This window comes from Heterodontus francisci, chromosome 30, assembly GCF_036365525.1.
Source record: "Heterodontus francisci isolate sHetFra1 chromosome 30, sHetFra1.hap1, whole genome shotgun sequence".
NCBI lineage: Eukaryota > Metazoa > Chordata > Chondrichthyes > Heterodontiformes > Heterodontidae > Heterodontus > Heterodontus francisci.
Genome location: NC_090400.1, coordinates 38,321,417 through 38,465,595, shown reverse-complemented (window position 1 = coordinate 38,465,595; position 144,179 = coordinate 38,321,417). Strand labels below are relative to the sequence as shown.

At 42.8% G+C, this 144,179-nt stretch overlaps 1 long non-coding RNA gene across 1 annotated transcript; it reads left to right on the top strand.

Annotated features, from left to right (window-relative positions):
* The first annotated feature begins 36,607 nt into the window (after positions 1-36,607).
* Positions 36,608-76,408, top strand: LOC137346508 (uncharacterized). Its single transcript, XR_010968722.1, has 3 exons — positions 36,608-36,663; positions 75,680-75,856; positions 76,178-76,408. It is a non-coding gene; the product is annotated as an uncharacterized lncRNA (long non-coding RNA).
* The last annotated feature ends 67,771 nt before the right edge of the window (positions 76,409-144,179 follow it).

Genomic DNA, 144,179 nt, shown 5'->3' with positions numbered 1-144,179 from the left:
TTTCTGTTCTCTTCCAGAATAACCCCAAAGTCTACAACAGGTTGCTCACCTTAGTTAGTGTTTAAACATGTTCCTCGGACAAGGTTTAGTTTGCTTAAGCCTGACGTCAATAGCAAAGTAAGAGAAAAGCAAGCCAGAGTGAAGATGAGTCATGATGCACAAGGCATGAAACTTAAAGAGTTCATTGTTGGTCAGAAGGTCATGGTGAAAAACCACCGAGGTGATCAGAAGTATGTGTTTGGGGTTGGTGTAAAAAGACTAAGTGCATTCACATAGCTAGTGAAGATTGTAGAGAGACTCTGTCAATATCATGTAGATCATTTGCTTGAAAGAGGAAATCTGACAAAGTGAGAGCATGAGAAACCTACTATAGTCCAAATTCCTACACTCCCAAGTGAAATTCAAAAAGAAAGTGCAAGACTCAAGGAAACTGAAAGTTTACCAGTATCACAAAATCCACCGATAGAGCAAAGTGAGTCAGGATCTTTGATTAAGGTTAATCAATCAATTTCACAGTTCCAACCATTAAGTGGAGTTGGTAGTCAAAGTTCAGGGTTGACACAGTCTGAGATGTTCACAGAGCAGAATCAGGCTAATGGAAATGGAAGAAGATAGCTAGACAGAAAGAGAAAGAAGCCAGATAGGTTAATTGAAAGGATATCAGAAGGAAGAAGAAATAAGCCAATCTTTTCATTACATCTTGTCAAATGATAATAGTTTTGTGAAAGATATACTGGTGTGAAGGAAAAATATCTTTTTTAACTTGTAAATTACTCTGGAAATATTGGTCATATATGTTTTAGTTGTGATTACAGTAATAACAAGCATGCAACCAACCTGTTAAATTTCAGATATTGTTATTGCATTCTGGAAAACTATGTACATGTACCATTTTACATTTTAATGTATAAGTTGATTTTTTAAGTGGGGAGGGAGTGTATATATTGTAATAGCTGAGCATTTTGTTTTACTGCCCTCTCTGCTGCCCTCTCTGTTTGGGCAGGTGTTCATAAAGTTTTGTTCAATAATGGCTGCTTGCTGTGAGTCCACATGTTAAGTTTACTCAGTGCAATACACAACATTGGCACCAATGACATAGACAGAAAGAGAGATGAGGTCCTGCAGACAGATTTTAGGGAGCTAGGAGAGAAATTGAAAAAGCAGGGCTTCAAAGTTAGTATTGTCTGGATTACTCATGGTACTATGTGCTAGTGAGTACAGAAATAGGAAGATAGAGATGATGAATATATGGCTGGATAGATCATGTAGGAGGGAGGGCTTTAGATACCTGAGGCATTGGGACTGCTTCTGGGGGAGGTGGGACCTGTACATGCTGAACAGCTGGCACCTCAACAGGACCGGGACAATGTTCTCACAGGGAGTTTTACTAGTGCTGTTGCAGATGGTTTAAATTAGCTTGGCAGGGGGATGGGAACCTGAGAGTAGATTCAGAAGGGAGAGAAGAAAAGTTGGAAATGGAAGGCAGAAAATTAGTAAGCGTGTTTGGAAGGCAGCGGAAACAAAGGCTGGAAAATAGACAATAAGGGAGTTTGACAGTACTAAATGGTATATACTTCAATGCAAGAAGTCTGGGAAAAAGGCAGATGAGCTGAGAGCATAGATTGACACATGGGTTTATGATATTATAGCTATTACTGTGACATGGCTGAAAGAAGGGCAGGAATGGCAGCTCAACATTCCTGGTTACAGGGTTTTCAGATGAGGTAGAGCGGGGGATAAAAAAAGAGGGGGGCCGCAATATTACTGAAAGAATCAATTATTGATCTGAGGAGGTTTATATGATAGAAGGATTATCAAAAGATGCCACATGGGTTGAACTGAAGAACAAAAAGGGGCAATCTTACGACTGGAAGTGTACTATAGCCCCCAAAGAATCAGAGGGAGACAGAAGAGCAAATATGTAGGCAGATCTCTGAGAAGTGCATAAGCAATAGGGCAGTAATAGTGGGGGATTTCAACTACCCAAATATTAACTGGAATAAATTTAGTGTGAAAGACACAGAGGGAGCAGAATTCTTAAAATGAAATTTTAAAAATGAAATGAAAGAAATATTTTAGCCAACACGTAGTAAGCCCAACAAGAGAGGGGGAAGTTCTGAACTTAACTTTAGGGAAAGAAACTGGGCAGGTGGAAGGGGTAACAATTGGGGAGCACTTTGGTGGAAGTGATCATAATTCAGTTGCTTACGAACATATGAATTAGAAGCAGGAGTAGGCCACTCGGCCTCTCGAGCCTGCTCCGCCATTCAATAAGTTCATGGCGGAACTGATTACTCCACATTTCCACCTATCCCCGATAACCTTCCACCCCCTAGCTTGTCAAGAATCTATCTACCTCTGCTGTAAAAATATTCAAAGACTCTGCTTCCTTTTCAGGAAGAGAATTCCAAAGACTCACAACCCCCGAGAGAAAAAATTTCTCCTCATCTCTGTCTTAAATGGGCGACCCCTTATTTTTAAACAGTGACCCCTGGTTCTAGATTCTCCCACAAGGGAAAACATCCTTTCCACAGCCACCCTGTCAAGACCCCTCAGGATATTACATGTTTCAATCAAGTTGCCTTTGACTCTTCTAAATTCCAGTGGATACAAGCTGTCCAATCTTTCCTCGTAAGACAGCCCGCCCATTCCAGGTATTAGACTAGTTAAATTTAAGGTAGTTATGAATAAGGACAAAGATAGACCAGGAATAAAAGTTCTCAATTACTGAATACTTGTACTCCAGAACTTGCCGCTCCCCTAGCCAAGCTGTTCCAGTACAGCTACAACACTGGCATCTACCCGGCGATGTGGAAAATTGCCCAGGTATGTCCTGGACAAATCCAAACTGGTCAATTACTGCCCTATCAGTCTACTCTTGTTCATCAGCAAAGTGATGGAAAGTGTCATTGACAGTGCCATCAAGCAGCACTTGCTTAGTAATAACCTGCTCAGTGGCACTCAATTTGGGTTCCACCAGGGCCACTCAGCTCCTGACCTCATTACAACCTTGGTTCAAACATGGACAAAAGAGCTGAACTCAAGAGGTGAGGTGCGAGTGACTGCCCTTGACATCAAGGCAGCATTTGACCGAGTATGGCATCAAGGAACTCTAGCAAAGCTGGAGTCAATGGGAATCGAGGGGAAACTCTCCGCTGGTTGCGCAAAGTAGGTGGCTGTGGTTGTTGGAGGTCAAACATCTCAGCTCCAGGACATCACTGCAGGAGTTCCTCAGGGTAGTGTCTTGGGCCCAACCATCTTCAGCTGCTTCATCAATGACCTTCCTTCAATCATAAGGTCAGCAGTGGGGATGTTCGCTGATGATTGCACAATGTTCAGCACCATTCATGACTCCTCAGATACTGAAGCAGTCTGTGTCGAAATGCAGCAAGACCTGGACAATATCCAGGCTTGGGCAGATAAGTGGCAAGTAACATTTGCGCCACACAAGTGCCAGACTATCTCCAAAAAGAGAGAATCTAGCCAGCTCTGCTTGGCATTCAATGGCATTATGATCGCTGAATCCCCCACTATCAACATCCTGGGGGTTACCATTGACCAGAAACTGAACTAGAGTAGCCATATAAATACCATCGCTACAAGAACAGGTCAGAGGCTAGGAATCATATGGTGAGTAACTCATCTCCTGACTCCCAAAAGCGTGTCCACCATCCACAAGGCACAAGTCAGGAGTGTAATGGAATACTCTCCCCTTGCCTGGATGGGTGCAGCTCCAACAACACTCAAGATGCTTGACACCATCCAGGACAAAGCAATCCGCTGATTGGCACCCCTTCCAGCACCTTCAACATTTACTCCCTCCACCACCGACGCACAGTGGCAGCAGTATGTACCATCTACAAGATGCACTGCAGCAATGCACCAAGGCTCCTTAGACAGCACTTTCCAAACCCGTGACCTCTACCACCTAGAAGGACAAGAGCAGCAGATGCATGGGAAAACCACCACCTGCAGGATCCCCTCCAAGCCACACACCATCCTGACTTGGAACTATATCGCCGTTCCTTCACTACCGCTGGGTCAAAATCTTGGAACTCCCTTTCTCACAGCACGGTGGGTGTACCTACCCCACATGGACTGCAGCAGTTCAAGAAGGCGGCTCACCACCACCTTCTCAAGAGCAATAATGGATGGGCAATAAATGCTGTCCGAGTCAGTGATGCCCACATCCCATGAATGAATTGTTTTTAAATGGCTGCGTTTGCTGACAACTCAGCCACTCGGTGGCACTGCACTGGCACATGCGCAAATGCAGCCTGTTCAACTAAAACGTCACAATCAGCGACATTCAGGCAGCTGCCAGGACTAAAGATGGCGCTGTTCAAATAATCACACAAAGGCAACGTAAACACATGGCAGCACACAATGACCGGAGAGATCGGCTGGCTGGGGAATGGCCGGAGAGAACGAGCGAGTGGGTGGGCGGGCGGAATGACTGGAGAGAGCAGGCGGGTGGGGAATGGCCGGAGAGAGCGGGAGATCGGGGGGGGGGGGGGGGGGGAATTCTCCACCACACCCCGTTCTCTCCCCGCTTCTCCGTTTGCTCTCTTTCCCGCGTTTTGCAATGACGTCATCTGGGCATACGTGTACGAGTCCTGGCAATTTTGGTTCTGGCAATGCAGAACGCAGCGCACGTGTAGAGAGCAGGAGCCCATTTGCGCCTATGTGCAGGGTGGTGCAGTCGGATGACCTCCCTGCCGGCTGCGTTGTCAAGAATCACTTTGAAAAAAAATTGGGGAAAAGCTCCTTTTATTAAACTGAGATGTGATTTAGCTAAAGAGGACTGGAAACAGCTATTTGTGGGTAAATCAGTCCCAGATCAGTGGGAGGCATTCAAGGAAGAGATAATGAGGGTTCAGAGCAAGTATGTTTCCTTCAAGAAAAAGGGTGAGACTAACAAATCCAGAGCCCTCTGGATGTCAAGGGGCTTAAAGGAAAGGATAAAGAAAAAAAAGGGCATCTTATGACAGATACCTAGGGCACAATACTGCAGAAAACATAGAGGTGTATATAAACTGTAGGGCCGAAATTAAAAAGGAAATTAGGAAAGCAAAGAAAGGGCATGAAAAATTGGCAAGTAAAATCAACGAAAACCCAAAGATTTTTTTATAATGCATAAAGAGCAAGAGGACAACTAAAGAAACACTGGGACTTATTAGGGACCATAAGGGTAACCTGTGGATGGAGGCGGAGGACATGGGCATGATTCTTAATGAATACTTTGCATCTGTTTTCACCGATGCAGACATTACAATCAGGGAGGAGGAGTATGAAATATTAGATGAAATTAACATAGTGAGAGAGGAAGTATTAAAGGGTTTAACTTCTTTGAAAATGGATAAATCCCTAGGCCCAGATGGAATGTATCCTAGGCTGTTTAGGGAAGCAAAAGAAGTAGCTGAGGCTCTGACAGTCATTTTCCAATCATCTCTGGCTACAGGTGTGATGCTGGAGGATTGGAGGACAGTTAACTTTGTACCATTGTTCATGGTGAATTACTGGTCAATGTGGATCACATCCCAATCCTTGGGAGCCTCCTCTCAGCAAGGGCAGACATCGACGGTGAAACTCAACATCGCCTCCACTGTGCAAGCGCAGCCTTTGGTCGGCTGAGGAAAAGAGTGTTTGACAACAAAGATCTCAAATCTGGCTACCTGCCCTCCTGTATGCATCGGAAACATGGACACTGTACAGCAGACATCTCAAAGCCCTGGAGAGATATCGCCAGTGGTGCCTCCACAAGATCCTGTAAATTCAGTGGCAGGACAGGCGTTCCAATATCAGTGTCCTCTCTCAGGCCAACATCCCCAGTAGTGAGACACTGGTCATGGCTAGTCAGTTATGTTAGGCAGGCCACATCGTCCGCATGCCTGATACAAGACTCCTAAAACAAGCTTTCTACTCTGAGCTCCGTCACGGCAAGAGGCTACCAGGAGGGCAGAGGAAATGCTATAAGGATGTTCTTAGAGTCTCCCTGAAAAAATGTGACATCTCCTCTGATTCGTGGGAATCTCTTGCCCGAGACCGCCCAAAATGGAGAAGAAACATCCGTGAAGGTGCCAGTCAGTTCAAACAATGTTGACATGCCCTGGCAGTGTCCAAGCACAAACAGCGGAAGGAGTATTCGGAAATTCGAGCATCCTATTCACTCGTCTCAAATATCACCTGCCCCACCTGTGGAAGAGTGTGCGGATCCAGAATTGAACTATTCAGTCATCTAAGGACCCACAACACTGGAGTGGAAAAAAGTTATCCTAGTTCCCAAGGAACTGTCTAAGACCATTGTTTAAAAAAGGAAAAAGGGATAGACTGAGTAATTACAGGCCAATCAGCCTAACCTCGGTGGTGGGAAACTTGCTGGAAAAAATTCTGAGGTACAGGATTAATCTTCATTTGGAAAGGCATGGATTAATCAAAGACAGTCTGCAGGGATTTGTTAAGGGAAGGTCGTGACTGATTAACGATTGAATTTTTTGAGGAGATAACAAGGAGGGCCGATGAAGGTAGTCTGTATGGATTTTATCAAGGTCCCACATGGCAGACAGGTCACAAGGCAAAGTGGATTCAAAATTGGCTCAGAGGCAAGAAGCAAAGGGTAATGGTCGATGGGTGTTCCTGTGACTGGAAGACTGTTACCAGTGGGGCTCCTCAGGGCTCAGTATTAGATCCCTGGCTTTTTATATATGCATGATTTCGACTTGAATGTAAGGGGTTATGATTAAGAAGTTTGTAAACGATAAAAAAAATTGGCCATGTAGTTGATAATGAAAAAGAAAGCTGCAGATGCAGGAAGATATCAATGGACTAGTTAGGTGGGTGGGATAGTGGCAAATGGAGTTCAGTCCTGAGAAGTGTGAGGTAATGCATTTGGAGAAGGCTAACTAGGAAAGGAAATACACAATAAAATGGTAGGACACTGAGAAGTATAGAGGAACAGAGGGTGCTTGAAGTGCATGTCCACAAATCCCTGAAGGTGGCTGGACAAGTAGATAAGGTGGTCAAGTCGGCATTTGGGATACTTTCCTTTATTAGTTGAGGCATAAATTTTAAGATCATGCAGGTTATGCTGGAACTGTATAAAACACTGGAGTACCACGTGCAGTTCTGGTCACCACACTGTAGGAAAGATGTGATTGCACTAGAAAAGGTAAGAGGAGATTTACCAGGATGTTGCCTGGATTGGAGAATTTCAGTTATGAGGAAAGATTGGCTAGGCTAGAGTTGTTTTCTTTGGAACAGAGGAGGCTGTGGGGAGACCTAATTGAAGTGTATAAAATTACGAGGGGTCTAGATAGAGTGGAAAGGAAGGCCCTATTTCCCTTGGTTGAGTGTTCAACAACCAGGGGGCATAGATTTAGGGTAAGAGGTAGGAGGTTTAGAGGGGATTCGAGGGGAAATTTCTTTATGCAGAGGGTTGGGGGATCTGGAACTCACTGGCTGAAAGGGTGGTAAAGACAGAAACCCTCACAACATCTAAAAAGTTCTTAGATATGCACTTGAAGTGCCATAACCTACAAGACTATGGATCAAGAGCCAGAAAGTGAGATTATGCTGGATGGCTACTTGTTGGCTGGAGGTGACATGATCGGCTGAATGGCCTCCTTCTGTGCTGTAAATTTCTATAATTCTCAGATTCTAATAATTCTGCTGTTCCTTCCAATACAGCTCAGTGCCCCATGTCAAAATGGTTTGATAACTCGGCCCTGCAACCATGCAGAGAGAGAGAGAGAGAGAAAGGGAGAGGAGGGCAGACCATTCACCTGAAGATGCTTTGTCACTATCACATACCATCTCAATCACCACCGCAGAGATCGGCATCCTCTGTGCTGTGGTGGTGAGTTAGAAGGGTCTAGACAGGATGGTTTACTCAGGACAAGTGAGCAGGAACAGGCGCACATGGCAAGGGAAGTAAGGTAATGGCTCACTAGATGGCAAGCTCAGGTTCTAGTTCTGCTGAAGAGAACAGAGGTGCAGCTTTTAAGGGTCCAGGCTTTGAAAAAGAAAACATTGTCCACCAGCATTGGACTGCCTGCCAGAAAGTTATGGCCACATGGTGGAGATAGCGGAGGAATCTCCTCTCAACTTGTGTTGAGTTTTGGTACATGCCATCAGCACTCTGAAATCAAGCATGGATCATGTGGGCACCTCAACAGATACTGAAGCTGCCTTGCAGGAGAATGAAGCACCAGCAACAGCATCTCTGAGGGATGGTTATAATGAGGCATGTGCATTGGGGCTTCAGTTGCATCACAGATCTCCTACAGTTCGTTCTCCTGTAGATTAGTGGGAGTTTTTTTTCCAAAAATATACTTTATTCATAAAATTTATAAAAGTACATTACATAATTCAAATTTAACATTACATAAAGTGCTATACAGATCAATCTTTCAATACAGTAGATGAGGTGCCTCACTACACTTGCCATTACAGGCTATATTTACAATGTACATTTACATTCCATGTCAAACTTTCTCTGGTGCATATAGCCTGAGGGGTTTTACCTGGGTTCCAGCCCCTCGGTATATTATGCTGGGAGGGCCTTATACAGTGGCCTTTCCCCATTGAGCGGCTGTCCCAAGCTTTAGTGCGTCCTTCAGCACGTAATCCTGGTAACATCATATAAACCTTTCCCAGCACCAGCCAAATCCTGGGAGGAATGGTGCTGGCACTGAAAAAGGACTTCCTTCCTGGCCCTAACTTCCTCAATACACAGCTGACCATTATTGGTCACATCCCGTGAATGAATAAAAAAATGATAATTTTTTTCACTGCGCTACAAGCACCCTTTCTTCATCTCGATACCTCCCCTTTAACCAACGGCTGACCTGCCGCATTTCTGTCCTCCCAAATGATGAGTTGCCTACCAGCAGTGTGATTAGCACTGGCACCTCACCACTCTTATATCAGTGAGGGTTGATCATGAATATTGATCATGGTTCCTGCTGATGTTCAGCCAATACCCACTCGATCTGGGCCAGAAACAAAAATCAAATCCATAATGTTTCACAAACAAAAGCAAAATTACATCTGATATATTTCCAGAAAGACATTATTGGCTTATTTTCAAAATCATCGTCCCCAACCACCCCACCGGCCCCACACCAGAGTGAAACTCAATATCCCACCTGAAGTTATACAAAAAAAGTCAGAAAGAGCTTACAACTTATATTGCATAAAAATCTTATCTTCTTTTCCACTTTTCACATTTCTGTTTTTCAGCCTAAGTCCAGTATACTCTTGATACCTGAGGCTGCGATGCATGACTTTCTATAACTGAAAGGTTAGCAGTAAAAATTGGATACATTGTGCTGATCTCCAAAATCCTTTGGAAGCTTTTCAAGCTAAATTAAACGATTGCATTCCTTTGTTTCATAAGCCAACTTTTTATCGATTCCAGTTTCTGCTTATCCTCAGTATCCTCAGGGCACAATAGTCTGCTTCAGAAATCTCTGCACCCCACTACAGTTGCCAGCCTTTCTCACAAAAGGTAGCTATCAGTTCTTCATCCTTATTGTTGATCACCATGTTGGCAACCTTGCTTTTCTCTCTCTCATTGTCCATGATGAGCTACCTCATTGCCTTCCCTGACACTATGCACAGTTTTTTTAGAATTAGAATTAGAACATTACAGCGCAGTACAGGCCCTTCGGCCCTCGATGTTGCGCCGACCTGTGAAACCATCTGACCTACACTATTCCATTTTCATCCATATGTCTATCCAATGACCACTTAAATGCCCTTAAAGTTGGCGAGTCTACTACTATTGCAGGCAGGGCGTTCCACGCCCCTACTACTCTCTGAGTAAAGAAACTACCTCTGACATCTGTCCTATATCTATCACCCCTCAACTTAAAGCTATGTCCCCTCGTGTTTGCCATCACCATCCGAGGAAAAAGACTCTCACTATCCACCCTATCTAACCCTCTGATTATCTTATATGTCTCTATTAAGTCACCTCTCCTCCTCCTTCTCTCCAATGAAAACAACCTCAAGTCCCTCAGCCTTTCCTCGTAAGACCTTCCCTCCATACCAGGCAACATCCTAGTAAATCTCCTCTTATAGTATATGATGTTGTGTTGGAAGGGAAAACAAATTTTCTAGTTGAAATTTAGGGCCCTAAATTTCCTCAATGTTTGTTGCACCAGCATCAGCAGAGTGAGTTACCTGGATAACTTAATTTGCATACACACTGGTATATGTTCTAGTGTAATGGCATTCTAAAAGAGGCATGAGCACTTAGACCCCCATCAAGAAATGAATGAAAGCAGAAACTGAATTTCAACATAGATAAGGGTGAGGTATTACATTTTGGTAAGAAAAATAAAAAGGTCACATATTGCTTGGAAAATAACGTAACCAGGGTAAAGGAGGAAAGGGATCTGCGAGTACAAATACACAAATCACTAAAAGTAGCGACACAGATGAACTAGGCCAAAATAAAAACAAACCAAGCACAAAGGTTTAGCATCACAGAATCACAGGAGGAGGCCCATTGTGTCCACACTGGCTCTCCGAAAGAGCAATTCCGTCAGTTCCATTCCCCTGCCTTCTCCCCATAACCCTACACGTTCTTCCTTTTCATATAACTGTGTAATTCCCTTTTGAATGCTTCAATTGAACCTGCCTCCATGACATTCTCAGGCAGCTCATTTCAGACCCTAACCACTCGCTGTGTGAAAAAGTTTTTCCTCATGTCACTTTTGCTTCTCTTATCAAATACTTTAAATATGTGCCCTCTCGTTCTCGATCCTTTCACGAATGGGAACAGTTTCTCTCTATCTACTCTGTCCAGACTTATGCACGTATACACCTAGGTCCCTCTGTTCCTCCACCTCCTTTAGAATTGTACCCTTTATTCTATATTGTCTCTCCATGTTCTTCCGACCAAAATGAATCACCTCACATTTCTCTGCATTGAACTTCATCTGCCACCTGTCTGCCCATTCCACCAACTTGTCTATGTCCTTTTGAAGTTCTACACTATCCTCCTCACAGTTCACAATGCTTCCAAGTTTCGTATCATCTGCAAACTTTGAAATTGTGTCCTGTACACCAAGGTCTAGGTCATTAATATATATCAGGAAAAACAAGGGTCCCAACACTGATCCCTGGGGAACTCCACAACAAACCTTCCTCCAGCCTGAAAAACATCCATTAACCACTACTCTTTGTTTCCTGTCACTCAGCCAATTTCGTATCCATGTTGCTACTGTCCCTTTTATTCCATGAGCTACTTGTTTTCTCACAAGTCTGTTGTGTGGTACTGTATCAAACGCCTTTTGAAAGTCCATGTATACCACACCAACAGCATTGCCCTCATCAACCCTCTCTGTTACCTCCTCAAAAAAACTCCAGCAATTTAGTTAAACATGATCTTCCCTTTAGAAATTCATTCTGGCTTTCCTTAATTAACTCACATTTGTCCATGTGACTATTAATTTTGGCCCTAATTTTTTTTTAGAAATTTTCCCATCACTGAAGTTAAACTGACTGGCCTTTAGTTGCTGGGCTTATCTTTACACCCATTTTTGAACAAGGGTGTAACGTTTGTAATTCTCCAGTCCTCCGGCATCACCCTCGAGTCTAAAGAAGACTGAAAAATTATGGCCAGTGCCTCTGTGATTTCCACCTTCACTTCCCTCAGTATCCTTGCATCTCATCTGGCATCAGTGCTTTATCCACTTTTAAGTACAGACAGCCTATTGAATACATCTTTATCAATTTTAAACCCCTCTAGTGTCTGACTCACCTCCTCTTTCAGCACTGCCTGGGTTGCATCTTGTTCCTTGGTAAAGACAGATGCAAAGTAGTCATTTAACACCTCAGCTTTGCCCTCTGCCTACATGTGTAAATTCCCTTTCTGGTCTCTAATGGGCCCCACTCCTCCTTTTACCACCCTTTTGCTATTTATATGCCAATAGAAAACTTCGGGATTTCCTTTAATGCTAGCTGCCAATCTCTTTTCATGCTCTCTCTTTGCTTCTCTTATTTGCTTTTTCACTTCCCCTCTGGACCTTCTATATCCACCCTAGTTCTCAATAGTATTTTCTACCTGGCATCTGTCACAAGCACATTTTTTCTTCTTTATCTTAATTTCTGCCTCTTTTGTCATCCAGTGAGCTCTGGATTTGTTTGCCTTACTTTTCCCTTTTGAGGGACCATACCTTGACTGTGCCTGAACTATCTTTTCTTTGGAGGTAGCCCATTGTTCATCTACCTGTTTTCCTGCCAGCTTTTGACTCCAAATTATTTGCCCCAGCTCTATTCTTACCCCATTGAAGTTAGCTCTCTCCCAATTAATTATTCTTACCCTGGATTGCTCTGTCCTTTTCCATAGTCAGCCTAAACGTTATGATACAATGATCACTATCCCCTAAATGCTATCCTACTGATACTTGATCCACGGCCCACCTCATTCCCAAAAACCAGGTCGAGCAGTGCCTCCTTTCTCATTGAACAAGCAACATACTGTTGTAGAAAATTTTCCTGAAAACATTCCAGGAACTCTTGCCCCTTCATTGCCCTTTACACTACTATTATCCCAGTCTATGTTTGGTTAATTAAAGTCCCCCATTATAACTGTCCTATAATTACCTTTCTGTAATTTCCTTGCAAATTTGTTCCTCCATGTCCTTCCCACTAGCTGGTGGCCTATAGACAACACTGAGCAATGTAACCGCGCCTTTTTTGTTCCTTAGCTCTAGCCAAATTGATTCTGTCCTCCACCCGTCAGGGACATCCTTTTTCTCCAGGACTGTAATGCTCTCCTTAATCAATACCACCACTCCTTCCCTTTTTTTCCATTTTCTATCTTTCTTGAACACCTTGTATCCAGGAATATTTAACACCCAGTCCTGCCCTTCTCTGTTATAGCCACAACATCATGTTTCCACATAACAATCTGCACCTGTACCTCACCAGTCTTATTAACCACATTCCGTGTATTCACATACATGCACATTAACACTGATTTAGACTTTGTTACTTTCTCCCTTACTCTGACCCCACCTAATAACGTACTATTCTCTACTCTTGTGCTCTCTATCTCCCCCAGTATTCTATGCATCTTGGTATTCCTCTCTAATACTTGCTCCTGGTTCCCACACCCCAGACAAGTTACCAGTTTTGCTTCCCTCCAATCTGAGCTCCCTCTCAGGTTCCCATCCCCCTGACAATTTAGTTTAAACCCTCCCCAACAGCACTAGCAAATCTCCCTGCAAGGATATTCGTCCCAGTCCTGCTAAGATGCAACCCATCCATTTTGTACAGGTCCCACCAGCCCCAGAACTGGTCCCAATGGCTCAGAAATCTGATGCCCTCCCTCCTACACCAGTTCTCCAGCCACGTGTTAAATTGCTCAATTCTCCTATTCCTATGCTAATTTGCACATGGGACTGAGAGTAATCCTAACATTACTGCTTTTGAGGTCCTGCTTTTTAATCTCCTTCCTAGCTCCCTGAAACCTGCTTTCAGGACCTCATCCCCCTTCTTACCTATGTCATTGGTACCGATGTGGACCATGCCCTCTGGCTGTTCACCCAGAAGAATGTCTGCAGCTGCTCCGTGACATCCTTGACCCTGGCACCAGGGAGCCAACACACCATCCTGGAGTCACATTTACTGCTGCAGAAATGCCTGTCTGTTCCCCTAACTAATAGATCCCCTATCACTACTGCTCTTTCACTCCTCTTCCTACCCTCCTGTGCAGCTGAGCCCCCTGTGGTACCACAAACTTGGCTGTGACTGCACTCCTCTGAGGAACCATCACCCTCACCAGTATCCAAAATTAAAAACCGATTAGCGAGTGAGATCATCTCAGGGGACTCCGGCACTACCTGCCTAGTTCTCTTAGACTGCCTGGCAGTCACGCATTCCCTCATTGCCTAACCTGTGGTGTGACCACCTTCCTAAACATGCTATCCACGTAGTCCTCTGCCTCGCAGATGTACAACAGTGGCTCCAGCCGCCGAAACCTGGAGCTCAAGCTTCTGCAGCCAGTGACACTTCCTGCAGATGTGTTCGCCTAGGACACGTGGTGCGTCCATGACTTCCCACATACAGCAGGATATATATTCCACTTGGCAGAGCTGCCCTGCCATACCTTAACTTTACAGACTTTATTATATGTAGAATAGCTTACCTGGTACTCACCAAACAGCTCCTTCCACTTCACCAAAGCAGGAACCAAATCCTGGAGGGTTACAAAAGTATGAAAAAACCTTCTCCCCACTTCACCAAACTCACTCTTATTAGAAGCCTTTTGCTAGAAGCATGAGCAGTTACAGGCCAGCAGTGCCATTTGGCACCACGGGAGGGCAATATCTCGACAAAGGACTGTAAATTATTTAACCAAAAGACCTGCAACCCTCCTGGAAAACATAGAAGACAGGAAGGTCTGCCATGTACCTAATGTTCTGTTGCACATATCCTCTGTGGCATCTTGAAAGGATACGGTGGCAAAAAAGCATTCAGGGCAGTGATTTCTCTCCGAGCAGCAGACAAAGTTATTTTGAAAATCTTTATGAAGAAGGTTGCACAAATGTGTAATGGCATCCTTGAACAACCACAGCCTTTTAACACTGAGCTCTCTTGCAAGGTCTTTGAACAAACTCTGTTGCCGATAGACATGCTGTGGAGACTAGTGCCTAGAGTCATTGGCCGGAATTTTACACCACCCCAACGAGCCGAATGGTAGCGGGAGGCCTTCCCAACCCACTCCCGCCTCCGCCCCACTTTACATAGGGTGGGTTGGGGGAGGGCGAAGAATGGGCTGCCTCCCCAGACCAATCAAGGACCTTACTTATCAATTAAAGGCCACTTAAGGGCCTTCATCCGCCTCCATGTGGATTTTACGTGTGGCAAGCAGGCATCCTGGAGCTGGAAAAGGCCGCCCGATTGAGGGCTGCCCCTGCTTCCCCAACCACCCCCAGGAATCAAGACACGCCACTTTCACCCAAATGATCACCCTTGCTTCGCTGGGGCCCGACCAATTACCCCGGGCCAGGCAACCAAAACTCATCTTGGATCTCGGCTCCCAGGCATCCCCTTTGGCCGGCTGGGCTGCAGTCCCAGCAGTGGCCACCGCTCCCGGTGGTGCTGCTGGGACTAAGAGCTGCCGGTCCACTGATTGGCCAGCAGCTCAATGAAGTGGGACTTCTTCCCTCAAGTGGGTAGAAGTCCCACCTTCGAACAATCAAAGCCTGGAGACCTGTAAAATACGGGATGGATCCCCAGGCTAGGCGGAAGCGGGTTCACCACTGACTTTTATGTTGGTGGCAAGCTCCCGTCCGCCCAATGTAAGATCCAACCCATTGTCTCTTCTGCCATGCTGCTGTCTTCTCTTTGCTTCTACATGCTGCAGTTCCTCCTCCTCCTCCATCTCCACAAGCATGGCGTAGAGATATATGCTCATGAGGATTGCCATACCTTTCCGAAGTCATTCCAAGTATGTGAGGGACTGAGATTTTGGGGAGGTTGGAATGGTAGGGGTGAAGTGCGATTATAGCATTGTCAGGGGTGAGAGGGCTGAAGTTCAACACTTAATAAAATTGTGGAGGGAAAAATGGGTTCATAAAGCATTTGTGGAGTCAGAAATCCATGGGCAAGCCTTGAGAATTCTTCAAAGTTCTCAAATTCCTCCTCATGTTCATCTTGATTCAGCTGACTCGGGATGCAGTGATGTTGGTCTAACATTTTTGGACTGCAGTCATGGTGTATAATCACTGAAGGTTCCTAAGCACAGCACCAGAAGTGGAGTGGTGCTTCAATGCAAATGATTCTGGCAGATTATCAAAATTGACATAAGGATTGGCGGAAATGCTAAATGTGAGTTTCCTCAATAATTTTTAGCGCAGTAATGCTGCAAGTGCTAAAGATAGCGAAGAAATTCAGGGCCTTGAGCTTCCAACCTGGTGGACCATTCATACTAGCTCAGACAGGGCTGGAAACCTATATCACCAGATTGGCTATTCAGATTATGAGTGATTTGCACACTCATCTTGCCCATGTAATATAAGTGATGAAGGCTGTACACGTTCTGGAAACTTTGGGGAAATTAGCTGTTAAAACTGGAACTTCAGGATTTTTAACACGTGTTTTTTAATCTAACTAATTTTCTTTGTTTTTTGTTTAGCGAATTTTAGTTTGCTGCATTTTTTGTCACATTTACTATTAACATTTGGGATATGGGAATTCCTTTGGATGTTTCTTCCTATTTGAGCTTTTTGAAGGTGGCTGAAAGAAAACAGGAAATGTGGGTTTACTTGCTCCAGATGTGGACCAAGCACATCCATCTTTACTAATACAACAATGTGTACAGGCATAGAGGCCTGGAAATGTCTGAAAGTAATTGTCTTCATAACTCTGCTTCACCAGGGAGGCACTGACAGAGTTTTGCCACCTGCTGAAATCTGACATTTAGACAATGTCAACCACAGAGATGGTACTGTGGTTTGTCTTAAAATTAAAGAATCATGACTTGTGCCCCAGGCTCAGTGCTTCCACAGGGAACATCACCAACATTAGTGCACAGATATAACAAGCAAGCAGCTGGAAATGTAGCAGCAAAATGAGAGGCCCTAGCAATTTTCTGCACCACAAGATTCCTTTTTATCAATGTACAGCTGATCAGCGACCAGGAAATCATGATCATGCATTTCAATCCCTGTTTTCCAGGGAAAATTTATGATTCTTTCATTTTAAGAAATGGGCAATTTGAAGGAGAAAGAAGCCTTCTCAGCCTTAGCTCTTGACACTTTTGTGACAGCCATGTAGATGTGCTGAACAAAGCTACAAGAAGATTTATGCAGCTGTCATGATAATTATTAAGCTTATTATAGGCATCTGAAGCAGCATTCAGATGTTTGGACTGATCAGCCAATGTATTGAAGTACAGCCTTGCTGGTATATAGTGTTATACCTGTGTGCTGCCTGCTGTACCCACCATTCTATTCAGAAATGCTATGAAGCAGGTGGAGAAGTAGATGAATGCAGAGCTAAATGCAAAGAACGAGATTGGCAATAACCTGGAAGATATTACCATCGTGGATAACGTGGTTTAGGCCGCATTTGGAGTACTGTGTGCCGTTCTGGTCGCCGCACTGCAGGAAAGATGTGATTAAGCTAGAGAGGGTGCAGAAAAGATTCACAAGGATGTTGCCTGTTTTGGAGGGCTTGAGTTAGAAAGAGAAATTGGATAGGCTGGGTCTGTTTTCCCTGGAGCGAAGGAGGCTGATAGGGGACATGATAGAGGTATATAAAATTATGAGAGGTATAGATAGGGTAGATAGCCAGTGTATGTTTCCCATGGTTGGGGTGACTAAAACTAGAGGGCATAGATTTAAAGTGAGAGGGAGGAGGTTTAAAGGGGATCAAAGGGGTAAATTTTTCACACAAAGTATAATGGGTATCTGGACTGAGCTGCCTGAGGAGGTGGTGGAGGCAGAAACAGTAGCAACATTTAAGAGGCATCTGGACAGGTACTTGAATGAGAAAGGCATAGAGGGATATGGAATTAATGCAGGCAGGTGGGATTAGTATTGATAGGGATTATGGTCAGCATGGACATGGTGGACCGAAGGGCCTGTTTCTATGCTGTACGACTCTATGACTCTATATCCCTGACTAGCTCAGTGATGAAACCAGCTAATAACTTGCATTAATATAATGCCTTTAACATAATGTCCAAAAATACTTTGTAGATACTTTTCAAGTCAATTAATTATCTCATTTGTGCTTTGTTGACAGAAAAGTTAAATACCATAATTGCTTGTACCAGTGATAAGGAGAGAGAAAGAAATAACAGTATCTTTCCTCCTTCTAATTTGATTTTTGACAAAAAACAAGTTAGTTGAATTTTGTAAGAAAACAAAGTCACTTTGAAGGAATTGCTTCAGAAGACGAGATAAGAGAAGGAGAGGAGAGGAGAGGGCCTCTCATTACCACCCCAACCCGAACTAAACCTGGAACCCAAGACCATACAAGCCACTTTAATCCCAGCCTACAATGCTTCAAGTGTAAATGGCCTAATGGAATCATACAATCCTCCTGTAGGCACCGCCCAGTCAGGACCTGCAGCCTTCATAAGTTATTTATGGGAATCAATAATTATAAAATGTGCAATTGTAAACCCAGTTAGCCAGTGGCCTCAGACAATATCTTTATGAACATAACCTTAACAGTATGATGGCTTCAGAAAATTCATGTGTGAGCACATACCAATATAAAAACATCAACATTTTATATATAACCACTTTATATATTCTTGAGAAGACAACAAAAATTTATTTTTATAAAAGTGTAAACAAAAGCTTTATTACTTTCTCTGACATTAACCCTTGAAATTCTGTACAGCATAAGTTTAATTTGCACCCACTTCAACATATCTTTACCTAATTCAGATTTTGTTTGGCCTTTTTCCTCTTGTTTTTAATTTATTCTTCCCATTTTAACTTTCAGGGCTTTAACATACAGCTCTTGTAAAATCATGGCTTCACCTCATGATCATTTAATCTTGCACATGCCACAATATTAAAACTAATGACATTGTAATCACTGGTGCTCGAGTGTTCCCTTACCTCTAAATTGTCCACCTTTACTGGCTCATTGCTAAATACTGGATCGTTTATTGCCATTTCTGCTGTCCTAAAGCCAAGAATGTGGTATTTCAGAAATTCCAAGCTCCACTGCTAACTCTTTTATTATATTTACCTTGTAATCCTTAGCTTTTCAAATAATAATGTACATCAGAAATTCCATCCACAAGTATTGCCAGCCTTAAATTGATAAGTACCAAAAATGTAAATGTTGGAAAAAAATTACAAAAATGCAAAGTGATCATAAAGATTCATGGTCACTGCAGGAAACTGTAGGGTATCAATATGTTCAACCATATGTTCCAGTACTTCTGCAGTCAGCCCATCTGTCTTCAGGGAACTTTAAAGATTTTGATGATCTTTTCGAGGGTTATTAAACCAACAGCTGTTGTCATTAATGGAGGATATGCTTTACTGCAGTTAACAAACTCCTATGATAAATCCAACCTTGCCTCATAATATTTCTCCTTAATTACCATTTATTAAAAAAAAAACCTGGAGTGAGCCTTGTGTAGATTAATTACCAGTGTCCTTGTGGAAGAAGGCACTGGAGTTAACCCAGGTGCAAGTGGTATATGACAACAATGTGTCAGGCTGTGTTGATTGTTCATAAATTGTTTTGGGGCAAGACTAATGATTTAAATATATTTGAACACTGGATTTTCATCCAGTTTCTGTGCCTACATATACAAAATAAACTTTCTAGTATGGAAACTTATAAAATCTGGAATTAAATGGTACCTTTGCTAAGGATGGAGACTTTAGTCACTACATTTAAGATGTCATCCTCGGCTAAGTGGTAGCACTATCGCCTCTGAGTCAGCAGAACATGGATTCAATCCCTACTCCCAAGATTGTGCACATAATCTGACACCTGGAGGACCACCAACTCAATGAAAGATGCACTTTGGTCTGCTTGAAACTTGCTGGTCTTCTAGTGCAAAGAGTTGTCGATGACCGAGTGTTGCAGACTGGCACATTCCAAGGTCCAGGACTACGTGCTGAGGGACGCACTAAAGCTTGGGGCAGCCACCCCAAAGGCTCAATGGGGAAAGACCACAGTGTAAGGTCCTCCCGCCATAGTGAACTGAGGGGCTGGAACCCATGTAAAACGCCTTGGGCTGTATACACCAACAGTGTTTTTTGCTGTGTAATACAAATGTACATTGCATATAAAATGGAGTTGTGAGGTACTTCATGTTCCATATCAAAGGAATCTGATCTCTGTTGCACCTTCTGAAATGTCAAATTTGAACTGTTTAGTTATGTATTTTTTGCAAATTTTTATGTACAAAGTATATTTTTGGGGAAAAAAACATAATCTGACAATTCATACCGAGGGAGTGTTGCACTGCCAGAGGTCCTCTCTTTCAGATGAGACATTGACCAAGAGAAATTTGACTGTGTCTGTGCTAAATGCAGCTGTGGATCTCATTTCTATGTGGGTGCAAAGTGGGTTGCCCACTGCAGCTTGCTAGTTGGGATGAGTTGGAAATCAGCAAGCTGCAGCTTAGGCCTGGGGTAGAGTGGTTAAGGGGCTGACATATGCCATCAGCAGGCCTAAGTTTTTTTTGTGGGCACAGTAGCAGCACTCCATGAAAACTAAAACTGAACATTTCTTGGGCTGTTTTCAAGCGGCCTCAGCATTCTATTTAAGGATTGCTGGTTAGGTCACTCACCACCTGGTAAAACAAGGCTCAGCATGCATAGTGCAAGCTCTGCCCATGTGCACTTGAAGTTTGCATTATGGGTCCTGCATATTTATGGAGTAAAAATTGTCCAAGTCAATTTCATTGTAGTTCAGGCGTGTAGATCATGTTATGAAATTACGAGGTCTAAGGCTGATCTTACACTGGAAAAATGGTCGGCTGTGAGTTGAATTTCTCCTGCATTAAACCAAACTTCTCAGGTGGCCAATAAAGATCCCATGGCACTTTTTAAATAAGAGGTGGGGAGTTTTCCCAGAATCCCAATATCCCAGTATCCCAATATTTGTCTCTCAACTAACATCATTTCAAAATAGATTATTGGATCATTTATCTCACTGCTGTTTGTATTGCGACATTGAGCAAACATCAGAACTGATTAATATAAACATACGAATTAGGAGCAGGCCTAATTGGGATGGCCTGAAGTCATGAAAGGTGCTATATTAATGCAAGTTTTTTCTTACCCTGCACTTCTTGCTACCTGCACTGGTCCAATGACAATGGTCAAAGAACATACTTTGTTACCAATGGCTTTTTGTTACAGAACATACAAAATGAATTCCACCAATTTCAATCTATTTTCTAATGAATGTGAGTGCACAGGATAAAATGCCTACATTGCACATAGTTCAACAGTCTTTGCTCTTAAAGGACCCAAGAAACTACTTCTCAATATCTTGATGGAGAGAATCTTTTGTGATTTGAATTGAGATGGCTGAGGAATATAATGACCTGGATTTTGTGACTGTAATGAAAGTAAAACTGTCAGTGTTCGCTGTCATTACAACTGTGAAACTGACAGCAACTTCTGACGTCCACACATGTGCAGTTAAACGTGGAAATTCATAAGTTGCTGTCACTGATTCCCTGTTCCTCCACAGAGTGCACTGTTGAGGTCCCTGCAGATAGAAATTTTTGCAAATCATTTGAATTGGTGTAAACTATCACTTTTTATGCTCTAATCCCATTCTAAACCTCTTCCCCCTCACTCCGAAAAAGTTATGTCTTGTCGAATGAGGTGTAACTAAGTTTTCAAAGGTCTACTAAGTCATAATTACTGCCAAACAACCTCTCAGGCCCTGAGAAAAACTAATGTTATATTCATGGAATGTCAAAACTCTCCATTATGGTAAAAATTCCATAATGTTTTAGAAAATTTTGTTTATGATATTTCAGCTTCTGTCGCAATCTCATGTGTATGTCCCAATCTTTATTTTGCTGTCTGTAAAATGATTAAAAAGTGAATAATAAACATTGTATTTTACTTCCTGGTTTGCTGTCTGTGAGAATACTTTAATATGGTTGGCTGTTTGGCCTGCTTGATGACATCACTGTTATTGGATGCTGGAGATCCCTGTAGTTGGTGCCAGAATCAAATTAACGTCTGAGAAGGTGAAATCCACGCCGCAGAGATCGTTAGATCTTTGCAAGCAGCTTTCTTCGAGGTTAGCGGTGAACACCATCTCTACGTCCCTGACTGCAAATTTTGGGCCAATAGTGAATCATAGAAATGTAATTGCACTTTGTGTGCAACAGAGTGTTAAGAAACCAATTTGGATTTCCATTTCTCAGTAAAGACTTTATTTTGTTTAGGATATATTTGGTGGAACAGAGAGACTCCTTAATGTCACTAAAACCTGTCAAAATAATAACTGAATATGAATTTAAAGAATGTATGAAATTGTAATAAGTTCTTGAGCAATATATGTGACCCACTCTTGTTCACTTCTAGTTTCTGGATAAATTCATACCTGATCTAAACACAAAAATCTACAATACTATTCCAAATGTAGATAAGTCTCTTTTTTCTGTCCATGCATAACATTGCATGATGAATTAAGTCTCTGCAGATTCAACTGCGCCTCTGCAATATTGTGACAATACTTTTCACTGTCAATTGCTCCAGTATACTTATTACTTTGAAAAATTACAAACCAAGTATCAATTACACATCAACCCCAAAGTCAAAATGATATTACAAGATGATTACATGTCGGCTTAGTTATTTTTACGACAATTTTTCTTTATTCAATTCTGGAACATCCTTTAATAATAGACTACTCGGTTATGGATAATTATTCTTTGGGGTTAAGAAAGTAAAAGGGGATGGGGAGGTTGTTTTCATCATTAGGAAAAGAGAAGTAGGAGAATTGTCATTTTAATTGTGGTGCTTGTCACAGTTCAGTCATTCTTCAACATGTGCCCCCTTGTGCAAGCAGTGTGAGAATGTTTTCCTTAAGCAGACTGAAGGCTGGAAACACCATAATCAATTTGGGGCAGATGGGTTTCAGTTCTGGCATAGAGGGCTGGAATGTGTGTATGCACTATATACCAATTTGCAATGGAATTTATTATGTATTTTAGAAGGGGTGCAACCCTTCTAAAGTACCTACTAAATTCCAATACAAATTCCGGCAGAAAATGTGTCCACTCCCAAATTGCTGGGTGCAAAAATGACAGGATAATAAGGGTAACAGTCACTTTCCCAGCTATTCAGTCATTTATACTAGAATTGCACCAGACTTAATTTGACCCCATAGAAGAGAGGTGAAAGTTAACTACATGACTAGGTAGTGGTGGTATTCACAGGCTTTAAATGTCCTCAGGCTTTGTTCATGATATTAGTTTTGAAACAGGTGAAACAGGATGAGATAAGGGATCAGAGGTTCAGAGGACAGTCCTAGAGCACCATGAAGGTAATGAATGAAGGAGTGCCACATATCATAAAGGGACTACAAGGAAGTATCAGGGGAACAGGTAGCTTACCTTGACTGATCTGGTGGGGCTGTTGAAGTTCTTTCTGCACTACATAGCCACCTTCCTTCACAAAATGAATCAATGATATGGAAAATCAGGCAGGGTGTATAGCGGACAGCCAATCTGCCACTCTGAGTTTACCATCAGGCGGTGAAAGTTAAAATACACCCCAATGTTATTTTTTTGAATTTTCAGCAATTTCTTTGAAGATGGAATCCACAGTGAAAACAGCAAGCATGAGAACACAGGGTAATATGCTTCCAGAGGTTAATATTTGGATGTTGAAATTATTCAGGAACCAGCTGCAAACAGCTTTCCTAACTGCTGACCATGGAATTAGCAAAGATAATCCTTAATTCGAGTAATTCTTAATCAAAGCACTGAGCCCCGACAATACAGACACACTGCAGTGCTTGTAAACTAGATTACCACCATAGTTGAACAGTATTCAATAAACACACAACAGGCAAAACATTCTATTTTAAGCACAGTAATGTGCTATGCAAGTAATGCAACAATATTTTTCCCTAATGTGATTGATATTATTCTGTCACACTTATCGTACTTTTTCTTGTTTGCATGCAAGACACATTTGCACCAAAGCAAACATATGGGTTGTCTGATTTCAAAAGTATGACTACCAATCACAATACTCTCTTTAGATAAATTTGCTCCGTTGGTAGACTCCATGCTCACAAGGAGATTTATTTTGTAGTTTCTAACCTGATTGCCTAGCTTGCCACATTCAGCACAGATGCCTACTGCCACCCAATTTTCAGAGATTTGCATCATGATTATTTATTTGTGCAGTTACTTATTTGTAGGAGATCAGTTATTAAGCAAATTTATCATTCCCTTGTACTTTAATGTAAAGAAGACAATGGTACATTCCTTCGGATGCCAAAGAATATTCTTTAAAAACGCCCATAAATAAATGTTAAAGATTTCCTCTGAAAATGAAGAAGAAACTCAATTCCTGTTGAATAAACAGCAATTTTAATCTGTTTGCTCTTTATTTGTCTGATACCTTGGAGATGAAGCTGCACTACTAGATATTAGTACTGAACATGTTAATAAATTTGTTCAAACTTATTTTGTCTACTATTTTCATAGACACATAAATATTTAGACACTAGCTTGATATTGTAGGTTACCAATCGTGACCTTTTATCAATCCGCAACTGACTTTTCTCTTATTCAGAATTTGGACCACTATATGCAAGTTCTACTTCAAAAGTATTAGCTAGTAAAGATTTAGTAAATGGATTTCAAATTTTAACATTGCTGCTAAAGGCACATAAACAGTTTTCTTTGTTCTCAGTCAGGTTGGGTCATCCCAAAGCAATAAATCTTGACATTTGATTACATCTTGTCCCACAAAAAGCATGACTTAATATGTACTGTAGGAGCATTTGCATTAAAAGTCATCAGAGCCCACAAACAAAGCTCCCTCTAAGGTTTCATGATACTGAGTCGAGACGACAGGTGTCAGAATTAGCAACCTGCTTTAGAAGAAAATCTTAAGTTCAAGTCAGAATATAGTCACAGGCAACCCACAGGGGGATATATGTATACTAGAGACTGGGAAACACAGAAGAGGAACAATATTTGATGTATTGGCAGGGAGCTTTGCTAAGAGGCATTTTCAGCAAATCAAAACGATAAATCAAATACATACTAAAACAAGACTATTACACTTAGAGTTAATTGCAAGAAAGGCAGAACAAAACGCATCAGTAAGGTGAAGGACCTTGAAGTGGAGAATATACAAGCAATCTTAGTCTCAATTGAAACAGGAGTTATTTGCAGATGAAGAAATACCGAAGGTCATTGAATGCATTAGAAACTAATCAGACTAATAATTAGAAATCTAATTATAATAGAATCTACTTCCAAATGCAGGAGGAAATGGGGATAAAAACAAACCACTGATAGCCAAAAAGTGGAAGAAATTGAATATTTTTTACAAAGTAAAATTTGGACACCTTTACTTAAATAAACATTTTAAGATTATGATGTCACTAAGCTAACAGGATTTATCTAATGTGATGATTTTTAAATATTTGTATTATAGCTTTGAAACTTTAATGTGTGTATCAGCATGCCGTGTCAGCACATTGTAACAAATTTCAATTTATTACAAAATGGAATATTTTTAACCGAAATAACTTCCTTCAGCCTTGCATGTAACAACGGAAAGGGCAATGGAGGCATTACAAGTGCTTTCTGGCAATATAGGGAAATGAAGCAGGAGTCAGCTGCTGAAGCAATTGGAGGTTTAACAGTTCCTCTGGCCAATAAAATATATATCATCAAGTCGCAAGACGTCATAAGTACGTGAGCTATAATCCCAGCAGATACATTGAGATTTGCCCACGATGCCCTTCAATTCTGAGCCTGTTGGAGTTTGCAGGGTCAGGGGGCACTCATGCTATTATGGCTCTATCTCAAGTCCCCACCCGTTCAAAGCTGCCAAAAACTCTGACACCTGGTAGCTCTCTGTAGATCACATACACCCAACTTACCCATCTTTAGGCATCTAGGCTGCATTTCCTAGTCTGGACTCCCAGCCGCCCAGGACCCATTCCGGCCCTCCCGAAGGTCAGTACATCTCAACTGATTTGATATACTATCCTCCAGTTAGTGCCAAAGAAGCAAAACTGAACATCTTTGAGATTCCCGGACTCCGCTTCAGCTTGCCCTCTCTGGCATGCCTGGTCTTGTAAAGAATGGATAGAGGTTCCACCCCTTACAATGCCGACTGGGATTTCTCAACAAAGGTTGAAAACTGGCATGTCGTGTCCTTCTTGCAAGTAGCTCCACTGGGCTTCCACTGGAATTATGGTAGGAATCCAAGGGAACTGCCAAGGAAATTCGGCTCTATTATATGCCCTTTGTTATTCCAAAATACAAGTATGTACAAAGAGATCTTTTATGAGGAGGGACTTCCCACATTCACAGTAGAGTACTATTTTGAATTTATTTCTATTTATGCTGGGCATGTCTGAATTGTAAAATAGCAGAAATGATCTTTTATATGATTGCTGGAGGGTGCATAATCATCAGTTTACAATTACTTAACCCAATTCAGACTCTTTCACAAGTCTGAGTTGACTCTGTGCTAATCTTGAGAACAATTTTTGCAAGTTATTCTCATTTATAATTTGGGATGCAATGCAATTAAGCCTGGGAAGCCTATGGTATAAAAGAAAGGTAATGGTAGTGTAATAAAATCTGTTAATCAGTTTAAAATATGGTTGATATTTTACATTTGTTTTTGTTTTTAGTTTTGTGTTTTATTTCAATTAGCAGATATTTTAATCTACAGTATATCCTTTTGCTCTTAATTGTAAAGATTATGTGTCTTCTAGGGTATTGTGGGAATGACAGTCCACACTCCCTGGGTACCTCAGTGTCCTGTGCTGCCAGTGGGACCAGCGCACATTGGGTTAAGCTCTGAAGATGAGTTAAAACAGCTTTCTGTTGAATGTGGGACTGTAAGTTACACAATGTGCAAGGGGGGTGCGAGATAGGAGCATCTCTGCAGATAATGAGGATAATGGAATGTCTGAAAGCAAGCGGTCAGCGAAGACTGTGATAATCTTGAATATAACTGCTTGATTATTTGTGCTCATGGGGAATGAGACTGGGCTAACAAAGGTAATAAAACTGTTATAATTGGATAATTGGAAGGGATTAACAAGGGCAGCAACAATCCAGGTGCCCATGAAACTACCTGAGTATTAAAATGAAAATGAAACATGAACTCTCACAAATATGTGATGTTCAATTGAATCAAGTATTCCACAGAGATTGGTGCTGAGGCCATTCTGTTCACCATTTATGGAAATGATTTGAACTTAGGAATTGGAAGTACAGATTCAAAATTTGAGGATGGCACCAAATTCGGAGTATAAACAGACTGTGACAAAATACACAAAGACATAAATAAACTTGCAGAATGGGTGAATAAATGGTGAATTAATTTCAATATAGATAAGTGTGAGATAGTACATTTTGGTAGGAGTAATAGCAAGGCCAAATACTCCTTGGAAAATCTAAATGGGGTACAGATTCAGAAATCATTAAAAGTAGCAAGACAGGTTAACAAAGCCATAAAAAATGGAAAGCACTGGGATTCTTTTCTCGAGGAATAGAATTGAAAAGTAGAGAAGTTACACTAAAATTATGTGGAACTTTGGTAAGACCACACTCTTGTGCAAGAGGCGGGGCTCCCAGCACTGGGCCGAAAAGGCGGGGGGAACCCCGCCTCTGAATTTTTTCAACCACCCTGAGCGATCTTTTGGGGTGAAAGTTTAAGGAGGTGGGAAGTTTAAAGACTTAATAGGGAGGGGGAATCCCATCCCCAAGAACTGCTGGCCAATCAGAGGGCCAGCAGCCCAGCAGTATTGGCAGTGCCACCGGGAGTGGTGGCCACTACCAGTACTGCAGTGGCCTCAGACCCAGGCCCAGCGCTGGAACCCTGGACAAGAGGTAGGTGAGGTGGGGTTGCTGGGATCAGTCTGGATGGCCCTGGTGAGGGGGTGGTTGGAAAGTGGTGGGCATTTGGTCCAAGGGGAGGGGTGACCTGGGGGGTTGAATTGATTCACGGGGTCCTTTGTGGACCCCAAATTGCCCACAGAGGTGGGACCCTCCCCCCACCCAAGCTCACAGGGAGGGTGCCTCATTTTCCAAGGTACCTTCCCACGTGGTGGTGCCCCTCCCCCTCCCCCTCCCCCCCGTCACTGTTAAGATCCCAGAGACGGCAGGAAGAGGCCCTTAAGTGGCCATTAATAGGCCACTTAAGGGCTTCAATAGGCCTCTGGGTGGGAAGGTCATCGTTGTCCTATCCCACCCCCGGGAAGATTGGGCCTGACAATCCAGCCTTGGATTCTGTGGCAGCAGCTATCACTCCAAGTCTCTGCCTCCCCCCCACCATGGAACCCCCATGTCGGGAGGACAAGATCCAGCCCTTAGAGTAGTGTGCTCAGTTCTGTTCCCCATATTACAGAGAGGATATAGAGGTATTAGGAAAGGTGCAAAAAATATTTGCAAGGATAATACCAGAACTGAAAAGTTGTAACTGTGAGGAAAGACCAAACAGGCTGGGTTTCTTTTCTCTAGAAGGAAGAAGGCTGAGGGGTGACCTGATAGAAATCTTTAAAATTATGAAGGTGTTTGATAGGATAGACACAGAGAAAATGTTCCCACTTATTACAAGATAAGGGCTCATGGGATTGGGAATAATGTATTAGCCTGGATAGAGGATTAGTTAATGGAGAAAAAGCAATGAGTAAGGATAAATGGGGCATTTTCAAGTTGACAGGCTGTTACAAGTGGAGTGCTGCAAGGATCCGTGCTGGGACCTCAGCTACTTACAATCTATATTAATGACTTAAATGAAGGTACTGAGTGTACTGTATCCCAGTTTGCTGCTGATAAAATGTTAGGTGGGACAGTAAGCTGTGAGAAGGACACAAAGAGGATGCAAAAGGATATAGACAGGTTAAGTGAATAGGTAATAAGGTGGCAGATGGAGCATAATGTGGGGAAATGTGTGGTTATTCACATTGTTAGGAAGAAGAGAAAATGAGAATATTTTTTTAAATGGTGAGAAACATTTAAATGTTGATGTTCAGAGAGACGTGGGTGTCCTTGTACAAATTAGAATTAGAATTAGAACATTACAGCCCAGTACAGGTCCTTCGGCCCTCGATGTTGCGCCGACCTGTGAAACCATCTGACCTACACTATTCCATTTTCATCCATATGTCTATCCAATGACCACTTAAATGCCCTTAAAGTTGGCGAGTCTACTACTGTTGCAGGCAGGGCGTTCCACGCCCCTACTACTCTCTGAGTAAAGAAACTACCTCTGACATCTGTCCTATATCTATCACCCCTCAACTTAAAGCTATGTCCCCTCATGTTTGCCATCACCATCCGAGGAAAAAGACTCTCACTATCCACCCTATCTAACCCTCTGATTATCTTATATGTCTCTATTAAGTCACCTCTCCTCCTCCTTCTCTCCAACAAAAACAACCTCAAGTCCCTCAGCCTTTCCTCGTAAGACCTTCCCTCCATACCAGGCAACATCCTAGTAAATCTCCTCTGCACCCTTTCCATAGCTTCCACATCCTTCCTATAATGCGGTGACCAGAACTGCACGCAATACTCCAGGTGCGGTCTCACCAGAGTTTTGTACAGCTGCAGCATGACCTCGTGGCTCCGAAACTCGATCCCCCTACTGATAAAAGCTAACACACCATATGCCTTCTTAACAGCCCTATTAACCTGGGTAGCAACCTTCAGGGATTTATGCACCTGGACACCAAGATCTCTCTGTTCATCTACACTACCAAGAATCTTCCCATTAGCCCAGTACTCTGCATTCCTGTTACTCCTTCCAAAGTGAATCACCTCACACTTTTCCGCATTAAACTCCATTTGCCATCTCTCAGCCCAGCTCTGCAGCCTATCTATGTCCCTCTGTACCCTATAACATCCTTTGGCACTATCCACAACTCCACCGACCTTAGTGTCATCCGCAAATTTACTAACCCACCCTTCTACACCCTCTTCCAGGTCATTTATAAAAATGACAAACAGCAGTGGCCCCAAAACAGATCCTTGCGGTACACCACTAGTAACTAAACTCCAGGATGAACATTTGCCATCAACCACCACCCTCTGTCTTCTTTCAGCTAGCCAATTTCTGATCCAAAGCTCTAAATCACCTTCAACCCCATACTTCCGTATTTTCTGCAATAGCCTACCGTGGGGAACCTTATCAAACGCCTTACTGAAATCCATATACACCACATCCACTGCTTTACCCTCATCCACCTGTTTGGTCACCTTCTCGAAAAACTCAATAAGGTTTGTGAGGCACGACCTACCCATTACAAAACCGTGCTGACTATCGCTAATGAACTTATTCTTTTCAAGATGATTATAAATCCTGTCTCTCATAACCTTTTCCAACATTTTACCCACAACCAAAGTAAGGCTCACAGGCCTATAATTACCAGGGCTGTCTCTACTCCCCTTCTTGAACAAAGGGACAACATTTGCTATCCTCCAGTCTTCCGGCACTATTCCTGTCGACAATGATGACATAAAGATCAAGGACAAAGGTTCTGCAATCTCCTCCCTAGCTTCCCAGAGAATCCTAGGATAAATCCCATCTGGCCCAGGGGACTTATCTATTTTCACACTTTCCAAAATGAACAAGTACCATGGGAAGTTAACATGCAGGAACAGCAAGCAATTAGGAAGGCAAATGGCATGTTGGCTTTTATTGAAAGGAGATTGGAGCATAAGAGTAAGGAAGTCTTGCTACAATTATACAGGACTTTGGTGAGACCACACCTGGAATCTTGTGCACAGTTTTGGTCTCCCTTTCTAAGGAAGAGATAGGTGAGGCGGGATCACTGTGATATACTTGTCTTGGAGGCAGTACAGCGAAGTCTCACTAGATTGATTCCTAGGATGAGAGGTTTATCCTATGAAGAGCGTTTGAGTAGATTGGGCCTATACTGTCTGGAATTTAGATGAAAGAAAGGTGATCTCATTGAAAGTTATAAGATTCTGAAGAGGCTTGACAGTGTAGTTGCTGAGAGGTTGTTTCCCTTGGCTGGAGAGTCTAGAACTAGGGGGAATAGTCTCAGCATAAGGGGTCGACCATTTAAAGCTGATATGAAGAGGAATTTTTTCACTTGGAGAGTTATGAATCATGGAATTCCCTACCCCAGAAGTTTATGGATCTCAGTCATTGAGTATATTTAAGGCTGAGATAGATACATTTTTGGACTCTAGGGGAATCTAAGGATATGGGGATCAGGTAGGAAAGTGGAATTTAAAAAAATTCTTTCATGGGATCTGACCATTGCTGGCAAGACCAGCATTTATACCCATCCCTAGTTACCCTTGAGAAGGTGGTGGTGAGCTGCCTTCTGGAACTGCTGAGCTCCATGTGGTGTAGTTGCATCCACAGTGCTGTTAGGAAGGCAGTTCCAGGTTTTTGACCCACCAACAGTGATAGTTCCAAGCCAGGATGTTGTGTGACTTGGAGGGAAGCTTGCAGGTGGTGGTGTTCCCATGTCCTTCTATGTGGTAGAGATCATGGGTTTGGAATGTGCTGCTGAAGGAGGCTTGGCAAATTGAGGTCAAAGATCAGCCATGCTCTTAATGAATGGCGGAGCAGACTTGAGGGACTGTATGGCCTATGCCTGCTTCTATTTCTTATGTTCTTATGGGGGAACCCAAAACTAGTGGGTCATCAATTTAAGATAGCCACAAATAAATTCAATAAGGAATTCAGAAGAAACTTCTTTACCCAGAGAATGATGAGAATGTGGAACCATGGAGTGGTTGAGTCAAGTAGTATAGATGAATTTAAGGGAAAGCTAGATAAGTGCATGAGGGGGAAAGAAATAAAAAGTTATGTTGATAGGGTTAGATGAGGGAGGGTGCGAGGAAGGTTGTTTGCAGCTTAAACAACAGTACAGACCAGTTGGGCCGAATAATCTATTTCCATGCTGTAAATTCCATTTAATTCTATGGAATTCAATGCGTTCTATTCTTTTCCAGTTTAGTTTGGATTTGGTTGGATAGCTTAGTTTGAGTTTGATCAAATTGTAGGAGTCCAAGTTGAACCTAAGCTGATTGAAACATGCATAAATGATCCTATTACTCTGAATGAGATTTTAAACGAGGTCTCAAAGGTGAATAGATAACATTTTAACCCAGTGGGCTCATGCTAACTATTCAATTGATCTAACTTTGAGGTTCATTAGGTGGAGACATTGCAATGAGAGGCCTGCATCATTTTGATGGTTGGACCTCATTAGCATGGAAATAGCAAGCTGCCAGCGCTCACTAAATACTGATAGGCAGTTTGCTGTTCTGGTGGGAGTAGGAAATTGTTGGTCTTTCCATGGGGTTGTGCAGGCAAAACTGAATGAAAGGGTAGGGCTGGGTCAGTATTGGGGTTGGGGGTAGCAGTGGGTGACAGTGGGTGACACTGGGACCCGCAGCTCCAGGGACCCGGGTTCGATTCTGGGTACTGCCTGTGCGGAGTTTGCAAGTTCTCCCTGTGACCGCGTGGGTTTTCGCCGGGTGCTCCGGTTTCCTCCCACAGCCAAAGACTTGCAGGTGATAGGTAAATTGGCTGTTGTAAATTGTCCCTAGTGTTGGTAGGGAATATGGGATTACTGTAGGGTTAGTATAAATGGGTGGTGTTGGTTGGCACAGACTCGGTGGGTTGAAGGGTCTGTTTCAGTGCTGTATCTCTAAATAAATAAATATTGCCAACAGTAATTATAGGCCTTCATTTCATACATTGTGCTAATGCCTTTTGAGGTTTCTGCCTGAATTCGTTTCCTGTCCATGTTTAACATTGTACTGCTTTACTTTTGACCAGTTTTGAAGCTTAATTCATCTGCCAATTGTCAAAAACATCTGAAGAATTATTTGATTAGGCTCCATTTCTGGCAGGAAGCCTTACAATTTATCCCTTAGATATTTCTGATAACTAGATAACATAGGCCACAGGATCAGCCCTAAAGTGCTACATGTCATACTTGACTAAAAGGAATGCTGTTGTCAAGCAAATGGATATTTTTAAAGTAGCACCTTCAATAAAAACGTTGCCACTCAAAGGGGGCTACAATATGTTTGTTTCCAGTTTTGAAATGGAAGTCTTTCAATTATAAAGAGAAAGCTTTGCTTTCTGCTTAAAATCTTGTTTTTAGCCTAATACGCAAAGGACAATTAAGTGCATTAGCACTGATCACCAAGAAACAACTGAAACACACTTTTAATGCCAGATACATTCCTCAGCAGCAATCCAGTCTTCCATTCACTGGTATCAATGTAAGAGAAAGTTCTATGAATTCAAGCATGTGGTGCTAATCTTCACTCACAAGGAGCACATGTTAGGAATTCTGACAGATAGATCAAGGAACCTGCAGGATTTCCCAACCATTAAAATGAATGGATAGAAAGTCCTGATGCTTGCTGACCTCCATGTTTAAATTCTCAATCTGGTGAGTGAAGCTTCACACCGGCTGCACACAATTGGGCTGAATTTTATGAGCCCTCTAGGGATGGGATCAGAGGCGGCGGGTGGAGTGCCTTTGAATTTGAGGACGGTCTTCCTTCCCAGAGGCCAATTGAGGACATTAAGTGCCCAATTAATAGCCATTTAAGGGCCTCTTCCCACCGCTATTGGTATTTTACCAGCACTGGGATGTGCCTCCGTCATGTGAGGAGGTTTCACAGTAACTCAAGGCGGCCTCCATGTCGGCTTGTGGGGAGGGACCCCAATCTATGGCCACGGAGGTCCCCTAGCAGCCAGGGCTGCCCCTGTGGCATCACCCACCCCCCTGCCCTCAGTAACCCACCCAACCCCTTTGCCGGGACTTGCCACACCTGCCATCCAGGCTCCATGATTGTCCATCTTCAATTGACTGATGCAGTTCTAGTTATGGCCACTGTTCCCAGTGGTGCTACTGAAACTGCTGAGCTGCCGGCCCTCTGATTGACTGGCGGATCTTGGAAGTGGGATCCCCATCCTTAAAGGGACAGGGACCCCAATGCTGAACAAAATTACGGTTTATGCCCTCTGAGTCAGAAGGCTGTGGGCTCAAATCCCATTCTTGGACTCGAGCACATAATCTAGGCTGACAGTTTGATGAAGTACTGCACTTTAGGAGGTACTGGGCTGAATTTAGCAGCCCCTCGATGTCAGAGGTCATGGCGGGGGGGCCCGTAAAATACTTGCGGGAGCTGCTTGCCGTGACTCCGGATGCCGAGAAGGCCCCACCGCATATTATTGGCAGGGACGAGGCCTCGGTGCGGCCCTCCCACCATTGCCAAGCAGCAAGCCCTTCATTTCAATATTAAAATGCATTCAAATAAATGTTAATGAACTTACCCGGACCGGGCGTCTGTCTCACGGCGATATTATGGGTGCCGGCCGCAACTCGTGCGCCTTCGGAACTCTGAACAGAGTTCTGAGGCGAGACACTGTTGGGGAGGGGGGACGGGTGGGGGAGCGGGGAAAACACTTTCTATTGGCTGTGGGTATAGTGGGAAGAGGTTGAAGGGCAAATGCTACGAGGTTAGGGTGGGGGAAATGTTGCGATGGCAATAGAGTTTATTCAGGGTTGGTGGCCGTAAAATTGACATGGAGTGTGGTGGGGTTGAAAGGGCCTGCGTGTCAGAAGCCCGCCGAATTCAAAGTGCACGACCACAAAGTGTGGCCTGCTAATAGAATTCAGCCCACTGTCTTTCAATTGGACCTTAAACCAAGGCTGGACCTGATTTACATTTGTCCCTCGATAATACCAAAAGAGGTTAACTAGCCATTTATCACATTGCTGTTTGTGTGACCTTGTGTGCAATTTGGCTTACCAACAAAATAATGCTGTTTCTAATGGTTGCAGAGCACTTTAGGATGTCATAACAGCATGAAAGGGACTATTTAAGTGCAAGTTCCCACTTATCTGTTTAATATTATGTGTTTGCAGCAGTGATTAATGACAGTTATAATACATGGATGAAATTCAAGAAGTATAGTTCACATTTCAGTGAATTGTGCTTTCAGAAACTGTCAACCTGTATATTTTTATTACAATATAATCAGTGTTACAGATGGAGTTATTGTGATGCCAGTGAAATATGCATTGGAATCAGAACTCTATTAAAACAATTATTCATCTTATATAAACTTACAAATAAGGTCACCGTGTCTTTAAGAGAGCTCTGTCTCTGGGTGTTCCAATCCTTTACTGTTTTGGTTCAATAAGTTGAATGATCAGTCACCAGTCTCTGCTATTTTCTGATTATGGAATTGATGACTGTTATCATTACCAAGAGATGCTTGACTATTCAGATAAATGTAGTCCCTGCAGATAACATTGATCCTTATTTATAACAAAACTAACTAGATTATTCAGCACAGTGCCTTTGCCATTTTACTGCACGATCTAGTCAAGCACCATTTAATCCTGTTGTCCTGACTACTGTTGCTTTCTTGCCACTTATTTGACAGATAATGCAGTAACCAGTTGAATACCATTACACACCTACCCATGACCCTTCCGTCATGAGGTTGTATGTAACGCCAATTAATGCACAATAAGCCATCAGTTTCTGTCAGCATCCACACTAATCTGGGTTCTCTACAGCTGTTTTACTGCCCTCCTAACAGATGTGCTTCATTAGGAGTGACAATGATAGATATGCATAATTTGGGCAAAGCTGCTGTGTGGTAATGTTAGGTTTATCAGTGTCTGGATCAGTGCTTTCCAGCATAACAAAATTACACGTAGGTTTGGTTACCTAAATGTAATGGTTACATTACCAAAAAATCTTTGGGCTTAGCCCTGCATAGGAATGGGCCACAACACAGTAAATTCAACCCATTTGTGGTTCCTGGTCTTGTATACTTGGTGAATGGGTGTAATTAGAGTTTGGATCAATAGTAATTCCATGTGGTTTGGAATCTAACAAATACCTCTATTGGCTTCTCTGTGGATCAATTACAAATCCATGTAGATGGGAGATAACATTTTAAAATTCAGTGTAATATACCAGCACTAGTCATTTCAGGAATTGGTTTTACTTTCATTAGTTGAATTAAATTGATGAAGAACGAGGCTTTTAACACCTTTCCATTCATGAAAAGCATGGACTGAATTCTCTTTAGAAGATTACTATAACAATTCAATCTCTCTCCGAAGGAGAAACTTCCACACACAGACATTTGGGTTAAAGTTATGCCATCTGATCCAATTCTGTCAAAGTGGCATTTGCTTGCTACTCAATTTGTCCAGCGGTGTTATGAATTAAACAATCTTAATAAGACAGCACAGGAAGCATGATTTCAATTCAAATAAACAGATAATTCAAATGAAGCAGCTTCAAATTAAGAGTTGACAGTATGTAGCAGGTATTTCTAAATAAAGGGTCCTGCCCCCACAATGGTATCGAAAATTCCAAGAATTGGAGAGCAAAAATGTTAATTGCAAAGAGATGGAAAAGCACATGGCACATATCTTTGTGAAAGCCCTTCAGTAAATTTGATCACTGCAAGAGAATAATGAGCATAGATATGTTTGTTCTTAGAATTACAGTGATAAATAAATGCACAAGTTCCCTTGACCCAGGTGAGAGAAATATCACAATCCTGCAACATATTAAAAATTTTGCAGCAAAGGCTATTTACAGTAATAGTCCAGATTTCTAGCCAAACCTTTACGTTTCCTCAAAATTGGTGTTTTGGTATTATATTGAAAAATCCAAAATCCAATTCAAGACAACTTTGGCAAAGATTTTTGAATTGGGTGAGAATAATTCAATCATTAAACATTCACACAATTGGAAATTTGTAGACCGAATCTTAAACCTAAAGAATCTGCTTTGCCAAAATTGAGCAATTTAGGTGAACGATCAAGGTCCATAGAGTGAGCAACATCAAAGGTTAATTTGTTAATGATGTGGCAGCTAGGAAGTTTTCAGCGGAAGAAGCTTGACGTCGTCTGTTCCTGCTGGTTGGAATGGATATTGTTATGGTATGTGAGTAGAGCGTGACTTGTTTGCTGTTTCATAATATCAGTCTGTTATCATGGGGCAGAGATAATGGAACGTTACCAAAAGGCTTGTTTTTGTCAGCAAGAATGTTATAACAGCAGCCATTCTGAGTGTGACTTGCTGTGAGTCTATGTATATTGGCTCCCTCTCGTGGCTATGGCCACACCCACACAGAGCATAAAAATAGAAGCTTACATAAAGAAGCACATGCTAGAATGGTGAATCCCTTGCTGTCTTTTTGATGACAATTTTACGCCACCCGAGCGAGCCAGATGGTGGCGGGGGTGGGTGGCGTAAAATTGAGAGGGAGGCTCCGGGAGGCATTCCCGACCCGCTCCTGCCTCTGCCCCACTTTACGTGGGCTGCGGGGGGCCAGAAATGGGCTGCCCGCCCCAGGCCAATCAAGGCCCTTAAGTGGCCAATTAACGGCCACTTAAGAGCCTTCACCCACCTCCATGGGTATTTTACTCATAGCAAGCAGATGTTCAGTAGACGTGAAAGGCCGCCCAGTGATACTGGGCGGCCTTTCAGCGCACCTGGGGGGAGGCCCCTGACAATCGGGCACAGGGTGCCCAATTGAGGGCTAATCCCGCTTCCCCAACCACCTTCAGGACCCGAGACGCCCCCTTCCCCCCCCCCAAACGACCACCCTTGCCTCACGGGGCCACGACCGATCTGCTTGGCGAGGCAAACCGAACTTACCTCAGTCCTGGATCCATGTCCTCGGCTGGGCTGCAGTTCCAGCAGTGGCCAACGCTCCCGGTGGTGCTGCTGGAACTAAGAGCTGCCAGCCTGATGATTGGCTAACCGGGTGGAAGTCCTGCCTCGGAACAATTAAAGCCTGGGGACCTGTAAAATGTGGGATCCCCGGGCTGGGAGGATGCAGGTTCGTCAGTGACTTTTATGTTGGTGGCCAGCACCCGTCCGCCCGTCGTAAAATCCAGCCCGATGTTAGAAGTGGCAGATTTCATTGAAAATATGAAAGTTTAGGACATTGCTGAGGTGTGGGGGCAGAGGTCTAGTAGCCTGATAGAAATTCATTGGAGAAGTGAATACAAAATTGTATTTTGCCAGATTCCGGCACCACAGCTGATGTGCTGCAACGGTAATTTAGAGACGAACTGGAAAGTTTTTATAGGATCCTGGCAAGATTTTCTGGTGGCTACAGAACTGGAAAAGAAGCCAAAGACAGTCCAGATAGCTACCCTGAGAGCTGTAATGGGTCAGGAACAGAAAAAGAGGTTGAACATGCTTGGAATGAATGAGGATGATGCAAAAGAAATAAGCAAAATAATTGACAAATTATCTGTACATTTCGCACGTGCAAAGAATGTTTTGTGTGACAGATATATTTTAGTGCTAGCCAGCTGCAAAATGAAAGTGTTGACCAGTTTGTAGTCCAGTTAGCTGAGCCCTGCAAGCTTGGAATGCTACTTGATGAGATGTTGAGAGATCGAGTGGGGCTAGGCTGTCGCGATAAACAGGCTCAAGCCAGATTATTTAGACAGCAGGTTACAGTATGTGATCTCAAGATGGCTATTGCAGTCCTTGAAGTTAGTGAGGCTGCTCATCAGCAACTCAAAGTTGTTGCAGGGCAAGAAGAGCTGCATTATAGCCATGTCAAGTTACCTTCCAAGCCTAAGATGAGGTCAGCAGGCTCCTCAAAGCAGAATTACGGCATGAAGAAACGTCAGCAAAAGACATCACACAGCCAAAGGCCCACACAAAAGAAGCCACAAGGTTTCCATCACGTGTCCCTACTGTGAAGGAAGTCATGGAAAAGGATGAGAAAAATGTCCGGCATATGGAGAGGTCTGCTGGGCATGTGACAAGGTGAACCATTTCCAGGCTGTCTGCAAAAGGAAAGCTCTATCATCATGTACAGGATGATAATGAAATGTCAGACTCAGAGGATGAGACATATACTATGGAGGAAGTCGGAGCTCTCCACATTCATGATGAAGGAAAGAAATCGACCATACCATTATTTTGTGGCAATCAAGTGATAGAGTGCCAAGTTGATACAGGAGCAACGTGCAATGTCATCTCATTCAGGCAGTTGTGTGAGGTTGACAAGATAAGACATCCAATGCTTAGCAAGACAAAGATTAGACTTTGTGATGAAACTACTATTCGTGTAAGAGGAGAGCATGATCTTTCCTGCCAACATGGGGATTATGTGCACAACATCACTTTCAAGGTAGCGGATGTGCAACAGATGCCTCTTCTGTAAGGCTAAACATCACTCCAGACGGGATTGATTACGATAATCACCCCACAGACCTGGAACAAAGTTAACCAGATGGGAGTAGAGAAGACTGCACATGATGTAATCTATGAGTATGCTGATGTTTTCGAAGGCTTAGGCTGCCTTCCAGGAGAGTATCACCTCGCCGTAGATGTCACTGTATTTCCAGTGAAGGGTGCAGCTCATAAAGTAGCTATTCCCTTGAAGGAGGAACTGAAGCAGAATATCCATGAACTTGAAGAATGGGGAATCCTTGTCAAAGTTATGCAACCAACAAAATGGATTAGCAGTGCAGTCATTGTGAAGAAGCCTAACAAACTTTGAATCTGTATTGACCCTAGGGACTTGACTAAGGTTGTAAAGCGCACGCACTACCCTATTCCCACTGTGGATGATGTCTTACCAAGGCTGTTTAAAGCTTATGTCTTCTCAGTTCTTGACGCTAAAGATGGGTTTTGGTAAGTGAAACTAGATGAAGAGAGCAGTCTTCCCACAATGTTTGCTACACCCTACAGCTGCTGCAAATGGTCACTTATGCTGTTTGGGATATCAACAACCCTGGAAGAGTTTCAGCGACACCAGCACGAAATTATTGAAGGCTTAGATGGTGTTGATGTCATTGCTGATGACTTTCTGGTATTTGGCACTGGTGACACCGACCAGGAAGTGGTAGCAGAACATGACAAGAACTTAGTTCCTGCAGAGAGCAAGAGAAGTAAACTTGAACTTGAACAGGAAGAAGCTTCAACTTTGTCACTCATCAGTGTCTTATATAGGGTACATACTGACAGAGAATGGCCTATGCCCAGATCCAGACAAAATAAAGGGCATCATTGAGATGCCAGCACCTAAAGTCAAGAAGGCAGTGCAACATCCTCTTGGGTGTGTTACATACCGGGCAAAATTCCTACTCAGATTGTCTCATGTTGCAGAGCCACTAAGAAGATTGACGGACAAAGACATTCAATTTGAGTGGCTAGAACGCCCCACTCAAACAACATGAGCTCAAACAACTTCTCACGCAAGCTCCAGCGTTGAAGTACTACATCTTGCATGAAGAGGTCACAATCCAATGTGATGCATCAAAGAAAGATCTAGGAGCCACCCTTCTTCAGAATGGCCAGCCAGTTACCCTTTGCCTCATGAGCCTTGAGCAAAGCCGAATGCAACTATGCTCAAATAGAGAAGGAATGCTTGGCCATAGTCTTCAGCTGTGAGAGGTTTGACCAGTACATACAAGGGAGGAAGATCAAGGTGCACACTGATCACAAGCCACTTGTTCCAATCTTCAGCAAAGCCATTCACAGTGCACCAAAGAGGCTTCAAAGAATGATGCTGAGATTACAGAATTACCAGCTAGATATCCTGAGAAGGAGATGTGCATAGCTGACTGGTTGAGTAGAGACTATATACATGAACCGTGTGGAAGAAAGGCTGATCCAACCTACAATAAAATTGAACAGATTAATCAAGCAGACTACCTGAGAGTGAGCGATGTAACATCCATACAGCTCCAGAAAGAGACTTTGAGGAATCAGACACTACAACCACTGACATTCATGGCAATAAATCGATGACAGAGCAGAAGTACCAGTCTCAGTTGAGAGTACTTCAATTTCAGAGAGGAGATAACAATGCAGAATAGAATTCTCTACAAGGGCATGAAAGTCACTGTGCCTAAAGCAATGCAGGCACTGATGTTGGACAGAATCCACAACAGTCACCTTGGAGTAGACGCTTGCATCAAATGAGCCAGAGATGTACTTTTCTGGCTGGGAATGGACACACCATTGAAAAGAACACTATGAATACTTAAGAACTCAGTTGAAAGAAAATGTATATCATACACCTTTATACATTTGTTCTTTGTTATTGTTCTGTGATTGGGATCACTACTATTTTACTTTTATTCTTTTTGGATGAATAATTTGGAAAAAAAAGGGAGGTGTTATGGTATGTGAGTAGAGCGTGACTTGTTTGAAATACTGTACCTTTAGGACCCAGAGTGTGACTTCACAGAGAATCACAGAATTATTACAGCACAGCAGGAGGCCATTCAGCCCATTGTGTCTACACCAGCTCTCGAAATAAGCAATTTATCTAGTACCATTCCCCCACAGCCCTGCACATTCTTCCTTTTCAACTGCTCTCAGGCATTGCTGAGCTTCAAGCTCAGGATCTCCTGTTTACTAGGCAGGTACTTTAACCAACTGAGCACATCACCAGACTTGATGGGAATTTCTGTATATTGGCTCTCTCTACTGGCTAGGACCACACCCACACAGACAGAATAAAGATGGAAGCTTACGTAAAGAAGCACATAAAATAAAAGCAAAATACAGCAGATGCTGGAAATCTGAAACAAAAACAGAAAGTGCTGGAAATACTCAGCAGGTCTGGCAGCATCTGTGGAGAGAGAAACAGAGTTTCAGGTCTGTGACCTTAGACCTAAAGATGTGCTTTAGCCATTGTCCCAAAGGACCATCGACATCTCTCCCCATTAGAGAGAGACAATTGGTGATGTATAGCTTGAGGGTCACCACTCCTCAAGCGTGGGGTAAAGTGAGGAGGCAGGCCTCCATGAACTACCATAGCCGGTATGGGGATTGAACCCACATGTTAGAATGCTGGTGACAACCAAATCAAACAGATAAGACAAGAGACTGGACAACCCAAATTCCAAGCTGAAAGCTATAGGGCTGAATTTTCACCTTCTCCAACTTCTCCAAATGTAATGTAGTTATGATTTTTCGGCTTTAAAATGATAAGGAACACCACATCATTAACAAATATTATAACATAGCTACATCCTTAAATATGTGTTTTATTCCTCAACTCACTAGGTTTGTGAAAGCAAGAAGTAACATGCTGACTCCAAGTGCTGTTTCGAGCGGTGCCTTAATCGCCTACAGATTCCCAGTTGCAACGTTTAAATGAGGCCCAGATGTCATTAAACATCCATGCAATTTCTGGGTATTTGTGCCAGACTAGTGCTGAGCCATAACCTTGCTCATATAAATCAGGCATCCAAGGGTGCTTTGTGTGCAAGTGCATGTAAAGAAGCCTATAAGAAAAGTTATTGCTGTCTTTTCAGGCCTCCTTCTCCCATCAGCACCTCATGCGGCAGCACTTCATCAGCCATCCAACGGGGGCTTAAATGTTCAGCTACTGGTCAAAAGTTAATGTTCCTGGCTCCAAAGAACCTATGGAAAAATATTGGAAAGTTTTGTAAAGTCTTTTGTCCCCATTTGCAGACACATGCACGTTGTAGCCTCAATGTTTTGATTTTACCCATCGCCCATTGATGCAGCTTTTGAAGGCTTCATTACATGCGATTTCCCTTCCTCTCCAACAAGCTTCAGTGTCAGAGTGGGAAGCTTATCCATATTATTCCCCCAAATCAGGCAAAGACACCACACTAACAGGAAGGCAGACACCAATAATACACCTCCTTTCTTTAATAATACACTGTGAAACTAATTTATTAATATCTAAAATTTTGAATTTTTGTTAATGCAGTAATATTACTCCACTTGATAATATATCATAAGCAGTACTTTATACTATGAAGAGTTTCCTGAATTAGCTCCATCAACTCGTCACATAATTGTTACAAATGAATGTTAAGAAGCACAGAATTGCATTTCCATGAATAGCATTATTTGTAACATTGAAACTAAATGATTGCTTCACGCGTTATCTATAAGAAAAATGCGCACCTAATTAACTTTTCTTTAACAAGAAGAATATGTATCCAAGTATTAGTGTGCATAGCCTTCTCTTAACAAATAGCACAATATTTCTTATTGAAGCTATTAATTATTACATACAAATTAGGTGTCACGTATAGATGTGAAAACTGCAATTTAATGTGTGGTTTTTGGAATGTTATGAAGTGTGCAATTTTAATTTTATCACCATCTGAAAAATGAAGCGGATAGTTAACTACTTCAGGTGTTATAGCTTTGCTCACAAGACCAGTGGAGCTATTTTTAACTCTACCCACCCAACGGAAACCAGCAGGTGGACTGTTAATATTGTCTGTTATTTCCCTGCCCTGGATGCTGGGAACTGACCGTTCTCAATTTTAACCTGTTCGACAGAGCATATGGTAAGGGCACCTATTCAAGGCTTTGTAGAAAATACATTATCATGATGCAAATTCTCTGTCCATAATTCTTTACACAGTTTAACATTCATTTTTTTTTTAATCAGCATGAATGAAGTGGGAAATGGAGTTGCTGCATTTTAAATGCACCTTCATTCTGTTTCAGCCAATCAGATAGAGTTAAAATCCCGCTCCCCCAAATCATCTATCACACCACAAATTCTGTGGCCAATATAGCATTATTTTTGTCAATTTTCGGAGCATGCTATTCACAACTACTCTGCTACCACAAGCAGTCCAAAAACTCTTGCCCATTTCAGTGTTTGCATTGCAAAAAACATTCATTGTTAGGATGAAGAACAAGAGTGTCTTTGATTACTATTTTCATTAATATCTTTCTGATCCTCAGACAAATGCTTTTGGCACTATTGTTTTCTAATGAGTTCTTGAATAATCATAATGCCATACATTCATATTGAAATAGGAATATTATGATACCAATTGTCTATGTCAGATCTAGAGTCATAGAGAGATACAGCACCAAAACAGGCCCTGCGGCCCACCGAGTCCGCACCGACCATCAACCACCCATTTATACTAATCCTAGATTAATTCAATTTTTCCCTCTCACATCCCCACCTTCCCTCAATTCTTCTACCACCTACCTACACTAGGGGCAAATTTTACAATGGCCAATTTTACCTATGAACCCGCATGTCTTTGGCATGTGGGAGGAAACCGGAGCACTTGGAGGAAACCCACGCGGTCACAGGGAGAACTTGCAAACTCCACACAGACAGTACCCAGAACCAAACCCGGGTCACTGGAGCTCTGAGGCTGCAGTGCTAGCCACTGCTCTGCCTTTTTCATTGGGCTCCTTTCTTGACACCTTCCCTGAAATATTGCCAGCCCTCCCACCTCTCAGCCTGTCTCCAATTAGGCTGGGAAAATTCAGTCCCTTATTATAGCTTCCATTTCCTTTCCTAGTATTGGTGTAAGACTACTCACGTTTACCTTACTCCGATTTGCCAACTCATTTAAAAACAAAATGACACTTTTTTTTGGCCGAATTGGTAGCGTTCACCATAAAATAGTGAGAGAATAATTTTTATTGTTGAAAAGGTGTTTAGAATTCAGCAATTCTAGTGCCAAGCATGATCACTGAGACCATCAAGTTGATAGTGAATCCTTCAAGCTTAGATGTTTAGTGACTTTCTTGATTATCTATTTGAAGGGTATCACCACTGTGCAGTGAGCCACTTTTGACGCCTGTCATAAGATCACAGGATAGATGACGAAGGCTATATAGCCAATCTCCGTTCATCTACCCAGTCTTAAATTGGTATTTTAAATTTGTGCCTTCTTGTCCTACAGTCATAGTTCATTTGAAGTCAGTGTTACAATTGTTAGTTCTTACTTAAGTTCAACCCAAGAAATTAGCTTCCATGTGAGCCTGGCTATGAACCATAACTTGACCTCAAGTGCAAAGTAACTGGGATAGCTGTTCACTGGAAAAACTCTTTTACTGTTGAGATATGCACTGAAGTGGTACGAATTGTGCACTGTTTATTTCTAATCTCTGTGAATTTGCAGAAAACACTAAGCTGACAGAACAGGCTAAAAACTATGAATTTGTATTTCTTATGAAGTAAAGTTACAGAGGGAAGAATGAATCAGCAGATAAACATGGGGGAGAGTTTCCTCTTTGGTTGTAATCAGTAATTTCGGCACAGATTGTACTCAAAGTTTGAAAACTTCCTTTTTCCCCCCGAGTTTCCACTCAAGCATATTTGCCTATCGCTGAACACAAAATCTGCCAAGATCCAACACCATCAGGCAGCATTTTAAAAACATAATCCTTGATATATTTAAGAGAGATAACTGAGTAAAGCTTTGATTAAAACAGCTGAAAATTGGTTTATCACAAAAAAAGCATTTTAAATCAGTGTCAATCCACCAATCGAGTGGACCAATTTAAAATGGCTGAAACTTTTACAAAATATACAAAACTATTTGTTAGTTAGATTGGGATACAGTAGAGAGTTCTTTCCTTTTGAAAATTTAAAAATCATTCAAAACCTTTCAAAACTAATACCCTTGCACCCAAAAGATCCAGCTTAATTTCTGAAGCTTCCTTGAAGGCCTCAAACGAGTGCAATTAGTGGAAACTCCTACTGGTGATTAATTCACCTTGAGGGTGCAGCCAGTTTTGTGGGTGGAGTCTGCTTGTGTAATGTTTTTAAATTGAGCACAAAAGATCACAGAAAGTTGAGTTGCGTTGAATGCAATTTGCGCTTAAAATTCTGTGATCTTTTGCACTGGTTAGGCTGATATCGGAGGAATTATGGCTTAAAATAAAACAGCGCAATCAAGCGGAAACTCCAGGCCAACAAACACTGTACTTAACTGTCTCCTATCTGTTCCAAAATTAAAACAGTTCTAACATTCTACCGTTCTTTAGGGCCGATTATCCAGCACCAGCACAGAAGTAGTATAACAGCTGTGCAGTACTTTGTTGTTACAGTTTTCAAAGGCTGTACTTGCATGATTTTGCAAGGTCAGCTCATTTGCTTAAGACTGATGAACTCTACCCAGACTGGACCTGGACCAGGAGTTGGCTGATCGTCTGGGGCAGGATGACCTGTGCTGCAGCGGCTTTTGAAGGTTTGCTTCAGTTATTTGAAGGGGAGGAGCCACTGATATTGCAAGTCTTTAAATGTAGTCTTTATTATGCAGATAAAGGCAGCAGCCAGTATGTACAAAGCAAGATCCCACAAACAGCAAATTACATGAATAAGCAGATAAGGGACACATGCTGGCCAGGGTACTGAAATAACTCCCTACTCTGCTTTAAATAGTACCATGGAATCTTTTATGTTCACTTAGAATCAGACAGCATAGAAGGAGGCCATTCGGCCCATCCTATCTGTGTTGGCTCTTTGACAGAGCTATCTAATTAATCCCGCTCACCTGATCTTTCCCCATAGCCCTGCAAATTTCTCCTTTTCAAGTATATATTCAATTTTCTTTCGAAAGTCACTGTTGAATCTGCTTTACCACACTTCCAGATCACAACAACTCACCAATGTATATTTAAAAAAATGCCTCATTTTCCTCCAGAATTTTTTGGCCAATATCGAGGTCCTTTGGTTACTGACTCTCCAGTTAGTGGAAACAGTTTCTCTCTATCTGATGGATAAAAACCCTTCAAAATCTATCTCTGCTGAAAGACCAACATTCTCTTTCTGTGGTATTTGAGCAGGTACCATCGAGATTTACAATACAGAAGGAGACCATTTGGTTCATCATGACTGAGCTGGTTCTTTGCCAGATGGGACTTCAGTTTACCATTACATCTGATGATAGCATTCACTCAGCACTGCCTGGAAGCAGAAGGCTGCTATACAGGAATCAGGGTTTTTTGCTAAATTTTGAAAATATGGAAAGCAGTCTGCAAAGTCAAGAGCTGACTGGAGGAGTCCACTATCTCCATCTCTCCTATAAATATGGTCTGTTTTTAAAAATGACCGAGGCGTTGATGTAATTAGGATTTTATTTAGGGTATGTAACACAGATGTTTATGATTTGAAATGGAATGGATCATCACAGTCATCATACCATGTTCTGGAGTTACCTTGTCTACTGCCTCCTATATTGTGTATCTCATTCAGGTTATTTTATGTACTTCTCTAAACACTACTCCATTCAAAGTTGAAGACCACATTTCCCTTGTGTTTTTTTACAACTGAGTCTTCCGATGCTAGGAATCCAACTCCTGGCTGTTCTCTGCACTGCACGAGGATTGGCACGTCTCCCTTACAGCTTAATGACCAAAAGCATGCAGAATACTCAAAGGTGTGATCCGCATGGTTCAATTATGACTTGCTCTGAGCTTCACTCGACCTTTTGGCTGTATAGTTCAGCATTTGAAATGGGATAGTCCTAGATGAATGCAGGTGAACATAAAGAGTTTAGGTATCTAGGTACATAATCATTAAAAGCCAACTTGCAGATTCAAAATGTCATTGAGGGTATTTAGAAACATGGAGAAAGAGCTGGAAATTGTGATTTCAAATGTTAAGTGCTGGCATAGCCAACGAAATGCCTAAGCTGATTGAGGTCTGTCCCTACTGTATTTTTTTTTGTTGAATTGCTACTTTGCTTTCATTGGGCATATTAAACATCAAGTTTATATGCATTTCTAGATTACTTACACCTGCAAAGCTGTTTTCCAAAAATAAGGGCTTTTAAAGTGATAGTTAAAGCTTAATCAGGGTGATCAATAGCTACTGCAAAGGTGGATTATGATGTGGCATGTTTTGAAGCCAAGGACGGAATTAGACAGAAAAGATCAGTAGGGTGTGCTCATTTGCAAGGATGTGCAATTACACTAAAATGACCCTGAATCTTTTTTCAGTTGGCTGAAGTCTGGTGTGAATTGTGATCAAAAGGGGGTCTCTCAGCTGGTGTCAATGACTGACAAGTTCATTGCTCTTTAACATACCCATGAAGGCTTCCATGGGGTCTAAAAAACTCCTATACCGAGTCGGTATTGAGATCATTGCCTCAAGTTCAGTAAAATTGAGAGGGGGGTGTTGTGCTCCACATATAGAGTCGTACAGCATGGAAACAGGCCCTTTGGCCCACCGCGTCCATGCCGAGCATAATGCCTATCAATACTAATCACACCTGCCTGCATCAATTCCATATCCCTCTATGCCTTGCTCATTCAAGTACCTGTCCAGATGCCTCTTAAATGTTGCTACTGTTCCTGCCTCCACCACCTCCTGTGGCAGCTCATTCCAGATATCCACTATTCTTTGTGTGAAAAATTTACCCCTTTCATCCCCTTTAAACCTCCTCCCTCTCACCTTAAATCTATGCCCTCTAGTTTTAATCACCCCTACCATGGGAAACAGACTCTGGCTATCTACCCTATCGATGCCTCTCATAATTTTATATACCTCTATTGTGTCCCCTCTCAGCCTCCTTTGCTCCAGGGAAAACAGACCCAGCCGATCCAATCACTCTTAATAACTCATGCCCTCCAAACCAGGCAACATCCTTGTGAATCTTTTCTGCACCCATTCTAGCTTAATCTCATCTTTCCTGTAGTGCAGCGACCAGAACTGCACACAGTACTCCAAATGCGGCCTAACCAACGTTATGTACAACTGTAACATGATGTCCCAACTCTTGTACTCAATGCCTCAGCCGATGAAGGCAAGCATGCCATACACCTTCTTCACCACCCTGTCTACCTGTGTTATCACTTTCAGGGAACTATGTACTTGCACCCCAAGGTCTCTCTGCTCAACAACACTCCCCAGGGCCCTGCCATTCACTGTATATGCCCTGCCCTGGTTTAACTTCCCAAAATGCATCACTTCGCACTTGTCTGCATTAAATTCCATTTGTCAATCCCTTGCCCACTTTCCCAGTTTATCTACATCCTGTTGTAACCTTAGACAACCATCTTCACTGTCCACTGTACCACCAATTTTGGTGTCATCTGCAAACTTACTGATCATGCCCCCTACATTCACATCCAAGTCATTAATATATATAATAAACAACAGAGGGCCCAGCACTGATCCCTGCGGCACACCACTGGTCACCGGCCTCCAATCTGAAAAACAACCCTCCATTACCACCCTCTGCCTCCTATCACCAAGCCAATTTTGTATCCAATTTGCTAACTCACCCTGGATCCCATGTTTGAACCTTCTGGACCAGCCTACCATGCGGGACCTTGTCAAAGGCCTTGCTAAAGTCCATGTAGACAACGTCCATCGCCCTGCCCTCGTCAATCTTCTTGGTCACCTCCTTGAAAAACTCAATCAAATTTGTGAGACATGATTTCCCACTCACAAAGCCATGCTGACTATCCCTAATCAGACCATGCCTTTCCAAATGCATATAAATCCTGTCTCTCAGAATCCCTTCCAATAACTTTCCCACCACTGATGTAAGGCTCACCATCATGTAGTTCCCTGGCTTATCCCTGCTGCCCTTCTTAAATAAAGGCACAACATTAGCTATCCTCCAGTCTTCCAGTACCTCACCATGGCTAACGATGATACAAAAATCTCTGCCAGGGCCCAGCAATCTCCTCCCTTGCTTCCCATAGCATTCTAGGATACACCTGGTCAGGCCCTGGGGATTAATGTACTTCAAAACCTCCAACACCTCCTCCTTTGTAAAGTTGAAATGCTCCAGGATATCGCTCCCTTGAACTCATTAGCTTCCATGACCTTCTCCACAGTAAATACAGACGAGAAGTATTCATTTAAGACCTCGCCCATTTCCCGTGGCTCCACACATAGATTGCCACACTGATCCTTAAGGGGACCTACTCTCTCCCTAGCTACCCTTTTACTCTTAATATACTTATAGAATCTTTTAAGATTCTCCTTTATCTTATCTGCCAGGGAAATCTCATGGCCCCTTTTCGCCCTCCTAATTTTATTTCTTAAGTATAGTCCGACATCCCCTATACTCCTCAAGGGACTCGCTTGATCCCAGCTGCCTATACCTGACGTATGCCTCCTTCTTTGTCCTGACTAGACCCTCAATATCCCTCGTCAACCAAGCTTCCCTAAACTTGCCAGCCTTGCCCTTCAATCTAACAGGAACATGCCGGCCCTGAACTCTTCCTATCTCACTTTTAAAAGCCTCCCACTTGCTAGACGTCCCTTTACCTGTAAACAGCCTCTCCCATTCAACTTTTGAGAGTTCCTGTTTGATGCCATCGAAATTAGCCTTCCCCCAATTTAGGACTTCAACCTGAGGACCAGTCCTATCCTTTTCCTAACTATCTTGAAGCTAATAGAGTTATGGTCACTGGTCCCAAAGTGCTCCCCCACTGACACATCAACCACCTTTCCAGCCTCATTTCATAAGAGGAGGTCGAGTGTAGCCCCTTCTCTAGTAGGGCCATCCACATACTGCTTCAGAAAACTATCCTGGACACACAACAAATTCTTCCCCATCTGATCCGTCAGCACTAAGGCAGTCCCAGTCAATATTAGGGAAGTCAAAATCACCTACTATTACAACCCTATAATTCCTACACCTATCTGTGATTTCCCTACATATATGCTCCTCCACTTCCCTCTGACTACTGGGGGGCCTGTAGTATAATCCCATCAAAGTGATCCCCCCTTTCTTATTTCGAAGTTCTACCCATATGGCCTCGCTGGACATTCCCCCCAGGATATCCTCTCTAAGCACTCCCGTGATGTCCTCCCTAATCAATAGTGCTACTCCTCCTCCTCTCTTACCTCCACCTCTGTCACGCCGGAAGCATCGGTACCCTGGAACATTGAGCTGCCAGCCCTGCCCATCCCTCAACCACGTTTCCATAATAGCTATAATATCACAATCCCATGTATCGATCCATGCTTTGAGTTCATCTGCCTTACCTGTAAGGCTTCTTGCATTAGAGTAAATGCAGTTTAGCCTACCAGACCTTCCACGCTCCCTGTCCTGCCCCTGCCCGGCCTGCCTACTGGACTTGCTCGCTTTAACCTCTACATTTGCCTCAACTATCTCATCGGAGAGACTGCTACTTTGGATCCCACTCCCCCCTGCAAGACTAGTTTAAACCCTCCCGAGTAGTACTAGCAAGCCTACCCGCAAGGATATTGGTCCCCTTCCAGTTTAGATGCAACCCGATCTTCTTGTACAGGTCACCTCTGTACCAGAAGAGATCCCAATGATCCAAGTAGCTGAAGCCCTCCCTCCTACACCAGCTCTTCAGCCATGCATTCATTTGCCTTATCCTCCTATTCCTACCCTCACTAGCTCGTGGCACAGGGAGTAATCCTGAGATTACAACCCTAGAGGTCCTGCTTTTTAACCTTCTGCCTAACTCCCTATATTCAGTTTGCAGGACCTCATCTCTCTTCTTGCCTATGTCGTTAGTACCAATATGGACCACGACCTCTGGCTGCTCACTCTCTCCTTTCAGAATGTCCTGCAGCCGCTCCGAGACATCCTTGACCCTAGCACAAGGGAGGCAACATACCATCCTGGAGTCTCTTTTGTGGCCACAGAAATGCCTATCTGCACTCCTTATGATCGAATCCCCTATCACTATAGCTCTTCCACCCCTTTTCCTCCTCTGCTGTGCAGCAGAGCCCTCTGTGGTGCCATGAACATGGCTGTTGCTGCTTTCCCTGGGAGGTCATCCCCCCCCCACCCCCAACAGTATCCAAAGCAGTATATCTGTTTGAGAGGAGGATGCCACAGGGGACTGCTGCACTACCTGCCTGCGCCTACTACTCTGTCTGCTTGGTCACCCATCTTTTTTCTGCCTGTGCAGCCATTACCTGCGGGTGACCACCTCACTAAACGTGCTATTCACGACGTCCTCAGCATCGCGGATGCTCCACAGTGAATCCAACTGCAGTTCCGTAATGCGGGTAGCCAGTAGCTGCAGTTGGATACACTTCCTGCACACATGGTCGTCAGGGAAGGTCTTACTGAACCAGTTTGATGGGAGGGACTGGACTCTGCACAGCATTGTCTAACTAATTGCACAGCAGCTGTTCTGGATGGGATTCTTGCTGAACTCGGAAAAGCTGCTTCAGATCAGACGGACAGAATTGCAATTGATTCATCTTGGCGCTGCCCTTCTGAGGTAGTGAACATGCCTTTTTGAGGCATGCATAACCTTTGTATTCCAGAGTACATTTGTGATTTTTACAAGCAAGAAGGAGGACCTTACTCAGCTTGCAAGTTACCAAGGAATTTAGTTCATGTCATTGGCTTTTTAGGTGGTTCTTCAGGTACAAAAAACAATGTGTTTGGAGGCTATGGTGTATTCAGAAAGGAAAAGGCTGGTTTCTGCTTTCTTGAGGAATGTGTAAAAGAAAGGCTTGCATTTATAGAGAAACTTTAATGACTTCTGGACACCCCAAAAGTGCATCACAGCTAAAATGTGCTTTTTGGAGTGTAGTCACTGCATTAATTTTTTTCCTTTATTTGGGTAAGGGTTGTGAGCATTTATTGACTGTCCCAAACTGCCCTTGAAAAGGTGGTGGTGAGCTGCCTTACTGCAGTCCATTTAGTGCAGGTTTTTGACCCTACGCCAGTGAAAGAACAGTGATATAGTTCCAACTCAGGATGGTGGGTGGCTTGTAATTTGCAGGTGGTCATGTTCCCATGCGGCTGCTGCCCTTGTCCTAGGTGATAGAAGTCGAGGGTTTGGAAGGTGCTGTCGAAGGGGGCTTGGTGAGTTGCTGCAGTGCATCTTGTAGATGGTACACACTGCTGCCACTTTGAGCTGGTGGTGGAGGGAGTGAATGTTTAAGGTATTGGATGGGGTACCCATCAATAGGGCTGCTTTGTCCTGGATGGTGTTGAGCTTCTTGAGTTTTGTCAGAGCTGCACTCATCCAGGCAAGTGGAGAGTATTCCAACACACTCCCGACTTGTGCCTTCTCGATGGTAGATAGGCTTTGGGGAGTCAGTAGGTGAGTTACTCGCTGCAGAATTCTCAGCCTCTGATCTGCTCTTGTAGCCACAGTATTTATAAGACTGGTCCAGTTGAGTTTCTGGGCATTGATAACCCCAGGATGTTGATGGTAAGGAATTCAGTGATGGTAATGTTGTTGGATGTCAAGGGGAGATGTTTAGATTCTCTCTTGTTGGAGATGGTCATTGCCTGGCACTTGTGTCGCGAATGCTGCTTGCTACTTATCGGCCCAAGCCTGAATGCTGCACGCTGGCACGGACTGAAGGGTTGTGAATGGAACTGAATACTTTGCAATCATCGAGCATCTCCACTTCTGACCTAATGTAGGAAATGTGATAATAATGTGCACACAGCAAGGTCCCACTAACATCAATAGGTGTAAAATAGGTTGTGGTGTTATTCGAAATTATACAACATGGTAAAGCTCAAGGATAGGCTCGTGTAACTCACTCGGGAATATTGGGAGTTATGGGAGCGCATGTCCAAATTTTGGATTTTATCTAGGATGCATACTCCCGTTCCAAAGTCCATGTAATGGTGGATGCGAGGCTCACGGAACCACTTTCTCATTGTCATTTAATGTCTTAATCAATGATGATATTGCAGGGACAGTATCTGTGGTAAGAGCTTCTGAAGGTATTCTGGCACTCCTTTTTCTGCTGATATTGTGTTGTTGGTGGGCTCATCTGGATATCCGATATGCTCACCATATTGAACAATGGGCTAACAATTGAGCTTTGGTGGTTGAAACCAGGAGGGGATCTCTGAAGTGTTGCTGGAGATTAGAGGGGGCATCAGTTGCTATTGTTGATTTGTATCATCATCTGGTGACCTTGATGAATGTCAACCTTAAGTCTGGACACAGTTCTTCAAGATCACTTTAGAAGGAGAAAAGGGCATTTTGATCATTAATGTTAAGTTTGTGGCATATAAGGTATAGCTCCAAACTATTCTCCTCATGCTTCATAACCCTTAGGCGTGCAACATGAGGATTTCATACAACTTATGTGCAATAGATTTGTACCAAGAAAGGCAGCTGGCTGCGACGATTAAAGGCTCCAGTCTACACCAATCTGTCACTCAGTACTCTGGAAGGGAAGTCGGCCCCGCTCTTGGTATGCTTCATAGCCCAAAGCTCCATAGATGAATATTTGGACTAAGTTTAATCGGTCTGGTACAAGACACTGGATCTGGGCATCTAGAAAAGTGCAAGGTGTCCTGTGTTAATCCTTGCATCAAGCTGAAGGCAGATTCCATTGTGTAGTTGGTGATGAAACTCTGAGACATGGGGCTACAGCTGTTGAAAGTCATTACTTGGAGCCTGGGCTTATTTCTTAAGGTTTTTATAGTCCACTTGGATGCCACTTCTTTTTAAAAGATGAAGGAAGTTAGCCAAGTAGGATCTTCCCCTTTTGAATTCTTGATGACTGATATTTATTAGATTATTGTATAATCATAGAGAGATACAGCACTGAAACAGGCCCTTTGGCCCACTGAATCTGCGCTGACCATCAACCACCCATTTATACTAATCCTACATTAATCCCATTTCCCTCTCACATCCCCACCTTCCCTCAATTTTCCTACCACCTACCTACACTAGCAGCAATTCACAACAGCCAATTTACCTAACGACCCAGAAGTCTTTGGCATGTGGGAGGAAACCCACATAGTCACAGAGAGAGCTTGCAAACTCTGCACAGGCAGTACCCGGAACCGAATCTGGGTTGCTGGAGCTATGAGGCTGTGGTGCTAACCACTGTGCCACCCAAGGTAATCCCAAAGGTAACCCCCAAGTTTGCTTCTGAAGAACCAATTCAGTAACTTTACCCACTATCAGCATCAAGTACTGTCAGATCAGGTATAGAACAAACCTAATGTACAAATAACGTTCCCTCTATTCTGCCTCCATAATCTACCTAAATCCAAAACTCAGTAGGACCTCCCTTCATGCTGAACTCTCCATCAATTTTAAATTTACTTGGCACAGAAGGTACCTTAAGGCATGTCTGAGTGAGAGTGCCAAATCACATTTCATTCTGTACTTTTCTTTTTAATGCCTTGGATCTGAGCCCACTAGTATTTAAGTGCAAATTGCCAAACTCATTTCATGTAGAATCCTTTCTGCTGGCAGAGAAGAGGGTTATTCTAATAGACTGGGCTAGATCCCAGGTCTCAGAGGTGAAAGGAGAGTGCAACAACCCAGTATTTCTAACTAGTACTATTGAAAATATTGGCTCTGTTCTTAGTGGTGTTATAGAGAGACAACAAATACACACAGCTGATGGGTGAGAAGTAATACCACTGTAGTATTCATCTGTGTTCAGGTTCCAATTCTGTATAATCTGCGATAACTTCTCTGCAATTTTTAGAGGAAGGATATTATATAATTTATCTAACAAAAGCATTCTAATCCAATATAGGGTTTAAAAAAATGTATATATATCATTTATATAGTGCCTTCTCATGTAGGCCAAACAACAGCTAGCATTTGTATAGCACCTTTAACATATAAAGTCTTAGGGCAGAAATGTTCTCACTGTAGTCTCATGTCTTTTTAACCTTCTCAGTTTCAACTGTCGCTCAGTTGGTAGCACTTTGATCTCTGAGTCCAGAAGGTTGTGTCTTCAAGTCCCATTTCAGGACTTAAGTAGAAAAATCTCGGCTGATACTCCAGTGCTGTACTGTTGGAGGTGATGTCTTTGGGATGAGATATTAAACCAAGGCCCTATATGCCCCCTCAGTTAAACCATTATGAAGAAGAGCAGGGGAATTATCCCTGGTGTCCTGGCAATATTTATCCCTCAAACAAAGTCATAAAAAGAGATTATCTGGTCATTATCATGTTGCTGTTTCTGGGAGCTTGCTGTGTGCAAATTGGCTGCTGCATTTCCTACTATACAAAGTATCTGTACTTAAAAAAAAAACCTACCTCATTGGCTGTAAAGTGCTTTGGGAGGTCCCATGGCTGTGAAAGATGCTATATAAATGCAAGTCTTTCTTTCTTGCAGAGCTCTGCTGCTTGACTACCTGTGTATTTGTTTCCAAATAAACTGACTGATTGGCGTTAACTCCAACTTTTCCTATTAGGTGGGAAATGAATTAGTCACCCATTTTACACAATGCTCGATTTTTTTTTTTCCTTTTCATAGAACTATTAAAATTGACGCCACTCTTCATGTATACGAGATTCTGCTTTTATTCCTGAAAGCTAAACAGTCAGGAAAAAAAAGCAAAATGCTTCCAGCACAGTGGGTAAAACCAAAACTCCGTGCTTGATTCTGGGATGGTAGCCAGTGACGTTTACAAAGTTGAGGTCACAGACATGTGCTGGATGCAGCCAAAAAGGATGGCTTTAATTTTGTTGACATTTGATGATCTTTTGGTTCATCCAGGTCTTGATTTTGGAAAGGTAGTTGGAGAATGGAGTAACAGCAAACCATTGGAGAATGCAGGGGTGGGGATGGGGGTGGTGGGAGTTATGACCACATATATGGACATTAACCCCATGCTTCTTAATGAGAGAAAGAAAACCATAGTTTTGGTCACAGAATAGCTGTTGTGACTTTAACCACTGCAGCCTCAGCACTGTGAACAGGGTCAAAGACAGACTGGAGCATTTTGAATAAGCAGTGTTGAGAGAGATGGGTATAGTTGTTTGACGCTGATGTGCTGCAGGATTATGAAGAGAAAGGCAAGATATGGAAATAGGGCTGTGGTTGGAGAGAGTGGAGATTAATGTAAAGGTTTCTTGATAACAGAGCAGTCTTGAAGGAGTACCAGAAGATAGAGACAAAACATTAGCACTGTTTTGTGCTGAGGAAGTAAAGTTGGGCTATCAGGAACTGGGATGGAAGGAATCAAGAAAATTCAGACGTGCTAAATACTTTTACGAACAGGATGCTATTGGGGATCATATCTTGTAAGTATAAAAATAAAATGTTGTACACTACACAAAACCATCCCCATTAGACATTGGAAAAATAAAGTATAAGTTAAGCATCGCTTGAAATGGAAGATGTAAACAGTGGAATGTGAATGAGAGAATTTAGTAGAAAAGCTAGAAACAACTGAAGTAACGAAGTTGCTGAAGTCAATGTTCAGACAAGAAAACTGAAAGTATTCAGGAGGAAGATATAATACTTTTGCTAACTTCCTTATTGGGCATTCTGGCTAGAAGCACTGGGATTATTGGTCATGAAATGATGAATCTGCAATGTCTTAGTTTATTCCAATTTAAGTGAATGGATGAAAAATTGGGCCTGCGATTTCCTGAGTCATGCTCACTGTGAAAGCCACTCCTTGCTGAGAGTGACTGGCTAGGGAAATTGGCCCTCCTGTTCCTGGCTTTGGTTGGAATTGACCATGGAAAGCACAGAGTAAGAATGAGAATGAGGAGAGTTGAAGTGAAATCAGAATTACACCTATATACAGAACATGGATGTTCAGCAAAGTGTCACTTAATCTGTTTCTTCTTCAAAAGAACAGAGATCCCACTGTAAACAGCTAATATAGTAAAATAGAGGAGGTACACTGAAATTGCTGATTAACATAGAAGTAATGTTTGGGGTCCAGGACAACGGTCTGTAAAGAAATGAATGGACAGGTATTGGATAAACTGGCAATAGCTGAAATCTAGATGATCAAATGCACTATGTAAATATTATGTATAAAATCAATACTTATGCAAATGAGGGTATGGATAATTCTTTTGGGCCTCCTTATCTCGAGAGACAATGGATACGCGCCTGGAGGTGGTCAGTGGTTTGTGAAGCAGCGCCTGGAGTGGCTATAAAGGCCAATTCTGGAGTGACAGGCTCTTCCACAGGTGCTGCAGAGAAATTTGTTTGTTGGGGCTGTTGCACAGTTGGCTCTCCCCTTGCGCCTCTGTCTTTTTTCCTGCCAACTACTAAGTCTCTTCGACTCGCCACAATTTAGCCCTGTCTTTATGGCTGCCCGCCAGCTCTGGCGAATGCTGGCAACTGACTCCCACGACTTGTGATCAATGTCACACGATTTCATGTCACGTTTGCAGACGTCTTTATAACGGAGACATGGACGGCCGGTGGGTCTGATACCAGTGGCGAGCTCGCTGTACAATGTGTCTTTGGGGATCCTGCCATCTTCCATGCGGCTCACATGGCCAAGCCATCTCAAGCGCCGCTGACTCAGTAGTGTGTATAAGCTGGGGGTGTTGGCCGCTTCAAGGACTTCTGTGTTGGAGATATAGTCCTGCCACCTGATGCCAAGTATTCTCCGAAGGCAGCGAAGATGGAATGAATTGAGACGTCGCTCTTGGCTGGCATACGTTGTCCAGGCCTCGCTGCCGTAGAGCAAGGTACTGAGGACACAGGCCTGATACACTCGGACTTTTGTGTTCCGTGTCAGTGCGCCATTTTCCCACACTCTCTTGGCCAGTCTGGACATAGCAGTGGAAGCCTTACCCATGCGCTTGTTGATTTCTGCATCTAGAGACAGGTTACTGGTGATAGTTGAGCCTAGGTAGGTGAACTCTTGAACCACTTCCAGAGCGTGGTCGCCAATATTGATGGATGGAGCATTTCTGACATCCTGCCCCATGATGTTCGTTTTCTTGAGGCTGATGGTTAGGCCAAATTCATTGCAGGCAGACGCAAACCTGTCGATGAGACTCTGCAGGCATTCTTCAGTGTGAGATGTTAAAGCAGCATCGTCAGCAAAGAGGAGTTCTCTGATGAGGACTTTCCGTACTTTGGACTTCGCTCTTAGATGGGCAAGGTTGAACAACCTGCCCCCTGATCTTGTGTGGAGGAAAATTCCTTCTTCAGAGGATTTGAACGCATGTGAAAGCAGCAGGGAGAAGAAAATCCCAAAAAGTGTGGGTGCGAGAACACAGCCCTGTTTCACACCACTCAGGATAGGAAAGGGCTCTGATGAGGAGCCACCATGTTGAATTGTGCCTTTCATATTGTCATGGAATGAGGTGATGATACTTAGTAGCTTTGGTGGACATCCGATCTTTTCTAGTAGTCTGAAGAGACCACGTCTGCTGACGAGGTCAAAGGCTTTGGTGAGATCAATGAAAGCAATGTAGAGGGGCATCTGTTGTTCACGGCATTTCTCCTGTATCTGACGAAGGGAGAACAGCATGTCAATAGTCGATCTCTCTGCACGAAAGCCACACTGTGCCTCAGGGTAGACGCGCTCGGCCAGCTTCTGGAGCCTGTTCAGAGCGACTCGAGCAAAGACTTTCCCCACTATGCTGAGCAGGGAGATTCCACGGTAGTTGTTGCAGTCACCGCGGTCACCTTTGTTTTTATAGAGGGTGATGATGTTGGCATCGCGCATGTCCTGGCCTCAATGCAGCCCAGCCTCTACCAGTCATGGATGAGCTGGACATACAGCCAACCAAATCGGAACTCAGTGATGCCATTGATTCCCTAGCCAGCGGAAAAGCCCCTGGGAAGGACAGCATTACCCCTGAAATAATCAAGAGTGCCAAGCCTGCTATACTCTCAGCACTACATGAACTGCTATGCCTGTGCTGGGACGAGGGAGCAGTACCCCAGGACATGCGCGATGCCAACATCATCACCCTCTATGGATAATTACTAAGCCAGATTTGAAGTCATCTTGTTTGAGCTGATTTTGATTTGAAAGATATGAATCATTTCTTCAGTTTGTCTGATGCATTTGATGACCTGTCTCATTAGGAAGGTAATGCTGGTCATGTGTAGGGGTCATTTTGCCATTTGACCTACTCTGTGCTGTAGATGGTATATCGGTAGTAATGTGGTAATTTCTTGGTCCAAAGCCTCTTAAGCATTTGCTCAACAATAGTTTTTTTTCATAAAATTTGAAAAATACAAAAGAGTTCAAATTTGACATTACATAAAGTGCAATACAGATCAGTTTCTTTCAATCCAGTACGAGGTGCCTCATTACACTTATCATTACAGGTTATATTTGCAATGTACATTTACATTCCATGCCAAACATTCTCTGGTGTGTACAGCCTGAGGGATTTTACTCAGTTTCCAGCCCCGCAGTATACTATGGCAGGAAGGCCTTACTCAAGGATGGGTTGCATCATGCTCTAAATGGACCCTTGATACCACAATGTTAAGTGCTAGCTTAAGGGAATTCCTTTGGCTTTTCTCACAGCACCCGGTTCACTAGATGCAGAAATGGAGAGGCCTGTAATGGGATTATTGATTAGGAAGTGCCTCTCCAGAACACAAACAATATGAGAATCTTGCTGGTGTACTTGTATTTACCTAGTATACCAAGTTTATTGAAATAAAATGTTAAGATGGAATAATATTCATCATTTAAATTCACTAAATTAGGCATAGGACCTGTCTCCTTATCAGTCTTCACCATTATCACTGAAATCATTTGGCAAACATTTGTTGTAATGAATTACCTTAGTGATTTTAATGAGCTTAGACATGCTGATATTTTAGTTGTTCATGGCATTTTCTTTGTCTTGAATGATGAGTTGAACTGGATAATAAATAGAGATGCTTTTTTGTGTGAGTTGTGAACAAAGGTGAACTTGTTTGTTTCTTATATATACATTATCTGACATCGATACATTTGTGGGGGGGGAAAAATGTTGCCTAGTTTAGGGAAATGCATCCCGCAGTGGCCAATTATGAGCTTATGCGAGAAAGTGGTTGGTAATTTATCCCCTAGAGGCTAATGATCAAAAATATCTTTGGCTTAGCTTTTAAATCCAACACTAATGTGTGTGGAGGTGTTGCTTCTGCATATAGATGGGATTCAAAGTGAAGCTGTTTCAGTAACTTGTGCGGAAGTTGAAACCTTTCACCAACTATCTTTTGTGTAGCTAATCAGAAGTGGCGTGGTGATGGCACATTGCAATCTATCAGCAGAATAAAAGAAAATGTTGAAATCTCTAGTGTGAATTAAAATGTATAAATACATGCACTATTTTTAGCAGCGACATGATTTTAATGAACCTGAATCATCCAATTCCTTCATTAACATGAATTTCTGGGTGCCTCTGGCATGATGTGCAAATGTCAGTAATGCACAGGAAATCGTATGCTGAGTGCTTCTTGGTGTTCTTAAAAACCTTTTGGAATGCACACAATAGTTGAAAGCTTTGAGAGCTTAATTTGGAAGTGCTGAAGTCTTCGAAAACTCTCCGGTTGTTGCACATAGCCTTGCTTAAATGATTATATCTGGGGTAACTGCATTAAATCTCCATTAATTGTCTATAGTTCTGAAAACAGTGATCAGTTTAGACAGTGACGCTGAAAGACATTGGTGTCTGATCCATTCAGGTTCTGTAAATGGGCAATCTTTCCAATGGTGTCCTCGATACCTGATGTCAGCCACAGTTAAAATCAAGACATTTACTCAGCTGTATATTTTCACACTGAGCTTGGGCTGCATGAAAGACTTGCGACAAAAACTGGACTGTTTTGGAAACCCAAAATTCAGAGAAGATCAGACAAGGAAATACTGAGTTAAATAGTTATTTCCTCAAAATTTTAGACAACTGGTGATGTATTTCTAAAATAACAATTTAGGAAGCGTTGAAGTTTTAGTTTTATTCGGGTACAAGCTTTCTAAACAAAGATCTTGAAATGAATTGATTAAAATGAATAGGTTTCACCTATAGTGTGGCTGTGTTTTCTGACAGTGTGATACACCTTATTGGTTACATTACTCTGCAGACTCCTTGCAATTTGCGGGGAAAAATGTGAGCACATTTGAAAAGCATGGAAAAGAACAGAAATGGGCCATTCAGCCCATTCAGCCCATTCAGCCTGCTAGTCATTTGTAAGCCATGGCAGCTCTTAATATTTTTAATCCCAATTTACATAATGGTACATAGTATCTGGCACAGAAATAGTCCATTCAGCCCAATAAGTCTATGCTGGTATTTATGCTTTATACAAAACTCCTCCCACCATAGAGGCCTGCTTTAGGTCGGGAAAAAGAACCCGAACCGAACCACAGCGGACCCGAGCCAGACCCGTCCCGGCCTGACCCGAACCCGCCACTACTCGACCCGACCATCCGTTTACTTACCTTCCTGACACCGAACCTGCAGCACATGTGCGATGACGTCATAGTGACGTCACTCGCTCACTGCGCAGACTCAGTTTCGTCCCAGCCTCCCAGCTCAGGTAAGATTTTTAATACTTACCAGCAGAGCAATTACCCTGTGTGTCCGATCCAACCCGAACCCGATACATGTCATCTCACTCTATAAAATCATCCTTCCATTCCTTTCACCCTTATATACCTATCTAGCTGCTTCTTAAATGCAACTGTGCTATTCATCTCAAATACTCCAAGTATTTCCAAGTAACAAGTTCCACATTATAACTGCTCTCTGAATAAAGAAGCTTCTCCTGAATTTCTAATTGGATTTGTTAGTGACTATCTTCTATTTGTGGCCCCAGTTTTGGGCTCCCCACAAGTGATTACATCTTCTCTACATCAACCCTACCAAACTCCTTCACAATTTAAAGTCCTTTTTGATTGTTTCATACTTTCAATTCCCAAATAAGTCTCTCTAAGTTGCTTTGAAACATCTTATCTTGCTTTGCACCTGTGGCCTTCAGAGAACTCAGGATTTCACATTCTCACAATGCTTTGATGAATTCTTTTCTGTAAACTGCCTCCGTTTTAATTTTGAGATTATGGAGGCAGTTTTCTTCTGCATGGTATATTAGGCATGATATGGGCTGTGTGTCCCCTCTGACCCCTCGATGGGCCTCCTGTTGTTGCCAACCAATTTTGGTGAATGAGTCTCATTTAAAGCTGTCAGTGCGAATTGTACTACTTATAGGCAGCTTGCTGTTTGGGAAGAGAGGAAATCTGATGGGTCTACTGCTTCTTTAAGCCAGCTTGTACCTCTGAAGAGGGAGGTGTAGTGATCATTGGTGAGTGTGGAAACTGCTTTGTGGAGTGCAATGTCAATGGCTGGCAGCATCATTCCAAGGATCTAGTTGCAGTGCCAATGTAAGAGTACTCTTCATACATCTCTTGCTCTGAATCTGGTCTTGCAACACCACATCTCTCCCATATTGACTAGTCCTTCCTTGCTGAACAACCCTCTCTTCCAAACACACTAGGAAAGTTTGCTATATAACTCCTTCTGCTTACACTCTCACACTCAACACCTGCTACTGCTTCAAAACTGGCACAGGGAACAGTCTGCTTTTATTTTGTTTGGACTTGGAATAATTCACACATTTTTGTTAAGTTCTTTGATACTTCACACTGTATAAATTTCTTTCAGCCAAAGACTTTCCATTCTTGCTGTTGCTTCCTCGCAGCATGCACATTATGTTAAGCTCCCTCACATATCCTTGCAACCATTTCACGTACCACGCACTAACCCACTCCATTTTTCTTGCAAGACAACCTTGCACGTAATATGGGCTGATTCAGAACTGGGGGAGGTGCAGCCACATTGCAAACTCTCACTCTGAGTGAGCACGCTGTAATCAATATCATTGGCAGAGGGAGGACACACATCGGCGGGACGTCAGACACAGCAAGGTGTTTGGCCACTTTCCCTTCACACAAACTTACTACACATAGTGTAGTATCTTGGGACTGCAGTGTGCTGCCACTCATCTGCTCCTGCTTACCCTTGCCATTATGCTATAAAATGTTTTCTAGATCCTTCCAGCAACTCATGCCCTTAAGATGCACTGTCACTTGCTCATCCCTTCCTAAGCACCAGCACAGAATTTCAAAAAAAAATTATTCATGGGATGTGGGCATCACTGACAAGGCCAGCATTTATTGTCTATTCCTAATTGCCTTTGAGGAGGTGGTGGGGAGCTGCTGTCTTGCTCAGCCATTTCAGAGGGCAGTTAAGAGTCAACTACATTGCTGTGGGTCTGGAGTCACATGCAGGTTAGACCAGTAAGGACTGCAGATTTCCTTCTTGACAGGATATTAGTGAATGAGATGGGTTTTTATGACAATCTGCTAGTTTCATGGTCACTGTAACTGATGCTAGTTTTTTATTCCAGATTTATTTAATTAACTGAATTTAAATTCCCCAGCTGCAGTGGTGGGATTTGAACTCATATCTCCGGATCAATAGTCCAGGCCTCTGGATTGCTATTCCAGTAATGTAGCCATAAATAATTGGCTCCCTGCATTGTGAGTTGGAGGGATCTTCACAGGAGTTCGTGGCACCAGTAATAGCATCTCTCAGGGATGCTCATAATGCTGCCATGTAGTTTCTTGGCTCCATTATCTCCTCTGCATTGGACAGGCCAAATGGATAGGGACTTCAGTCTCCTACAGTCGAACTTCCTACTGATTGAAAGGAGAGTGGATCCACAACCCTATATCAGAGGCAGTTATGTCATGTGAGTGGAACATGTTAGTCTCTCATGAGGGCAGCATGTCCATATACTCAATAGATCTTCAATCAGTGATATAGTGCCAACAGGGGCAGAGTGTTCCAGAAGCTATTGAAGTGCTGCAGCTCGCTTCTCTGAGCCACAAGCATCCCAGGAGTACTCATTTGAGTCAAAGCAGTCATCCATCTCCTAGGCTGAAACTATAGAGGGAGCATCTCATAGGAGTAATAGAATAGGCAAGAGGCCACTTAAGTAATCACAATGGGTGATAATTAGTTTCTAGTTATTTGTGTAAGCCAGTAAAATTTGATTCTTTTTGAAATTTTTGTGAGGGAAGAAGTTTCTGTTGTAGCTGGTGATTTGCATTGCCAGTTGACAATTATATTAAAGTTGGACTTTGGACAGAAATGCTTTACTTTAGGATAGAAGGACTGAGACATGCTGAATATTACTGCTGATGTGAAGTGGGAACCAGGATTATTCCAATGAAATGCTGATAGGAACATAGGAGCAGGAGTGGGCCATTCAGCCAGTCGAGCCTGCTCCGCCATTCATGGCTGATCATCTACCTCAATGCCACTTTCCCACGCTATCCCCATATCCCTTGATATCATTAGTATCCAGATATCTATCAATTTCTGTCTTGAACATGCTCAATGATTGAGCTTTCACAGCCCCCTGGGGTAGAGAATTCCAAAGATTCACCACCCTCTGAGTGAAGATGTTCCTCCTCATTTCCATTTTAAATGGCCTACCCCTTATTCTGAGAGTATGTCCCCTGGGCCTAGATTCACCAGCCAGGGGAAACATCCTATCTACATCCACCCTCTCATGATCTGTAAGAATTTTGTAAGTTTCAATGAGATCGCCTCTCATTCTTTGGCATCCTTCCATCTATGAAAGATGATGGTCATGCAGCAAACAATCCATTTAAGTGAGGTGTCTTCTCTTGGTGCACCTTTGCTGATGGCTGTTAAGGTTAATCCCAGGGAGGCAGGCTCTGCCACAAGTGCTGCACGTGAAGCTGACAAGTGATGCTGTGCGTTGTTGTTTTTGACATTGGCACCTGTTGCCAAGCTGCTGTAGCCACTGGCCATCGTGGTAGTGCATGCTGGTCCACAGGATGTGTTGCCATTTCCCTCTTTCGCCAGCTATTGCCTCCCAAGTGCAATAGTCAACATTTGGGCCTTCATGTCACGCTTGCAAGCATCCTTGAAGTGGAGCTTTGGGCGCTCCACTGGTCATCTGGCCCCGGCTACCTCACCATATAGAAGCTCCGTGCGTATGCAACTGTCTTCCATCCTGCGGACGTGTCCGATCCATCGAAGCTGCCTCTGTTATTAGTGCCAACACACTTGGGAGCTCTGTCTTTGAGAGGACTGCTGCATTTGTGATTTTGTTCTGCCAGGATATACCCATAAGGCCCTGCAGACAGCAAAGATAGAAATAATTGAGCTTCCTTTCCTGGTAGTTGTAGGTCATCCATGTTTCACAGCCATGCAGCACGGTGCTGAGAACACAGGCCTTATAAACCATCGGCCTGGTCTTAAGGGTCAGCTTGCTGTTATCCCATGCGTGTTTTGCAAGTCAGCCAAAGGTGCTGGCTGCTTTCCCTATGCGTGTATTGATGCAGACATCAACGGACAGAATGCCTGTCACAGTGGACTCAAGGTAGCAGAATATGCTAACCACCTCCAGTGGAGTGTTCTTTAGTGTGATCAAGGGTGAAGATGCAACACCTTGTCCCATGACCATGGTTTTCTTGACACTTATAGTCAAGGAGAACAAGTTACAGTCACGGGAGAGACAGCCCATGAATCTTTGTAGCTGAGTTTCCGTGTGAGCGACTAGCGCAGCATCAGTGTAGAGGAGACCTCTGATCAATATGTCATGTGTTTTTTGTCTTCGTTTTCAGCCTTGCTAGATTGTAGAGCCTGCTGTCTGACTTAGTGTGCAAATAGACTACTTCCATATCTGCAGGGAAGACAAAGATCAGGAGAATGGAGAAGAAGATGCCAAACCGAGTGTGGGCTGGGACACAACCCTGTTTCACTTCATTCTTTACTGTCAGTGGAGCCATCAAACTGTACAGTGCAGTGCATGTTGTCATGGAAGGAGTGGATGAGATTGAGGAGGTTTGGTGGACAGCCAAATTTTCCCAAAATCTTGTGCAGCCCTATTCTGCTGATGGTTCGAATGCCTTAGTGAGATCACAAAAGGATGGTAAGGGGGTATGCTCTGCTCACTACACTTCTCTTGTAGCTGGCATATGGAGAAGATCATATCCATGGTAGATCTGCCAACACGGAGACCACACTGCACTTCTGGGTACACTCAGTCTGCAAGTAAATGGAGTCATGATGCTAAGGAGTGAGATGCCCCTGTAGTTGTTACAGTCTCCTCTGTCACCTTATTTTTGTATAGTGATTTTGACATCACGCATCTCCTGTGGAATAGAGCCAACTTTCCAGCAGAGAAGGAGAAGGTCATAAAGGTGTGGCAATAGATGTTAGGATCAGGTGAAGAGGGGCTGAAGGGCTCCCCTTTTGTCCATCTCCTTGTTGGACCGTAACGGTCTTTTTAAAAGTGGATGTACTTGCCAATTCAGTGGGCATTCAACTATTTATTTGCCATGATCACACAAGAACCAATTGGACAGGTTTTCTTCAGTTTAGCAAAGAAAAAGGTTAGCTTTATTGTACTTAAACTGATCTAAGTAAAATAGAAACTACTCTGCAACTTTCACACACACACACACACACACACACACACACACACACACTTGAGGTTCATTCACACACAAATAGGTTACAGAGTAGGGAAGGATAGATTGGTCGGATTAGAGTCTGAAGCAATAATAAAGGGTATACAGTCTGTGGAGTTTGGTGACTTAGTTGGCTTCCAGATGAACTCGATGGTCCTGAGGCTTCTGGCTTGCAGATATGTTCAGTGGTTCTCCGAGAGAACAGCGAGGCAGATGATTTCCTTCATGGGCCTCTGTCTATCCTTTGAAACTCTGGAGAATACAGGCCCAGTTTCCTCAATCTCTCCTCATAAGACAATCCTGCCATCCCAGGGATTAGTCTGGTGAGCCTCCAATGCACTCCCTCTGTGGCAATTGTATATCCTTCCTTAGATGAGGAGATTGAAACTGAACACAATACTCCAGGTGCGGTCTCATCAAGGCTCTATACAATTGCAGCAAGACTTCTTTACTCCTGCACTCAAGACCCCTAGTGATGAAGGCCAAAATACCATTTGACTTCCTAATTGCTTGCTGCACCTGCATGCTAGCTCTTAGTGACTCATAAACAAGGACACCCAGATTCCTTTGGACATCAAAACTTCCCAACCTCTCACCTATTAAGAAATACTGTCTTTCTTTTTTTTCTACCAAACTGGATAACTTCACACTTAATTCACATTATATTCCATCTTCCTTGTTCTTTTCCATTCACTTAGCCTGTCCAAGTCCACTTGAAGCTTCCTAGCATCCTCAGCAGAACTTACATTCCCACCTAGTTTTGTGTCATCAGCAAATTTGGAAATATTACATTTGGTCCCCACATAGAAATCATTTATAATTTTATTAGTTCCTGGGATGTGGGCATTGCTGGCTAGGCCAGCATTTATTGCCCATCCCTAATTGCCCTTGAGAAGGTGATGGTGAGCTGCCTTCTTGAACCACTGCAGTCCATGTGGGGTAGGTACACCAATAGTGCTGTTAGGAAGGGAGTTCCAGGATTTTTGACCCAGCGATAGTGAAGGAACGGCAATCTAGTTCCAAGTCAGGTTGGTGTGTGACTTGGAGGGGAACTTGCAGGTGCTGGTATTCTCATGCATCTGCTGTCCTTGTCCTTTTAGGTGGTAGAGGTCACTGGTTTGGAAGGTGTTGTGCAAGGATCTTTGGTGCATTGCTGCAGTGCATCTTGTAGATGGTACACTCTGCTGCCACTGTGCATCGGTGGTGGAGGGAGTGAATGTTCATGGATGGTGTGCCAATCAAGTGGCTGCTTTGTCCTGGATGGTGTTGAGCTTCTTGAGTGTTGTTGGAGTTGCACCCATCCAGGCAAGTGGAGAGTGTTCCATCACACTCCTGACTTGTGCCTTGTAGATGGTGGACAGGCTTTGGGGAGTCAGGTGAGTTTCTCGCCACAGTATCCCTAGCCTCTGACCTGCTTGTGTAGCCACAGTATTTATATGGCTACTCCAGTTCAGTTTCTGGTCAATGGTAACTCCCCAGGATGTTGATAGTGGGGGATTCAGCGATGGTAATGCCGTTGAATGTCAAGGGGAGATGGTTAGATTCTCTTGTTGGAGATGGTCATTGCCTGGCACTGGTATGGCGCGAATGTTACTTGCCACTTATCAGCCCAAGCCTGGATATTGTCCAAGTCTTGCTGCATTTCTACACAGACTGCTTCAGTGTCTGAGGAGTCGTGAATGGTGCTGAACATTGTGCAATCATCAGCTAACATCCCCACTTCTGACCTTATGATTGAAGGAAGGTTATTGATGAAGCAGCTGAAGATGGTTGGGCTTAGGACACTACCTTGAACTCCTGCGGTGATGTCCTGGAGCTGAGATGATTGACCTCCAACAACCACAACCACCTTTCTTTATGCAAGGTATGACTCCAACCAGCAGAGAGTTTTCCCCCTGATTCCCATTGACTCCAGTTTTGCCAGGGCACTTTTCTGTCTGTTAACCAATTCTCGATCAATAGCAGTATATTACTCCCAATCCCATGAGCTGTAATTTTGGTTACTAACCTCCTGGGTGGCACCTTATCAAAAGCCTTCTGAAAATCCAAATACACCACATCCACTAGTTCTCCTTTACCTCTGCTACAAATAACATTCTCAAAAAACTTCTACAGGTTTGTCAAACATGATTTCCCTCTCATAAATCCATGTTGACTCTGCCCAATAATATCATTATTTCTGAGTGCCTAGTTATCATATCCTTTATAACAGATTCTGACATTTACCCTTTTACTGATGTCAAACTGATAGGTCTATAGTTCCCTGTTTTCTCTTTCCCTCCTTTCTTAAATAATGGGGTTACATGTTTTACTTTCCAGTCTGCAGGAACCTTTCTAGAATCTACAGAATTTTGAAAGATAACCACCAATGCATCTACTATCTCTATAGCCATGACCTTCAACACTCTGGGATGTAGCTCATCTGGCCCAGAGGATTTATCAATCTTCAATCCAGTTAATTTGTTGAGTACTACCTCTTTATTAATACTAATTTCTTTCAGTTCCTCATTTTCACAAGTCCCTTGGTTCCCTAATATTTCTGGGAGATTTTCTGTATCTTCCTCCGTGAAGACAGACACAAAGTAATTGTTTAGTTTCTCCGCCATTTCCCTATTCTCCATTATAGATTCCTCTGTCTCTACCTGTAATGGACCTACATTTGTCCTTCCTATTCTTTTCCTTTTCACATACCTAAAGAAACTTTTACAGTCCGCCTTTATAGAGCCATAGAAAGATACAGCACTGAAACAGGCCCTTCGGCCCACTGAGTCTGTGCCAACCAACAACCACCCATTTATATTAATCCTACATTAATCCCATATTCCCTACCACATCCCCACCATTCTCCTACCACCTACCTACACTAGGGACAATTTACAATGGCAAATTTACCTATCAACCTGCAAGTCTTTGGCTGTGGGAGGAAACCAGAGCACCCAGCAGAAACCCACATGGTCATAGGGAGAACTTGCAAACTCCACACAGGCAGTACCCAGAACTGAACCTGGGTCTTTGGAGCTGTGATGCTAACCACTGTGCCACCGTTTCTTGTTCGCTTGCATTCATATTCTCGTTTCACTTTCTTTATTAGATTTTTGGTCATCATTTGCTGGATTCTAAATTGCTCCCAATCCTAGGGCTTACCACTTTTTCTGGCAACTTTATAAGCCACTTCCTTTGATCCAATGCAATCTTTAACTTCTTATTAGCTGTGATTGTTCCTGATGCTCTTGCTGCAAGCTGGTGTTGGTGCCCTCCTGCTTCTTTATCATCCTCAATGTCATCTGGATGAAGGTCCTCATCTAATGGTGGCTCCATATGTTGTTACTATTGCAGAGTAAAATTATGCAGAGTACATCATTTTGAGCTTGATTCAATCTGATATTAATGAAAGCACCGTAATAACTCCATTCTCTCTAATGGACAGCATAAATGAAAAAGACAGACTTACATTTTCATAGCACCTGTCACGACCTCGGGAGGTCCCAAAGCCCATTACAGCCAATGAAGTGTAGTCACTGTTGCAATGTAGGCAACATGCCAGGCAATTTGTGCACAGCTTCATATTACACAAAGCAATCAGAGTTCTTCTTTTGTATGTTTTTATTTTCAATAAATGATTGACTGAATTGTTTTGCCTTAGGCTAACTCTACATTGGAAGGTCACAGAAGTATAAGGACCTTGCATGTAAGCGGTTGAGAAAAATTGCACCAATATATTTGGTTGCCTTGGGGTTGCAAATAAAGAACAATGTGACCCTTGCATCTCTGTTTTTTGCAACCTAAGTGAAATAAGAGCTTTAGGGCACCTAATGATTGTTATTGAAAGTGACTGCGTCTTGGTGTTCTTTAGTGTTATTTTGTTTCAGTAACATCAGTGATAAGTTAATGACTTTACTCAGTGACCTGAATTTCTTAACTAAGTTTAACATGGCTTTTCAGAAATTAGTATCCCATAAACTAATTATTATTCATTAGCATTGCATTTCAAAGGCTATTTTTTTATTGATTGTTTGATTCTGAAGCCTAACCCAGTAGCAGAGTGGCTGGAAGAAAAGAAATATATTTGATATATATATTTTAAAAAGTATTCAGTGATTGAGAAAATACTTAACTATTACTTTATTAAGCATCAGCCAGTGCTTCAATATTGATGTTCGTTTAGCCCTCATGCACTGACTTTCTAAAATTAGCAGTTCAATAACGCTATACTGTCTCAAGTAACTCAGAAGTAACCTCAGGTTCGACAGTCATCATTTGATGTAGTTTGGATGAATTTTAGTTATTGATTTTAAAAAAAAATACCATTGTGTTACGGCCAGGTGAGGAGAGGGTCAGAGTTGCCCCTCTTGCCCTTCGTCTTATTTGACAGCAACAGGGTTTATTCCTTTTTTAAAATAAAAATGGTTGCGCTTACTACCTCAGTGAGTGTTTTACTTTTTACCTTTACTGTGATCGTGAAAGAACCAATTAAACAGGTTTTCTTGAGTTTAAACAAGATGTAAGTTTATTATACGTAATCTAAACCCGATTTTAAAAATAATAAACAAATACGCTACACATTCACGCACACATTCACACAAGAATCTCACACACACTGTTACGACCAGATGAGAAAGGTGTCTAGGGGGCCCTCTCAGCCTTCACCTGGTCATACCGTAACAGGGTTTAATTTTAAACACTGTGTTTTTAGCTCCCCCTTGGTGAATCCTTGTTCACCTCTTTCCAATTATAAGGCAAAGAAACCAGCACAAACAGGTTTTCTTAAATTTCAACTTTTCTTCTTTAAATCTATTAAACTTGAACTTAAACTCTAATTCAGTTGACACCTACGGATACATGAAGCGGCCACACTAGCATGCATACGCGATACACACATGCAAATAGAGACAGAAAAGAGCAGAAGAAAAATAAAGTGGAAAAATTTGAGGCAATCTCTGAAGTTTTTGTTATGGTTCGTTTGAGCTCACTGTGGAGTCCTTGATTGTAGGTAGATTTTGCTTTTTGTTGGGGCCCAGTATTATTCTTAAACCTTGTTTGCTGTAGGAGACTTTTCTCTCTTGGGTCTCTTGTGTCTTCGGTGGATTCAGAGGCTTGTGAGAAAGAGATGGGAGCAGACAGGAGAGATCATCTCAGTCCAGGAGCACACAGACACTGAGTTCAAACTGTTTGTACAATTAAAAAAAAAGCAGGTTTCCAAGCAGGTTAGTCATGTGACTATCTGGTCTGACCACACCTTGGATTATATCACCTTAGCAGTCTCTGGAATGCTCCTCTTACACACAATACCTGGTGCTCAAGGTCCATTGTGGGTTGAATGTGTCAGGGAATGGTCCTTTGTCCTTCCAGTCACTGTTTGTTAATATGCAAATGTCTTTTCTGTTTTCTGGCTGATCTATTTAACAAGTCCTTTCTTCACTCCAGTAACTGTTTAAAATCAATGTTCATGAAAAAATGAATGTGCCTCATTCTTGGCAGGTGGGGGCCTAGCATGACAAACACTCAAATAGATTACAAATCAGAAAGTAGGTTTTTTGGTTGGATTAATGTCCAGAATAAATAAAAGTTAAATACACCGTCGGGGCTGGATGATATGGTGGCCTTCCGGCTGAAGTTGTATTCTTGAAATCCCTGGCTGGTCAAAGTACACTTTGTAGCTGGCCCGCTTTGCTCAGGATTTTTGTGAAGGCAAACTTGAAGTGGCTCTCTTCTTCTGGTCTGTGGCTGTAGACGTCTGTAGGCTTGGAAGGTCCACAGTCGCATATGGTTTTCAAACTTGATGTTTTCTGGAGAGAGACAGAGGGACAAAGAAAGGGAGGCACACAGCCTTTTCTGCTGTTGCATACTCAGTTACTGCTTGTCTCTTTGTCCAAGGCAAAAAAAAAACAGTTTCCCCTGAGATGGACAGACAGTCACATGGTTGCTTCAGGTTTTCTGGAACCTTCTAATGAAATCCAAGGTCAGCAATTGGCTCCACAGGCTGCAGGATGACAATTTACACTTGGAGGGGGTTTGCTCTTTCAAAGTCAAGGTGTTAGGATTGCATTGACTGCTTGGCTAATGAAGCAATTTTCGGTAATTCAATCACTTAGAGCAAGCCATTGTCCTGGATCCATGCTGCTCAAACCTCTGGCTCCAGGTGGGTCTTTTGAATATGAATAGGTGTTTGAGATGCAAATTGCAGTGGCCATCTTGGCTGCCAGTTTTTAAAAAAGTTAACTGCAGGGGTTTTCCCATTAAAAGTCCAGTGTAAGTTTTCTACCGATTAATTAAAAATTCCTTATTTGGCAGATTGCCTTTTTTGACAATTGTCATCAGAGTTCTGAATAATCCAGCATCAAATGATAAAAGATAATACTAACTACACCATGATTTTAAACCCTTTTATGCTCAGCAACTGACTGGCAGCTTATAAACATCATATTACAGACTGACCACATTCTGGATCTAAATGGTTGTCTAATTGCAACATTGATAGAACACCTACTGTTTCGGTGGACATGTCAAATATGCTTTCTCAAACTGATGTATCATAATTTCCAGTTGCTTCTTAGGTCCTGCACTTAATTCTTGAGCTGTTCTGAGACAACAATTAGCTGCTTTACCTTTCCTTCCTGCCCCTTCTCCCCTCACCCCCTCCACCCCCCCATATAGTTTTCTTAGATGGCATATGCTTTTCTTAGAGCCTACAGTCACCATAATGTTGTCAGGCAAACTGACCTCAGAGGTAAATCACTGGATTCCTGCTTTCAGTAAACATAAATAATTTAAAAAGCCATTCCAACCAAACAACATGAAATAACCCAAAGAACTTCACTAATTCCTTGCTGCTGGTGGTAGTCTGAATCCGCAGCATGTCGCTCAAATAACCATGGGTATGCCTAATTGCATTTTGCTTAGTTGCTGGATGAATGATTGTAAAGGGCCAGTTTTTCAGTGGTGAGCTGGGGAGCGGCCACTTGCTGTCAGCTTGTGTGGCCCACAGAATTGAGAAGCTAGGCCTCAGGGCACTTGGGGCTGAACTCCTGAATTTAAAAAAGTTTGAGGGCACTCTATGTGCATGCACTGGCCTCAATATGAACTGCAAATTTATGTAAATGAGTGTAAACTGCTGCCACTCCACATTCCCCATGCAATTTGTAGGAAGGCTCTCTATTTGCCGAGAATCTGCATAAAACAAGCTGTCTATCAGTGGACTCCGCTGCTTAAAGCTGTGCTACTATTACTAATGAAACTTAAATTCCGTCTGACTTTTTTTGACTTGGCAAAATATTAGGTGCTGTGTTTTTGTCTGCTGTTTATTGTTGTTCTCCTTGAATTCAGCACTCCTTTGTTGCACACCTTTCACTACAACATTCCAGTTCACCCCTATGACTGCAAGCATTGGGGGACCATGGGGGTTCCACTGAGCCTGCCAAACGCTGTCCTCAATTTCAAGGAGGAAAAGGAATTCTTGTGGGCGGGGGAGAGAAAAAGGTGTGTTGGCATGGCAAATGCCTGGCACCCATCTGCAGCTAGCCCAGGAATCACATTGTACCCAATCATAACGACTTGGCACATCATAAGAAAACTGCTTTCATTGTCTACAATTCAGTAGGCAGTCATCAAGTTGTCCCAACTACTGGGGCTGGACCTTCAGGCAACATCTGGCATAGGGACAGCCCTGCATCTTGTGGTTAAATCACCGCTGCATTGAATTCTTGTGTTTCCAGCTCCTTTCAAGCCACCACTGGAGTCATTTGCCAAGTTAGTCATGTTGCCTGTACACCAGTGCATCAAACAGGTCACCGGTGCTTTGTTGCCTGGGGCAGCACATTTGTCACTTTCTCGTTTGATTGGAAGGAACAACTGGAGAGGGCCTAGCACTTTTACCAGGTGGCTGAGTTCCCATAAATTCAGGATGTCATTGACAGCACCAAACTATTAGGGCATCAAACAATAACCCCATGGTCATTTGAGTGACATGCTGTGGATTCAGACTACCACAAATGAATAATAAAGTTGACTGCAAGATACTTCAGCAGCAGTTATGTTTCTTGTTTCTTGAAAGTCAATTTTGGCACAATTCTTTGAAGTAGCAGTTAGGATAGATGAAGGAGGGACCAGAGATACCTTTATTGCCCCAGCTATTGCCAGCAATTGTGAACTCTCACATAGATCTGGTCCTGAAAAAGTCTCAAAGATTATTTGCATTCTGTTGTTCTGTGGGGACTTCTCTGCAGGTGGCTTGGAGTTATCATTGCTTCTTAGTGTTTAGCAGGTGCATGAAACCCTCTTGCATGTCGACATAGATACTTAAGCACCATAATTGTACTTTTCTGACATTCCATGCAAACAACTACCTCAACAGCATCTTAATGAGTACAAATGATGCAGCCCCTGTAAAGTAGAAATTTGTGGATTTTCCACTATAGCTATAATCCTGTCTTCCTTCTATAACTGTTCATCTGCTGTCATTGTCATTTTCCTCACTGCTGACTGGTGCTTCACCTGGTATTTCCCCCTCAATTCCTATATCTATTTCCCCTGAAGTCGAGATATCTGAGCTGGTGCTTCTGGACTCTAGAGTGCTTGATGGGTGCTGATGTGATGAGCTGCTGCTTGCTCTCTGTTTTAGGTGACAGCTTCCTGATCCTGGGTGACCCTTATCCAAAGAGAAAGGGAGCATGTATAAGCATATGGAATGCAGGCAATAATTGTGCACTAATGGTACCTTGCAGCAGAGGGACAGGTGCGGCAGCCTTCTCATCACTGAGCATTAAGTGCAATCCTATCTGCCACTGGGTAGCTCAGTGGAGCAAGCTTCTGAAATCTCTCTCCCAACTATGTACAAAGAAGCTCGTATTCATCAACTAACTGTGGACAGCACCATGGACAATTTATTAGCTATTTATAAATATGTATTACCATTTCTTCTATGATGTACTAGAGATGTAGAAATGTGAGTTGTAAAACATTCATGAATTCTGTTGGATCCCAACCTGAAGCCACAGAACAGAGCGCCTATAAATTTCAAACAAAATAACATCAGTGCTCTTATTTCTTGCAGGTATCGGCTTGGTTGGTCGCACTTCACTTCTAAATGAGGTTTTGAATTCAATTCTTAGTGCAGGATTTGAGCATATCATCTAGGTTGATACTATAGTCCAGTACTGCATTGTCAGTTGTGCCATTCTTCAGATGGGGTTAAGCAAGGAGGTCCTGTTTACCTGTAGCAGTGGTTCAGGTGGGTGTTAAAGGTCCAGTGGCACGATTTGTAGAGGCTAAAATTTCTTCTTCAAGCTTAATCAGTAACAGATTAACTGCTTGTTAATATAAGTGCTGATTTGGGAAGTTGCTGTGTTCACTTTGAATACTTGAAGCAAAAATGAAGCAGATTAAATATAAGTTCTCAAATTATAAATGATTAAAGGTACAGAAGCAGTGCAACCTAGTACTCTCCAGTTAATTTAATTTATGGCATGTTGTTTAATGGGACAGTAGCCCTTGGCCTTAGTTTGTGGAACTCAAAATTTTGATAAATCTTTTGCACCTAATGTTTTTAAAGCCACCTTGCTGGTATGGTGACAGAAAATTGGCTGAGGCGATGCTCTGTTTCTGAAGTCTTCACCAGCTGGAAGACCAGAAGGAGGCTGGAAGCAAAATTAAAAGGAAAACGATGAAAAAGAGAAGAATGAGAGAGGACATGGCATTAATTTTCATTATTCTCAATTATGTTACAAATTTTAATGGCCTGCATTGATGACTCGAGGATTGGATTAAAAAGTGATCATATGGGGAGTGCAAACTGATAGGTGTTTCATTGTGCAGTGCAGAAATTTGTAGTACAATTATTGGTTGTAATTAATTTATGGATAACTTTATGCTTTGTATCTTCATTTACCAATTGCTACTTTAGTGTGTTTAGGTCCTATCTCTGTCATCACCTTTAGATCAAATAAATGGCAATGAATTATTTGGCCGGCTACAAATAGTTATTTTGGGTGTCTCAAGCAGAAGTTGGAATTGTCATATAGCAGCCTGGATTCCTTGTAGGTGAATAAAAATCAGCAGCCATCCATATTTTTTTGTACAATTTTAAAATATTCTTGCTCTGCTCCAAACTATCAAATTGATTTCTGAAAGAATCCACGATCAAAGATAGCATGGATGTCTTAAGATTCATTGTTAGATTTCACCTAGCCACCTGAGAAATCGAGGGTACATTGACAGAGTGCAGCCTGTTCAGATGAAATCAATAATAAAATTTTGAAGTTTTTTTGTGGAGAAACAGAATGTTAAAGTGATTTGTGTTATGAAAACTGCACAAACTGTTCCTGAGAAATTGCTTCATTACCAATAAAAATCAGACTTTGTCCCTCAGTGTTAGTATATTGAATCATATAGCATTTGATTTTCTAATGCCTTCAATATTTATTGTATACTTGTGTTTCTTGTTCTGAACTATATATGGCTTAAGATAACCTTAAGAATGGTGTTCAAGATTCTCAAAATTCCATGCTGAACTCTTTTTATATGTGTACTTCTGACTAAGAATGTGGTATTCAAAGTTTACTTTTCACATTATTTTATTGGTTTACTTCAGCATGATTTACTTCTTTTTTAATTTTGTAATTTTCTTCTTTTGGGGCAAATTTTAACACTTAAAAAGAGGTGGTTTGGGCTCAGGTCAGATATTAACATTTTTAAAATCTGGAACCTGATCCGAACCCGCCTCCAACAAACCCACTTCCAGGTTTTAAGGAGGCAGTAAAAGTGGTGGACAGCCAATCTCTACCAGATGCTGAGGCCTGCTTTAGCCCTGACTGGAACCTTAGCTTGTCAATCACGCTGACTTCCAGGCAGACAACCTGTGAAGGATAAAAGGCACACACTGTGGAGTTAAAGCATGCAGGTAAACTCTGACTTCTGGATTTCCTATCCAAAACTCCATTCCCCCTACACCGTCCCAACCTACATACCCCTCCCCTGTTAATATTCATGTCTGGTCTTATGCCTCTAGATGAGAAGGAGGCTCCTAATCCACTTCCATTTCCCCTCTAGATATGTCAGGAGCCACCATAGACAGTCCAAATATGATTCTCTCTCTCTCTCTCTGATTTTCCCTCCTGTTCTGACAAGAGGCTCCAGTTGCCATATGTCTCCTTCCTAATCAACAAGGCTTTGATCAGGAGTGTTAATAGCTATGACCTACATCTGTCCAGTTTCCAAGAACTGAGTGTCAGCATCATTTGCATTCACACCCTGCCCCCCAAACAACTTTTATGTCTTAACCTCACTTGACATTAACTAAGGGGGAGTTCATTTATTCATTTACTTGTTAAAACATTCAAAAATATTAGCCTGAGAAAAATTAAGCTCAACATTTGTGAGGTGAAACAAATGCTCAGAACAAAATGTGTTTTAAAATTAAATAAATTAATGTGAATTGGTTGTACTCATTACCAGTACTTTTTAATCAACAGTAAATAATTAACTCTCAAAATCAATGGGCTGGATTTTAAGAACCCACTGCCGATCTCAGCGGTGAGCTCAGAAAATGGCCGCACGCCAAAGAGCCACCACGATCTCTCATGTGGCGGCTCATTTAAATAGCCGGGGCGGCTAGCCCCCCTCCCAAATCTTATGGGGACGGGCTGTCCATCCCCAGCAATGGCATCAGCTGCCTGTGCGCAGACGCTGGTGTCAATTTAAAGGGCAGCCAACCCTGAAGGTCAATTTGAATTTTTAAAGATACACCTCCCAAAATTTATTAAATACATTTCTAATGCTCATTTCCCATCCCCAATAACAATTACATTACTATTTGCCCTTCCACCCCCCTCACCCCCCAAAACACTTACCTTTTAAATCTGACCTTTCCCCTGTCCCTGCCACTAGACTGCACAAAATTTAAAGTTCACCCCTTCCCACCATCCCCTAAACCCATACATTCATTACGTTCATTTCACCCCTTTCACCTCTCCTCCGCACCCACCCCAACACTGAAAATATTAACTCCTTCCCCCTCCCCACCAGTGTTACGTCAGCTTTCCCTGGACGGGAAATTGATGGCGCCTGAGTGCCAATCGCTGTGCCAAAGATCACGGTGGGCCCCGACGGTTGAAGGCAGGTTCATTTAAATTTATACACGTCATTAAGTTAAATATTGAAATCCAGGTCCTGGTGCCCAGTGGCAGGGAGGCCACCACGGAGCTTTGCCGCCGCCAGGAGGATCAGGCCGGGCCCTCCCAGCATCGGCCTCTGATGATCCGCTGCTGGCCGTATCTTTCGGCCCCACCCCCCACATCTTCTCCTCCTCCCCCCACCCCCATTTCCACGGAGCCCAATGTCGAGGGCTTGGTAAAATCCAGCCTAGTACTTTTCACCTTGCTGGCTTTCCTCCTTTTAGAAGTAATCATTAATGTTTCTATTAATAAACATCACGTTAATCAAACATGTAACTGGATTTCCGCTTGTCAGACTGGTACCTAATGCAATGCATGTAATACTCTGATGCATTCCCCCACAGGTTTAAAGGTTGCTTAACCATTGTCCTTCTGAACAAGCTATAACAATAGCTGGGAAACTAGGAACTCGGAATGCACAGCAATTAACTCATAAATCATTTGCAAACCCCCTTTTTAAATTTTGATTTCATTATCTTTCGTGATGGGATAAATGGGAATCAGAATGATTTTCTTAGAGTCGGGGGTGGCTCACAAATCCCCTCTCTTCATTCGGACTTCAAAACCATATTTATCAGCAGAAATGCATGATTATAGGGCAAGTGCACAGCTGAGATTTGATAAGCAGTTATGTTCATGACATTACTTGTTAAAGTGCATGTTTCATGAGCCAGTGCTTTTGTACAATATATTGTAGAAAGCAACGATGGTTCAGTTATCTGACAGGTTGATGTAGAGTGTCTGCAGTCTCGGCAGAAGTTTGTCACATATATGCTTTACTATGTTGAGAACATCGGTTTATCCTACAAAGAGAATACACTAGCATCTCAAACTTCACTCAAGCTCCAACTCCGACAAGCCAGATGGAGTTTGAGCGCAAAGGCCAGGGCTTTGTGTAAGAGCCGGGGTTGGGTTGGAAATTATAGCAAGCGGATCACCCATAACCGTTCAAATGTAGCCACTATGTTTTACATATTAGGTCCATTTACACCTAAGCTGCTTTTACATTCTTGGTCAGGACTAGTGAGAATGACCTAACTGTTAGACTCCCTTTTACCATTACTATCTTCCTGTAAGTTAGCTGCATACTGGGGGGAGGGGTGCTGCTAACTTGACCAGTATGCAACACACCACCTCAGAGACAATAGTGACCTGCACACATAATGACGCTATGACATTGTATTGTGACATCAAATGCAATGACATCATGTTACACTGTGACATCATACATTATGATGCCACAATACTATAGGGTGACATCATCAACTCGGCACACTGCTACCAACAGAACAGGACTGGCCTGGAATACCAACTATGGACAGAAAGGCAGTTTTTAAAAAAAGAAATATTCCTACTCACTGGTTTTAAAATAAATCCAGTAGATACTATTTGATGGAATCACCGGCTGTATGTATCCAGCTCAATAGGAACCAGTTGCAGAAGACCAACATAACATGGAGCTGTAACGTTTTACCTCAGCATAGGAATTAACTTCAAGTCTGGCTAGATGAGAATATAGTCAGCTTTGAATTGCTTTCATGTTGAGTAAAGCACCAACTGTTTCTATGCAAAAACGATCAACAAGTACATGCCAGATGGTAAACAAATGATCATCACACCCTTAACAAGATTTTACTTTCTCTGCACGCTTACAATTTTACACATTAGCATGTTACAAATTGAAGAAATCACTTACAATGCAGTTTGAAGAGAATTTTCAAAACGCAATCTCACCAATTGTACACCACTTTTATTGTCATGGTTGACACCATGAAGAAAAATAAATGCTTAATAGTCTCAATTACTGTCCCTACCATCACTTTCATTTGAGAGGCAGGTACTTTTTAGATATTGGTTTCTCTTCAGCCATTGTCACAACTGGTCCATAGCAACTCCACGCTGAAATCCCCTGTTATTTCCTCTACCCCCCAGAATAAATCCTTTACCTAGTCAACAACTGCCAAGTAACCTAAGGAAAGTGAAACTGATCAAGTATAAATGAGCAGTATATTTTTCAAATTAAAGAACTAAGTGGGCTACTTACCAACTCATTTATGAATAGACAATATAATAAATAGTTTTAGCACTTTAATAATACAAGTTTTTCATAATTATACTAATTTGAATTATTTCTGGCAGGTATCAGTTAGGTCCAGGTAATTTCATGTAATAATTACCATATGCCCAGATGATATACTATCTTTATTTTGTAAGAGGAGGAGAAAAAGGGCAAATTAAGGATTTTACTGATTCCATGTCATATATTTATAGTGTCAGCTACCTTGAGAATGTGTTCACAAATTGAACCCCATTCACTTCATATCAATTCCCAATTATTAATCAGAATAACAAACCTTCCCTCTGAATATGTGATAAACGTTAATGGGCCCATCCACCGGAGAACTTACATTTTTAGTTTGTCCTATCAACCCACTATCTTAAACTTCCTTATCCTAGTGAATCGTTGCTCTTATACGTTCAAGATACTGTTACTACTTCCATTGAGAAGGCTTAAAAGGTTTTTTAAGATTGTGAAGGCTTTTGTTTGTGCAAAAACTATTTATTTTGGTTGTGAAGTCAGTGATGAGGGGGTCATCAATTTAAGATTGTCACTAAGAAAGTGACCAGGACATTGAGAAATTTCTTTACACTGAGTTGTTACAGTATGGAATGCCTTGCCATGAAGTAGTTGAGGCAGAGACCATTGCATCATTTAACAATAGAATAGATAAACATTTGAAGCAGAGGAGCTTGCAGGGTTATGAAGAGAGAACAAGGCAGTGGGATTAGCTTTGGATTGCTCTATAAGCGAGGAACTGGTGGGGCAAGAGCAATAACCATCCACAAAAGTCAGTGGGAGATATGTCGCAATTCCACAACTCCTAGTTTACATGGTTATGGTGAACTGCTGGCATAACATACAAGGCTACGGGCCAAGTGCGGGAAAATGGGATTAGATTGGATGAGTGCTTGTTGGTTGGCACAGATGCGTTGGGCCGAAGGGCCTGTTTCTGTGCTGTATAGCTATGACTTTATGAAATGTGCTCTTAATTAGTGAGCTACCTGTGAGAAAATGGGAAATCAAGCATTGCTGCAGGTTCTTCAGAGACAACTGCAGCATACAAGGGAGGTACATTTTTATGGCCCAAGCAGGGAAGTAACTAACTGACGAGCTAAAGAAAAATTCCAGTAGGATGCTAAGGGTTTCTGAAACAACAGAGCTATTGGTGGAGCAAGATCAGAATAGAAAGAGGATCACCTTCCTCTTGGATGGTTAGTGGGTGTCAAGGCAAATTTGTCAATGTGTGTGTCAGGTATATGTATGCACAATGTAGTATCTCCAGAACCTGGTTGCAATGCACTGGCATGCTAAGTCTCCCTTCACATCTTTCACACTTACTACACAACGCTGCAGGATCCTACCATCACCTCAGTGCTATCGGCCCTTCACTTCCCCTCTTGCCATGGCAGTTTATACATAAGCATGGAAGACTTCACTATACCTCTTTCTGCTCATACTCCGCCCTCAAAAGCTGCTGTGCCCCTCACAACTACTTCTCCTCTTGGCCACGCTTCCTGTTTTTTTTCCAGTCATCATGCCAAGTTTGCAGGGAACAGCCCTTGTCTCCAATCAGCCAGTCATTACCTTGCTGTGCAGAGGCAGCTAATCCCAATGCCGCCGCCTTTTAGCATAAACCTGTATCTTCCTCTAACGCAATATAAAAGCATCATGGCAGCTAACACAAAAACAGATTCTGACCTGCACCACTGGTCATCACACACTAATTACACAGTGGAACAGGGCCAATTACTCATTCCATTCCCACACAGCAGAGATTAGAATGTCTAAATCGGGTAGGAGACTCATAAATGTACACAAATAGTGGTCCTGTTGCGGTAATAGGATTCTGATAGCCTGTTAGATGCGCACGTCTTCCCACCTTAATGAAAGCTCCTCTGTTGGGTCAGTGGAAGCATTTCTGCCTCTTTTTGCTCTGGGCTCCCCCCACCTTTCCATCCACTGCCATCACCTCCCCCCGCAGAAAACTGTGCTGAACCCTCTTTCCCCATCACTTAAACTTCCAGCCAGTGGGTGGCCTCCAAGTCATGCCATTATAACCAGCCAGCTGCTGCTTTCTGCCCATTTAAAGTAAGCAGCTAGCCAGCAGGATGTAAGTGAGGCCTGGACTTCAATGGGTCCAGGCAAAAAATTGATCCCCGCCCCCTACAACTGCCATAATCCCCTTTTTATTTTATGGTATTAAGTGCAAAAGAAGCTGTAAGGAAATCAAAATCACATCTTAATTTCATTTGCATCCTCAGTCTGCAGACTTGCAAACATTAACGTCGCCATAGAGTCTGGCAAAAACACCAAGTAATCTTTGGATATCCTGAACATCAGAATTTAGACATGAATCTGATTTCATTATAATGTGGGTGTAACCAAAGGATTTTCTGCATTGGCCCCCTCTGGGCCATGGAACTAAACAAACTTTCTTAAAGACTCAGTTAACCAAATCCAATTTTTAATTTATAATACTTTATCTGGAACCATATTAAAATGTATATAATACAGAAATTCTTCCTGTATGCAAGAAGTTCTGATCAAATTGAACATTCCCCAAGGTTCATTGGAAAAATAAATCATCCTCTACATGTCTGAGGAATTCAAACAAACAAACAAAACTTTCATTGTTTATAAAGGGCACGGAGAAGATCAAGGATTAGGAATGATCATAACTTTGAAAAGTGTTGATATAAAAGCAATAGTGCAGGAGTTAGATGGGTAACAGGGGTCACCTTTCTTAGAAATATGAGCAGTGCAGGCTTCTAAGGTACGGAAAGTGGAAAGGGATTGAGAGCCTTCAAAGAAATGACACCGTAGGCTTGGGAGCACAGGAGGGAACTTCAACATAGGTGAACAGGTGGGATTGGATTCAGGTGAGGAGGGGGTTAAACGGGTAAAAATTTCCAGAGTGTCAGGAAGCCAGCTCCAACCTCACGACTTCCAGGTTTTACTGAGGCAGGACAAAGGATAGACGGCCAACTTGCTCCCAGGAGGCGGGTTGGCATTTTATATGTGTTAGTAAGGCTGGAAGCATCAGATTTAGCCTGCTTTGCAAGTTTCTTGAGCCTCAGGAAATCTGACAGCTGCATGTAGTATAAGGGTATTAAAGGATTAATCTTGAGAGAATGTAAAGAATACTGTCCACCATGATGAGGTAAGAGATCATGTGAGAGACTCGAGAATGGTTATAGTGTGGCTTTTGAAGGAGACACACAGGCTAGAGTGGCGTATATATAGTTACTAAGCAATGAAGTTTAATGTTTAAACACTACAGTCTACGAATCTCTCTGGCTAGACTCTATATGATGGCAGCATACAGAACCCAAACATATAAGAGTGCAGTGATGTGAGGACACCGGTGGGGAAAAGGAAAGTGCTTTCACAGCACTACTTGTGGTCCAGGAAGAGCTGGACTGCTTCCTCCTGGACCCCAAGCTCCCCCACCATCAGACTGCCCCATACAAAAAACCCCAGGATTGGACCCTTCCCAGGGTCTGGGATTAGACACCCACCTTGGGGTTGGGGATCAGACACCCAGGGTTAGGGATGGGAGCTACCAGGTCCTATGCCCTCCTCTGGAGTGCTTCCTGCCCGACTGGAATTTAAGCTGGGTGGGGAACCTGTCAGGGTCAAAGATCCCACATTCGAGTTAAAACTCCACATGTGGGGAAACCCACATGCGTGCTACCAGACTCCTCCCCACTCTGAGTTCGTTGGCAAGTAAAAATACCAACTATACATTTTGAGATTGGTGGTAGGAAAAAAAAGAACCAAAGGCCTTTTTGGAATCTAGTGTATGGACAGATCTAGTTTGTACTAGTCGTTGGGTATGTTGGACATAATTTTACAACACGATGGAGCATTGGAAGAATGTTCTTTATCAAGGTCAATGATTTTAGATGGGTGCAACTTGAATAAAAAAGGTCAGATGTATAGAATAGTGAATTTACAGACGTTAGGAGCAGAGGTAATATTTGATATTTCTGATCTGCAAAATAACATTGCCACTAACTATGCCAGACTTGCATTTCATTTTCAAAAAATAAGTGAAGTGCTTGTCACGAATATTCTCCATAAGGTTCACACATTAGCTGGGCTTAAGTGACTTAAACATGATTCTTTTAGATTCTTACATTCAAGACCTGCCACAGCGGTGCCTATGATCGTTGGGATAAAAATGTCTGCCATCGTAATACCTTGAGATTAGGTCCGAGCAATTCACAAAATTAGCTTCAGATGTTTTGCAAACCCACACTTTAAAACATCGGAAGTGATCAAAGGGAAATTTTACTTCATTCATTATCAAAGATAGGCTTGTTAATAGTAGAGACCTGCATAAGATGTGATGCACATTTGTATTAATATATGGACATTACTGCTACAGAACTGCAACAGCAGAAATCATAAGAGCTACTGTTTGAAAGAATGCTAATATCCATACAAGCCACACTTTTGTTTCCACAATGTTAAATGTAAAATCATGGATCAGAGGACTACAAATATAGTTGACCTTTTGATGTGGCAATATCTGGTTCATGTAAATCAAATTGGTCTATCTTTCGTACTTAATAACAGCTGAGTCCACAATGTTGCTGACTTGATCCTGAGGTTGTTCACTTTGTCAATGCAGAAATGCACTATTTAAATAAAATGTTTGAACTGTTGATTGTGGCACTCCATTCCAATGGCTGCATCCATCCTATTTGCTTTGACAGTTCAGCCAACAATATTTAATAAACCTGAAAATATATGATTTTGTCAGCAATCATTAGCTAACTCCAGGTGCATAGGGAATGTTTTTATTGTGAGGCACAAGGCATCGCTGACTGGAACAGGCAAGGCAGGCCAACTGGTCTTTACCTGTGCAACATTTCTGTATGATTGTCAGTGCATGCCTTGTCTGACATATATTCAAAAAAAGAAGTGGAGCTGTCCCACTTTAGCTGGGAGCAATTCAATTCAATCCACCAGCAGGAGTTTGCATACTGAGCCTGGATTCATGGCAAGCAAGATCAATGGAAACAATCTGAATTTCTAGCTAAAGCATGTATATTACATATGAGAATTTACTAGAGGTACAATTCATTGATAGAACTCATATTTATATAGCACCTTTCACATCCCGAAGCACTTCAGAACTAAGTTATTAACCAAGTGTAATCACTGTTATTATGTCGGACAAAATTAGAATTAGTAAAATAAAATTTGCATAAAAAGCAATCTGATGAATGTCTTTTTAAATGAATGCATAGCAATTGATCCAAGTACAAGCAATTTCTGAAACATTGGTAGTATATAAAGAGAAAATGCAAACAGATGACATTTTATCCTACTTTCACTAGTTTAATCCCCTTTAACTGCCCATTGATAATAATGGAGAATTTCTGCACCACACTGATTTGCCATTCCTGATAGCTGCGGTATACTAACAGAGCTAACATTTGCTGTTTTGCAGGGGGAGCCCGATACTGCCAATAATTCCATTTTAGAATTGAAATGGCAATGGTTGAGCTCTATGGGCTTCCATACTTTGAGGTTAAAAGCTAAATGCAAAATCTTTCTTTATCCTGTCACAGCTGGAAATGTGGAAAGATTTTGCGCTGTTTTCAATGTTATAAAGAAATCTATTCTGGGAGCTGATTGCTCAGGGCAATTGAAAGAATAGTCATCATAACATCGAGGATCATCAGTAGTCATTGCTTACTGGCAAGCCAGCAAGAAATCAGTGATGCAAAAGTGAATTGAAAGTCTATTCAAATGTGCATTACAAAGCTTATTTGGCAGTACTGGTACCCACAAAAAAAGACTTTTTAGCACTCACTGGCCCAGCAGGCAGAATTTAATGCAGCTGTTTAAGGCAGGAATGATGGTCTGTGACAACCAAAAGCATTTCCTGCAGGTGTGTGCCCGCTTCCTAGGAAACAGCCACGACACCCACATACTTCAAAAGACCCATCTTTTCAAGTCCCCCACTCACCTTCAGGGATGGATTTTTGGACACAAGGGTTACTGTCATGGAACTGTTTTTTTCTCCTCTGTTTAAAACAGTGTGCCTTTAAGACTGTTTAAAAACTAAGGGGGACCGTGTACCTTTAAGGCAGAGAGAGGAACTTCTAGATTCTTTGAGAACAGTGTGCCAGCAGCAAGCCTGTTTCCTAGGCAACAGCAGGAGAGACGTGCTGTATTGTACCAATTTAACTGTGTAAAGACTGGCTAAAACCAGCTGACCTGGATATCAACGAAGCGTGCTTACTGAAAGGAAGGATCCCTCTCTCTTAGCAGAAAAATCTACATTTATCTTCAGGCTGTTTATTGCCTATGGGGAGAAAAACCCTGTAAAAGAACATCTGCAGTGTTGGAAGTAGTAATTTCCTTTTTACTTCCAAACTCTAAGAATTCTCTGTCAGGAGTGACTCTCTGTCGTCTTTTTGTGTTTTCTGTAATTCTCAGTAAAGTTTCTACTGAGACTACCAATTTTAGAATCCAAATAGACCTGTTGCTATACTCCTTGTTAAAAGAACTGTGTGACGCCTGCCGCAACTGAAGTGCTTTGAACGCCTATCCCTTAAAGTCTGTTGATCGAATTCGCCTGGAGACTTTGAGTGGCATCTGATTATTCTACTCTGGGACACCTCATCAACCAGGAACGTAAATCACCAGGACTTGCAACCCAGCTACCTATTTATTCCTAAGAAACCTTTTTTTAAACCAGTTAATGGTTAGTTTTTGTATGCGTGTGTGCATGCATGAAGGTTATGATAAATAAGAAGTTATATGGTCTTTAGACATCAATTTATCTCAATAGTGTTTAAGATTTAGTTTATTAATAAATAGTTAATTTGTTGTTTAAAGATACCTGGCTTCGTGTATTTTATTCTGGGGGTTAATAAAGTGTATAATTTGGCTAATTTCTGGTAGGTGCGAAAACTTTAATATGTTATGACCTGTGGAGTTGTGGACTGAATAGACAGTGCATTGCTTCCTCCTTAGTCGTAACAGTTACCCATTGAAGACTTAGCTTCTTCCAACTGTGAGGAACCCTCGCAATGCTGTGGAGGAGAGTTACAACCATTGCCATAACTCCTGGGCTGCTGAAGATAAGATTCCACTGCCTCGATCGATCTGGTGGAGTCCTGCAGTATGCCCTGGTGAGGGTCTTGTGTATCATGGTGGTCTGCTGTGCTCTGCACAATCTAGCACTGCAGCGGGGGGAAGCCTTACATGATGATGTGAGTGCCTGAGTGACACTCGTCCACCGAGGAGGATGCAGAGGAGAAAGAGGAGCAAGCAGCACTGGATGGTGAAGACCTTGTGCCAGAGGCCAGGCAGATTGAGTGACATGCCAAGCAGGCAAGAGACAACCTCATTAATCACCTGCTTCCAGCCACCCTGATGTCTACTCATAGAGTATCCTATAAAGACTCACCTCAATGCATGTAGTCTGTCGCCTCCTTTCCATTTGTGTTCCCTGACTTGTGACCAGCTGCAATGTGTGCTAATGTCCATGGGAGAACATATGTTAATGAGGGCTGTGGTCACATTGGCATTGCACTAAGAGGGACGTCAGCAGCTCACGATTAAGGCATGATGGAAAATGGCTTTCAGACAATGATCGCTAATGATTTGCACAAAATACCCTTAAATTAATCAATACCTTACATATTTCCTACAACTGTGAGGCCCATGTGTGGCCAGGTGGCTTCTGAATACATTTGTCTCTGCAGACACTCTCATCTGTGTGGGATGTTAATGCAGCATCGTCAGCAAAGAGGAGCTCCCTGATGAGGACTTTCCGTACTTTGGTCTTCGCTCTGAGACGGGAAAGGTTGAACAACCTGCCGTCTGATCTTGTGTGGAGGAAAATTCCTTTTTAAGACTTGAACGCATGTGAGAGCAACAGTGAGAAGAAGATCCCAAACAGTGTAGGTGCGAGATCACAGCCCTGTTTCACACCACTCAGGATAAGAAAGGGGTCTGATGAGGCACCGCTATGCTGAATTGTGTCTTTCATATTGTCATGGAATGAGTTGATGATGCTTAGTAGCTTTGGTGGACATCCGATCTTTGCTAGTAGGCTGAAGAGACCACATCTGCAAAGGCTTTGGTGAGATCTATGAAAGCAATGCAGAGGGGCATCTGCTGTTCGAGGCATTTCTCCTGTAGCTGGCGAAGGGAGAGCAGCATATCAATGGTGGATCTCTCTGCTCGAAAGCTGCACTGTGTCTCAGGGTAGCCCTGCTCAGCCAGCTTCTGGAGTCTGTTTAAAACGACTCGAGCGAAGACTTTCCCCACTATGCTGATCAGGGAGATTCCACGGTAGTTGTTGCAGTCACCGTGGTCACCCTTGTTCTTATAGAGGGTGATGATATTGGCATCGTGCATGTCCTGTGGTACTGCACCCTCATCCCAGCACAGGCAAAGCAGTTCATAGAGTGCTGAGTATAGCAGGCTTGGCACTCTTGATTATTTCAGGGGTAATGCCATCCTTTCCAGGGGCTTTTCCACTGGATGTCAATATGTCAACTGAAACCAATCCTCACTCTTGTGCAGAGACGCAAGTCTCTCTGTCCGAGATTGCATGGCCGCCCTGGGTCGCCGCCAGTTTTGAGTACTCTTACTCGTCTGGGGTGAGAGGACACAGATCTGGAACACCTCCACCATTCTGTGCTGTCTCCCTCCTGTTGTGGGCCCTCTTGTCCTGCAAGAGGAAGGATGGAGATACAATAAATTGGCAGAGAGACCAACATGATATTTCTGCTACTGTCAGCCCCTCGTCCCCTACTGGGGGAATCTGATATACTTCATGCTAACACAGGCTGTCAGGGGATAATGGGGCTGAGCTATGAAGGAAGATGGCCTGTCGACAAGATGCCACCATGCATCTGCCAGGATAAGGTAAGATCCTAGCCCCTCAGGCATCATCGTGGTAGTGCTGTGCTCTCTCCCACATGGTCACATGCAATCCCCAAAAAGGAGAGTGATATGGAGCACTTACCTTGGCCGAACGCAGGACGACCCCACGGCTGGCCTCCTCTGCGATCTCCACCCAGGCTTGCTTGGTCAGGTAGGTGGACCTCTTCTTGCCATCGCTGGGGAAGAGAACTTCCCTCCTTTCCCTTGCAGCCTGGAGGAGAATATGCAGGGAGGCATCACTGAACCTGTGTCTTGCCTCGGCCATCCTGTGCTCTTCCCCTCAGGAGGTTGGGAGGGCGGTCCAGGAACTAGTCCAGCAACGTTTTCAGCTGCACAAAGCTGACAATGACTCTAAATATGGTGCCAGCACCTGCACTGGAGTCATCTAACGCCATAATTGGCAACTCGCATCCCGCCCTGCCACGTGATGGGTGGGGGGCCATGTCTCCACTATGCAAATGGCCACCTGCCGCGTGATCGCAGTGGGCCGTGCACTTACCTGACAGACCGGAATGGTGCCTATTTCCAGCAATGGGCTCATTAAATTAAGCCCAGCATCTGCATGAAATCCAGTGTATATTGCAAAGATAAAATGTTAGTCATTGTGTTTAAACCATTGTGGAATGGGATTACGAGATGAATAATCTTAAATGACACCGGACAAGAATAATAGTTTAAAATGTGATTTGTTCTTGTATGTTTATTTCATGTGGAATGCCATTGAATAGGAATGGCATGTCAATCGAATTTGATCTAAGGGAGTTTAATTTTATTTTGACTCTATAGTTTCTAGAAAGGTTTTCGTTCATGTTGTTGTTTGTTTATGTACAGGACATCAAGACCTTGAGCTAAGTTCAGCCAAACCATTATAACTTTGGCAGAAGGAAGTCACAGAAGCCAGTCTTCATCCAATTTGATTCACTCCATGTGATATTAAGAAGCAGCTGAGTGCACTGGGTACAGCAAAAGCTATGGGCCCTGACAAACATCTCAGCTGTAGTGGTGAGGACTTGTGCCCCAGCTGAGCCTCTAGCCAAGCTGTTCCAGCAGAGCTACAACACTGGCATCTACCCGACAAAGTGGAAGATTGCCAGGTATGCCCTATCCACAAAAGCAAGACAAATCCAATCCAGCCAATTACGGCCCAATCAGTCTACTTACAATCATCAGCAAAGTGGTGGAAGGTGTCACAGACAGTGCAATCAAGCAATATTTGCTCACTAATAACCTACTCACTTTGGGTTCCACTAGGACTGCTCGGCTCCAGAACCTCATTAAGCCCTGGTCCAAGCATGGACATAAGAGCTGAATTCCAGAGGTGAGGTGAGAGTGACTGCTCTTGCCATCAAGGCAGCATTTCACCGAGTGTGGCATCAAGGAGCACTAGCAAAACTGAAGTCAATGGGAATCGGGGATGGTGGGGGGAAACTTTCCACTGGCTGGAGTCACACTGAGCACAAAGGGAGATGACTGTGGCTGTTGGAGGCCAATCATCCCAGGACATTGCTGCAGGAGTTCCTCAGGCCCAACCATCTTCAGCTACTTGATCAATGACCTCCCTCCAACATAAGATCAGAAATGGGTATGTTCACTGATAATTGCACAGTGTTCAATTTCATTCACAATGCATCAGATAATGTAGCAAACTGCCTGCATGCAGCAACACATGGACAGCATTCAAACTTGGGCTGATGTGTGGCACAAACTTTATTTGCCACTTAAGGGCCAGGCAATGATCACCTCCAACAAGAGAGAGTCTAACAACACTCCTTTGACATTCAATGGCAATACAATCATCGATTTGCCTACCATCAACATTCTGGGAGCCACCATTACCCAGAAACTTAACTGCATTAGCCACAAAAAAATACTGTGACTGCAAGAGCAGATCAGAGGCTGGGTATTCTGTGCTGAGTGATTCACCACCTGACTCCCCAAAGCCTGTCCACCGTCTACAAGACACAAGTCAGGAGTGTGATGGAATACTCTCCACTTGGCTGGATAAGTCCAACAACACATTAGTAGCTTGATACCATCCAGGAAGAGCAGCCCAATTGATCGGCACCCCACCCACCATCTTAAACATTCATTCTCCACCACCGGCATACTGTAGTAGCTGTGTGTACCATCTACAAGATGCACTTCAACTTGCCAAGTCTTCTTTGACAGCACCTTCCAAATCCGCGACCTCTACATCCAGAAGGACAAGGACAACTGGCACATGGAAACACCACCATCTGCAAGTACCCCTCGAAGTCACACACCATCTTGACTTGGAAATACATCATTCCTTCATTGTTGTGTCAAAATCCTGGAACTCTGTTCCTAACAGCAGTGTGGGTGTACCTACACCACAAGGACTGCAGCTGTACAAGGAGGCAGCTCACCACCACCTGCTCAAGGGCAATTAGAGATGGGTAATATATGCTGGTCTTGCCAGCACCACCCACATCGCATGAATGAATAAAAATAGGTAACCTCAGAATAATAAAAGTAGAGCTAGGCCATTTAGGAAGGAAATCGGGAAGCACATTTTCACAAAGGGTAGTAGAAATCTGGGCTAGAATTTTTCACAGCTGGCAGCAGTCCTGTCACTGGGGCCGAAGGCGGGAATGAGGAGGCCTCCTTTTTGGGCATTCTTTGGCCCATGAAGGGGCTGCCTGGTGGCAATGGCCACTCCCGCAGTAACGGCACCACCTGCCCTCACCAACCCACCCCCAACCCATATCGCCGGGGCCTGCCTGACTGGCCCTGGTGCCTCCACACCCCACTTACCTGGTTGTGAGGATGCATGTCCATTGCTGCATACTCTTCCTCCACATACAGCCCCAGTAGAGGCCACTGCTCCCAGTGGCACTGTTGAGGCTTCTGTGCTCTTGGGGCAGGCCAGAAAGGACAGCACAAAGCTGATTTCTGTGGAACAGCCTCAGACAGAAGTGACTTCAGTAACTCGTTTTGAAACAGTTGAAGGCATTGACGGAGATATAGGTTTCTGATAAACTCAAAGCAGCTTCTTCATGGGAAGAACTTTTCCTACCCAATGGCCTCAACTTTCAAACACCCCTATTCCCTCGGACCTGCTCTAGGTGTTACAGCAGTGACGGACACTCTAATCGCTGGAGGCTGTTTCTAAATCATAGTGCAGCTGCTATTTGTTCTATCTGTATCTAGGACTAAACAATATTTGGCATTGCTACACTAGAGCAGTGATTTGAATCATATATGAAGCACAGCTAATTTTTACGTTTGTCAGATTTAATGAGCTGTATCAACAAAATGTATTTGACATAATGAGAACTTGGCCCATGAATTACTAAATCATTTTCTTGGTTCAACTACCAGAAATAATGACATCTACTTTTATGGTTGAGGATTCCACTAAAAAAGCTAAAACCTAAATTAGTTATTGTCATGAACTCTGGACACTGTAACAATTGTGACGTTTATACGTTTAAGATGGAGTCCAGAAGATCAGGTGATCTCGCATCCAATCTGCTAAAGGTCAACACAGATCAAAGTCTTTATTTTGAAAAAAACAGTGACTGCAGGTGTAACACCTGAAGAACAATAGGTTTCACCCTCCAAGACTTTTGGGTCATAAACAAGGGGGCCAGTGATTCTGAATTTGCAAATGTACCAAGCAGCTGTTAACACCTGAGAGCAATGGAAGGCCAGGTGGCTCTGTGAAACCAGACTTCTGGACTTTGCATATTGGATCAGGACAATTAGCTATTGACATGTGGTTCCAGTAAAATTTAACAGATTTTCTGATGGCAGACAGACTGTAAGAGATAAAAAACCAGCAGTTGCGACCTCAAGAGGGAGAGAGAGAAAGGGAACACCTGCTGTCGGAAGACTGAGACAGCGAATGGCTGCGAAGACCTGAATCTGTTTTGACAGCTGAAGCTTGTAGAGGAGGAGGAGACCAGCAGAGTCACCAGGAAACACCTTATTCATGGACAGCCAGGTCGAAAGTGCTCGGAGTAGTGAGCAAAGAGGACATTGATTTTTGAAAAGGCTTGGGAGATGCATCTCATTTTTACTGGGAGGAGTTTGGGACTTTTAACCCCGCAAAGGATTTTACCATCAAAGAGGACTGTGTAAAGTATAAGCGTGGTGTGAGGTTTTTAAGTAATTTAATAAGTAAAGAAAATACCGTTCTTAGTAATCTGAGGTATCAGCTACTCATAAAGTACTATTTGGTTAATGGGGATTTCTTTTAGTTATAATAAAAGTATTAAAATGTAAAATCTTGTGTAATTCTTTAAATAGGTCTAGGGGTTCATATCTCGTATTTTAACATTAACGGTCTCACTGAGATCTCAATAGTTAGTCACACTTATAGTCCTTCCTTGTACATATACCAGAATGGGTCTGCAGCTCTTATTGAAGGATAATATAACATTGTCAATATCCAGAAAAGCAGTGATATCCTTGAAAATCTTCAATTGATGTGTAAAACAAAATCACCATTTACTGAAACCATGGGCAGGATTTTCACCCCGATATGGAGGCGGGAATGGAGGCGGGCTGGCAGGTGCAGAACTTCATGCTACCAGCCTGCGTGCCAGTTTGCCGGCATCAAATCGCCCCCAGCCATTTTCCTGCAGGCCAGATCGGGGGCAGAAAGGCTACCTGCTGTAATGTTACTTGTTCCTTTGGTATCTGAACTATTGTAAGACTCTCAGGACTACTGGATACATCCAAAGAATATGTAGGTTTTTATTATAACTTAAACTAGAACATTTTATATGCACAGCTACAGAATAAGCCACATCTACACGCACCTCACTCTGTTGGGCTACACCCAATTCCCTAGTCATGTGTGACATGACATCACTTCCAGTGACCTTCACTTAGAGCTTCTTAAGATGGTCTGCCCTTAAGGTGGTCCCAAAGATAAAAGCATATGTACAATATTCAATGACGTTGTGGTTCAGACTAACTATGCATGAACAAAGCAAAATGTTATTTACAAGTAAGCAAATTTAACACTATATAAAACGTAGAGTAGGTTTGCTTATTTGTTCTGATCTTGTTATAGCAAGATCTTGTCAGCAGGACAGCTAGTGAAACAGTAGGACAGCTAGTGAAATAAATGAGGAGGACATAGTAAATAAGGCCAGTAGGACTAAGAGGAAGAGCAGGCAGGGAGATGTTGCTGAGCACAGCGGGACTGGTGGTCTGAAGTGCATTTGTTTCAATGCGATAAGTATAACAGGTAAGGCAGATGAACTTAGAGCTTGGATTAGTACTTGGAAATATGATGTTGTTGCGATTACAGAGACTTGGTTGAGGGAAGGGCAGGATTGGCAGCTAAATGTTCCAGGCTTTAGAAGCTTCAGGCGGGATAGAGGGGGATGTAAAAGGGGTGGGGGAGTTGCATTACTGGTTAAGGAGAATATCACATTTGTACTGCGGGAGGACACCTCAGAGGGGTCATGCAGCGAGGCAATATGGGTGGAGCTCAGGAATAGGAAGGGTGCAGTCACTATGTTGGGGGTTTACTGCCGGCCTCCCAACAGCCAGCGGGAGGTAGAGGAGCAGATATGTAGACAGATTTTGGAAAGATGTAAAGGTAACAGGGTTGTGGTGGTGGGTGATTTTAACTTCTCCTATATTGACTGGGACTCACTTAGTGCTCGGGGCTTGGATGGGGCAGAATTAGTGAGGAGCATCCAGGAGGGCTTCTTGAAACAGTATGCAGATCGTCCAACTAGGGATGGGGCCATTCTGGACCTGGTATTGGGGAATGAGCCCGGCCAGGTGGTCGAAGTTTCAGTGGGGGAGCATTTCGGGAGCAGTGACCACAATTCCATAAGTTTTAAGGTACTTGTCGATAAGGATAAGAGTAGTCCTCGGGTGAAGGTGCTAAATTGGGGGAAGGCTAATTATAACAATATTAGGCAGGAACTGAAGAATTTAGATTGGGGGCGGCTGTTTGAGGGTAAATCAACATCTGACACGTGGGAATCTTTCAAACGTCAACTGATTAGAATCCAGGACCAGCATGTTCCTGTGAGGAAGAAAGACAAGTTTGGCAAGTTTCGGGAAGCTTGGATAACGCGGGATATTGTGAGCCGAGTTAAAAAGAAAAAGGAAGCATTTGTAAGGGCTGGAAGGCTAGGAACAGACGAAGCACTTGAGGAATATAAAGACAGTAGGAAGGAACTTAAGCAGGGAGTTAGGAGGGCTAAAAGGGGTCATGAAAAGTCATTGGCAAACAGGATTAAGGAAAATCCCAAGGCTTTTTATATGTATATAAAGAGCAAGAGGGTAACCAGGGAAAGGGTTGGCCCACTCCAGGACAGAGATGGGAATCTATGTGTGGAGCCAGAGGAAATGGGCGGGGTGCTAAATGAATACTTTGCATCAGTATTCACCAAAGAGAAGGACTTGGTGGATGATGAGCCTAGGGAAGAGAGTGCAGATAGTCTCAGTCACCTCATTATCAAAAAGGAGGAGGTGTTGGGTGTCTTGCAAAGCATTAAGGTAGATAAGTCCCCAGGGCCTGATGGGATATACCCTAGAATACTGAAGGAGGCAAGGAAAGAAATTGCTGGGGCCTTGACAGAAATCTTTGCATCCTCATTGGCAACAGGTGAGGTCCCAGAGGACTGGAGAATAGCCAATGTTGTTCCTTTGTTTAAGAAGGGTGGCAAGGATAATCCAGGAAATTATAGGCCGGTGAGCCTTACGTCAGTGGTAGGGAAACTATTAGAGAGGATTATTCGGGACAGGATTTACTCCCATTTGGAAACAAACAAACCTATTAGTGAGAGACAGCATGGTTTTGTGAAGGGGAGGTCGTCTCTCACTAATTTGATTGAGTTTTTTGAGGAAGTGACGAAGATGATTGATGAAGGAAGGGCAGTGGATGTTATCTATATGGACTTTAGTAAAGCCTTTGACAAGGTCCCGCATGGCAGACTGGTACAAAAGGTGAAGTCACATGGGATCAGAGGTGAGCTGGCAAGATGGATACAGAACTGGCTCAGTCATAGAAGACAGAGGGTATCAGTGGATGGGTGTTTTTCTGAATGGAGGGATGTGACTAGTGGTGTTCCGCAGGGATCAGTGCTGGGACCTTTGCTCTTTGCAGTATATAGAAATGATTTGGAGGAAAATGTAGCTGGTCTGATTAGTAAGTTTGCGGACGACACTAAGGTTGGTGGAGTTGCGGATAATGATGAGGATTGTCAGAGGATACAGCAGGATATAGATCGGTTGGAGACTTGGGCGGAGAAATGGCAGATGGAGTTTAATCTGGACAAATGTGAGGTAATGCATGTTGGAATGTCTAATGCAGGCGGGAGGTATACAGTAAATGGCAGAACCCTTAGGAGTATTGACAGGCAGAGAGATCTGGGCGTACAGGTCCACAGGTCACTGAAAGTGGCAACGCAGGTGGATAAGGTAGTCAAGAAGGCATACGGCATGCTTGCCTTCATCGGTCGGGGCATAGAGTATAAAAATTGGCAAGTCATGTTGCAGCTGTACAGAACCTTAGTTAGGCCACTCTTAGAATATTGTGTGCAATTCTGGTCACCACACTACCAGAAGGACGTGGAAGCTTTGGAGAGGGTACAGAAGAGGTTTACCAGGATGTTGCCTGGTCTGGAGGACATTAGCTATGAGGAGAGGTTGGAAAAACTCGGATTGTTTTCGCTGGAACGACGGAGGTGGAGGGGCGACATGATAGAGGTTTACAAAGTTATGAGTGGCATGGACAGAGTGGATAGTCAGAAGCTTTTTCCCAGGGTGGAAGAGTCAGTTACTAGGGGATATAGGTGTAAGGTGCGAGGGGTAAAGTTTAGAGGGGATGTGCGAGGCACGTTTTTCACACAGACGGTGGTGAGTGCCTGGAACTTGCTGCCAGGGGAGGTGGTGGAAGCAGATACGATAGCGACGTTTAAGAGACATCTTGACAAATACATGAATAGGAAGGGAATAGAGGGATATGGGCCCCGGAAGCGCAGAAGGTTTTAGTTTAGGCAGGCATCAAGATTGGCGCAGGCTTGGAGGGCCGAATGGCCTGTCCCTGTGCTGTACTGTTCTTTGTTCTTTGTTCAAACCTCTTCTCAGAGCTGAGTGCAACTTGACAACTCCTCTGAGAATCTGATAACTCAGAACTCTGGTTAGCATGTTCTTCCTCTGTGCTCGTAGCCTCTGGATGTTCATCTTCTGACTTTGTTTTTGAATGTGGCTGCGATGGACAGGGATTTCACATGTCGTGTTGTCATACAGCTCTCTGAGTTAACTTTGGTTCCATCTGAGAATCGCACCATTGGGTGTCTGGACCTTGTACGATCTGGGCTGTTTGCATATCCTGGCAACCTCTGCAGGATATCAAGTTCCCAACATGATTGAGGACTCTGACTTTCTGTCCCACTTGTAATCGAGCTAATTCTGGTTCTGCTTGCCTTTCATACAGTGCCTTCATCTTCCCTTGTTTGGAAAGCTTAGAAAAATGTTCACCGGCAACTTCACCAGTCACTGGCAATCCCTCTGGCCTCCAGATATTGGATGCAATGAACTGAAGCCTGAGGAGACAATCCTGGTCATATGGTCTCCTCATGTCAAGACTCCCAGCCTTTGTGTTGTCCTTTACATGGACCGACCTGATACATTTGACCTGGATATTTTTTTACTATCGTTGGTGCATTGCTGACTTCATATATTCTGACAATTCATAGACCTCAGCATACAGAAAGTCCTATGACAACTGGTCCAGTTGCGCCTACAATATAAAACATTTGTGGTAGCCATTCGGAGCTTCCATAACTGCACTGCAAGGTTATCGTTCCAATGCACTTGATTGGCGAACCATTATAGGCAGCCAGCCTAGCTGTGGTGGGTCATACCATAGATTCCCATTTCTTTAACTATATGTCCTTCAGTACACGGATGGGCAGAATATTTGCACTTGCTCCAGTGTAGATTTTCCTCTGAGCTTATGCTTGCCACCCTTCTGTGGACATATAATCCCGATCATGGCGAATGCCTCAGATTGCAGAACAGCATTGATATGTTGATCCAAATTAACTACGTGAAATGCTTGCTCGCTGTTTGCACGAGTGTATTCTGCACCCTGTCCTCCTGACAATCTGCCTCTCTGCTGACCTGATGTACCCCCTTGGGCTTTTGCTGTGTGTTGGCATACCTTTTGTTGCGTTTGCCATCCTGTCTTGCAGACATTTTCTCTGCATGTGATCTGCCACCATTCCTATGTGCAGTATCTGAGCTCGGCCTTCTGCACTGCCTTGCCCAACGTCCTCACGTGCCAGAGGATTTGCACTGGTCCTGGTATGCTGGACAACTGTAAATTGGGTGAGTCCGGCCACATTTGCCACAAGGCTTAGCAGATTTCTGGGCCTTGTTTACCATACCAATTGTCATAGCTGCCCCCTATGATTTGTAATTGTTGGCACCCAGCCATGATGTCTTCAAATTTCCTTCCATCATTCTTAAGGGCAATTAGGGATGAGCAATAAATGCTGGCCTAGCCAGCAACGCCCACATCCCATGAACGAATAAAAAAAAAAGTAGTGCATCTATGGTGTGTCCTTTCTTCTTTTCTCGCAGGTCTTTTTGAAGACCTCTAGTGGGGTCCATGCGATTACTAGCAAAGTTGCATTCTTGAACTTCGTCTTGGCACCTTGCAACAAACTGGTCAATGGACTCATCTTGCCTTTGCTGATAGGTCATAGGCTCAAGCCCATGTCCTCGGAACTTGACCTTTAACCTGAGTTGATCTTCCAGGAATGCCCACAGTTTGCTAAAGGGTCCATCTGATCCTCAGCTGACAATCCTGATGTGTTGATCCGTTGCAGGCCCCGTTTGCCTGTGCGATCTTGATTTTCACAGCTTGTTTTTCTGGGTTCACTCACTTCTTGATCCAAGAAACACAGTTCTATCAGCTGGTGAAATAGTTTAAATTCATTCGCTATGTTCAATGCCTTCCAATCCATAATTGGATACCTGAAAGCCATTTTCTGGATGATTTTACAGATATAGGACTTTTCACAGGTTTTCTTTTAACAGGCACAATTCATTTGCAGGTTCTCTGCTTTACAGGTTTCCTGTTTCACAGGTACAGCTTTCTGTTTCCTTTTCTATTCAGGTTTGTTGTTGCAGGCATGTCCGTTTTAAGAGTGAGAAACACAGCTTGTTTTTTTTTTTAAAAACCGGGAGCACAGTTTTCTTTGTTTACACAGCCTGGTTCATTTTCTTTTAATCAGAGTTTTTTTTCACTGCAGAGCAGATTCTTTTTCTTTTTGAAACAGACAGTAGTTTTTTTTACTCTGCAGAGCTGCCGTACGAGCAGCTACCACACCAGCCTTATACTTTGTACTGGACCTCCAGTGACGCTGTTGAGTTCTTCCTGCTTCTTAGGCCCCACCCATGAAGCAAGTTAAAAGGAAAACTGAAGCAGTTATGGCTGTACTTAAATGTTTATACCCACTGCCAGATTAATTGAAAGCTCCAATAACCTGGCAAATTACTTGCTGTACTCAGATTTCCAACACCTTCCAGGGTCTTGTCTGCAGTCCTAGCTCATTGCAATGTTGAGGCCTCCTGCCAACTGTTCTCCGCCTGAATCTTCAGCCACTCCAGGTAGGCCATCAGCTGTTCCTTGGTCTCTCTTGTGTTCTTCAGGAAAAAAAAACATGTTGACAAGATGTAACATTTAGTGGTCTTCGGAAAAAATATATACCAAATGTTGCTATCATGTTATATTGGTATGTGAACTATTGTAAGACTCCCAGAACCACAGGTAATATCCAAAGAAAATTGGGTTTTTATTATAACTTAAACTAGAACACATATATACACAGCTACTGCATGAGCCACATCTACATACATCTCACTCTGTTGGGCTACACCCACAACTCCCTGGTCATGTGTGACGTGACATCACTTCCTTCGGTGACCTTCACTTACAGCCTGTTAAGGTGGTCCACTTGTGAAGTGGTCCCACAACACCCATCCACAAGCGGTGGGTAGCTTAAGATAATTAAAAGGCCAATTAAGGCCATCGATCAGAGGCCGACTGGAATTTGCCAGTCAACCTGCAGGCCCCCTGCATTGGCAGGAGTATGGCAGCTGCCTGCACCGGCCTCTCGGTGGCAGGCAGGAGGCCAGTGCTCCAGGTAGACTCTAAGGCCCCCCCACCCCCACCACCACCACTTACCTAGTCATAGCTGCAGGGTTGCCCTATGGAAGGGATTCCCTCCATAATGGGGTCTGGCAACTGTGGCCATTTTCTTTTTTAAAGGTGCTGAGAAGATGCTTCCAGAGGTACACTCTCTCTCCCTTACCTGCAATGGCAGGCGGCATCTCCTTCCTATTTGGCCACCAGCTTAAAGAGCCTGCCCGCCATCCTTAATTGGACGGTGAGCACGCCCTCTGGCCACTATTTGGCCCATCCGAGCAAAATCAATGTCGGGCGACTGATCCCAACACGCTGCAGGGTTGGAACCTGCATTTGTCCCCGACGTCAGGGTCCCAACCTAAAATGCAAACGCTTGCCCCATAAATTTGATTTATCTAAATGCTCCTGCATTGTATCATTCATAACCGTAAATTATTTTTTCTAAGTAACGTTCAGCTTCTGTATCATCTTCCCTCTCCAGAAAAATTGTAATATTTTCTATCTTCTATTTCATATTACTCTCGCTCTTCCAATAAAGGGAAGAAAGGTTCTGCAAATGTTCCATATAATTCCTTCTTTGCTTCTTTTAATCTTTCTTTCATGCTATCAGGGTCTAGCAACTTTATCCACTTTAAATTCCATGTTGCCTAATAACCACTTTCTTGCTTATCAGGTTCTTTTTAAATACTATATTGATGCCCTCCAGATATTGCTTACTGGCTCTGGCATAATGCCATGTGTGTTTCTCTTATGAATACAGATGAGAAGAAATTATTCAAAAGCGCCACAATCCCCTGATCTAATACTAAACAGCCCTCTTGTCCTTTAGTGGCCTTCTTTGTTCTTGAATGTTCTGCCTGGTATAATGTAACCAAAACATTAATTAATGTTCCTTTTTCTACCCAAAGCAATTTATTTTTCACATTTTCATTTGTGCCTGCCTGACTCAGTATCTTGCTTAGCTTTATTTTGCATTTAAACTGAAATCCTATCATCCTCCTTGCCTGTTTCAGAATATCATTTAGAGCATTTTAGTTTGTCTTTTGTACAAACTGATTTCCACATCTATCGACTTGAGCCTCTATCTTGAAATTATAACTTATTAGAAGTGATGCTTGATGTTTTCTTTTAAAGCAAACCGCATCTCTAATATTTGTTATTTCATTCAGAATCCCAGCTAGTATTTTCCAACTGACATTTTTGATATCTATTTGCCTGATTTACGATGTTTGTCTTTACCATGAGAAAAATACAAGGTTTATAATACCATGATATTTATTGTGGCATTTCAAATTATGGTTAATTTATGTCGGGTTTGGTCCCTTGCACAATAAGACTAGAGGGTCTTTTGTTCCAAACTATAAAAGCCTTATTAAGAGGTTACAATATAAATAGTGAAGATGTTAAAATGCAAGAGTACAATTATAACATACTAAATAAGATTGAGATCCAACCTGGCAAAGCCTAACACAGACAAGGTTCCAAGGTGCAATCTCAAAGGACCTAGTGATAACACTTGAGCGGTCCAGTCTCACAGCGAGAAGGTTCTAATATCTACGATTTACATCGTGCCTTATACTCATTAGAATCACTCAGTCTCTTTTGTCTCAGGCTACGCTTACTCCTGCACATTCCGCAAGAAGGCAGAAACAGGTAACTAATGGTCTCCCATGCCATAGTAGAATTACAAACTTAAGTTAAGAATGGAAACAGGGTGAAATAGTTCCTGATGAAAGGTCACCAACCTGAAACATTGGCCGGGATTTTATGGGGTCGGTACCCCCCCACCCCCCCCACCCCCAGCTGAGGCGGGAATGGAGGCATGGGGGCATGGAGAATAATGACAGGTGGCAGTAGGATGGAGGGCCCGTCGCCTAGTGATCTTCCTAGGGCCGGTATAGGCCAATGATGGTCATTCCGCCCAGAGGCAAATTGGGGCCCTCAAGTGGCCTATTAAAGGCCTCTTCCCACCACTGCTGGGATCTTACCAGCGGTGGGCGCGGGGCCTCTGCCACATGGGGCGGACAACTTGTAAAATGAGACGCCCTCCCTGCGGGCTTTCGGGGGGGGTCCCTCCTTTGTGGGCAATTTGTGGCCCATGGAAGACCCCCACAGGGAACAACTTTACGGCTCAGGACCACCCCTCCCCTTCAACTGAATATCCATCCCCCAACTCTCCCTCACTGGGGCCTTCCGGACTGGCCCCGGTGACCCTGCCTCACTTACTTGAGGTCCGGGGTTCCAGCGCTGGGCCTGGGTTCAAGGCTCCTGGTAGCGCTGCCAGCCCTGTGATTGGCCAGCAGCTGTTGGAGGTGGGATCCCTGTCTTTAAAGTCTTAAAAAGAACGGGGATGCTGCCTCCTAAAAATTTGGCACAAAAAGACTGGAGGATTGCTCCAGAGGTTGGGGGGGGGGGCGGGGTAGTGGGAAGGGCAGAGGCGGGGTTCCCCCCACCTTTTCGGTGCCAGGAGCCCCGCCTCCAGCACAAAATCCAGCCCCTTAATTCTGTTTCTCTCTCCACAGATGCTTCCTGACCTGAGTGTTAACAACATTTTCTGTTTTTATTTCAGAGTTCCAGCATCTGCAGTAATTTGCTTATCGAAACAGGATGTCTCACTACTTGGACACATCAAGGACGCATTATTATAACAAGATTTAAGCAATTTTCTGTGGAAAGTTAATAACATTCCTTTTATAAAACCCTATAAACTGCTCTTATTACTGTCTTCCTTTCTTCAGTTACAGTATACATGTGATTAGAATATAGATACTCATCAAAACGTAGTCCAGCTTGTTTTGATACGCAAAACACCTGACCATAGATGCTTTGCCTGATCAACTATTGAACAAGGGATCAAGCAGTCAGTTCAATTAAAAGCATTTTGTGGGTTTTGTTTGTATATATGTTTAATTGGCAGCTCTTTCCAGATATATATTTAAATTTCTTTTGTCCTGGTCAAATTCTGAAACGCATTTTCTCACCGTGTCCATTTGAAGTTATCAAATGGAAAGGGCTCGGCCAGAGAGACAATGTGAACAACCAGCAAGAAACCTCCAAGTAAAGATTAATATTCAAGAATTGTGGTCTGGATTTTCCTCAAACTGTTGCATAAGTGGTGGGTGGGACTACTGTCCACCCTGCTGGAACCCTGTTATGTGACCCTGCTGGAACCCTGTTATGTTCTCCTAGATGGGGGAAGATGGTCGATATTGTACTCTAGATGGGTTTAGAGTCCTATCCTAACAGGTTTACTGACACTGGGAGGTAGTGGGGTGGGGAGCAGGGATGATAAAGGCACATGATTTTTTGAATTCTGGAACCTCCTCCACCCACCCCCATATACTGCTGTAAATTGCAGGAAAAGAGTTAATGAGGTTGGCTGAGGTAAATAAAGGCTCAAGTCCCAGCGCACACCCAAGAATAATAGAGTCCTGGCTCACTGGCATACCTACTATGTCCTCTCCATGTAAATGATTGGGTAAATGTAAGACTTTTAACATTCACAAGAAATCTTGGGAACTAGTCATCCATCATAACACTGTTGCTATTCTCAGTGCCTGAAACAAGGGTGGTAGTATGAGTGCCAAGGAAGAGATGATGAAAGCTAGCCTGCACTTGAAAGCATTATTACTGCATAAGATGCACACACCTGGGTGAAAGAAAGTGCAGCTGGCAATCACATTCCTTTCTCATTGTGTCTTCTCCTTACAAAGGAAGAGATTGTCTATAATGAGCATTAATGGAAGGGAACAGTCATAATCAGAACAATGGCCATAATTTGCTGTAGCAAGGGATCTAACAACTTCTGCCATTAGTTAGACTTGCCTTTTCACATTTAGGTTTTAAACATTTTTGCCAGACAAGTTTCTGAAAGTGTGAGCTGATGACGGCGCAACAAGGGACATGGGGCATCCGGGACCTGAGTGAACAGGGTAAGCAACTATGTATCTCCTTAACCAGTCAATTGAAGGATTGTGTAATTAACAGCAGAAGGGCTGAGAAAGAAGTGTAAATTACCATGGGTGAATTCAATGCCAAATCACTACAGAAAGAAAAATAGTGAGGGAAAGAAAGATTGGACTGAGAGAGAAAAAATAGAGAGAAAGGAAAAGTTTAAAATCATTATAAATTTTATATTTTAAAATCTCCAATAATTTTCTAAGGAATGAATACACAATTGTACTGGTACATTTTCAATACTAGAAAGGTTAACTGGCAGTAATTAATAATTATCATGTTTTTTAGAGGGTACTTAGACAGAAATGAACAAGACTTAACTTTCTGTAGCAAGTTTAGTTCATATCTATCATGCAAGTACAGCAACTTCACAGCATTCAATGCATTTCAGTCATGTGCCAGTCTGCGAGATGCCATTTTTGTGACGCTCACAACAAAGCAGTGCATCTCAGACAGCAACTTTTGGCATTCCACATTCCATCTGCCCTTGCCTGAAGTTGCTGTAGTTTTTACACTTAAATAAAGGTGAGCGCTATTAGCCTCATCATTATTTTGACAGCAAATAATGGACAATTAAGCATAGACGAAGGTGAGGAACCGCTCCAACTTTTTGGGATACAAACAGGAATGGCAGTGGGAGATACAAAAGCAAGAGATATCTGCCAAGAACAGCTTGGTCAAGACAGGGATATGGTACAGTGTAGTGGGTTGTTGTTTAAAGTTTATAGCTGAGCTGTTATTACTGAGCTGCAACCTTTTAAAAGTAAGCCTACTGTTACAACCAGGTGCGAAGGGGTCCAGGGATTCCCTCTCAGCCTTTGCCTGGTTTAACTGTAACAGGGTTTAATTTTAGAAACACTGTTTTTAGCTCCCCCTCAGTGAATCCTTGTTCACTGCTCCAATTGTAAGGCAAATAAACCAGACAGGCTTCCTTGGATTTAAACAAGAAAGGTAGAAGTTTATTAATCTTGAACTTTAATCCGGTTAACGACTACAAATATGCAACGCGACCACGCTAGCATGTATACGCGATAAACACACGCAGATAGAGACAGAACAGTAGAAAAGAATAAGGGGGAAAAGTTTGAGGCAATTCTATTTACTGTCTTTTGAGTTTAATGTGGAGTTTTTGGTTGCCAGTAAGACCCGCTGTTTGTTTGGGCCCATTCACGCTTCAACTAGTTTTGATGTCGGAGTCTTTTCTCTCTTGTGGTTTATGTGCCTTCCGTGGGTCCAGTGGTTTGGGAGAAAGCAAGAGAGAGACAGCTAGGAGAGAGGCTTGCTTGTTCCAGCTTCAGTTGCAAATTGCTAGTCTCAATTCAAACTGCCCTGTGGCTCATTCAAAAGCCTGGATCAGTCATGTGACCAGCTGGTTTAACCAGTCCTGCCTTTGTGGATCTCAGCTGCTCACTGGATAAACTTGCAGCAAGTATTTCAACCTGTAAAGCAGGAGTCTTGGTAATGTATAATATTTTCTGAGCTTTTGGGCAATTTCCGTGTTTATTCTAAGCAATACAGATACTGGCACAGTGTGGCACAACTCCATGGGTTTCTGTTTAACTCATGACCAAACAATCACTGACTTCGTGACTCCAATCTTCATCTTTTTAAACAACCTTTCAAGTCCAATTATAGTTTTTGTTGCTTATCTGCACAAACTGAAAAAGTGAAAAACGGATTTGGAATCGGAAGGTAGGTAAAGTGAACATTCCGGTGGTTGGGTCGGGCGCGAGAAAAAATGGAGGGACTGGGGCCAGTCAGGCTCGGGTCCGATGTGGTTCTGTCGGGTTCGGGTTGGGTTTTTTTTCCTGACCTGAGCGGGCCTTTGATACAAATGTTCTTCCAGCCAAGTGTCTGGTGATTTTCAAACAAGTCATTTCTTCACTCCAGCAATAGTTTAAAATCAATGTTCATATGGTGAAATTAATATGCCTCATTCTTGGTAGGTGGGGGTCTGCATGACACTACTAAAATAATTTCCTTTGTTTACCCTCCTGGGAGAACTTCGTGAACAAGATCATATGCATTGAAATAGAGCAGGCTGACACATCAAGTTCAACAACTCCAGCCCCAGTCTAAGCAACACCATTGTGACATATTACCTATTCAAGTACCAACCCAAATTCACCCACTCGGGAACATTTAATGAGGCAGAGGGAATCTCACTGAGTGAAACACCGAGTGGGAGGAGTTGAGTGCAAAATGGAGTTCAAACCATTGCTTCACAGAGGGTAGAGAAATGACTGCCCTTAGCTAAGGAGTCTAGAGACTTAAACCTTAGCAGACTTCGTAAAAAGATACATGAGGATTAATTTTACATGTAGACAGTAGAGACTCTTTCCATGCATGTGATGGAGATGGTAGATAAGCTGGGGTGGTCACTACCTGCATCTGTAAGTATAACAGTACAGAAGCTATTTGAGATTACAAGATGTGAGGAGGACATTATCATTGTCCTAAGAGACTGAGGCATCTGTTACCATAGCCTTAGCAGAACCATTTCACATGGCTTCCAGGATTTAATTAGTTCGACTCAGTCAGTTCTCATGCCAACTATGTCAAACAATTGACATGAGTCCTGCCAAATGACTTTGCCTCTGGGATAAGAAACATAGTGGCACTGGTGTCATGAGCAAAGCTTAACTATTTTGCTGGAGAATATCCATATGCTTCTCTATGATCTTGTTACCTGCCCTGTTATTCATATGAAAACACTCTTACCTTTGCTACCCTAATGAGGTCATTAAACTTCTGACAATGCAAAGTGGTCCTTGGGGTTATAGATGCCCCACTTACAGCCAGAGCTGCCTCCTTCCATGTGGTTGTGCTGCTGCATGTGATGGCATCTTTTCTGCTGCTCCAACGATTGCATCCCTCCCTTCTCTAATTTGTGACAGAGGTACATCCTCATTGACCTTGGAGAAGTTAGGTGGTCGCCTTTTCCCTTCTGTCACACCAGGCATCTCATTCTCTCTTCATTCATTTAAATGCATGCTGCTTTAAAATATATTAGTTACATCCTCTTCCTGCATTCTCTTGCATCTTTCCGCCCCCCACCCCCCAAACCCCACCCACAATATATCTGACCTCTGGATGGCAGAATTATCATTCTTCCACAGGCATTATTTAAATTAGCTAATTTCTAATGGGGTCAATCTCCTTTGATTTCAATATCTATAAATTCCACCCTCTTACACTTTCATCAGGGACCAAGGGATTTCCAGGCTTATATTTGGAGAGACAGCAAGTTGTGCCTTTGTTATAGAAATTATAGATATTTGATATAAAAATATGATTATTAATCTTTAATTACGTTTAATACTCCTTAGACATTCCAGTTCCCCTGAAGGATCCCAATTTTCAGCTAGTGTTCTAGAGGCTCAATACATTTCATGAATATAAATGTAAATATCAAGGGCTGGATTTTAAGAGCCCACTGTCACTCAGCCGCATGCCTTAGAGCCGCCATGATCTCCCGCGTGGCAGCTCATTTAAATGGCTGGGATGGCCCGCCCCCCCCCCAATTACGTGGAGGGGTTGGGCTGTCCGACATCTGTAATGGCAACAGCTGCCTGTGCGCAGGTGCTGGCGCCATTTTTCAAGGGCAGACGCCCCTTCTGGCATAATTAAATTTTTAAAGATACACCCCCTCCAAAATTTATCAAATAAATTTCTAATGCCCCTATCCTACTCAATAGCAATGACATTAACTATTTGCCCTTTCCCCCCAAAACACTTATTTTTTAAAATCTGACCTTCCCCCACACCTCCCCCCCCCGCCCACCCTACTCCAAGACTGTACAAAATTTAAAGTTCACCCTTTCCCACCATCCCCTACACTCTCTATGTTTATTTGACCCCATTCCTCCCCCAGCACAGGAAAGCTTAACTCCTTCCACACCCATCACCAGCACCCCCCCTCCCCCGCCCCCACCGACTCCACACCAGTGTCACCTGGTTTTCACCAGAAGGGGAATTGAAGGCACAGGAGTCCTGGCCTCCTCACTGAAGATCCTGGTGGGCCCGGAAGATTCAAGGTAAGTTCTGCCACGAAGCCTTGCTGCCGCTGGGAGGATTGGCATGGGCCCTCCTGGCACAAGCTTCATGGCGAGCCTCTGCCGCAACCATGTTCTGCCCCTCGGCAAAACGGAGCCCAACATCAAGGGCTTGGTAAAATATAGCCCCAAGATACCTTGTTTTGCTGTCCCTATTATGTATATCCTGCAGTCCACAGTTTTCAAGTAGCAGCCTGAAACTAACCTCAATCTCAATCCATAGCTCCTCAATTTACAGTATAAACTTTGAACAAACAGTATGAAAATTGTTATATATGATATATCCTTACAATTTTATTTTTATGTCGTCAGAAAATCCAGTATAAGAATACTTACTAGATCTCCAAGGAAAGTGTCCTGCCCCAGTTTTAAAGGGATTTTGTCCCAACTGGATTAGCTAATCTCAGTTAGACTTTCGGCCTGTTTTGTTGTCTATGCTCCTTTACTTTACCATTGCTGCTGAATTATGTAATACATCTGCCCCACCCCACATACAGAGCTCTGTTGTTTCTACCTTAAACTGCTAAGAAATCATTTTAACTTTGTAAATAGCATCTAGTCCTGTGGAGTACCAGGTTTGTAATGAATACACTATGTTTTTATACATTCTAAATCGATATTTTAATATGTTTGCATTCCAAGTTTGCATACACTTTGTGCACAAGAAGACAGGATGCTCCGAATGAGGAATTAAAGATTTCTTACCATTTGAACCAAACGTTAGCACCAAATTCACTGAAGGAGATTAAGTGTAGGTTACATTGAAAAAACCCTCTGTATTGCCCCAACAATGTACTTTAACAGAAGCCTCAGAAGACGATCTCTATTATACCAATGTAATAGTTTCATTTCTCACACGAGCTACCTCCTGAGCTTTCCAAATGAGAGGGACAACTAGTGTCACATTATGGACAGTTTTGTCATGGGAATGAAACTGTTCAAACTAATTTCCCTGAGGATCTTTTCAACTAACGGCATATTGCAATCCCATCTATCAGGGTTGTGATTGAAATCATTGATAATGCTCTAACATGATTTACTTTTTTCTTGCTTGCATGGAGCGCAATTTGAACAACTGGTCTTAAAGCTTATTAATTTCTACATCAGGTTAGTTGTCCATTAAAGCAGCCTCTGTGCAGTTTAACTCCTCTTTCAAAACAATCTGAATCCAGTTCAAGATTTCTAAATTTAAGACTGCAATTTATTGTTCATAGGCTAAATTGGTCACCTCTGTTTTGCTAGACGACACAATTTTGTATAATAGTAAAGCTTTCTGCATTGATGCTGTCTTACTGCAGTCACATTTTTTGAGTATTATTGTAAGGTCATAGTAATACAGCCATACTCAAAGGGAAAATATTTCATGCTCAGGAGAGGTCCATCAGTCATAAGAACCAGGAGCAGGAGTAGACATTCGGCCCTTTAAGGCCTGCTCCACCATTCAATAAGATCATGGCTAATTTTCTACCCCAACTCCACTTTCCTGCACTAACCCCATATCCCTTGATCCCTTTAGTATCCAAAAATCTATTGATTTCTGTCTTGAACATTTTCAATGACAGAGCATCCAAAACCCTCTGGGATAGAAAATTCCAAAGATTAACAACCCTTAGAGCAAAGAAATTTCTCCTCATCTTTGTTCTAAATGGCAGACCCCTAAATCTGAGACTGTGACCCCTAGTTCTAGACTCACCAGCCAGGGGAAATAATCTCTCAATATCTACCCTTTCACGCCCCTTAAGAATTTTACAAGTTTCAATGACATCACTTTTCATTCTAAATTCTAAGGAATATAGGCCTAGTCTACTCAATCATTCTTATCGGCCAATTCCCTCATCCCAGGAATCAGTCTAGTGAAGCTTTGTTGCACTCCATCTAGGTAAGGAGACCAAAACTGTACACAGTAATCCAGGTGCGGTTTCATAATTGCAGTAAGATTTCTTTACTCTTCTTCTCCAATCCCTTTTATAATAAAAGCCAATATCCTATTTTCTTTCCTAATTGCTTGTTGTACCTGCATGGTAACTTTGTGATTTGTGTACAAAGACACCCAGGAGTAAGTGGTAGCTTAATTATGTAGTTAAGATAAACATGTGAAGGGCATTGTTTAATTAAGGACTGAGAGGGGATGTAAAGAGAGCCTGCTGGGATACAAGGTTTTGGGTTTGTAGGAGGCAGTGATATGTAATGTGGCATGCTGTGAATAACTCAACTATCAAGAAAATTATCTGTGTCTAGATTTGTTCTTCACCATTTGGCTTGGATCCATTTAACACTCGATTTTCCCCCTGAATACCAATATTTCCCAGTCTCTTACCATATAAAAATATTCTGCTTTTCTATTCTTCCTACCAAAATGGATAATGTCACTCTTTTCCAATTATATTCCTCCTGCCACGTTCGTGTCCAGTCTCTTAACCTGTTCATATCACTTTGCAGCCTCTTTACATCCTCCTGTTTACTTTCATATCTACCTTTGTATTTCTGGCAAACTTGGACATGTTGCATTTGGCCCCCTCATCTAAGTCATTGATATAGATTGTAAATAGCTGAGGCCCAAGCACTGATTCTCATGGTACCCGACTAGTTACACCCAGCCTGAAAATGACCAATTTATTCCTACTCTGTTTTCTGTTACATCAACCAATCCTGAATCCATGCAAATATATTACCTCAATTCTATGAACAGTAATTTTGTGCAATTAACTCTTATTGGCACCTTATTAACTGCTTTTTGAAAATTCAAGTACACCATGTTCACAGGTTTCCCGCTTATCTACTCTGCTAGTTACATCCTCAAAAAAACAGATTTGTCAACCACAATTTCCCTTTCTTGAATCCATGTTGATACTGCCCAACCATATTATGATTTTCTAAGTGCTCTGTTACCATGTTCCTAATAATAGATTCTTGTATTTGCACTACTATTGATGTCAGGGAACTATAGGACAGTTAGCCTGTTTTCTTGCTTGAATAGTGGAGTTATGTTTGCTAACTTCCAATCCATGAGAATCATTCTTAAAATTTAAAGAATTCTGGAAGATCAAAACCCACTATCTCTGTAGTTACCTCTATTAAAACCCTAGAATGTAAGCCATCAGGTCCCGGGGAATTGTTGGCTGTTAGTCCCACTCATTTCTCCAGTACTACTTATTTACTAAGACTAATTTTCTTAATTTCCTCATTCTTGCTAGACCTTTGATTTCCCACTATTTCCAGAATGTTTTTTGTGTTTTCTACCGTGAAGACAGAGTCAAAGTATTTGATTAATATCTCTGCCATTTCCTTATTCCCCATTATCGTGTCCCTTGTCTCTGCCTGTAAGGAACACACATTTACTTTTGCTAATCTCTTTCTGTTTACGCATCTATAGAACAACAGTTCTCAAACCTTTACTTCCCTTAGGCGGGGAAAAACCTGCTGATCACCTTCCAGTCCTACCCCACCCACTCGCACTGCAACAAAAACACATCAGAATTAATGGGAAGCGTGGCGCTGCTTTTGATGAGACACCAATGAGGTAAAGTCTGATTCCAAGCTGGAAAGCTTCAGTCGGACTCCACATTCAGCTGGTTCCTCTTCTTGATTTTCCACCCCACAAGTGTCAAAAATCCGCTTTTGGAGTTGTATGTATTTAGGAATGGCAGCAGGTGCTTCAGAGCTGGGCCAGCAAGTCCAGGTTACGTGGGCCGAACGTGAAAGCAAAACTTTTCTCACCAACTTCAGTGACCTGCATATTGGTACGTGGGACCACAAATTGAGAACCACTGCTACAGAAGCTTTTACAATCTGTTTTTATGTCTCTTGCTAGTTTACTCTCATTCTATTTTCTCATCAATTTCTTGGCCATCCTTTGCTGAATTTGAAAATCCTCTGGCTTATGACTCTTTTTGGCAACATTAGAAAGAAAGGAAGAATTGCTTTTGTATAACACTTTTGAAGACTACTGGACGTCTTAAAGTGCATTACATCCAATGAAGTACTTTTGTAGTGTAGTCACTTTAGTAATATAGAAAACACGGTAGCCAATTTGCTCACAGCAAGCTCCCACAAACAGCAATGTGATAATGACCAGATAATCTGTTTTGTGATGTTGATTGAGGGATAAATGTTGGCCAGCACACCAGGGATAACTCCCCGGCTTTTCTTTGAAATAGTGTGACGAGATCTTTGATATTCACCCGAACAGGCAGATGGGGCCTTGGTTTAATGTCTCATCCAAAAGACAACACCTCTGACAATGCAGCATTCCCTCAGTATAGCACTGGAGTGTTAGCCTTGACTTTTGTGCTCAAGCCCTGGAATGGGACTTGAACCTGGTGATTCAGATGCAAGCATGCTACCAATTGAGCTATGGTTGACACCCTGCTATGATAAGTTTCTTCCTTTCATCTGGTATTATCTTTAACTTCTCCTGTTAGCCACACTTGGACCACTTTTCCCATGGGGTTTTTATTCCTTAAAGGAACGTACATTCATTATGAACTATAAATTATTTCTTTAAATGTAGACCATTACTTATCTACCATCATATCGTTTAATCTAGTTCCCCAATCCTCCTCAGCCAACTTGCCCCTCATACCTACACAGTTTGCTTTGTTCAGATTTAAGACGTTAGTTTTGGACTTAACTAAATCACACTCAAACTCAATATAAAATGCTATCATATTATGATCATACTTCCCAAGAGGCTTCTTTACTACAGGCTTATTAATTAACCCTGTTTCATTGCTCAGTACTCGATCTAAAACAGCCTATTCCCTAGCTGGTTCCTCAACATACTGATCTAGAAAACTATCTTGAATGCATTCCATGAACTTGTCCTCTACACGATTACTGCAAATTTGTTTTGCCCAGTCTGTATGAAGATTAAAGCCCCTCATGGTTACTATATTACCCTGGTTATATTCACCTCTAATTTCCTGATTTATACTCTGCCTGACACAATAACTACCATTAGCAGGCCTATAAATTAGTCCCACCTTTTGTTTTCTGCACTTTGTTGTTTCTTCGTTCCAACCAAAGTGATTCTACATCTTGATTTTCGAAGCAGAGATCTTTTCTCTCTACTGTCTTTATCTCATAATGTTATTATCAAGGCTAAACCACCACCACCCCCACCCATTCCCGCTGCCTACCCACCCCCCCAACCCCCCCAACCATGCCCCAACCTTTTCCACTTAGCATATCTCTAGTCAAGTATCCTGGAATATTTAGTCCCGACCTTGGTTACTCTACAACCACATCTCCGTAATGGCTATTAGATCAAAACCATTTATTTCTTACTGTGCTATTAATTTGTCTATTTTGTTGTGAATGCTTCACACATTCAGATATAGAGCCTTTAGTTTAACTTTTTTCTATTTTTCTCTGACGTCACCTAGTCACAAATGCCTTATTGCCTTTATTAAGATCTCTGCCCCTGCCTAATCCTAATGTCTATGCAAATCACTACTCTGCTCTACTGGCTTGACATTTCTCTTATGTGGCCTGGTCCAATCTGCACCTTCTCCTTTGTTATCTCTTGCCCCACCCCCACCTCACTTGTTTATAATCTGTGACTTTTCTAATATTTGTCAGTTCCGAAGAAGGGTCACTGACCCGAAACGTTAACTCTGCTTCTCTTTCCACAGATGCTGCCCTGCTGAGTGACTCCAGCATTTCTTGTTTTTGTTTCAGATTTCCAGCATCCGCAGTATTTTGCTTTTATTGACATTTCTCTTACTGTTTTTGACACAGGATGGGAAGGTGATCAAATTAAGATGGAGCAATCAAAGAATGAGAGGTTATGTCAATTGATTGTAACGGGTGCGATGAAAGAAGTGTATGTTTAGGGACCGACTTGGGCAACTTGCAAGGAAACTTGATCATTTGCACAGATGGGAGCATACTCCTCTGAAAGTGATCACCAGGGTGAATAGTATTTGAAATTAAAGACTGTTAAAAAGAACAGGATATGTGACTACTGTTTGAAATTAAAGGGAACAGTGTGTTGATGTTTGTATGTTATCCGTGGTACAATAAACAGTTAAAAGAATACTGAATTGTACTGAGTTGCGAGCCTTGACAATTTTAGCCATCCGAATGGGTTCAGGTCAGACTCTGGAATTAGAGTATGAGATGGAAGGTATCTACAATGGACAATGGCCACTGGATCCTTCCCCTCTCACTCTATTTAGCCTTCAGTCTAATTAACTTTCCCTTCCAAATCTTCCACCAGTTCCTTATTGTGATTCTAGACCTGATCTAATTTCTCAATTTAAAAAAAATTGCACTGCTTTCTGATCCACCAATCGCGCTGGTAATCTGTTACATAATGCCATCACTCTCAGCTAAATTTCTATTTTTTTTGCTGATATCCTTAATTATAAACAGTGTCCCCTCATTCTCAAATTCTGCATGGTATTTGGTGAAAAATTGTAGAAAACAAGAAAAATGTATTTGACCTGTATTTGAAATAGAATAAGTTTGGGTGGAAATTAAGAATAGCAGGAGTCAGAAAACACTGGTGGGGGTACTTTACTGTAGTTATATTATTGGACAGAACATTGAATGGGAAATCATTGGAGCGTGTATTAATTGTGAGTGAATTTAATCTGCATATAGACTGGGACAATTAAATTGGCAACAGTGGTCTAGAAGATGAGTTTGTAGAATGTTTTCATGACAGTTTCTTGGAGCAATATGTTGCAGAACCGGCTAGAGATAAAGCTATCTCAGAACTCATATTGAGTAACGAAGCAGGGTTAATAAGCAATGTCGTAGTAAAAGATATACTGGGAAATAGTGATCATAATACCATTGAATTTCATGTTAAGTTTGAACGTGACACATTTCAATCACAGACAAGAATCTTAAACTTAAACAAAGTCAATTACAAAGATATGAGGGGAGAACTGGCTAAGGTTAATTGGGTAAATAGACTGGAAGGTATGGCCATAAATGAACAGTGGGAAACATTTAAAGAAACAATTCAAAGTGTTCAACGAAAGTACATTCCATTCAAAAACAAAAACTTGTCTAGAAAGACCCATCCATGGCTCAATCAGGAAATTGAGGAGAGGATTAAACTAAAAGAAGAGGCTTACAATGTTGCAAAAAATTGTAGCAAGTCAGAGGATTGGGAGTGTTTAGAAACCAGCAAAGGGCCACCAAAAAGTTGATAAAAAGGGAAAGAATAGAATGAGAGTAAACTAGCCAGCAATATAAAAAACATTGTTTTATTGTAAGAGCATAAGTACATAAAAAGGAAGAGAGTAGCTAAAGTAGACGTTGGTCCTTTAGAGGCAGAGACAGGAGAAATCATCATGGGGAATGAGGAAATGGCAGAGGCATTGAACAAATATTTTGTGTCTGTCTTCAAAGTAGAAGACAGAAGTTCCATACCAAAAATAGGCAGTAACCTCGGGGCTAAAGAGAGTAAGGAAATTAAGGATATTGATATCAGCCAAGATAAAGTATTGGAGAAACTTGAGGGACTAAAATCTGACAAGTCCCCGGGACCAGATGGCCTACATCCTAGGGTTCTAAAAGAGATAGCTGCAGAGATAGTGGATGCACTGGCTATGATTTTCCAGAATTCCTTAGATTCAGAAATGGACCCATCAGATTGGAAGTTGGCAAATGTTACACCGCTTTTCAAGAAAGGAGGTAGAGAGAAAACGGGGAACCACAGGCCAGTGAGCCTAATATCAGTCATTGGGAAGATGTGGGAAACTATTATTAAAGAAGTTTTAACATTGCACTTGGAAAAGCACAGTATGATCAGAACAAGTCAGCATGGTTTTACTAAAAGGAGATCCTATTTGACAAATGTATTAGAATTTTTTGAGGATGTAACTAGTAGAGTAGATAAAGGGGAACCAAGAGATGTAGTATACCTGGATTTTCAAAAGACATTCAATAAGGTGCCACATAAAAAATTAATAGGCAAAATAAGGGCTCATGGTAATATATAGGGTATAAATAAGGGTAATATATTATGGATAGAGGATTGGTTAACAGACAGGAAGCAGACAGTGGGTATAAATGAGGCATTTTCAAGTTGGCAGGCAGTGAATAGTGGAGTGCCGCAAGGATCAGTGCTGAGGTCTCAGCTATTCACACTCTATAGTAATGGCTTGACTGAAGAGACAGAGAGTAAATTATCTAAGTTTGCAGATGATACAAAGCTCAGTGGAAAGGTAAGCTGTGGGGAGGACGTAGAGAAGCTGCAAAAAGATATAGACAGGTTAAGTGAATGGGCAACAAGATGGCAAATGGAGTATAATGTAGGGAAGTGTGAAGTTTGGTTGTAAAAATAGAAAAGCAGAATACTTTTTAAAATGTATGAAACTGGAAAGTGTTGATGTTCAGAAACTTGGGTGTACTTGTACAAGGAACGCCCAAAGTTAACATGTAGGTGCAGCTGGCGATTAGGAAGGCAAATGGCAGGTTAGCCTTTATTGCAAGGGGATTGCAGTACAGGAATAAAGAAGTCTTACTAAAATTGTACAGGGCTTTGGTGAGACCGCTCGTGGTCCACATTGGTACCAATGACATAGGTAAGAAGGGGGATGAGGTCCTGAAAGCAGATTTGAAGGAGCTAGGAAGGAGATTAAAAAGCAGGACCTCACAAGCAGTAATCTCAGGATTACTCCCAGTCCCACGTGTAAATGAGCAAAGGAATAAGAGAACTGAGTGATTGAACACATGGCTGGAGAACTGGTGTAGGAGGGAGGGCATCAGATTTCTGAGACATTGGGACTTGTTCTGGGGCAGGTCGGACCTGTACAAGATGGACGGGTTGCATCTTAACAGGACTGGGATGAATATCCTCGCAGGGAGATTTGCTAGTGCTGTTGGGGAAAGTTTAATCTAAATTGTCAGGGGGATGGGAACCTGAGAGGGAGCTCAGATTGGAGGGAAGCAAAACTGGTAACTTGTAAGGTGCATGGGAACCAGAAGCAAGTATAAAAGAGGAATACCAAGGTGCACAGAATATTGGGGGAGATAGATAGCACTAGAGTATGGAATAGTAAGTTATTAGGTGGGGTCAGAGTAAGGGAAAAAGCAATAAAGTTTGAATCCGGGTTAATGTGTATGTATGTGACTGCACAGAGTGTGGTTAATAAGACTGGTGAGGTACAGGCACAGATTACCATGTGGAAATATGATGTTGTGGCTATAACTGAGACCTGGCTCAAAAAAGGGCAGGACTGGGTGTTAAATGGTCCTGGATCAAGTAGTTCAGGAAAGATAGGAAAGGGAAAAAAAGGGGGATGGGTGGCGGTATTGATTAAGGAGAGCATTGCCGTGCTGGAGGAAAAGGATGTCCCAGAGGGGTCAAGGACAGAATCCATTTGGCTTGGACTAAGGAACAAAAGAGGTGTGGTTACATTGTTTGGTGTTGTCTATAGGCCACCAGCTAGTGGGAAGGATGTGGAAGAACAAATTTGCAAGGAAATTACAGAGAGTTGCAATAATTATAGGGTAGTTGTTACGACCAGGTATGAAAGGGATCTAGGGTTCCCTCTCACCCGCCACCTGGTCTTACCGTAACAGGGTTTTATTTTTAAACACACTGCTTTTAGCTCCCCCTTGGTGAATTCTTGTTCACCGCTTTTCAATTATGAGGCAAAGAAACCAGCACAAATAGGCTTTCTTAGGTTTAAAGAAGAAAAGTTGAAACTTATTGAGCTTGAACTTAACTCTAATTCGGTTGACGCCTGCGGATATACAACATTGACCTCTCTCATTACCATTCTTGGCTTGTCCACAAGACAGCTTTTCTTCCGTAATTTTTAATTTCCCCTGAAGCAGTCCATGATAGCCAAATTAGACTACCATTTCTATAGATTTCCTCTATCTTCTAGCAATAGAATCACAGAATCGTTACAGTGCGGAAGGAGGCCATTCGGCCTGTCATCTCTGCACTGGCACTCATGTAACTCAGTTCTGATGAAAGATCACATACCTGAAACATTAACTCTGCTTCTCTCTCCACAGATGCTGCCTGATTTGCTGAGTATTTCCAGCACATTCTGTTTTTATGTCAGGTTTCCAGCATCTGCAGTATTTTGCTTTTAATGTAAAATAAAATACTGCCAAGACACTTGCCACAGGTGAAGAGACTACTATGTTGAGGTACATGCATAGCAAAGAGCATCTCATAATACTAACCTAAATCATGATCATTTGCCAGGTTCCTAGCTTCCAAGAATCTGAATCTTAGCTCCCTTCCTGCTCACTGCTAAGCCCTGTCTAACACTTGCATGAGTCAGTAACACAGTAGGTAAACAAGAACAAATTCAAATGCACTATGTGTGAATGCAAAGTGCTAAAATGACATGTAAATGAGTGTTAGGGACACATCAGAAACTTGTTAACACACATACATTTGTAAGTGTGGCAGCCAATATTACCAATGCCTTTAAAATATAAGTTTCAATAGCAGATCACAAAACAGTTTAGATAATGATATTTCACGTTTTCTGTATTTATAAGATTTGTACTTGCCCCTTTAATAAACCAAATGTAAATATAATGAATATTTCAGCTTGGGATTTGTACTGCGCTGTAGTTGAAAAAAAATCTAATTCTTTCAGGATCTGGTACCATTAGTACAGAATAGAATTATATTTGTTAGTTTCCAATGTTGAGGGAATTTTCTAATTGTGCTATTTTCTAATTGTGTTTTAGGGCATTGCAATGACAGTTTATATATATGCGCAATATATGTACTATATATATAGATAGATGAACAGTATAATATAGCCAAATCCATAGTACAGCTCTTCTATTTTTCCTACAACCTCTGTATAGAATTTTACATTGCACCACTGTGAATTTTCCATTTCCCACATCAAACATCTTTATCTTCACACTTTGCCTCCTGTAAGGACTCTATTCCATTCTCCCAGTTTCTTCGTCTCCGATGCATCTGTTCTGATGATGCAACCTTTCACAACAGCGCCTCTGATATGTCATCCTTTTTCCTCAACCGAGGATTACTCCCCACTGTGGTTGATAGGGCCTTCAACCGTGTCCGGCCCATTTCCCGCACTTCTGCCCTCACGCCTTCCCCTCCCTCCCAGAAATGCAACAGTTTTCCCCTGTCCTCACTTTCCACCCCAACAGCCTCCACATCCAGAGGATCATCTTCTACCCCTTCCAGCGTGATGCCACCACCAAACGCATCTTTCCCTCCCCTCCACTGTCAGCGTTCCAGAGGGATTGTTCCCTCCATGACACCCTGGTCCACTCCTCCATTAGCCCTGCCACCTCGTCCCCTTCCCACGGCACCTTCCCATACAATCGCAGGAGGTGTAATACCTGCCCTTTTACCTCCTCTCTCCTCACTATCCAAGGCCCCAAAAATTCCTTTCAGGTGAAGCAGCGATTTACTTGTACTTCTTTCAATTTAGTATACTGTATTTGCTGCTTACAATGCACTCTCCTCTACATTGGGGAGACCAAACACAGGTTGGGTGACCGCTTTGCTGAACACCTCCACTCAGTCCAACAGCATGACCCCGAGCTTCCGTTTGCTTGCCATTTCAACACTCCCCCCTGCTCTCATGCCAACATTTCTGTCTTTGGCCTGTTCCAGTGTTCCAGTGAATATCAATGCAAGCTCGAGGAGCAGCACCTGATCTTTCGATTAGGCACTCTACAGCCTTGCGGACTGAGCATTGAGTTCAATAACTTCAGAGCATGACTGGCCTTTTTTTAATATTTTAGTTTTTAACCATGTGCCTGTTTTTCAAGTAGTCAGAGCTGCTCATTATTCCGCGATTAACACTCTCTCTGGACTAATGCTTTGCCTTTCACCACAAACATTAGCACACGCTTTGCCTTTGTCCCAGGACAGCTTTGTTATTTAATCTCTCCTGCCCTATCAAACACCTTCCCCTTTGTTCTCTTCCCCCACTCCCCTCCTTCACTTGCTTAAAACCTAATTATTTTCTAACCTTTGCCAGTTCTGATGTAAGGTCACAGACCTCAAATGTTAACTTTGCTTTTCTCTCCACAGATGCTGCCAGACCTGCTGAGTGTTTCCAGCACTTTTTGTTTTTGTTTCAGATTTCCAGCATCTGCAGTATTTTGCTTTTATCTTTATGGAATCACCGCATCAGATTGTCAGTCGACCCTAAATTAAGGACAGTTTTAAGCTGTAGGTCCACAACCATGAGGAACTAGGTTGAAACTGCCCAAATGATTTCAATGCAGTAAGAAGGGAAACATTTATCTCTGATCTAGGAGCACTTAATCCTGACATTAATTGGTAAGGACACATTTGGTAAGGACACATTTAGAACATGGCATGAAATAATGGGCATCCACCTTCAAAACAACATTGATACATTGTAAAGTTTCAGGGAAGAGTAATAAGGATTATCCTGGGACCTACAGTTCTGAGTTACGAAAAGAGATTCATAGACTGTAACCTTTCATTGGAGAAAAGATGAAGGAAGACCTGAAGAGATATTTCAAAGTACAAACAGAAATGGATACTGTCCATGTAAACAGATTATTGAATAGATTATGGTCATAAAACAGGAGGATGAGTAGAAAATTAGCTTTAATTTATACTGCAGATTAGAATTTTTTCTGCTATTCATTAGACTGATTGACTCAAGGCTTAAGTAAAAGCTGTTAATGCTGCTTTATTCAACTCCTTTAATGAAGAGCAAAATAAATAACTGGCGACAAACAGGATTTAAGATAATAGGGAAAAAGTACATATAGACGATCAAATGTGGGGGAGCCATAGAAATGTCAGCAGAGGAGGAGAAGCAGTTAGGATTGAACAATATTACTTGCAAAGTAATAGTGATGCATTCAATTTTTGCTGGATTACTGTGGAGAGTTGAGAAGATGCTTGAAAGGCCTTTTATAAGGAGATTTGACCTGTGGTTAGGCACCTCTCACAGTAGATTAAATAAATTAGGAGATGATATATTGTACATGTTCTGTGAAATTAGCCTTGATGGGCTATTGGGCCTCTTTTCCTTCTGTGATTTCTTAAATTCTTACGAGCTTTGGACTGGGTTCAAACTCAAAGACAGAAGGAGAGTGTGGTGACCTCAAAAATGTAAAATCACAAAAGTAACATTGCTGGGAAAAAATCTAGAACTATTCACTTATTACACTCTGATAATTTAGCAGTCATAGATATTTAATATTTTTTATTTCTTTAGACAAGATTAATTGCCTGATAGATTTATATCCAGATGGGGAGTCTTCCAGTAATGCGCTTGTTTTATCAAGTCATTATCAAGTTTGGATAGAGTGAAAGAAGAGTAGTTGTCAATTGGTACAGCCAGGACATAGGCGATGCCAGAATCAAACTTGACAACACACACAATTAAGTCTATTTCAGCAGCCTACGCTCTGCATATAGCTGAGCAAAGCAACTTGGCTTGAGTGGTATGTCGAACGCATCTACATCTTATGTAACTTGCAGGTAGACTACTTATTATGGAACTAAACTTCAGTGAATTGGTATCAATACAGACAACTTCAATCTCAAACTACAGATGTGATATTATGAATTCATGCTCTTATTGGGCGATTTGCACTCCAGGAACACAAATAAGAAATTCAGGGAACATGCAGCTGATTCATGCCTCTATGTTTTCCAGGTCATAAAAATTTGGGCATGCCTGATTTCTGGAGGCATACTTCCAGTGTGTAAATTTGGGAGCACTAACACGAAATGAAAATTTAATCTCAATGGAGATTTGTGTGCACGCAGAGAGGATGAGAGAAAACAGTCAAACTTTGGGTCCAAGGAAGAAAATCCAATCAAACTTTGACAGTTCCTGCAAGGATGCTTTCCTTCGCACTGACCTCCCTGTGCCACCTTCCAGTGTTGATCACTATGGCAACAGAAAAGTCAGTCAGATATTAAGCAAGTAACAAGTGTTCAATATTCTAATGTTGTCTTCCTATTTAATCTTCAAGCCTGCATATTAAAAAGGCTGAAATGACTGTTCAGTAGGGTATAACCTTGTTCTCTATCACTTTGTCATTTATAAGTAAACTATTTGAACCATAGTAAGAGAAATAGGCCATTCAGGCATGTGAGCCTATTCTACCTTTCAGTTAGATCATAGCTGATGTTCCTCAATTGACCTGCCTTTGATCCATATTCAATGGTACTCTTGCCTCATAAACCTCTGCCAATCTCTGGAAAATTTCAATTGACCCAGCATCCAAGCCTTTTGGAGGAGACGATTCCAAATTTCTACTAACCTTTGTGTGGAAAAAAATGCTTTCTGATTTCACTCTTGAATTACCCAGCTGTAATTTTAAGACTGTGCCATCAAAACTGTGAACCTTTAATAATCGCTGTTGGAAATCCCTGCACTTAACTCTTGCTTTCCACAGAGAATTGTAGTTTTGAACTTACAAATCATTTTGCTCTTCCATATCTTAAAGTTTACCATACTGCATTGAAGTATAATTATTTCAGGACATTTTTTTTGACATTTAGGGGTAGAAATTTGTCTCAGCCGGTATCAGTCAAAATGGGTGGATGATCTGACATTGCCTGTTTTACACCACTGGCTGAGACAAATTCCCCCCCTTGACCTTTACGTTAAAACATCTGATTCATTCCAGAGGGTGTTTGGAGTTTCCTTTGTAGCAGATTTTTTTCTAATGGTATTAGTTTCACTCCTGAGTCTGATAGTGGTCATGATATGTAATATCAACATTCTGTGGTTGTTAATGGAGGGCTGATATTTTAGTTATAAGGCGAATAGAATAAGGAAATAACAAGCTACCTTCAAACACAGACCTCTACCACAAATAACTGAGAGCAGGACTTTCACATAATGGTTAAAGATGATTATTGAACAATATTTACAACAACTTACATTTCTATAGTGCTTTTACTGTAGAGAAGCTCATTTTCTGAAATGTATTGAAGAAAAGAAGAAGGGAAGATGCTGCATTGGGGACAAAAGTACTGGCAAATAACAGTGTGTGAAGGAGGTTGCATACAGCAGGGAGGGAGATGGCAAGGCAGAGGGATTTGGGCAAGACTTCCAGTGGACAGGGGCATAGTGACTGAAAGAACTGTCACTGATGGATTGGAGAGAGTGGGTAAACATGAAGAGGGTGCCTGCAAAGGCAATGGAAAGATTTGAACACAAAGGTGAGGAACTTGTGATCAATCAAGTGGAGCCTGTAAAAGATGCAAGTTAATGGTATGCAGAATGTGAGCCATGATGTTCTGGATAAGCTATAGTTTGTGGAGTATGGCGGCATGGAGGTCAATAATTAATTAACTTGATTTAATTAATTGAATTCCAATAACACGTGAAAAACCTTGACAGGGACAACAATGTACATATCTTAGCATGCTAAATTAGAGTGATGTACTGATGCAATTGTAAGCCAATTTAAAAAGCAGTAGCGATTACTTCAAAAGGGTGGTTTTGCCATCCCACACTCACTGGGAGTGGGTCAAAGATGGTGTTAGGACCTTGTAGCCCTGAAACTCGAAACCACACTCTCTGTGAGCACAGCTCCCTGTTGAAAGCAGGTGACCAAATAATCAGCCCCACTTTTGTTTTAAGGCTCTTTAATCATTTGGTGCTTCTATAAATTTCAAATTGAATCAATTTATTATGTTGATTTGTATTTATCTTATTGAAACGAACTTTTGTATAAAACTTACCATCAATTATATATTGTAAACTTTAATTTCCACAACCAATAGTTCCTCTGTGCATTTATGTGTAATACAATAATAAATCTATTTACAAAGAATGCCCATTTTGTTTAAAGGAAGCCTTTTAGCCTTTTGTTCTTTTTCACCTTTCAGGCCTAGTAAGCTGCTGGTCCAACAAATTTACATAAACACTGTTTGAAATTTAGCTAACCTATGAATTCTTCAAATATTTCCAATCGGTCAAATGAGTGCATCAATGAACTAATAGTTCAGAAGCTATGTCATCAGCTTATGAAAATATACTTTGTAGCAAGAAATGTCTGTTCACTTTAAAAACATGTCCAAAAAGAATTTTACACAGTTAGCAAAATTATAATACTGCCATGACGTGCAATTTAGGGAAAAAAATAACTCATGTAAGTTCAGTGTTTCTAGGAAGTTGCTGAATCAGTGTCTTAAATGCCATTTTTAAATTACATTTATAAATCTGACTACTTGTGTTTTCATTGTTGGGGATAAATTGAGCTAACAAGGCAATCCAAAGAGAGAGAAAACTGAAAAATGGAGACACTGTCAGACTGTCAAATCAAGGAGGTACAGAAACTATTTTTATGTTTAATATATCTCCTGTGGCATCGCTTATGGTGAATTGAAGGATAGTCGTCCTCAATCTCTGTCACCTTCACGTTGTTGCTTCTCTCTCTTTTCCCTTTTCTGTCTCTGTCTGCCTATCTATCTTTTCTTTTCTTTTGTTTCTCACTCCTTTCTCTTTTCAGTTTCTCTCTCTCCATCTCTGTCTTTCTTTCCCTTCCTTGCTTTACTCCCTTAGGATATGAGATATTGTTTTGTGAGCATTGATAGGAAAGGGAGCTTCTATGGGCTGCTCAATACCCATTTGATGGCAGATCTGAGGGGCCATTCAGGCAGGGAAGGGAGCTGTAGAATACTGCAGGCTGCATTTTTAGTTAATAAGTATGGGATGCTGATCATGGCACATTTCATAGGCTAGTATTTTGCTCAGGGGTCCTAGCTGTGGTGAGGAATCTGCCCAGGCTGGAGGACAGGTTAGCATTCATCCCATGGGTGATGGGACGGATCCAGGCAGATTGCAGGGTAGCTCAGGAAAGCAATGCGAAAGGGGTGGATCTATAATCTCTTACTCCACATTAGTTCTCTGAGCCCTGCACCCCATCTCCTCCTCTATCCAGTATGTTTTCTAGAACCCTCTCACTCCTTTTGGCTTCCAGTAGCTAACTCTCATGAGTTCCCACCATGCTCTAACCCATTGTTCCTCTCTCCCTCAATTTCCTGTTACTGGGCTTCCCCTATGAATCCTTTTCCAGCTCTTCTCCTGATCCCCTTCACATCCCTTTCATTCCTTCCCCTTACCACTTAACCCCAGTGTTCCCTTACTACTGTGATATCAAAGCTAGTTTCCTGGCATTTTATTTTTTTAAGTATCTCTTTTACTTGAAACCCCCCTGTATCCTGCCCCCTCATTTACTCCCCAGTCACTTTTGAATGCTTCAATTGAACCTGCCTCCACCACACCCAGGCAGCGCATTCCAGATCTTAGCCATTCACTGCGTGAAATAGATTTTCCTTATGCCGCTTTTGTTTCTCTTACCCATTACTTTAAATCTGTGCCCTCTCGTTCTTGATCCTTTCCCAAGTGGGACCAGTTTCGCCCTATCTCCTCTGTCCAGAACCCACCCCACCCCCATGAATACCTCTATCAAATTTCCTCTCAGCCTGTTCTTCTCCAAGGGAAACAGTCCTAACTTCTCCAATCTATCTTCATAACTGAAGTTCCTCATCCCTGGAACCATTCTCGTGAATCTTTTCCATACTCTGTCCAATGCCCTCACTTCTTTCCTAAAGTGCGGCGTCCAGATCTGGATGCAATACTCCAGCTGAGGCTGAACTAGTGTCCTATATAATTTCAAAATAACTTCCTTGCTCTTGTACTCCATGCCCCTATTAATAAAGCCCAGGATACTGTATGCTTTATTAACCACTTTCTCAACCTGTCCTGTCACCTTCAATGACATATTGACATATATACCCAGGTCCCTTTGCTCCTGCAGCCCCTATAGAATTGTACCCTTTATTTTATATTGTCTCTCCATAATCTTTTATCTCAAAATGAATCATTTCACATTTCTCTGCATTGAACTTCATTTGCCACCTATTTGCTCATTCCACCAACCTGTCTATGTCCTTTTGAAGTTCTACACTACCCTCCTCATAATGCTTCCAAGTTTTGTATCATCTGCAAACTTTAAAATTGTGCCCTGTACATCAAGGTGTAGGTCATTAACATATATCAGGAAAAGCAAGGGTCCCAACGCTGACTCCTGGGGAATTCCACTACAAACTTTCCTCCAACCCAAAGACCATCCATTAACCAATACTCTTTGTTTCCTGTCACTTAGCCAATTCCGTATCCATGTTGCTACCTTCCACTTTTATTCCATGAGCTACAAGCTTGCTCACAAGTCTGTTGTGTGGCACGGTATCAAATGCCTTTTGAAAGTCCATGTACACCACATCAGCAGCATTGCCCTCATCAACCCTCTCTGTTACCTTCTCAAAAAACTCCAGCAAGTTAGTTAAATATGATTTTCCCTTAAGAAAACCGTGCTGGCTTTCTTTAATTAACCCGCATTTGTCCATGTCCATTTGTCCCGAATTATTCTTTCTAGAAGTTTCCCCACCACCGAAGTTAAATTGACTGGCCTACAGTTGCTGGGTTTATCTTTACAGTCTTTTGCTTACACTTTTTTTTTTACACCCTTTCTCTTTATATTATCCTGTCACTTTAATCTGCTATTCTGTAGACCTGCCACCCATCTTTTAACCCCTCCTCTTGTGGGTAATGTTTGGTCCCACTTCAGTCTGTTCCTTGCTGGATTTCCTACACTTCCAAATGATGATCTGTCTAAAGCATGGTGAATTCAGAGCCGATCACAAAAACTTGATCAAGCGGCAATATTCATTGCTTTGCAAGAAACAACATTTAATCCTGTCAACTTTCCCCCCAAAAAAGGCTTCCAGTCTCTGAAAGTAAAACTCTGTGTGGTAACATGCAAAAGATCCTGCATGTCAATGCTGGAAATTGTCATGATGCGTTCATCCCTCAGAATTCAGCCCTCCCTGAACTCTTAGAATCATAGAATCATAGAAAGTTTACGGCACAGGAAGAGTCCACTTGGCCCATCGTGTCTGCGCCAGCCGGAAAACGAGCCACCCAGCCTACTCCCACCCTCCCAGCATTTTGTCCGTAGCCCTTCAGGTTATGGCACTTGAGGTGTGTTCAAGGAAGGAAATCATGTGGATGATGAGGCTTAGTTCCTGCTCCCACAGTTTCCAGAACAGCAGCAGAGGAGAAGTACAGTGACCCATATGCTTCTTCCAGATTTGTGATCGAGAGGACTATTGGAGTTTTAAAGAAGCATTTTTGGTGTCTGAACAGATCGGAGTGGGGTGGGGTTACTGGTGTGGGTGTAGGACAGTTATGCAGCATGCTGCAGCTCAAATGTTCTGCATATTGTAGCCTATTGTGTTGAGTACAACTTCACAAAACAAAAAGGCCTAGACATGGAAGGTCACTAGGAGGTGACCCTAGCTGTTTTGAATGCAGAAAATTATGGAGGTAATTCTTGGAATGAAGGAGCATTACATATTTAACACATAGAAATGCAGCAGTTAGCTCTTGTAAAATTGCTTCCCTTGGTTATCTTTTCTTTATAAGATACTGGGTACAGCGTGTAACAACTGAATTAGTTACCTTAAACCCGAGAGCTTATAAGTACATGACACTCGAGTGCAGACGATTCCCATTAAGAAGTACTACCTTTGCTATCATTTATCATTAAACATTATTATCAAATGGCCTCTTCAAGCTCACTTGAACTTCAAATCTTGAACATTGTGCATTATTTGCTGAATTTAAATCGCATTATGATTCTTTGCTGGATCAAGATTTCGAAAGTGGTGCAATCATGTATTTCTGAAATGAAAAAAAGATATTTATTACTCCTGTTAGAATTTCCAGTCTCAGAGTTTTTGATTAACTTGATATAGGGGGAGATAATACAATTAGAGGCATTATGAAATATCTGTGAGGAAATAGGTTCAGGTTGGATATGCACATTGAGTGTCAGAGCCCTGTAGTTCTAGGGATGAAAGCCTAAGGTCTGCTTGGCATCCATCGTGCACTGAACATACTAATGTGATGCCCATGTATTTTCAGCGTGTAAAGTCTGCATACACTGTGCACAAACTCATTAAAGATCCAGTTAGGGAAAAGTCCCATAACATGAATGGAGTGCGTGAAAAGTATTTCAGGCAGTCAGCAGCCATTTGAAATAGGCTGAGTTAGAGCATAGCTACCCGACCCGATCCCAACCAGGCCCGACATGTGTCTGAAATAGGAACTGAACTCCAGAGGTGAAGTGAGAGTGACTGGCCTTGACATCAAGGCAACATTTGACCGAGAATGCCATCAAGTAGCCCAAGCAAAACTGGAGTCAATGGGAATCAGGGGGAAAACTCTCTGCTGGTTGGAGCCATACCTAACACAAAGGAAGATGGTTGTGGTTGTTGGAAGTCAATCATCTCAGTCCCAGGGCATCACTGCAGGAGGTCCTCAGGGTAGTGTCCTAGGTCCAAACATCTTCAGCTACTTCATCAATGACCTTGCCTCCATCATAAGGTCGGGAGTGGGGATGCTTGCTGATGATTGCACAATGTTCAGCAGCATTTGCGACTCCTCAGATCCTGAAGCAGCCCAAGTCCAGATGCAGCAAGACCTGGACAACATTCAGACTTGAGTTGATAAGTGGCAAGTAACATTCACGCCTACAAGTGCCAGGCAATGAGCATCTCAAAAAAAGAGAGAATCTAACAATCTCCCCTTGATGTTCAATGGCATTACCATCACTGGATCTCCCACTATCAATATCCTGGGAGTTACCATTGACCAGAAACTGAACTGAACCAGCCACATAGATCCTGTGGCTACAAAAGCAGGTCAGAGGCTAGGAATTCTGCAACGAGTAACTCACCTTAAAGGCCTGCTCGGGTCTGCAAACGAAACCCGACCCAAGCCTGACAGAACCACATCCGACCCCAGCCCGACCTGGCCTGAGTCCTTTAACTTTTTCCTGCGTCCGACCTGACCCGACCCAATCACCGGAATATAATCAACCTTATTGAAGAGGTTGTGCTCTACCTTGGATGGAATTGCTCATTGCGGACTAGTGCGGAGTCCAAATGCATGTTTCCCCCCTTGACGTCCTGGTTGTCACTGACTCTGACCCGACCCAAGCCCGAATGCCAGACCCGGAAGAGTGACCCAACCCAACCCAAACCTGACACATGTCGTCGGGCCTGTTCGGGTTCGGATCGGTTAGCCATGCTCTAACTCGCCTCCTGTCTCTCCAGTCCCTGTCCACCATCTACAAGGCACAAGTCAGGAATGTGATAGAATACTTTCCACTTGCCTGGATGGGTGCAGCTCCAACAACACTCAAGAAGCTTGACACCATCCAGGACAAAGCAGTCCACTTGATTGCCACACCATCCATCACCTTCAACATTCATTCCCTTCACTACTGATGTACAGTGGCAGCAGTGCGTACCATTTACAGATGCACTGCAGCAACTCACCAAGGCTCCTTTGACAGCACCTTCCAAACCCGCGACCTCTATCACCTAGAAGGACATGGGCAGCAGATGCATGGGAACACCACCTACAAGTTCCCCTACAAGCCCCACACCATCCTAACTTGGAACTATATCTCAGTTCCTTCATTGTCGCTGGGTTAAAATCCTGGAATTCCCTTCCTAACAGCATTGTTGGTGTACCTACACCCCGAGGACTGCAGCAGATCAAGAAGGCAGCTCACCACCATCTTCTCAAGGACAATTAGGGATGGGCAATAAATGCTGGCCTAGACAGCGACGCCCACATCCCATGAATGCATAAATAAGTAAAAGTATACAGTGCATATTTCTGGTGACTGAATAATTGCATGAAATGGCATCATGTTTTTGATGCCATGTCCTTGCAATTATAAGCCTAAAGTGTTACTTTTTTTCTTGCACAGTAATAACAGCTCTAAAATTGGCTAGTAATGGAATTGATTGGCTTTGACCAGACTACTTCATTGTAGAAGAAACTGAAGATTACATGAAATTTTCATTACACTCGATCAAGCTAGATTTAGCACTGGCAGGCCAATTTATATGTATGTTTATCTATGATTTTCAAACTGACCTTGTTCTATTATTGAGTCCAATTAGTTTGCATGATTATAAAATGTATGCATTTTGGCATTAATGTAGAGAACGTCCTGAAATGCTGCATAGAGGCAGAAGCAGAAAAACAATGGCGCCAGGCCTAAGAAGGCATATTAGGAAGGGTGACCTAAAGCTTGATCAAAGAGGTGGGTTTTAAGGAAGGGGTTAAAAGAGCTGGAGAGGCAAAGGAATTTAGGGAGGGAATTCCAGAGTGTGGGATAAAGCTGCTGAAGGTGCTGCCCCTAATGTTGGGGCAAGAGGCATTGGACAAGAGTCGGAGGAATTTATAGAGGACTGGAGGAGGTTACAGAGATCGGAATGGGCGAGACGTTCAACACGAGGATGAACATTTTAAATTGGAGGTCAGCAAGTATATGAATAATGGGTGAATTGGTGTGGGATAGGAAAGAGATAGCAAAGTTTTAGATGAGAAGAACTTTACAGCGTGTGAAGGATAGGAAACTGGTCAAGAGAGCTTTGGAATATTTGCGGCTGGAGATGACAAAGGAATGGTATATGGGTTGAGGCACGGCCAGAGGTGTGCAACATTAGAGCTGGAAATGAGCAATCTTTGTGATGAAGAGGACATGGGGCTGGAAAAGGCAACAAAATTTGATGCCTGAAATGTGAAAGTCACAACACAGGAAGTGCATGCAGATTATTTCTAATGCTTTTCAGTCAACTTCAGGCATAATGCTTCAAATGAATAAGTTTTAAAAAAGTGGTTTTCTTTTCAAAGGCAGTATCCAAGGATATATAAGTAACTGCCAATCTAGAGAAACCTCTCAACAGTTAGGATATGTCAATTTAAGCCATTTTCCTGTAGGAATTATAACAGCCTTAATCTGACAGGCCAGTTAAACACAGCTTAAAATTAGCAGCAACACCACACATTGTGCTTGCGGACTCCAGAGTCCCATGAGCAACAGTGCAGAAGGTCAGCTGGTATTCTGTAGTGATAAGACCTAAGATTATAATATCCAAAAAATCCAGATTCGTAAAATGTGGAAGTTACATTAATCAGTGGAGTTGGATGATGCCTTCAGTTCGTGAATGACTTAGGCTATTCACAATGCTGCCCACATTAATCTTTTTCCGCTTAGGTGTAGTGAGTCTTCCTTTATCAATCTCAATATCTTTGATGAGTTAGTTCTTGCAATTATTCGTGTTTCCATGATCTTCAGGCGTTCTTTCAACCTCAGAACCCTTGTTGATTGCATTGCTTCCAATGTGCTTGACTTTCAGTTGTAGATTGTATGAGTTCTTGTGACTAAAAATTGATCAGTTTTTCTAACCAGTACTTTACTGGTGGTTGAAAACAGCTTCCAGTTATGTGCCTACACTCAGTCATTATCCACCTTCATTTGAGTGGGTCCAATCGGTCTTATCTACTATTGTGGTTAATTACTGTCTTTAAAGCTGAATTCTGATTGGACAACTTATTGTGAAATTTCTGTCAGGTGTTACAGTGGAGATTGGCAGGTAGATTTTTCCCCGAACAACTGCTCTAAAATCCACCCACTAACATTTAGTTTTGCAACTTGGACATCTTAATTACTGTCTCAGGAGAGCTTTAAGTCTTTAGATTAGATTAGATTAGAGATACAGCACTGAAACAGGCCCTTCGGCCCACCGGGTCTGTGCCGAACATCAACCACCCATTTATACTAATCCTACACTAATCCCATATTCCTACCAAACATCCCCACCTGTCCCTATATTTCCCTACCACCTACCTATACTAGTGACAATTTATAATGGCCAATTTACCTATCAACCTGCAAGTCTTTTGGGAGGAAACCGGAGCACCCGGAGAAAACCCACGCAGACACAGGGAGAACTTGCAAACTCCACACAGGCAGTACCCAGAATCGAATCCAGGTCCCTGGAGCTGTGAGGCTGCGGTGCTAACCACTGCGCCACTGTGCCGCCCAAAGTTGAGGAACAGCATATCATAAATGTTGTTTAATAGAAAGATCCTGTAAATTAGGGCTGAATGATCTATTGAGCATTACATCAATGTTCCAATGGTTTTATCTAGGTATAATAGTATTTATTAGGTAAGTATTTTTTAATAAGATGTTGCAGCAGCATTAAGTCTTGACTTTCAATCTTTTCTGAAAATTCTGACTTGTACACTTAGGGTGAAAAATGTTTCCATAACCAAATGCTGAGATAATGAACAAAAATGGAAATTGGTAAAATGTTTAAAAATATAATTTTAGTAAATAATTGAAATGAATAATAGCTGTTAGAAAAAATAGAAATGTGCTAACTAAAAGATACTAGGGCTAATTTTAACTGCCCTGTGCCCAGTGGGCCCAAAGGGGGTTAGATGACCCCTGCCCAACACCATCCCACCTGATTTTATGCTCTCCCCACCTCCAAATCCACCATGCGCGAGAGCATAAAATTTCCCCTAATGTGTAGCTGAGAAATAGGAGGGGACCAAGGATAGATCCTTGGAGAACATCAGAGGTAACAGTCCAGGAGTGGGAAGAGAAGCTATTGCAGGTGATTCTCTGGCTACAGTTAGATAGATAAGAATGGAACCAGGCTAGTGCAGACCCACCCAGCTGGATGACAGACATTAGAGGAGAATGGTGTGGTTATCCATCTCAAAGGCAGATAGGTCGAGAAGAACTAGGAGGGATAGTTTATCTTTGCCACCGTCACATAGGATGTTATTTACGACTTTAATAAGAGCCATTTCGCCGTTTCAATACTGTGGCAGGGGCAGAAGCCTGATTTGGAGGATTCAAGTATGGATACCAAGAAAGTTGGGCATGGAGTTGTGAGGTGACAGTACGTGCAAGGACTTCTCTCTGATTGGCCAGCAGCTCTCTAAGGGCGAGACTTCCAGCGACTGGGTTCTTGATCCTGTGGAAGGCCCGCCGTTGTCTGCTTATATGCGTGATTGGCATTAGATTCGGCGGGCTTTCTGGACACAGCCGATACGGAGATCTCAGCATCGCTTTGTCCGGACGTTGAGAGCCCTGTTACCAGAATAAAATCCCGGCCATTGTCCCTCGGTGACATGCAGGCCCCTACCTGCCAAAAATGAGGCACATATATTTCGCCACATGGACATTAAATTTTAAAATTGTTGCTGGGAAGAAAAGAAGGCCTATTACAAGGGGTTGCCAAGCCCCTGGCTGGAAAGACTTTTTTTGCATATTAGCAGACAGTGTTGAAACAAAAGACCCAGTCCCTGCTCTCCAACACACAGAAGAGACCTGGTCAAACCAGTCATTCACATGACCACCTGCTGGCCAACTAGGGGAGTTTTAAATTGGAGAACAGTGTTTGAAGACAGAAAGCTCCTGGCTCCTGGATTGAGAACATCCTTCTCCTGTCTGCTCTCATCTTTTTCTCACCAGTTTTGGAATCCACTGAAGACACATGAACCCCAAGAGAGAAAAGTCTCCCACAGTGAACAAGGTTTAAGAAGAATACTGGGCCCCAATGAAAAGCAAGAATTTCATACAATCAAGGACTCTACAGTGAGCTCGAAGGACAGTAACAATAAACTCTTCTGATAGTGCCTCAAACCTCTCCACTTCATTTTTGCTTCTCTTTTCTGTCTCTATTTGCATGTGCGTATCGCATATGCATGCTTGTGTGGGGCACAGCATGTATCCATAGGCGTTAACTGAATTAGAGTTTAAGTTTTAATAAATTTCGCTTTTCTTCTTTAAAGCTAAGGAAGCCTGTTTGTGCTCATTTCTTTGCCTTATAATTGGAAAGCGGTGAACAAGAATTCACCAAAGGGGGAGCTCAAAACACGGTATGTTTAAAATTAATTCCTGTTACAGTAAGACCAGGTTAAGGCTGAAGGAGACCCATAGATACCTTTCTCACTTGGTTGTAACACTATAAATAGTCAGATTGCTTGCCCAACACCTACTACTGGATGAGCAGAAATTTCCCCCAACTAAATATTGGAAAGAGAAAAGCCATTGTCTTCAGTCCCTGTGGCAAACTCTATTCTCTAGTGACCAACTCCGTACTTGCCCTGGCAACTGTCTGAGGCTGAACCAGACTGTTTGCAACCTTGGTGTCATATTTGACCCCAAGATAATCTTCCAACCACATATCGGTACCATCACTACGGCCACCTATTTCCATCGCCATAACATCACCTGATTCAGTCCATGCCTCAGCTCATTTGCTACTTTTGTTACCTCTAGACCGGACATAACATTCTACCTTCCATAAACTTGAAGTCATCCAAAACGCTGCTGCCTGTGTCCTTACTCGTGCCAAATCCTGTTCACGCATCACCCCTGCCCACTGACCTGCATTAGCTCCCAGTTCAGGAACACCTTGATTTTAAAATTCTCATTCTTGTTTTCAAGTCCCTCCATGGACTTACCCCTCCTTAACTCTGTAATTGCCTCCGGCCCCACAACCCTCTGTGGCATCTGTGCTCATCTAATTCTGGCCTCTTGAGCATCCCTGATTTGAATTGCTCCACCATTGATGGTCATGCCTTCAGCTGCTTCGGCCTTAAGCTCTGGAATTCCCTCCCTAAATCTCTCTGGTGCTCTACCTCTCTTTCCTCTTTTAAGACTCTCCTTAAAACCTACTTCTTTGACCAAGCTTTTGGCCATCTGCCCGAATATGGACTTATGTGTCTTGGTGTCCAATTTTGCTTCATAACAATCCTGTGAAGCTCCTTGCAATATTTTATTATGTTAAAGTCACTACATAAAATACAAGTAGCTTTGTTGTTGATGACCAAGGTTTCCCCTTCCCCGATTGCTGTCAAAGTGTTCTTTCTTGGAGAGTGCCTTTGATAAGGACTGAAATTGCATATGACTGCCTCTATGTTTGCTACAATGTTCAGGCTTGCACATGAAGGGTGGTTACTTAGGTGAGGTGCTGGAAGAGATTGTACCCCAGCAAGCATCAGCAACTTTGGCTGGAGAGATTTTTTTTTAATTAGGAAAGTCGATCAGCCTGGCTGAACACATATCTTCAATTCCTGTCTGCAGAAAGATTATTTGATTCCATTTCAGGTGTGCTTGCATATAACTTTGCTTCATTCCTTTATATAAAAAACTGTTCTTCTTACTGTCTCTTTTCAAGGTCCATGGTTCTCAAACTTGTTTGGTTGAAGACCTGCTTTTCAGATAGATTAGTAATCACAGACCAACGCTGAGACCACCCCGCCCCCACCGTTTAAATTATAATTCGGTATAGTACTCATGATATGAAAGCATTGCATGTAATGAGTGTTCAAGTAATGCCTTTAAGAGAAAAGGTATTTACTTACAGATGTCACTGAAATGTGTGTCTCTGCTTCTCACTGCACAGTCTTTCTATCCTTGCTCGCTCCCCTCCTAGGTGAAACGTGGTGCTGCACATGAAGCGACTGTAATCCACTCCTGCATCCCAGATCATATTTCACTTTATTTTGCAGACCCCCTGTAAAGTCTCCACGGACCCCCAGGGGTCCATGGACCTCAGTTTGAGAACCACTGTTCTCATAAGATGAAGTAACCTGTGACACTGAGTCCCAGCGTGACCCCTTCCCAAGTTGGGTGGAAATTTCCCTATGGTAGTGGAAATCTTAATTGCTATGGAAACCATTACCTTTGATCACTGAGAGAATCTGATGGTGAGTATACTATCCATCGGCAAATGTGGCATTTAAATAATTTTTTTAACCTGCCATGCATGGCTTGTATCTTGTAGCAACTGCCAAAGAGACCAGTCAGTAGTCTTTTTGCTTGTGCAATTAGATAGGTCAGGTTCTTTATAAGGTTATCTTCACTTGTGCAGTAGTTATTTTTTTTAAACTGCCTCACTTACCTTTCTGAGCTCCAGTGGCAATTTTCTAATGCTAGTTTTCTGATTCTGCCACTGATGATTGAGTTACCCTTATTGATAGTACTCTGCTAGCACTGATGAGAAGTTCTACTCTTAGTAAGATGGTAAAATAGATTGTACTACTTTGCTACGTACTCTAATGAGATAAGATCAAAGATTCTGAGCAGGTTTGTCCTAGTCTGATAAACTAGCTTCATTATCTCTGGCTATGGGCTGTGAGTCTTCAGCTCTTTTCCATTAATATGTCTATCCTTAATCTTTCGATTCTCATTATTGTTACGACCAGGTGAGAAAGGTGTCTAGGGGTCTTTTACTGTCTTCACCTGGTCTTATTATAACAGGGCTTAATTTTAAACACACTGTGTTTTGAGCTACCCCTTTGTGAATCCTTGTTCACAGCTTTCCAATTATAAGGCAAAGAAATGAGCACACCAGATTTTCTTCAGGTTTAAAGAAGAAAAGTGAAATTTATTAAACCTTAATCTTAAACTCTAATTCAGTTAAGATCAATTGATACACGCCGGGCCCACGCGATACATACATGCAAATAGAGTGAGAAAAGTGAAGAAAAATAAAATGGAGAGGTTTGAGACAATCTCTGAAGAGGGTTTTTTTTACTGTGCTTCGAGCTCGCTATAGGGTCCTTGATTGTAGGTAGTCTTGCTTTTCGTTGGGGTCCAGTATTCTTCTTAAACCTTGTTCACTGTAGGAGACTTTTCTCTCTTGGGGTTCATATGTCTTCAATGGTTTCCGAAGCTGGTGAGAGTGAGATGACAGCAGACAGGAGAGAGGCGTTCTCAGTCCAGGAGCAAACAGCCTTCTGAGTTCAAAATCCACATTGGAAGTTTAAATTAAAAAAACTCCAACAGTCAGTCAGTCATGAGACCAAACTGGCCCGACCACATTTGTTTGTGTATTTGGCCATCTTAGTTGTTAACTTGGAATGCTTCAATATCTGGTAATCAAAAGTCCATTGTGGATTAAATTGAAGCAGGGAATAGCTCCTTTGTCCTTTGAAGTACTTGTCTGTTCATATGCTAATGTCTCTCTCCAGCCAAAGTCTCCAATTGTCTTTTAAAGCAAGTTCTTTCTTCACCATCAGCAGTTTAAAAATCAATGTTATGTGGCAAAATTAATTTTCCTCATTCTTGGCAGGTGGGGGCTTGCCTGACATCATGAAAACAATCTTCTATCCTTTATGGTAACTTCATTATTAGAAATTAAATATCTATGTTTCCCTGAGTCAGTTTACAACATTGACTGTGTACTGAGACAGTATTGTCACTCTTAGGTTGCTAAATGGAGGGAACATAGGAATAGGAGTAGGGCATTTAGCTAGTCAGGCCTGTTCAGACATTCAACGAGATCATGGCTGATCTGTAACCTATCTCCATATACCTGTTTTTTCCCCCATATCCCTTATTGTCTTTGGTTAACAAAGAATTATCAATCTCAGTTTTAAAGTTAACAATTGATCTAGTATCAATTGTTGTTTGTGGAAGAGTGTTCCAAACTTCTACCACCCTTTGTTTGTAGAAGTGTTTCCTAATTTCACTGCTGAATGATCTGGCTTTAATTTTTAGACAATGCCCCCTAGTCCTAGATTCCCCATCCAGTGGAAACAGTTTGTCTGTATCTACCATATCTGTTTCCCTTAATATCTTGAATCTTCTTCTTTGGCCTCCTTATCTTGAGAGACAATGGGTAAGCGCCTGGAGATGGTCAGTGGCGTGTGGAGCAGCGCCTGGAGTGGCTATAAAGGCCAATTCTAGAGTGACAGGCTCTTTCACTGATGCTGCAGAAAAATTTGTTTGTCGGGGCTGTTACACAGTTGGCTCTCCCCTTGCGTTTTTATCTTTTTTCCTGCCAACTGCTAAGTCTCTTCGACTCGCCACACTTTAGCCCCGCCTTTATGGCTGCCCGCCAGCTCTGGCGAACGCTGGCAACTGACTCCCACGACTTGTGATCAATGTCACAGGACTTCATGTCGCGTTTGCAGACGTCTTTAAAGCGGAGACATGGACGGCCGGTGGGTCTGATACCAGTGGCGAGCTCGCTGTACAATGTGTCTTTGGGGATCCTGCCATTTTCCATGTGGCTCACATGGCCAAGCCATCTCAAGCGCTGCTGACTCAGTAGTGTATCATGAATACTTCGATCAAATCACCCCTTAATTTTCTAAATTCCTGGGAATACAACCCTAGTTTGTGTAATCTCTCCTTGTAATTTAACCTTGGGAGTCCAGGTATCATGCTAGTAAATCTGAGCAGCATCCCTTCCAGGGCTGATATATCTTTCCAAACATGTGGTGCTGAGAACTGCTCACAATACTCCAGGTGTGTTCTAACTAGGGTTTTGTATTGCTGAAACATGACTTCTACCCCTCCATTCTAGTCCTCTTGATCTAACGGCCAGCATGGCCAGCATTCCATTCGTTTTTAAAATTATTTTCCATGCCTGTCCATGACATTTTAATGATCTATGTACCGGCACCCCCAAGTCTCTTTGGACCGTCACTGTTTCTGGCTTTTCCCCATTTAGAAAGTACCCTGTTGTATCCTTCTTAGATGCAAAGTGGATGATCTCACATTTGCATACATTAAGATCCATTTGCCACAGTTTTGCCCATTCACTGAATTTGTCCATATCTTTTTGTAATATTACACTTCCATCTTCTTCTTCTTTGGCTTCCTTGTCTCGAGAGACAAAGGGTAAGCACCTAGAGGTGGTCAGTGGTTTGTGCAGCAGCGCCTGGAGTGGCTAGAAAGTCCAATTCTAGAGTGACAGACTCTTCCACAGGTGCTGCAGATAAAATTGGTTGTTGGGGCTGTTACACAGTTGGCTCTCCCCTTGCGCTTCTGTCTTTTTTCCTGCCAACTGCTAAGTCTCTTCGACTCGCCACACTTCAGCCCCGCCTTTATGGCTGTCCGCCAGCTCTGGCGATTGCTGGCAACTGACTCCCACGACTTGTGATCAATGTTACAGGACTTCATGTCGCTTTTGCAGATATCTTTAAAGCGGAGACATGGACGGCCGGTGGGTCTTATACCAGTGATGAGCTCGCTGTACAATGTGTCCTTGGGGATCCTGCCATCTTCCATGCGGCTCACATGGCCAAGCCATCTCAAGTGCCGCTGGCTCAGTAGGGTGTATATGCTGGGGATGTTGGCTGCCTCGAGGATTTCTGCATTGGAGATACGGTCCTGCCACCTGATGCGAAGGATTCTCCAGAGGCAGCGAAGATGGAATGAATTGAGACGTCGCTCTTGGCTGACATACGTTGTCCAGGCCTCGCTGCCGTAGAACAAGGTACTGAGGACACAGGCTTGATACACTCGGACTTTTGTGTTCTGTGTCAGTGCACCATTTTCCCACACTCTCTTGGCCAGTCTGGACATAGCAGTGGAAGCCTTTCCCATGCGCTTGTTGATTTCTGCATCTAGAGACAGGTTACTGGTGATAGTTGAGCCTAGGTAGGTGAACTCTTGAACCACTTCCAGAGCGTGGTCGCCGATATTGATGGATGGAGCATTTCTGATGTCCTGCCCCATGATGTTCGTTTTCCTGAGGCTGATGGTTAGGCCAAATTCATTGTAGGCAGCCGCAAACCTGTCAATGAGACTCTGCAGGCACTCTTCAGTGTGAGATGTTAAAGCAGCATCGTCAGCAAAGAGGAGTTCCCTGATGAGGACTTTCTGTACTATGGACTTCGCTCTTAGCAAGGTTGAACAACCTGCCCCCTGATCTTGCGTGGAGGAAAGTTCCTTCTTCAGAGGACTTGAACGCATGTGAAAGCATCAGGGAGAAGAAAATCCCAAAAGTGTGGGTGCGAGAACACAGCCCTGTTTCACGCCACTCAGGATAGGAAAGGGGTCTGATGAGGAGCCACCATGTTGAATTGTGCCTTTCATATTGTCATGGAATGCGGTGATGATACTTAGTAGCTTTGGTGGACATCCAATCTTTTCTTGTAGTCTGAAGAGACCACGTCTGCTGACGAGGTCAAAGGCTTTGGTGAGATCAATGAAAGCAATGTAGAGGGGCATCTGTTGTTCACGGCATTTCTCCTGTATCTGACGAAGGGGGAACAGCATGTCAACGGTCGATCTCTCTGCACGAAAGCCACACCGTGCCTCAGGGTAGATGCGCTCGGCCAGCTTCTGGAGCCTGTTTAGAGCGGCTCGAGCAAAGACTTTCCCCACTATGCTGAGCAGGGAGATTCCACGGTAGTTGTTGCAGTCACCACGGTCACCTTTGTTTTTATAGAGGGTGATGATATTGGCATCGTGCATGTCCTGAGGTACTGCTCCCTCGTCCCAGCACAGGCATAGCAGTTCATGTAGTGCTGAGAGTATAGCAGGCTTGGCACTCTTGATTATTTCAGGGGTAATGCTGTCCTTCCCAGGGGCTTTTCCGCTGGCTAGAGAATCAATGGCATCACTGAGTTCCGATTTTGTTGACTGTACAGGGCGGCACAGTGGCGCAGTGGTTAGCACTGCAGCCTCACAGCTCCAGGGACCCGGGTTCGATTCTGGGTACTGCCTGTGCGGAGTTTGCAAGTTCTCCCTGTGTCTGCGTGGGTTTCCTCCGGGTGCTCCGGTTTCCTCCCACATGCCAAAGACTTGCAGGTTGATAGGTTAATTGGCCATTATAAATTGCCCCTAGTATAGGTAGGTTGTAGGGAAATATATAGGGACAGGTGGGGATGTGATAGGAATACGGGATTTGTGTAGGATTAGTATAAATGGGTGGTTGATGGTCGGCACAGACTCGGTGGGCCGAAGGGCCTGTTTCAGTGCTGTATCTCTAAACTAAACTAAACTAAACTAAACATGTCCAGCTCTTCCATGACTGGTAGAGGCTGGGCTGCATTGAGGGCGGTCTCAGTGACAGCATTCTCCCTGGAGTACAGTTCTAGGTAGTGCTCAAACCAGCGGTCCATTTGTTTGCGTTGGTCAGTGATTATGTCCCCTGATTTAGATTTGAGGGGGACGATCTTCTTGATGGTTGGCCCAAGAGCTCTCTTAATGCCATCATACATTCCTCTGATGTTTCCGGTGTCTGAGACCAGCTGAATATGACTGCATAGGTGTTGCCAGTAGTCGTTTGCGCAGCGCCTGGCTGTTCTTTGTGCAGTGCTTCTGGCTGCTTTAAGTGCGACCGATGTTAACTCGCTGGGGGCTTTCTTGTAGTTCAACAGTGCAGTGCGCTTAGCAGCTATGATAGGTTCCAGCTCTTCATTATGAGATTGAAACCAATCTGCATTTCTCTTCGCACTTTTGCCGTAGGTGGTCAAAGCTGACTCATAGATGGCATCTCTGATGTGGGCCCACTTGGTCCCAGCATCCCCTGTGGGAGTGGTTTGAAGGGCTGTTACAAGTGAATTTAGAAATTTTTGTAACAGCTGTGGGTGAGAAATTCTGTTCGTGTTGAGCGGGTGGCCCTTCTGCTTGGAGTGATGCAACTTTTTTGGTCTGAGTCTAACCTTGCTGCACACCAGGGAGTGGTCGGTGTCGCAGTCCACTCTGTGGAAGCTGCGTGTGATTTGAACACTGTTTAAGGCGGCTCGCCTTGTGACAATGAGGTCTAGCTGGTGCCAACGACGCGATCTTGGGTGCCTCCATGAAACCTGGTGACAGGATTTAGTGTGAAAGAACGAGTTGGTGATGCAGAGGTTATGATAGGTACACAACTCAAGCAGTCTCTGTCCATTCTCATTCATCCTTCCAACGCCATAGCGCCCAAGGCAGGAGGGCCATGAGTCATGGTCGGCCCCAACCCTGGCATTAAAGTCCCCCAGCAGGAATAGATGTTCGGTGCTGGGGATGCTGCTAATGATGTTATGGAATTCCTCGTAGAACTGATCTTTAGCTTCAGGTGGGGAGCAGAGTGTTGGAGCATAGATGCTGAGTAGGTGTACTGGACCAGAGGTGGTGAGCAGTCGGATGGACAGTATGCGTTCCGAGCCATTTAAGGGAGGCTCTATCATGCTGAGCAAGGAGTTTCTGATGGCGAAGCCGACTCCATGCTGTCTTGGTTCTTCAGGATCCCTGCCCTGCCAGAAGAAGGTGTAGTCTTGCTCTGCTAGAGATCCACTCGCGGGGAGGCGTGTCTCCTGAAGTGCTGCAATGTCTACATTGAGTCTACTGAGCTCATTGTTAATGATGGCGGTCTTCCGAGAATTGTTGATTTGTGTAAGGTCTTCCGACAGGCCAGGACACATAGTTCTGACGTTCCAGCTTGCAAAGCAAAGGGCTGGTACCTTCTTTCCTTTTTTCATGTTGTTTGGTGCGGTGTTTCAGTACACCTTTCGGGCAATGACCCTGAGCTCCAAGCACCCATTGAAGCAGGTAGACTGTGGCGGGACTGCAGCGCACTGTCGGCAATGCTGTATGTCTTTGTATAAACCATATCAAAAAACCCTTAGTGAACATAATCACCTTTGTAAGTCTGCCAAAAGATGCTTCACCTCCCGATGGACGCGGATGAGCTTCCCAGACGTCGATGGTGGGAACTGAGGAAATGGCTTATTACCTGCACCCGCTTTCCCCCCCCCACTTCCCCTCCCCCTTCCCCTCCTTCCACCCCTCCTTCCCCTTCCCTGCTCCACTCTCTCAGCTCACCCCTTCATAACCCCGTCCCAGCCCCCCACTCGCACCATCTTCCCCCTGCACCCCCTTCCCCTGCAACCCCCACCCCCTTACAGCCTCCTTCCCAGCTCCCCCTCGCACCCCCTTCCCTCCACCCCTCCCCCTCGCACCCCCTCCTCCCACCGGCACCATCCTACCCCTGTGTAGGGGCCCTAACAGCCCCACTGCCTTGTGGGCATCTTGGGAGAGACCAAGGCTAAGGGAGTAAACCCTAACAGAAAATCCGGAGCGGAACCTCGTAGGCGGTCATGTGTCACCTTTGGCATGTTTCCGGCAGTTCCTGCAGCCATACCGGTGCCAAACGTTGTGCTCTGCACTCCTTTGGACCCCACCAGAAAGGCCGAGAGGGGGGTTTTGACGACTGGGCAACTCTCAACCTCCATAAATTCGCCCAGGCATGCGCCATGGAGAGGTCACTCAATAGTTGCCTCACAGCGACTCAAACAACACAGAAGGCAGCAGTTACGGGTTATAAGTCCAAATAAATTGGCGTAGAAACTGGGCGTCACGGGTTGCCTTTGTCGGTGGGAGAGGTCATCGCACCTCACTGGACAGCTACCGCCTGCCTCAAACTCCCACTACACTGTTTGCAATGCTGCATATCTTTGTGTCATTGGCAAATTTGGATATGTGACTTTCTAACTCCTCATCTAAGTCATTATTAAAATGATGAATAGTTGAGGCCTCAATACAGATTCTTTCAGGATACCACTGCCAATTAGAGTACCTGCCCATTATCCTTACTCTCTGTCTCCTGCCGCTCAGCCAATTTCTGAACA